General features: G+C 39.2%; 2 protein-coding genes and 1 long non-coding RNA gene across 12 annotated transcripts in view; 2 read left to right on the forward strand and 1 right to left on the reverse strand.

Annotated features, from left to right (window-relative positions):
• Positions 1 to 4,033: 4,033 nt before the first annotated feature.
• LOC140501800 (uncharacterized) lies at positions 4,034 to 24,446 on the reverse strand. Of its 2 annotated transcripts, none has more exons than XR_011966356.1 (2): positions 24,288 to 24,446; positions 4,034 to 4,602 (listed from the first exon to the last, which is right to left on the reverse strand). It is a non-coding gene; the product is annotated as an uncharacterized lncRNA (long non-coding RNA). The 2 variants fall into 2 exon arrangements; XR_011966355.1 differs by lacking the exon at positions 24,288 to 24,446 and adding an exon at positions 4,720 to 4,808.
• DAB2 (DAB adaptor protein 2) lies at positions 7,950 to 73,501 on the forward strand. 9 transcript variants are annotated; one of them, XM_072605754.1, is made up of 16 exons: positions 8,273 to 8,515; positions 44,688 to 44,746; positions 46,183 to 46,373; positions 47,819 to 47,958; positions 48,457 to 48,555; positions 49,442 to 49,573; positions 51,856 to 51,939; positions 52,702 to 52,728; positions 53,056 to 53,109; positions 53,318 to 53,380; positions 58,845 to 59,498; positions 60,548 to 60,710; positions 65,877 to 66,494; positions 67,399 to 67,511; positions 68,512 to 68,582; positions 71,552 to 73,501. In XM_072605754.1, the coding sequence occupies exons 3-15, from the start codon at positions 46,283 to 46,285 to the stop codon at positions 68,575 to 68,577; spliced, it is 2,304 nt and encodes a 767-aa protein (XP_072461855.1). In that variant the 5' UTR covers positions 8,273 to 8,515; positions 44,688 to 44,746; positions 46,183 to 46,282; the 3' UTR covers positions 68,578 to 68,582; positions 71,552 to 73,501. The 9 variants fall into 9 exon arrangements, with proteins under 9 accessions (XP_072461854.1, XP_072461860.1, XP_072461862.1 ...); XM_072605753.1 differs by lacking the exon at positions 44,688 to 44,746 and having other exon boundaries at positions 7,950 to 8,515; XM_072605759.1 differs by lacking the exon at positions 44,688 to 44,746 and having other exon boundaries at positions 7,950 to 8,515; positions 72,122 to 72,235.
• A 13,668-nt stretch (positions 73,502 to 87,169) lies between these two features.
• Positions 87,170 to 144,179, forward strand: part of C9 (complement C9) — a 63,070-nt gene continuing 6,060 nt past the window's right edge. Inside the window, exons 1-10 of the mRNA XM_072605764.1 lie at positions 87,170 to 87,301; positions 100,042 to 100,159; positions 104,959 to 105,103; positions 105,543 to 105,687; positions 114,465 to 114,603; positions 115,908 to 116,297; positions 120,392 to 120,632; positions 122,672 to 122,803; positions 127,816 to 127,991; positions 137,321 to 137,544. Coding sequence (XP_072461865.1) covers positions 87,225 to 87,301; positions 100,042 to 100,159; positions 104,959 to 105,103; positions 105,543 to 105,687; positions 114,465 to 114,603; positions 115,908 to 116,297; positions 120,392 to 120,632; positions 122,672 to 122,803; positions 127,816 to 127,991; positions 137,321 to 137,542 — 1,785 coding nt within the window. The 5' untranslated portion in view covers positions 87,170 to 87,224 and the 3' untranslated portion in view covers positions 137,543 to 137,544. The remainder of the gene's footprint in view (positions 87,302 to 100,041; positions 100,160 to 104,958; positions 105,104 to 105,542; positions 105,688 to 114,464; positions 114,604 to 115,907; positions 116,298 to 120,391; positions 120,633 to 122,671; positions 122,804 to 127,815; positions 127,992 to 137,320; positions 137,545 to 144,179) is intronic.

Genomic DNA, 144,179 nt, shown 5'->3' on the forward strand with positions numbered 1-144,179 from the left:
ACACTTTCTGCTTCCTACTCTTCTTCCCTCTTCCTTCATTCACTATGGGTCAGTGGAAGAAGCATTAGCTTGGAGGCGGGGCATCTGAGTTCAAATCCCACCTTTGCCACTTACTCATCCCTGTGATTTTGGACAAATCATTTAACCTCTCTGGGTCTGTTTCCATCAGTCGTAAAATGAGGGAGTGAGAATAGACGGACGCTAAGGTATTTCCAGATCTAGACTGTATGATTCTGGGACACCATCTTCTCTATCCTGTCACTTGATATCTATCAATAGTTTCTCCTCAAAAAAAATGAGAAATGAACCACTCTAGGCCATAGTCCTCAAATCCATTTCCCATGATCAGGCTATTTTCTAAATCCTGCCTGTTCTGGCTCCATTCAAGCAAGCCAATCACAGTTCAATATTCTGCCTTACCATCATCATGACCCCCAAACTCCCAACGGTACCCATTTGCCACCACATCTACATGTGGGTGTCCTGATCTTGACTTTTCTGTCCTTTGCTGCTTACCAAAGTACCTTTTCCTAAAGCATTTATTTGCAATAGAAACAAAAGAATTCTACTCTACAATCCCTCTAGGTGGTTCTAACGCAGGTTACTCTTGTATCCTCCTTAAGTTAAGATTTGCCCTTGGCTAATAGGTCTACTCAGAGGCTTCAGAGCTTCTGGCTACTCTGCCTGACCACAAAAGCAATTGTGACATCTTTCTTACCAGGACACTGTAACCCCCTCCACCAAATGGGGATTGGTTTAAGTCATCAAGCCACCCTGAACAAAGTTCATTCAATCAACAAGAATTTAAGTACCTACTATGTAGCCAGGTGGTACAGTGCTAGAATGTTGGACTTGCAGTCAGAAGACCAGCCTCAGTTACAAGCTCACAGTCTTAGTTTTCTCATCTGTAAAATAGGCATCATATTAGCACCTACTTCACAGGGTTGTTACTTAAGGATCAAATGAGATAATATATGTAAAATGCTTTGCAAACCTTAAAGTGCTATATATGAATATCAGATGTTATTATGATGAACCATCAGGCACTGTGCTGGCTAGTTTCACTTTGAGTCAATCATGAAGCCTCCTGATAAATAATAATTTTTGGAGATTTAATCTCACCAAATCACCTAAACCCCTTAATTAATTGATAACCTTGTTCCCTACCTTGGGGGAGACCTCCCATCACCCACTCAAGTTAATATTTTGTAAGCTCCTCCTGTGTGTAGCATGCTGTTCTAGGACCTTCTCTTCTAAAGGCAGAATAACACCTAGACACAAATAATAATTGTAGCCCATGTTCTAATTCATTTTGTACCCATTTCAGGTCTATAAAGAAGAATCTCTAAAGATTTCTTATCCTCCCTGGTTCAGTTTTACTCTAACCACATTTGAAAAAAAATTGGAACTTCTGAAATTACCCAGAGGCCAATAGATCCAGGCAAAGCAGAACACTGAAACAGAAAGACATTTAACTGGGAAAGACATGAATATTAAAGCAACAGGAAGCAATCTCACCACACATATTTCCAAGGGGGTAAAATCTCCTCCCTCTTTCTCCAGAGCAGTTTAAGAAATGAGCCCCTCTACACTCATTACTCTTTGGAAAAAGGCATGTATAATACCCTCTGTGGTGAAGGGATTGGAGGTTTCAGTGCGGACAGCCTTGGTTTCTTTGCAAGAAAACTGTGCTGGTTAGTATCTGCTCTTAGAATCTGCACTATCAATCAATAATCTTCTCTTAAGCTCCTACTAGGTTCCAGGCATTGTACTCAACACAGTAGTCACTGTGATCCTGCAATCCTGCTTGACTGGTCGCTGGCAGCTTCCATGCAATTCTCCCTTTGACTTGCCACTAGTATTACTCCTTGATCCAGTGCTGCTCCTCATCCCCAAGCAATTTGACTTTCCACCCGTATGACCCAACCCTACAAAGCCTTCAATGAATCCTAAGTCTCATGACTCTTTCCCTCTAAAACCCTGAAACATCTACCTGGGTCACCCGCATACAAGCTTCATTGAAATTTGAGTTCCTTCCAGGAGAACATTGTACACAGTGACAGCCACATTGTGCAATGACTAACTTTGATAGACTTAGCTCTTCTCAGCAATGCAGGGACCTAAAACAACTCCAAAGGACTCATGAGAGGAAATGCTGTCCACATCCAGAGAAAGAACTATGGAGTCTGAAAGCAGATCAAAGCACATTATTTGCACTCTCCCTCCCTCCCTCCCTCTTTCTCTCTCTCTCTCTCTCTCTCTCTCTCTCTCTCTCTCTCTCTCTCTGGGGGGGTTTGGTTTTATTTTGTTTTTCTCATGGTTCCTCCCATTAGTTCTAATTCTTCTTTCCTACATGACTAATGTGAAAATATGTTTAAAATGAATGTATATGTAGAGCCTATATCAGATTGCACCCTGCCTTGGCGAGGAAGAGAAGAAAATTTAAAATCAAAATGTTATGGAAGTGAATGTTGAAAACTAAAACATAACTAATTAACTTTTAAAAAAGAAATTCTAGTTCCTTTTCTATCAGGAAACAACTATGCTATAGGCTCAGTCCTACTGGAAATCATAGTCCTTCCTGACTTTGGCCCTGGCTGTTATACTATAATATATAATAGAGAAGGGACACAGTGTAGGAAATCATACTGAAAATGGAGACGTGGGTTCAAATCTGACCTCTGATAATTATTAGTTATATGACCATGGACAAGATATTTAACCTCTCTGAGCTTCTGCCTTCTCATTTATAAGGTGGAAATAATAATACCTCTATTATTATAGATGGCCATATCTATAATAAAGCAAACCACCTCTCTCTCCATGACTTGGCAGTACCCACCTCACTGGGGTGCTGTGCAGATCAAATGAGAAAATTTGTGTAAAGCATTCTGTAAACTTAAATTCCATGGAAATGTCGGTTATTGTTATTGGCAATACTATTATTGTTGTCTTTATACATGGTGAGAGCACTGGGTGTAACTGGGTGTATAATATCTGAAAGGGAAAAGACTTCTTGGAGGAAAAGGCATTTGAGTTTAGCTTTTAAAGAATTCCATCCAAAAAGAGGAAAGGGGCCTAGGAAACAGCAAAATAATGTTGAACAGCAGGGAATATTCAGGAGACAGAGAGCAATCCAGTTTGGGTAGCAACCAGAATGGATGCAGGAGAACAAGGTGAGATAAGGCTGATAACGTAGTGTGGCAAAAGATTGAAGAAAGTGTACCCTTTCCGGCAAAGAAAAGTACATTTTAATTGGGAAAAAATAGGGAGCTAGTAAAAAAAAATTTTAACAGAGGAATGACATGACTCTATATATATATATATATATATATATATATATATATATATATATATATATATATATATATATACATAAATAATATTAGTCTAGAAATGAAGAAGTGATTGAAGGAGGAAAGAACGTGAAGAAGAAAACAGCAGCATAGAGACTACTGCAAAAGGCCAGTTGGATGGCACTGAAGGCCAGTAGCAGGCATACTGTTTTCACTGGTAGTAAAAAGGGAGTAAATGAAGGGTGAAATGCTACAAAACTTTCATCTACAAAACTTGGTGATCAATGGGATCTTTGACACGAGAGAGAAAAAAGAGTAAAAGATAACTCCAATAGTTCAAACATAAAAGCCTAGGTCAATGGTGATGATTTAGGTGAGTGACCTTTCCCAAAGGTGCAGAGACACTTCTCACTGGGTCATTACAAGTCCCTAAGTGCAAGATTGACAGGTGGGGACAGGACAGAAGGTAGTCCTTGCCTTGAAGGAGTTTATATTCTTAAAAAAAAAAATCAAATGCTCAAGGTATACAAAGAAGGTTAGGTTGATTTGTTTTCTTTTCAAAAGAGTGGAAAAGATCCAAAGAGTTGCCTCTCCTAGCCATTAAACAAATCTCCTGGAGATGCACTATTTTGTATCATTTACCCAATAGATCATATCATATAAGGACAATAATCTTGGTGTAATATGAATGACACCCCATTTCTGCACTGTTTGTGACAAAGGAATGAACTAATGAATGAAAAACTGAAAAGGCATTTATTAAGCACTTACTATATATGGAACACTGAGTTAAGTGCTGGGGACCTCAATAGAAGAGAAGTTCTCAAGGAGCACCCATTCTAATGGGAAGAGAGCAGTCTCAGAGGATTCAATTGCAAATAACAGTTAAAAGGCAGACGGACCAGTCCAGTGATGTTTAGAGAAAAATGGTGATATATCCTTTAATGTTAGTTGCATTAATAAAATCATTTCCATACCCAGGATTAAAGCATTTAATAGTTCCAAGAGCCTTGGGGGCAAGAATTTTCTCTTCCCGGTCTTCTGGGTCCAGAAGTGCTGAGGGGATGGGGCTGCAGCCCATCCGGAGGCAGTCTCCTTAAGGAAAGCTTCCCTGCACATGGTGGACAATAGTTGCAGACAACAAATTGGAAACAGAGCCAGTGGTACGGGGAAGAGGAACAGGTGGCGGGTATTCCAGGGAATCTTCGCCTCTGAATTCTGGGCTCTCTCCACTGAGGTCTCAGGGAAGGTGGTGCTCAAAATGGTGTTCATAGTCTTGTCACCTCCTATCTCTTTTCTGCTTCAGCTGGGAAAGAAAAAAAGTTATATTACCTGCTGTATTCTCAGACTCCAGTCATTCATTCCTTGTTAACTGGAAAATCTGTAGCTGCCAACAAGGCCTCCAGGAGCACAGACAGCTTACCTTTTGGCAAATTCCAAAGTACCACTTAAAATTCACAAGGAGCTGCAGAATCCAAAGGGGGAGGGAGGAGAGGAGAAAAGCACTAGGGTTTTTTACGCAAAAGGTAGGGGGAAAGTTTAATTATGGAAGAGACACACACATAGTATAACCCACAAATGTAGCAGTGCTGTGGAAGCACATTCCAGCAAAATCTTAAAAGATTACTTTAATAATAAACCATGCATTCTTCAGCAAGCCATCCCAGGATTAACCACCCCCTTCCCTCTGCTGGAAGCAGTGTTTTCAGGCCAGGGTTGTACAAGGGGTAGTGTCATGCAAGGTCTATACTTTTCAAAGTTTGCACATAATCTTGACCACCTCCTTTTTACAAACCTGAATTTCAGTGTGGTAAGAAAAGACTGTGGTTTAGACAGAGTTAACATCTGGAAAGGCAACCCCAGAACAAGCAGTGGTGAGATTTTCCAGATGTAAGAAAGATAATTTTAGACCTGCTGAAAAGTGATTTGCCTATTGTGGCATAAGGCAATATAGCACCAAATCAAAAAAAGAGTTAATTTTTTTTTCTTTTTTCCCCAAACATGGGTAGGACACTGAATCTCTGCCAGAAGTAATATCAGAGCACTACAGATATAAAAAGGCATTCTGACTCCATTGCTGACTTCCCACAAAAAAATACTAAGTTAAAAAAAAACTAAGATGCTCATTTTACGTTGTTCAGGTGGGCCAACTGCAAATAAATGAAAGAATTTTCAATAAAAGCCTGCTTTTGATATTGCAGTTTATTAGAAAGTAAGTATGCTGTAATGAAAAGAGCCACAGGTTTGGAGCCAAAAAACCTGAACTCTGCTCCTTGTCACCTGTATGCCCTTGAGCAAATCATTTCCCTTCTCTGGGCCTCAGTTTCTTCAATTGTAAAATGAAAAAATTAAGAATAGACGATCTCTTAAGTCCCTTCCAGCCATAAATCCTGTGGTCCTAAATTATTGTTTTCTTACAGGGGTTTTTTGCCTGACCCTGAAAATAATCCCTTTGTTACCTTTTCCAAGAAGTAATACTTGAGTAAAAAAGTAAAAATGTTGGGTTGTTTCTGGGTTTCAAGAAAACATTTCAAATTCAAAAAATAAGATTCCTTCCTTTAAGACAGTTAAGTCATTCTATTTTTTATGAAATAAAAAGGTCCTTTTCTCTGTTACTTGTAAAAAGTTAATAAACTGGGAGATGATTTAATGGCAAGTGCTGAACTTTGGGTCAGGAGAAACTTAGATATAAATACCACCTCCATCCACCATGGACAGGGAACTCATCTTGCCAGGGAGACTTAGTTTCCTCATCATTACTGATCAAACAATATTCTCATCAAATACTATCAATATCATAATACTACTTGAAGAACCCATTTCACAAGGTTGTTGTGAATTAGGAAATTTTTTTGAAATATGCACAGAAGAGCTTTGTAAACTTTTGAGTATATATGTGTGTGTATATGTATAGATACATATACACATACGTATATTTGTGCACATATGCCACACCTACCATCACTACTATTATTATCACTTAAAATATAAAGAATGTATAATGATGTGTCCTGAAACATAACAAAATTGAAAATCTCTACAGTTACATTTGAATACTTAATAGGGCTGAAATTGCTATATCTAGCATGAACTGAGTAATAACCATTTAAACATAGCAAGTTTGAAATTACAAGTGGAAATACATCATTTCTTGCTTTCTCTTGTCCTCCTAACTGTCCCCCCTCCCCCAAGATGAAAGTTGGGGCCAGTACCAGCAAGTGTAAGGTAAATTATCCTACCCAGCTATGCTCCTCCACCTCATTCCTGACCCTCTTCTCCACCCCTGCACCCTTGCTATTCCAAGCTTGACCTACTTCAGAGAGGAGATTGCCAGTCACACTGAGCTACCCCAAATTACAAAGCGGTTTTATAGTCAGGACTAAGCTAAGACCACAAAACACATATTGCTTGTGACTTGAGCCAGAGTTGACCCTACTTCCTCCTCCCCAGTCTTCCTCCAGAGGTGAAATGCACATCCACTATTCACTAGGTTATTTGGTCAATAAAACAAAATAATCCTCTCTTAGCATAGTTTCATATTACCTAAGTTACCAAACATTGTCAGACTTGGCTTTGATAAAAAACAGAGAGAACAAAAAGAGAAAAATGAATTTAAAAACGTTTTTCATATGGAATATCTCTTCAGATAATGATTTAGTAATTTGAAGTAGTTATGTTGATATTTCATGTTGATGTATAGTAGACACATTCCAAAGCATACACAATAGTTTGTGTGGGGGAGGGGGAGGGAGTATGACACTTTAAATAAGTTGCATTAATTTAATAAAATAATTGGAAAGACTACATCAAACGTTTTAAAATGCTATGTAAACTGACATGATGATACATTATTATTGTCTAAGGCATTCTTCAATTCAACTTCTAGTGATGTGGGCTGTGTGTCAGCTTTACAACATTATTCGGTAACTTTTATACCAGTTTCCCTAAAGTTGAAACTTTTTTTCATCCTTGATATAAATCCAGCTTTATGAATAAAGCAAATACATTTTTACATGCAAATCCATTCTCTAGGACTATACATTATTTCCATATATTATTATACAGCTTGAAAAATCTCAAAGAAAAAAACCTATGTGCGTGTATGATCAGGAGACCCCTTCATAGAATTAGTGTCCCCCTTCCACTCTCCGATATTTCCTCGAGAGAACTGAAGGACTCACCAAATCAATCAGAAGTTCCTTGGGATGTCTTCAGTACGTCTGACTTTATAATATCCATACATATATACAGACACAGAGTATTATACAGAGTAGCGTTCTATAAATCATCTCATTTTTTATTGATACAGTGCACATATACTGTTTAGGTTACAAATAAGAGGGGGAAATTGTTTATAAAGGATATATGGGGAGGAAGGATGTTTTTTGTTATGCCTATACTTATAATATCATTCTGTGCTTGTGCATACACACATACATGGAATATGTCTTCTGAATTTGTGCTTATGTATAAATATATTTGCATAGATTTATATTACAAACCACACACACACACACACACACACACACACACACACACACACACACACACACACACACACACACACTTCCTTAAACCCATCCACTTTTGACTGGAGGATTGTTCTTGAAAGGCGCAGAGCCTCTTTAAAGGCTCTGATTGTATTCAATAGGTGCGAGGTCCCACTTCCACTGGCCCGAAGACAGGATTGCAGACACTCTTTTGTTGGAAGGGCCGTACAGCGCTAGGCTGAGCTCATTTGCCACATCACCTCGAGCTGCAGCGGAGGGGTACAAGTAGTCCTCAACTCCCACTCCTAATCCTTTACCTGAAATGTTCCTCTGGGGCCTTGTTACATCGGACCCCAATAGAAATCTCACTGTACCTAGAGCTAGCTGCTTCCCCTGCCCCCAACTGAGTCCCAGCGCGGCAGGGAAAGGAGATCCTCTGGCGGCTTAGGCAGGAGTTCATAAACAGTTAAGTTTGGAAGACTCAGCAGACACGTTGAGGGGGAGTAACCAAGCTGGAGAAGCAAAAACATCACAGCGCATTCCTGGGGAGTCCTCAGCTGCCAGCATCTGATTAGAACCATATCTCTCCCTGGGAGTGGCTAGCTCCGCTCGGGAGTCTAGCGTACAACCAAGTATTTAACCGGCCCGCGGGCTTGGCCAGTCCGCCCGGTGGAGGGTTAGGGAGCAGTGGGGAGAGAAATCATGCTCGGAGCCCAGCGGAGCTAGTTTGTGAGTAGCATTTTCCCCCTTTTCTCCCCTCTTCCTTCCCTTCCCTTGCGCTCCGTTTTCACTCCTTGGAGGTCCGGAGCTGGGCTCGGGCTCGGGTTTTCCGGCCCTCTTGGGAGCGCAGGCTGTGGGGAGCGATCTGAGCGAGAAGGCGGACGACGTGCGGGGGAGCGGGCGGTCCTGTAGCCTGGCATGGAGACGGGGCTGGTGGTGAATGAACTCACCTTGGGAGCTGTGCGGAGAGGGAGCCAGACGGGGAAGGAAAGTGACCCGAAGTCCCTGACTGCCTTGGCCGGGGAAGGGGCCGGCGGGCGCCGCGGCTCTTAGAAAGCCCTCCTCGTTGGGGTGGCTTCTCCTTCCCCCGATGGCTGCCTCGTGAGCTCCCCGACGTGTTTGGTTTTGCTCGCTGCCTAACAAAGAGGGAGCGCCGGATCGGGGAGGCTCCGGGGCTGCCCAGCTAGCAGTGACAAGCGCGGGGACCGAGCCTTCTTGAACTTTGTCTCGCTCTCTCGCGGCCGTGGTTCCTAAGACAAAGCTGCCGGAGGGACTGGCCCGACCAGCCTCCGGGCTGGGGATGGGTGGGCTCTCCGGGCTGGAGAAGGTGAGTGGAACGGAACGGGGTTAAAAAAGCAAAAGCCTCGGCGGCCAGCTCTACACGTAGCGGTTTTCACGGTCACTTGGTGCTAGGTGTCTCTTTTTCACATCCCCACAGGCTACGGCGGGCTTTCTGCCTTCCTTCGTAGGGCTCAGAACTTTGCTGAGATTATTATTTTTAACGACTGAAGCCTTAACTGGAGGGAGGGAATTCTGGCAACCCCTCCCAAATGAAACGTGAGGTCCAGAAACTAGCTTCTCCATGCCAATGAATAAGTTTAATATGGCAGAAGGGAAAGGCAGGCAGACACCGGTGGAGAAGGGGGGCTTAATCTTGGGTTTTACAATGTCCGCATTGCCATAGAAAGTCCTTGATGGGACTTCTTGGCCCCTGTCTACGGTGGGGGGAGGGAACAAGCAAGAATAGCCAGGACAGAACCTGAGAAGTGCTGGGGGAAATCATACCCCAAGTATCGGATTCACTGTCTTAAGTAGCTTTTCTTAGAATAAATGATATATAAGTATGCTTTTCTGATAGTTTCTCCAGCATAAGCTTTCCTACCCGCATTGGAAAGAACATGTGCCAGGGTTGTTGGTTTTTTTCCCCCTTCCTCTTTTAAAATGGAGAGACTGGGAGGGGAACCTATATAGAAACCACCAGAAAGATTGCTGACACTTGGGATCTAAGACAAGCATCTTAACAACAGAAGCCTTGTCGTGACTCCACATTAATTTGTTCTGGGCCCTGCCGCTACTCTGAGGTGGGTTTCAATCAAAAGGAGGGAGATAACATTTTTATGGAGCCTGAAAATACAGGAGATCTTTTTGGCTTCTTCCTTAATCCTTTTTGGGAATGGGAGGGGAGAGTCTGGCGAACAACAAGGTGGATACTCAAGATTAATAAAACAAAATAAGCTAGTCAATCCTCTCCTAAGAAGGCAGAATGAAAAGATTACTGAGCAGTTTAATAGTCCCTTTTAAGGTAGATGCTCTTTGTTGCTGACATCCTCTAGGTAATTTTTCCAAATTCCTCATTACTCACCTACTCCCTCAAGTGTGTATGTGTGGCTTTGTGTGCATGTGCATGTGCAGATGTATGTGACTATGTACCTTCCCTCACCCCATCTAGTCAACTTTTTAGAGCAGTTAGGCCCAGGAACATCAGATATGGGAGGGGAAGTGTTCCGATATATATGTTAAATGACTTGTTTAAAATGCAACTAGTGAAAAATAGACTTTAAAGTAACTGCTGGACTCAAGGTCTAGTTTAAGAGTGAAAATCTAAACTTCCCTGCAGTTGTATTCTTCAAGTTCTATGAATTCTGTCACTTGCCTGCGTGACCTTGGGCAAGTCACTAAAGGTCCTTGGTCTTCCATTTTTCTGGGTTGTAAAATGAGGGAATTGGACTAGATGATGTCTAAGTCTTTGATTCGTGTCTTGAATCATTCTGTTTCTTTATATTCTCAGTGGCTTCTAAGACAATTCACTGGTATGAAAGGGATGCTGGCGACTTCTGGGTCCTGCTGACTGGCTAGCTGGCAACATCATTTATTGGGCTTCTAAGTCATGCCTCTTACCTAGAGATCAAGAAGAAGGCAGGAAAACACATGCTTAGCAGTTTGGATTCTGGCTAGGAATATGTTTGGGGGAGACTTGGACCTCTTCACAAGGCAGTGACTATGGTGGTATTTTTTTTTCATTCCTGTCACTTGTTGGTAAGCTTAAATTTAGCACTACTAAACTGCCTGTCCTTCATGGGTTTAGCTTGTGGCTATGATCTCCTCTACTTTAAATCTCAGCCTTTCAGACGTAACCTCCTCTGGTCCTGTTTAGTGGTTAAAAATGAAGATGTTGAAATGATCAACCATGTGGAGGGAAAAGCTCATTTCTAGTACACTCTAAAAACTCAGCAGTGGTTGGACATTGCCCTACTGGTCTTTAGAACAAAGCTAGAGAAGCTTAGGGCCTGACTGACTTGGAAGACTGAGCTGGTTGCTGCAGAAACATGCAGTTGTCTGTTCTTCTGAGCGAGCATAAGCAGAATGGCAATATGAAACACCTGAGTTACAGAATGTGGTATTTTAAAATGCTCTCTGTCTCTGCAGTGTAATACTAAGGTTGAGCCAGTGCCATAGCTATTCCAGAGTTGAAAGAAAGTCTCAACCAGATACTTAAATTAGCTATGATGGTAGGGGTTGGTGTGCTTTGGATACATGGGTTGTTTGTTCTTAAATAATGGATCTATGCGCAAAGAAAACTAATGGCTGCATTAGGAATCCAAGAAGTCAAGCACTGTAATCTATTAAGGAGGTCGTAGGATGAGAGAGGGGGCATGCCTTTAGATTTCAAGGTGGCTAAATGGTCAGCATAGCTATTGGGACCGTACTATTCTAGTTTTGTTGTGGTGGTTGTTGTTTTAGAGCTGGGAGGAACTTAAGAGTGCTGGATTGAGAGTAAAAGGGTGTATAATCAAATCAAAGCTCTGCCTTTGTGATTTGGGGCAAGTTACCATCTCACTGGGTGGGCCTCAGTTTCCTTCTCTGGAAAATAAAGTGATTGAATTGAATGACTTCTAAGGGACTAAGTCCCTTCCAGCTCTATATAACTTTATGAATCCCCTTCATTTTAAATATAAAGAAGCCATGGCCCAGAGAGGATGACTTGTTAGACCATGGAAGAGCCAAGAACCTAACTCCAAATGTCATCTAACTCCAGATCCCAGAGAGGATGACTTGTTAGACCATGGAAGAGCCAAGAACCTAACTCCAAATGTCATCTAACTCCAGATCCCAGAGAGGATGACTTGTTAGACCATGGAAGAGCCAAGAACCTAACTCCAAATGTCATCTAACTCCAGATCCTTTGCTCTTTCAAAGACCTCATGCAGTCTCTTTATCTTAATGCAGTAAGGATCGCATGTCAGTGCCTGGAAAATAGGAAAAGGAGTGTAATAGAGGCAAACCCGCCAGAACATGTGTGGAGCAAGAAACCACCACCACAGACATACACACATGGACACACACGCACTGCACCACACTATACAACTAAATAAAAGCTATTCTTTGCAAAATACTCATTTTATGGAGGCTCCATAATCAGGCATCCTATATCACTGAATAAAGCCAAGCATTCAAACATTTTAATATAAACAAGGCAAGAAGATTTGTCCTTCCCCACTTTGGTACAAACCAGACAAAAAGTCTCTCTGCTTGTGGTTCAAAGGACTCTTCAAGGTCTAAGTCATCTTTTCTACTTACATTTTGCCATTTTCTCTTCTCCCCTACACCTACCTCTGTAGCTACATGCAGAGAAAAAACAAGTCCCTTGTCCAAAAACCTGCAGTGTACAGAAAGAGTGAGGAAACGGGGACCACCCATATTAATTGCAATGACTAGGCTAGCCATCTGTGGAGTGACGGGCTGCCTACACAGCAGGGCACATGGCCAAGGATAGCTCCTTTGCATGCATCCCTTTCTGAGCCTTGAAGAAAGCCTGTTACTCCAGAGTCAGAGGGAGTCCGAACAAATCACTTCCTGACCTAAAATGAGAGTGACACTTTTGGCAAGGGGAACTAGAATCTCCATTCCTCTGTCCATTACACACACACACACACACATACACACACACACACACACACACACACACACACACACACACACACACACACACCCCTCCTTTGTTTTATTACTCTTCATAATGATTTTCCTTTCTAACAGAAAACCTTTTAACAAACAAGATGGAAAAGATCACCAAGAGAATTCTGGGACCAAAATTAAAACTGCCCTGATGAGAGAAAGGGCCTTTGGGCTAAGCCCCACTCCCATAATTTGTACAAAGTGTACCTAATGACTTTAGAGTACCTTTTGGATTTGATTGAAAGACACTGGTACTTAGAAGGAGCAGCTGGGTCCATGCTTACATTTTGGAGTCAGGCAACAAGTTAAACTGTATTGAAGGCATAAGGAAGCAAAAATCTGAAAGAACTGGGGCTGAGCCAAGAGTAATCCCTGGGAGAAGGTGAAGAGTAACTTCCCAGAAAGTTAGGTAGGAGAGGTTTTCAAGTTCAGGGAATCTTAGAGATGTGTCCTTAATAGCCCCCCTCTAATTGGTTAAGGCTATGTAATCACACTCAAGCTGGCGAAACTGGCTGTGTCACTCCGAAGTTGATGTGTTACAGCCCCTATGTTACTCCATGTGATTGCCGAACCATCCGAAGCACACAACTTAACACAGCCAGACTGCTTTGTCATCTTTCCAGCATTGAAATCTTTCTCACCCTCCTTTTCCTTTGTGGATCAGCTGTAACACTTAGCGATACTGACTGACTTCACTTCTAAGGAGAGAACAGACTGAGAGAGAAAGGAAAACAAATCTTGTTAGGAAAAATGCCAGAGGTATGAGTGATAGTCCTATATGGGAGGAGAGTAGCAAACTGGATGAATTTAGATCACCAAAAACATGATGAGGCAACAAAAAAGTGCATTTAAGGTTATTCTAACTTAAACCTAAAATAAGCCCAAAACTGTACAAACCACAAATTCAAGCACTGACTTTTACCTCCTGTCTTCCTCTTCCCCTTCCCCCTCCACCTCTGCATGATGGCATGTCCCTAGCTAGAGGGAAATGTGTGTTACTTCATTTCTTAGTATTAGAGATGCCAGTGCCATTTTACTCCTTTAGGAAGTTTGGGGCGAGGGGGATGGAGGTGGTATTATACAATATGTATTCAATGGTATGGTTTTAGCTTTTTGGGGATGAGGCAATAAGAAAAGTTGTAAACTAGCTTCATGATTTCAGTTGGCACAGGGAACACCACATTAGAAAATTTCCTCTACTGCTAAAGATTGGCATCTGTTCTGTCTTAAAGGGTTGCCTGGGCTACTGAGAAATCCCATGATTTGCCCAGGGTCCCACAGCTAGTATGTGGGAGAAATGGTAGCAGAAATTGATTTTTTCTCTCTGTCTCTCTCCTCCCCCCAGAAGTTATTGACTTTCATATCCAATGATATATCTCTTTAAAGTTTGCGTAACAAAGTATTTTTGTCCCCATTTTGTAGAACATAGATGCATAATTTACTGACTTTCTGGAAGGATTAGGACCTTTATTTTGATGATTCCAAGCTCAGGACTTGGGTTAGGAGAGAGAGAGAGAGAGAGAGAGAGAGAGAGAGAGAGAGAGAGAGAGAGAGAGAGAGAGAGAGAGAGAGAGAGAGAGAGAGACAAGCACAGGATTTGGAGTTGGAGAAACAAGGTTCAGATCTCAGCTCTACCACCTATTACCTCTGTGACCTTTAGTAAATCACTTAACCTCCTAGGGCTCCAGTTCTTCTCATCTGTAAAATTAAGGGGTTGGACTAAATGACCTCCAAGTTTCCTTCCAGCTCTAAATCTAAGATCTATGACCTCCAGTAGAATAGATAACTAAATCATGATCTCTAATCTGCTTTCAAATATGCTTTGGAGGGAGGGGAGAAGGCGGAGTTTGGGTTATTTAAAAAAAAAAAACCATAGTGGTAGTATTATAATAGTCAAAGAAGAGTTGTGAGACCAACTCATTGCTTTCTCCTGCCGCTCCCTAATCTGTGTGTCCTGGGGCAAGTCATTTAGTTGTTCTTTCTGCATCATCAGCAAAATTAACATAATACTCTGTGTACCTCACTGGGAGACATGAAAGAATGTATATGAAGTTACAATACAAGCCAAAAAGGTAAGGTTTTTTGGTTTTGTTTTGTGACTATTCTGACTCCTCCTATCAACAGGGATAATTACCTAGAGGTGGTATTCCATGTTAAAGTATGGTGCACTAGGAAATTGGAAATCTGGACAATTTGGCTTTTCTAAAGAGCAATCAGACTCATTTATTATCAAGTGCCAGGCACCGTGCCAAGGACTGGGGATACAGTTTGGACTAACCACCCTATGGGGAGTAGGGAGGTGAATATTTCAAGGGTGTCTAAATCTGTTTAAAAATAGGGCTCTGCTAGAGTTAAAAAAAACCAGCATGCCTGGCATTCCCAATAGACTTTCTACTATTCCCCTCACAGTGGCAGCTCATGTTCAACCACAGATAGGAGATGTGCCAATTTCATACTCCATCAGCTCTTGACAATGTAGGAATGGCAGACAAGAGACTAAAGTAGGCGTCCTTTCCTGGCATATTTGATATTCAATTCAACAAATTCTTCTTAAGTGCCTACACTGTTCAGAGCATGGTTCTAGGAACTACAGAGATAGAAAGTGTAGAAATTTCATGATCCCTGCCATCTTGGCACTTAAGAGTCTAGAGTTTAATTGCTAGCTCAGCTAGCTTCATAAGTTGTTCCTATTACAAAATTCGTGTTTCTTGCATGTGGTGTAATCTTTTCTTGAATGGTGACTAACCTGAGTTTCTTAGCATTATACAGAATAATTTGAGAATTTTGCTAAGCCCCCCCCCCCCCAAAAAAAACCCAAACCCCCCCAAAAATCCTTGGACCTCTTTGGCATTACATTTCCAAAGGGGAATAAAGCATTCATGATTAGAATATAGGCTCTAAACCCCGTTGAAGTCAAGTATAATATCCTAATCTCTTCCTCTCCCTTCAGGTTCAGCACTAGGCTTTGCAGTAATACATGCTTAATAAGTGACTGTTGAATCAATAACTTTCATTATTAAATACCTAATGACTTCAGCTGCAATGATATGAGGAAGAATATGTTCTTTACTCCTCCAGTAAGTACATCAAAATTAGGAACTTCCATTTTTTAGATGATTTACACCAGTTACCTATCCATTAATCAACCTCATTCCCTGTGGCTTTGAACGTCTTAACTTCTCTCTTTGACCTCATTGTATATTACTTGTAACTCTTTTTGTATGTCATGGACCCTTTTGGCAGTTGGGTTAAGCTTATGGGCCCCCTATTATCTTCAGGATAATATTTTTAAATGAATAAAAGACAATATTCCAAAAAAAAAAAAACCCAATTATCTTGATACAATTACTAAAATATAAAAAAATTAAGTTTACAGACTTCAGCCTAAGGGCTTCTAGTACCATGAAATACCATGGGCTACTTTATCAAAACTCTGAAATGCTCTCCCTTTGGACAGCACGTCATCTAATTAGATGCTTTTCATTCTATTCTTAGAAACTTACTAAAGTATACAGTAATCGAAATAGTTATCAACTCATTTCCTTAATTTTTTTTCTTTATTCTTTGCTCTACTTTTTAATATTTTACGAGAAATACTCGTGGAAATGTTGTCATTTGGTTTCAGATACCTTGATGTTATTTATAATTTGTCAATTTGCTTTCATGAATTTGTTGACAAGAATGTTAGAAGCCCCTTGTGGTTAGCCCTGTACCCAGTCTACAGGTGCACAAGTGGTTTTTTCTTTTTGTTTTGCCCAAGGAGAAGCCCCACATCAAGGCTTTCTTAGCAGTTTAAATCTTCAGACACATCCAGAAAGTAATTCCAAAAAGCCTCCCCTTTAAAAGCATCCAGCAGATGTACAATAACACTAATCTCCTTAAACCAATGTGTCTTGTTAAAAGGCAGGGAATTCAGCTTAATGTAACCTCTCTTTAGTTTTCTGAGTATCAGCACAGATATGGGTGTTGCATCCATGTTATTGGTTCTGCTGGGAAGCCCTAACTGCTGAAAAGGCCATGTTCCTGTCAAAAGTATTAAAAGTCCTGCTGAACAAAGTGTCCAGATTAACATCTGGGATAGGAAAAATGTCTTGGACAATAATGATTCTTACATAATAAACTGGAAACTTACTATCTATAAAATTTCTTCTGCAGCCTACTGGTGATGTATACCCATTCAACTAATGTGTGAAATATCTATTATGCAGAGACTCTGTGCTAGTGATGGGAGGAGGTCTAAAGAAATTAAGGAGGCTGTAGGGAGGATGACAATCCCCAAAGCACATAGTATTTTTTTTCAAGTGCTATGTGAATAGTATGCCCAAAGGATTATAAGACTGCAGACATAAGAACTCACTTCTAGCTGGGATAGTCAGGGTGGTGGCATTTGAATTAGGATGAAATCATGATTTCAATAGGGGAACTTAACATCAGGAAGTCCTGGGTACCAGTCTTATTGCCAGTACTCATTATCTGGGTAAGGATGGCATTTCCGAGCTTTCATTTCTTCATTTATAGCATGAGGTACCTATAGGGACAAGATGTATGATTTCATTAGTATAAGGAATTTCTAGATGGAGAAACTCCCTTTACCAGTGGAATTTAGAACCTTCTCTTCAATTTATAACCTCTGTGCCTTAGGTAACTCACTAAGATTAGGTAATTTACCCACCTGTGTGCCTCAGGTAGAATTTAAACTCAGGTCTTCCTGACATTGAGGTCAGCTCTCTATGCACTATGTGGTTGGGAGATTATATGCAAATTACTAGAAAAGTGTCAGTTTCCTTATTAGATAGAAAAGAAGGTAGTTGGAAAATGGTATGAAAAAGGAACAAGCAGGAAGGAACTAAGTGTTTAAGGGACATATATGGATTTAATTCAATTAAGAGTATGAGATGGAAGCCTTGGACCAGATTGGGGAGAGCTTTGAATATCAACTTGAAGGTTGTACTTCATTTTTGTTATAGTCACGGGGAGTCACTTTTCAAGCAGCGAATCCATTCTGACTCATTGTGACATGCTAGTGTTAATACACCATGAATAGGAGTAAAACAGAGACTAACAGTTGTATGTTGTACTGCATGTTGGTTTCATGTTAGAAAAGTATCTTAATATCCAAGAATTCAATATTAAGAGTCCAACCCAAAATTTACCCCACTGTTTTAAGTTTAGCATTGGGCTAGGTACTACAAAAGAGACATTAAGAGTAAATCCTTTTCATAATATCTCATTTGAGTTTTTTCAAATACAGTTTGTGTAAAAGCCTTGTCATCCCTTATAGATTTAAATTCAAATGAAATACACGTAGGAAATTCAGTTATACAAGAAGGGTTACTACCCACAATAAAAGTCTGCTTGGCTACAAAAGAAAATAAAATGACTAGGGAATGATAACAATATTTCCAAAATCATATATAGACAAATGCTGGGGAAAATGGGTCAAGAAGGAACTTATAATCCAGATACCTCTTACCCAGAAAGGCTTCATAAAAAAAAAAAAAAGATATGACTCAAGAAAGATATTGAGGAATGTATTTGAGTTAGACATGTAGAAAGAGACCACATGAACAAAGGCATGGAGCTATGAAGAAATACATTCAGGAGAGGGGATGATCCTATATGTGTCGGGACATGTGGTTCCACAACCAGGAGAGTTTAAACTTGAGTTGATGGGGAACTATTGTAGAGAAGCGACATAATAAAACTGAGAGAGATTTTTTTCCCCTCAAATTACTTTGCTGCTTATTGTGATATGTTGTATCCCCACCTCACCCAATAGATTGTAAACTCCTTGAGGGCAAGTGTTATTTCATTTTTTTTGTACCATCAATACCTTATAAATAAATGACACTGATAAATTATTATTACTCCTCACAGTCAGAGAAAGTAGAGAACAGGATATAGCAGAGTAATATCCTGTCTCCCTTGCCCCCACCCAGTCTATCATGACAATCGAGGCATGAGGTACTCAGGTACACTAACTATGTGTCCTCAGGGTTTTTGTTTTTTTTCATTTTGAAATTGTCCATGCTACACTGGACAAATGACCAAGACTATCACCACAAGCAAAATCTCACCAAACAAGTATTTGCGTTCCTGTTAGGGTAGCACAGCAAGCACTCTGACACATCCAGGATGACCTGCTGGCACAGGTTCTTAGATCTGCTTTTCTAAAAGGAAAACAACTTTTGAAGGGTCAGCAATTTTCTTTAATCACACATACCAAAAGAGAAAGTGCGAGCAGAGAAATAACCAGTAGACAGAGCTTCTACCTCTCTGACCATAAGCAATACATACATCACAGATCAACAGACAGATCTAACTGACCATTACATACATACATAGTTACCAGAGAGAAACACCAATAACTGGATTTTCAAAGCCGGGGTGGGGGGGGAGGAGGGATGGGGTTCCTTAAAGGGTATCCAGAGTCTTATCTGGCACATGAACCTTTTCCCAAGCCCCCAAAGCAAAACCTCATCTCAAAGTATATATACACTTTTCAGAGCCAGAGCCTCGTGACCCAGTGCCTCATTAACAATCATCTAAAGGTGTGGGTCTTCCTACAAAAACAAGCTTTCTCCAGTGGGTTCCACCTGAGGCTTATTAATGGGCAGGAAAGATCTGTCATTAACATAAATCTCACTAACATTACAGGTAGATAGCACAAGCAATACAAAGTTGTGCAAGGCAATCTCTCTGCCCTCCATGGAGGTTTTAATCTAGAGAAGACATGACCAGATACTGTAGTTAGGTACCATGAGTGAAAGTTGAACAAAATATTATCACTGTCATGAGGAAGAAAAAGATTTGTGACTAATTTAGGGTAGTTGGGTTTTGTGAAGAAGAGCGGTCATGTAGCTATCTTAATTTGGACTAATGGATCTGAAATAGAACAGTTAGTAAAAATTCCATCACCTAAGTGTGCTTTAAACTCAATATTATACTTAAGTACAACCAAACAGACATTAGAAATAAACCAAAACCATAGATTCTATCCCCACCACCACCACCTGTTTTGTTTACCCCAACTAGGGAAGGATCTATTTGCTTAGTATATATCGAAAAGTTGGGACTTTGGTGTGATTATATACTCAATGTTCCCAGTAACTCTCATAGTGGAAAGAAAGGTTCTAGACTATCCTCCAGTCCAATGCAAGGATCCTCTCCAAAATCCCTGACAAATAAGTCAGCCTTTTCTTGAATACTTTTGGAGCCAGGAAGTTCATATCAGGACAATTCATTTAATTAGATATCTCTAAGGGGGTTTGGGGGTAGGGAGTAGACTTTTCCTCCTAGGTTAAATCAAAATCTGTTTCATCTTAAATTTGCCTTCTTGAACAATGTAATGGGTCTCCTTTCTTTGTGAGAGCATTCAAAGTAGTCCTTGGATCCTTGCTTCTTTAGTATATCCCCTAAATCCAAGTCTCTCCCAGTCTAAATTTCTTCAGCTATTTCTCTTTTAATAGTCTTTTCTCCTCTTACTTGATATTTTGAGAAATGCAGATATAGAACCACGGCTTTTTTTTTTAAATTTAGGGTTGAGAGCATTCAAAACATAGCCTGAAGAATTAATGTATTCCAATGTCCAAGATTGTGTAATTTGCTTCTCCTTGCCGAGGAGAATGACTTTTGTTTTGAAAATAACAGAATAAAAAATGAGTACCGGAGAATTGATGCCCAAGATAAGTGAAAAAGTAGTAAGAACAATGAGGTAGTAAGAGGTAAGTAGAAGTCTTTGATCAATTCAAGTCACCCAGCCAGAGTATTCCAATAGTAAAAGAAGTGACCTCCTAGCAGTAATATGTGAAAGATAGAACTGGAGAGAATCAAATGTCCTAATCCTGCACGCGCACGCACACACACACACACACACACACACACACACACACACACACAATTGGGGTGGGTGGAAATGACAAAACTGCAAACTATATTCCAATGAGATTGCTTTTGATTCCTGGAAAAGTTCTAGAATAGATCGTTAGAATAGGTGGTTAATGAACTAGAAAAGAAAAAAGTGATTACAGAGAAACCCAGCATGGTTCCATCAGGATCAGTTTATATCAGTCAAACCTTGTCTCTTTTTTTCTTAATTTTTATGGCATTATCAAACTAATGTAGCAGGAAAATGCCATATTCATTCATTTCCTGGCAGTGACATCACATTAGGAAAATAATAATAATTAAAATACCAATAATAAGCCAGGCATCATGCTAAACACTATGTATCTCATTTGTTCCTCACAACAAGCCTGGAAGGTAGGTGTTATTATTCCCATTTTACAGTTGAGGAAACTGAGGCAAACAGAAGCTAAGTGACTTGCCCAAGGTCACACAGCTGTTAAAGGTCTGAAGCCAGATTTGAATTTGCATCTTTCTGACTTGAGACTCAGCATTCCATTCACTGCATCACCCAACATCCAGCTTCAGTTGACAAGTTATCATAGGCTGACAGTGACAATCTTAAATTGTTACAACTATTACGTGGACTAGCATGTTCCAAGATCTTTTCCATTTAATTCACCCAATATACACAAGTAGATAAATCATATCACTGTAATTTCAATTAGATTTTTAGCAAAGTGATTCACAAAGTCAATCAGTAAGCATTTATGAGGAACCTCTTATATAATAGGCACTGTGCTAAGGACTGGGGGTAAAAGAAAAGGCAAAGATAGTCTCTGCCATATAGGAGCTCACAGTTGGCCACACAACTGTCTACAGAACAAATAGGAAGCAATCAACAGAGGGAAGGCATTAGAATTAAGAGACATTGGAAAGGATTCTTGTAGAAGGTGTGTTTGATATGATAAATTGTCATCCTAAAGACAGATACATGCCGCTACAGTTAGATTTGGATCTAGGTAAATAACAGAACTCCAAATTAGCCATCATTAATGATTTGGTATCAAGTTAACAAGAAGTCTCCAGTGGGGTCTCTATGGAATCTGTGCACTCAACCTAATCTGTTGAATACTTTTAGCAGATGGCAAAACTAGGAGAAATTACTAACCCACTTAGATGACTGAATCTAAAAAGATCTCAATAGGCTAGAACATTAGGCTGAATCTAGTAAGATGACTTTCAACAAAGATAACTGTACAGTCTTGGCTATAAAATAAAATCTGTTTCACAAGTACAAGATGAGGGAGGTATGATTAGACAGCAGTTCATGTGAAAAAATGGTTTGGGGGCTTTAGTGGATTTCAAACTCAATATAAGTTAGGAGTAGAGTATAACAGCCAAAAAGGACAATGCAATCTAAGGCTATATTTTTTTAAAATATTAAAAATAATTTAATACATAAGTCAACTTAATCTTTTCACAAGCATTTCTGATGCCAAGAAAAAACACGCAGTACCATACATACAGTGAGATGTTAGTATCCAAGTGTGGGCCCCTCACTATAAATGCAATCTGGTAGAAATACTGATATACTTCATTTCTAATTTACAAGGGCATTGTTTCCATGCCAATCACCTCAAAATTAAAATATATAAGTGTTGCAAATATAAAATAGAAACTGAATTTTAATGAGAAAAAAACAATTTAAAGAGCTTAAAATTCAAATCTTACATTTGCTTTTACCCTGGAGTAGATTTGTAACCCTTCTGTTTCTGTACACAGACATGGCAGTAATTTTTAATAATCTTTGTAGTTTTAGTAGCTTTGCTTATAAATCAAGCCTATAATGCTACATTTAGAGAGGCACAGATTCCAGGAATGAAGAAGTGATAAGCTTTCTGTATTCTCAGTCTTGTGGTGAATAGGGCACTGGGTATAGAAATGTGAGTTCAAATCTTGCCTCAGACACACCTTAGGCATATTAACAATATATTATTGTTACATATTATATTATATATTATATTATATAACATATTATATGAACAATAGTGCCTAGTTATTTTGGGGATCATATAAGATAACTAATACAAAGAGTTTTGTAAACTTTCAGGTAATATAAAGTAGCTATTATATTTAACCTCACTCAGCTATAGTTTCCCCATATGAAAATGGGGGAACCTCCCAGGGTTGTTGTGAGGATTAAATACTTTGCAAAGCTTAAAGCACTGTTTCGACAAAAATAATAGTAATAATAACTTACTACTACTACTACTCTACCTTGGTCAAACCACATTTGGAAAGTATTGTATTCTGTTCTGTGCACCACAATTTTGGAAGAATGTTGAGAATGTCCAGAGGACTGGAATGGAAAGGGCCTTCGAGGAAAGACTGGGGGGTTTAAGGATGGAGAGATGTTAATGATATGTCTTCAAAGCTTTGAAGTGTTATCACATGGAAGGCAGATGGGGCATTTTTGAATTGATTGATCCCAAGGGCAAATTTAGTGGTAATAGGTTGAAGTTGAAAAGTGCCAAATTTGAGACTGATGTCTGGGGAAATTTTTTTCATAGCAGTTAGTTGTCCAAAACTAGAATGTGCTACCTCAACCCTTCTTGAAGGTCTTCAAGCTAAGCAGACACTGGATAGTCACTTGCCAGGTGTGCTGTAGTGGAGATTTCTTTTAGGTGTGGGTTGAAATAAGGGTCCTGTCCAACTCTAAAACTTACCTAAAATATTAAGCATCTGCTTTGTGCAAGGCACTGTGTCTAGGCAAGAATACCCTTCAAATTAAGGAAAGCAAGTTATTGAGGTTACAGATATGCAACAATGTCTTGATAGATTTCTACCTTGCCTCAGATATTGATTTATTAAGTTAGGAAGGCCTGAAAAGTGATACCTTCTTGAGTACCTTTTGGCATGGCTATTGAAATCAATGGAACAGAAGGTGTTGGAACTTGTTAATTTGCCTGATGTCATTTGAAAATGATCCATGTCAATATTTTGTCACCTCCTAAATGGATAAAATTGCTAGGAATGGAATGAAAAATAATTCTCCATTTCAACTGCGCGGATGGTCCTAAACACAATACAATACCTTTCTACCTATGGGACAATGGCATTGTCAACATTTTGCCATACTTGCCAACAAATTAGTCTTCATTCTTATCACAAAAGCCAGTATGTACGTAAGCTACAGTGTTAGCTCTCTCCACATGTTATTCCAGATTGCAATAGAATTGTACTAACCAAATGCATCTTCAGTCATTTAAGGCCATTAGTGAGGGTAAAGGTCTAGTGGTGTAATCTGACATTTGAGGAGATAACAGAACTCCCATTGCCATCTCTTACATCTTTCCATAATTAGTGCTTCTTAGACTTACTTCTTTACTTAACAGTAAAGGAAAGTATTCATTTTGCCACAGCTTCCCTCTCTTCATTAGAACCATACATAAATCAATGGAAACATGGAGTGCCTTTGTGTCCTACCAAACTGAGAAACTGTAGCTAACAAGTGAAAACAGCATTAAGGAGCAAGAGGTGAAATGTCCATATTTACAATATCACATATAAGTCTTTGTGGTAGGGATCAGAACACTTCCAATGGAAAGCTTCAGCTTGACCTAGACTTTTGGTTTTGGGAGAGTAAGTAACTAATTAAACAGATCTATCTAAACGTGCCTCCAGTCAGGTAACTTACCATGAGCAGCTTGCAAATGCTTTTCTAGTCAATGTCCTCTGGGCTTGGGAAAGGAACATGAGCTGGGAGAATGAAATTGTCCAGGTGATGTTCTCTGTAAGCCTGCGAACACTCAGAAATAGCTCTTCTTTGTAGGGTAAACTCTCTTATCTGGAACATCTAGGGGAGTGGGGTGTTATGGTTAGTCAATTCCCATGCAAACTAGCAAGATCATTCAGATTCTCTATCAGCTAGAAAACTTGTTTTTCTTCCTCTCAAGAGGACGTTAGCCACATCCCTTTGGGAGTAGTATGACACTGTCAGATGTTGGGATGCCATCTAAGCTTACACCATGGAAGCAAAGGCTTTGACACTGATCAAACATGGCTTCAAACTCTTGACTGATCATATATTATATTATAATATATATTATATATTACATTATTATATATTACATTTTAATATATATTATAACCTTCCTTATATTGTAGAAGTGATGTTCTTTTTGGATGCTCTGAGTTTTATCAGTATTTTTTTCCATCAATACTACTCTTACATTTTGTTACAAGACAGACTGCGTTCACAAAGATTGTTTACTTTTGTGTGGATACACTTTAGTGAAACATTCATTGGGTGATCTGTTACATTAGCTACTTGTGTCACTCATGCCATCTGTTCACACCTCAAGTGGGAGTTACTCCAAAGAACTCAAGGTCTCATGAAGATGATTCTGCTTCAGTAGTAGATAGACAGTACAGCCACCCAATGTGAATTTGTCACTTCTTAGACGGACCAGAAGCAAATGTTTTTGTATCCTTTTTGAATTCATGCTTCCTACGCATAGCACTTGGCTCTCTTCCCTGCTTGAAAACCTGACCACTGCCTACAGGATAGAGTCTGAGCAGGAGAGACTTGGGTAATCTAATGCAAGTCTCTCTTTTTTTCCAGGTAAAGAAAGTGAGATCTCTGCAAGTCACTTAATTTTCCCAAATGTTTTCACTCAAGGGTGGTGGCAAAGATAAAATTAGAACCTAGAATCCCAAGTCATCTCCACTAGTCTTTCTTCTGCAATATGACAATTCAGTGAGGATTTACCAAGCATCTCTCAGGTGCTGCACTGTGCTACAAAGACAAAACTAAAAGCCCTCACCCTCAGGAAGCTTGTATTCTATTGGTGGAAACAACATATACAGAGTTAAATGCATTAAGAGGGAGATGAGAATTGATTTCCTGTTGCTAGTGGTACTTGAACTGAGCTTGGAGGGAAGCAAAGGATTCTATGAGGGATTACATGGGGAGGTTGCTTATGCAAAGGCACAGGAAGGAGATGGGGTATTACATATGAAAAACAGAAAGTGTTCCATTTTGGCTGGCATGTAGAATGTATGAAGATGGGAGGTGTATGATATCCTGTTATGCGTGATTTAGAGACACAGTGTGAAAGGTTTTAAAACTTAGAAGAGTAGATATTTTATCCTAGAAAAAAGAAGGGGCCACTGAAATTCCTTGATCAGGACAGTGACGTAGTCACACCTGTGCTTTGGGAACTTCAGTTTGGTGGTTCAGTTGAAGGTGGATTAGAGGGGTAGTGACTGGACATAGGGAAATTGATCAGGAGGTTGAAATTGTTCAGGTGAAAAGTGATCAGGGCCTGAATCAGGCTGGTTGTGATAGGAGTAGAAAGATGTTTTAGAGTAGAATTGACAAAATTTGGCAACTTATAGGTTGTGGGATGGGAGGAAGGGTTGAAGATGAGTTCTAGGTTGTGAACCCAGGTGATTTGGAAGGATGATGGAGTAAGGAAGTTAAGAAGGGAGGGAAAAGATAGTGCATCTTGTTTTGCACATATTACATTCAAAATGCCTATGGGATATCCAGTTGGAGTCATCAAATAACCAATTTGTGATGCAGAACAGCAGTTCAAGATAAAGATCTGAAAGTTGTCTGCAAAGAGATGATATTTGGACTCATGAAAGCTAATGAGTTTACCAAGATGTGGGGTGGGGTGGGAAATGGGGCACAGAGCAGAACCCCAAAATTTATCTTACCAACCATAAAGCTTATTGTTCTTTTGCATGAACTTTGCTCCAGGCCTTATCCTTACCTACCTCCTACTTCCCAGACTTGCCTTGTATGTAGTGATATATAAGTGCCCTTTGTCTGATATGCATTTTCCTCTCCTACCTAGGTAGATAGACCCCAATCTTCAAAGGGAGCACAGTGACTACCATTTACATCACACTTCTCGGCTTATACTTTCCTCCCAGTTACCCTGTAAAGAAGGTAGCACAAGTATCATCTCCATTTAAAGATGGAGCCATAAAACCTGGGTTAAAATATTTTGCCCAAGCCTCCTTACTCTATTTGTCTAGCACTTTTATTTTCTGGTTTATTGCCCCAGTGCCCTCTTTCCAACCCTTCCAGGTCACACTAACCTCAATCCTTTTTGCACTATAGCACCGATTAATTAGGATAATGTTTGATTTGTAGTCCATCTTGCATAACTTACCTAAGCTAGAGGCCTCAAGGGTAGGGATTCATCACAGAGGAGTGGCGGAAGAGATGCACTGACTTGATATTTACTGAATGAATGTCTGTTCTCGTCTTATTGACATACTCATGGACTGAGAAAGTTGTTCCCTTTTGCCTTTAAGGACTTGCTTTTTCTCTGTCCCAACCCCTCCAAGTAGAACTTAGTAAGCTCCTTGAGGACAGGGACTGTGTGTGTGTGTCTGTGTGTGTGTGTGTCTGTGTGTGTGTGTGTGTGTGTGTGTGTGTGCAGAGCGCGCGCACATGTGTCCTTTTATTTTATATATAACAATCACTAGTGCCTTGAAGAGTAGTTGCTTGATGAATGTCTGAGTGACTGCTAGGGTGAAACTGTACCATAAAGACAGGTAAAACATGATGTAATCCTTATTAGTCTAAATTTGGAAAGATATGTCTTCCTCAGGGGATTATCTTTCATGAAAAGTTATCTTGTTCACAGATTTTTAATGAAAATTTTTACTTATTTTTCACCAAGTTCTAGCTTGGGCTTAAGATTCCCATTCCAGGTCCTTTGCTCATTCAACATAAGGAATTGGAAACATATATAATTAGTGCTACAATTTTCATATAGAAAGAAAGGGGTGGTCTAACTTTTAGGCAGGATAATCAGAGCATGGAGGTAATTTAGTTGGTATTCCAACACCTACAGATGCCATTAAAAAGTATTTCGCACTCCACCACAGTAGGGAGAAAGAAGCCACCTAATATCCTTGACCTTTCTGTGAAATTCTAAGCACAGACTGAAGTTTAAAGTAGAAAACAGTTCATTTTTTGCCAAATTTCCCTGTGAAGTCCCTCTCAAAGATGCTTTTGTGAAGTTGGGTTAGAGATTATCTGCTTGTATTTCTCTAATTTCTAGTTTGAGCTTAATAAAGTACACTATCAGTCAGAGAAGCGTTGCTGTTCTAAATATGGTGGGCTTTTTCTTTTTTGAGGACAGAAAATTCATGAGAAAAATTCAAGTTATATGTTACTAAAAAGAACAAGCAGTGAGCTCCAACATATTGGGGAGCTTGTATATGACACAAACAATCACTCGTCACAAAATAAGACACCCAAGATGAGGACAGGTTGTGATGTCTGGTGGTACCCAGGGAGCAAGGACGTACCAAGATGGCTTATTCTGCTCGCTAAAATTTAAGTTAGTCCTCAGTTTTGCAGACTCACTTTTTTTAATTGGATTAAGTAGCTTTTGAGGGGAGGGCTTGTCTTCACTGAACTACAGTGTTCAGCTGAGGAAACAAATGATCTAATTGAGTCCTCCACAGCTATAAATGTCTCACAGAATAGGTGACTGGAAAAACACAGACACAACCCTGCCGCTCAGATCCATTGCTTAACCTCTGCTCTGAAGCCCGGTGCACCGTCCTTTTCATTCAGTGACTAAGTGGGTCATAAACTACAACCTGCAAATAGATGAACTCTAGCTTTGATTAGATAAAGTCTTGTGTTTTCTTAAAATGTCCACAGCTTGGGGAGTCAGTCATCAATCCTCAATAAGGACGTTAATGATTCAGAGTATGTTTAACTCTGAAAGGACATAGAACATGTCCTTAAACACTAAGCTGTTTATGAACCAAGAAAACTTTAGGATGACTCACCAATTACTTCACTTAGTGTTCCCCGTATTGACACATTCCTATGGTGGCTAACTAGACCCTGTTGAAGGAGTGTGTGTCACAGTTCAGTGGAAACAACCTGAATATGTTGTCAGGGGCAAAAGACTGGTGACCAAGCCAACTTGGTGGTTCAGAATGACGGTGTGGTCTACACACACAGCAAGTAGCTTGCCCTTTAGTGTGTGTTGGCATGGTGCATATGAACACTGGTTCAATAAAAATACTACCTGTGTTGGAAGACTTGAAATCAATCCCATGGAGTAGGGTTGCTTGATGGAGGTTGGAACCCTCAATCCCTCCTGCTTCATCTGGGCAGGCTTCCCTAGGACATGGGAAATCTTAGCCAATTTCTCCCTCTTAAACCTAAGTCATGTCAACTTACGTAGGATGTGTAACTTTATCAACCTCAGATATGCTTACAGATTAAGTATTTAGTGAGTAGGAGAAGCAACAGAAAAAGTGCTAGAGTCAGAAGTCCTGGATTCAAATCCAGACTCTGGTATTTGCTTGTATGTGTGACCTTGGAGAGCTCACTTGACCAACATGGACTAGAGCTCAGATTCCTCATCTTTAAAGTGAGGGAGATGGACTAGATATGGCCTTTGATGTCTTTTCTCCGAGATCAGGGGTTCTTAACTCAGCGTCTTTAAACTGTTAATATTATGTTAACTGTATAATATGTCATTTAAAAACATGATTCTTAGAAGGATTCCATAGGGTTCACCCAATGGCCCAAGGAGACCACAAAACAAAAGAGGCTAAGAACCCTCAGGCTAGATCTTTAATCTAGGAAGAGAACTTTTGCACTAATAGGTATAAAGTATGACAGTTATGTGGATCAAGTCACTATCTTTGTTTTTAACTTAAAGCAAGATAAAATTGATAGGGCCCTTGATTTCTTTTTAAAGCTAGTGAATGCCTTTTATTTAAATATTTAAAGTATACTTGCTCAATGAGATTTTACTGGGGAAAAGGAACCTGATCTTTCTTTAACAGATAAACCATTCCTTGGGAAGAAATTAGACAGTCTAAATTCATAGGATCATAGACATAGGGCTAGCAGAAAACTTAGAGATCATCTGTTCCAACTCCTTCACTTTAGAGATGGAGACACTAGCATACATTGAGGTTAAGCTACTTTTTCAAAGTAACACAAGTAATAAAAGGAAGAGGCAGAATTTGAACTCAGGTTCTCTGTCTCCAGATCTATTTTAGGTATTCTAGGCCAGAAGTATCACATTCAGAGCTGGCAAGAAGAGGCAAAATTCCCAAGTGGGCTGGGACCAGATTAAAATGTAATTGGAAAATATTCAACAAAAATTAAAAAAATACAATAGAACATAGATAATTGAATTTGATTTTTGTGAATTTGTAAATTTGTGATTTTTCAGGTCAGCTGACAGAGATATATTTCTGTTTGAGTTTGATGCCACTGTAATGTAGGCCATAGTTATTCTTTTTCAGTCCTGTTAGGTGTTCTTTCTCCCTTTTTTTCTAGGAGCACTAGCTAATTGTGACTTGGTGAATAGAGCTTAGAATCAGAAAGACTTGAGTTCAAATGTGGCCTCAAATACTGACTAGTCGTGTGGCCCTAGGCAAGACATTTAACCCTGTTTGCCTCAGTTTCCTCATTTGTAAAATGAGCTGGAGAAGGACATGACAAACCACTCCAGTATCTTTGCCAGAAAAACACCAAATTGGGGTCATGAAGAGTCAGACAGGCCTAAAAAAGGATTGGACGATGACAACAAAGTGTGTTCTCTGTGTGGTCAGGAAGACAGTCAGACATGCCTAGAAAGAATTTGTTCCCTTATTATTACTCAGCAAAATCTTTTTTTCAAAGCTAATTCCACCTGTTTTCTCTTCTGTGAAGCCTTCCTTGGTTTTCCCACTGTTCCCATCCCAGTCTACCTTGCATCATACTTGTCTAAATTATTAATATTAGATAGTTTCTGTCTTACACAGATAAAAAGGAATTTGGAAACTCCTTGTATTTCTATCACTTTTCCTTCCACTGATGTAACTAAGTAATTTCTATGTAACAGTGAATTGCCTGGGACACTTAGAAAGGATACCTTCACCTCCCTAAACCTTAGTTTTCCCATCTATAAAGTGAGAAGTGGGACTTGATGGCTTTGACCCTCCAACTCTATGAGCATTGGCTGGTGATTCACCATCACACAGCCAGCATAGGTCAGAGGCAGGACTCTGACTCGGCTCTTCCTGCACCAATATATCATGCTGCCTCTCACCTTCTCTGTAATTGACACTAATAAATGCTTCTGTAATAAATAAAAGGCATTTTATCAAATGAAAAGGTGGCTCACTCAGAGTCATGAATGAAAGTTCTCTAATAAAGTATCAATTGTAAATAATATTGAAATAGCTAAAAATATTCCTTTCCTAGAAATGATCCCCTTAAAATAAAGGCCTCAAGCCCTATTAAGGGAAATAAGACCATTTTCTAATTATGAAGAATTAAGGAGGAAAGATGTTAGTCCTTGTAGGACATTGACACATCAGATTATACCAGAAATTGAGCTGTAAGGGACTCTTAGATGAAAGTAAGACACCAGTCTCCCAAAGGGTGGGACACCAAAGGCCTTATTGACATAATATGGGGAGAGATCTTAGAGTTCTCCTTCCTGCAACTGGCACTACATGTTAAAATGAAGACTGCAGAATCAAAGGCCGTGGAAGAAATTTTAGAGGTCATGCTTTAAAAAAAAATTTTTAAATCTTTTATATGCAATTGTAATAATAGAAGTTTTAATTGTTGGTACCTAAAGTCTTGCCTTCCTAATAGAGATGATTTTTCTTCTTCCTGATGACATTGGAATGACTTTTTTTTTAATCTGATCTCCTTTCAGAACACTTAACAGCAGCTGGTATTTTAGGTGACTCAATCAAGCACTTGGGATTTTCTTGGCAATGGTTTGCCATTTCCTTCTCCAGCTCATTTTACAGATAAGGAAACTGAGGCAAACAAAGTTAAGTGACTGGCCCAGGGTCACATAGCTCACACTGATTATATGTCAGACACTGTAATAATTTATGATGATACAAAGGAAAAAATGCAAAAAATAACCTATCTCTTCAAGGAGCTTATATTCAGATGAGAAAAAATATGTAAATAAATGCATATGTAGAAAGCATACAGAATAGATACAAGATAACCTTGGCACAGTAGATAAAGTGCAGGGCTTGGAGTCAAGAGGACCTGAATTCAAATCTAGCCTCAGACACTTAGTAGCTGTGTGACCCTGGGGCAAGTCACTTAACCCTATTTGCCTCAGTTTCCTCTTCTGTAAAATGAGCTAGAGAAGTAAATGGTAAATCACTCCAATATGTCTGCCAAGAAAACCCCAAATGGGATCACAAAGAATCAGACAAAACTGAACAATAACCACTAACCTTCAGAGGGAAAGCCCTTCTGGAGAAGATGGTGTTACTCGAGCTGAGTCTCAGAGGAAACCAAGGATTCTAAGAGATGAAAATGAAAAGGGTGAGCCTTCCAACCATGGCATAAGGAGGTGGCAATCAGTGCAAAAGGTAGTAGATCTCCACCTCTGGTGCCTACAGGGTAATAACATGTAAGAAAGACTGGAAAGGAGATAGAATAGGGTTGTGTTGCAAGGAAATTGGAATGCCTGACAGAGGAGTTGATGATAGGGAGTCACTGAAGTTTACTGAATGGGCAGACTGCACTTAAGAACTCACTTGGGCAGCTATGTGAAGAATGAATTAGAGTGGAGAAATGTTTAGGACATAGAAATCAATTAGATGGCTGTTTAAATAGCTGGACTCCATATCTTAAATTCTTAACTCCATATCATCCAAGATTACTTTAGTAAGTAACATTCTGATCCTGACTTCTTATTGCCTGTGTGACCTTAGGCAAGTGATCTTACCTCTCAAGGCTCCCTTCCTTATCTGGAAAATGAAGGGATTAGACTAGAATCTTGGAAGTTAGAACTAGAAGGGGTTTTAGAGGCCATCTAATTCAGCTTCATTTTGCAGATGAAAAACCCAAAAATGAGATTTAATGACTTACCCAAGGCTATAATAAATAAGCAGAGAAGCCCCTCCAGGACTGAAATCAGATCACTCCTTGCACTGGAACATACTCTGCATTGATTATCATGTGGGAAGGACCTTAAAGATCATTTAGTACACCTCCATCCCCTTCCCTTCATTTTAAGTATAACCCAGGGCTCAAGTCTATTTGCATGAGTCTCTAACATTAGTGAAAATTATTAATTTGATTCTTTGTGCCTCAATGAGGATGAAAAAACTGAGAACAGAGAGGCAAAGGGACTTACCCAAAATTACAAAGCTAAAGCTTGTGGCAATAATCTCTAAATCTCTTTGAGCTCTCAAAAGCCTTTATCACTCTCACTTTAAGAAATATATACTCTAAAATAAAATTAAAAGAAATATGTACTCAAATATGTAAAAACATTTATAATCTAAGAAATATATGTGCATATGTACACATGTACATACATATACACATACATACATGCGTATGTATGTGTGCATAGATAGATATAGATATGTGTTAGTCCTACAAAGAAGCAAGGAAAAGATATCTTTTTCCTCACCAAAACCATTGGTCTTGGGCTCAGAGGGCTACTCAGAGTACTTAGTACTTATTTGTAGTCAGAGATTTAATCCATATGATATTATTTGTTCTGTGTGTATGTGTGTGTGTGTGTGCACACATGCATGCACTTGCATGCTCAGGGGTGTGTTGGAGCTGGAAGAGGCTGTTTCAATAGGTATGCCTGAACATACATCCTTCCTTACATGCGTAACTTTAGAGATCGTAGCTTCTGAATTTGTATTTGGTGATACCTTTCATTAACCTTGGTTCCTTACCTTTCCTTCCCAGCAGATACTAAACTATGTAGATATGCTTGAACACATAACTGAGAGTTAGGTTCCAAGAGAAGAACTGGAGGCCATGTTGCTTTGATTCAAGCACTCAATGCTTCCGGTCTCTGGGTCTCATTTTGCTTGTCTCTGTGCTGAGGGAAAGAGAGGGATGTCATTTTAACAATCTCTGAAATTCACGAGGGGACCCCTAATAATGCAAAGCCCTAAATCATCTAGCTTGGCAATCTAGACTCTTTTATGACTTCAGTCCTTTCTCCAAGCTTTTCTTTCTGTTGCTACAAACCAGACATGACTATGCATTTCTGGTCACATCACCTCCCTTTCAGCTTACCAGTCAGTAACTCTGCTGAGATGTTCATAACTTCAAAACTGACCGGCTAGCTATGCTCTAGAACCTCTGCTGATCACATCACCCAAGTCCTACAAACAGGGCTGAGGTAGTGCTTCCTGAGATGATACGTAAGGTAAGTAGATTTAGCCTCATTTTAAGTTAGATCAATGCTAACCTTGGAAGAAATAGCACTATCAGAAGTCAAACTATAAGGCATAGAGAAGTGAGCATAATTTAATTTCTCTCTATGTTCTAAAATGACACTTCACATATTCAGGGGTGACTTACCTGACAATTAGAAGAACTATATAGAAGTCAAGACTTTTTGTTTTTGCTTCTTCTAAAGGTAGCTAAACTGGTGTCCAGGTTTGTGTATTTTTACTAGTCAGAGACCACCATGGAGTTACTTGCCTCCCCCCTCTGAATCCCTATTTCTTAGCATAGTGTCTGCACTCAGCAAGTACTTAATAAATGCATATTATTCATTGTCAAAAGTCAAGTTTTAAACCAAGCAAACTATGGCACATACCCCAATTTGTGCCTGCTTTCAGATAGTAGTAGCTGGTATCTCTATGGAATTTCACATACATCCTTGTGTTTGAATCTGACAACCTAATGAGGTAGGTACTACAGGTATCCTGATTTCACACAGGAGGAACCTGGGTTTTCACGATAATCCCATAGAAACATAACTAGAAAGTGCTAGAAAGGGGATTCAAACCTAGATTTTCCTGAGTCTCAACCTACCAACAAAAGCAGCATTTTATCCACCAGGCTACAAGGCCTCTGTTCAGAAACAGGAACACAGACCAATCTTGAGCAAGAATATGCCTTAGACCCCTGCTGAGCCATTTACTCCACTAAGGCTTAGTGGAATTTAAGATAATAAGGACAAAAACAGTGTTGAAAATGTGGTTTGCATTTGGATGAAACTAATATCACCTGCCTCAAAAAAAAATTATTTTGGTTCAGGTTTCTCTGTTAGAGGCTGATGCCCACATTTTAGTGTATTTAGTTCTTGGTATACAACCAATCATTATTTCAAATGCAGATGTTTTTAAACAAGATACTTTCTTGTTCTCTCCAGAAGAATATAATGTTTTTTGAGATTACGCCATGGCGATGGCATTTGGGTAGAGAATGTGAGCAACATTCAGCAATTATTTTCGAGATTTATGTGCACAATTGTCACTATAGGTCAAGCCACACAGGGACTGATTTGAATGTCCCATTGTATCCTTAGACCCACATGTTCAAAGAGTATATGCTGCACATTTAATGTAACCATTCCCTAATGCTTTGGGATTTTTCATGCCATTGAGGGAGAAACTCAAATCTCTGATAGTAATTCAGACAAAAAAGTTCTGCAGGCTTTTTAAAAAAAGATATCTTTACAAACCAGTCTTGATCAGTATGCTAGATAGGTAGGTATCTTATCTTTGTGGGCTCTGCAATCTCATTATTAACTTTTCCAGAAGGAACTAGAATTTTGGCCGATGTATAGATGTCCTCTTGACCTGGGAAATGTAAATGGTCCCACATGTCATTCACTGAGTTAAAATTCAGGTGCTTGGGTTTAGCCGTTCTAACAGTCAGCTGGAAGAAACCTCCAAGGGACAATAATTAAGTTTTCAAAGTGACAAAGGCAGATACCACAAATCTGGCCTGGATTTATTATTTTGTTGATGGTATAGATGGAGATGTTAATAATGTAGATAAAACTCATATGTTATATATACATTTTTTTTGTTTGTTTTCTGAGAGCTACTTGCTAAATACTTACCTAAACTCTACTAGTTGGGAGTTAAAGAACTTAGTCAATGCTGAAGCTTTAGCTTTAGGGCACCCAAGTGACTGCCAGGTGGCGCAGTGGATAGAGTGCAGAACCTGTAGTCAAGAAGACCCATCTTCCTGAATTCAAATTCAGCCTCACTGGACAATCTCTTACTAGTTTACTTACTAGCTGTGTGATCCTGGGCAAGTCATTTGATCCTGTTTGCCTCAGTTTCCTCATCTGTAGAATAGCAAACCACTCATATCTTTGCTAAGAAAACTTCAAATGATGTCAGAAAGAGTTGGATATGACTAAATAACTGAACAAGGGGTGTTTAGAAATAACCAGATCAAGATGAAGAAAGGTGGTTGTTGAAAAAGCATAGAACCTTTCATATTACCTTTGTATAATCTATATGCATTTTATAGTACCTAGATAATTTATATGCTGTCATCTCCATTAGAAAGTCCACCCTTTAAGGGCAAGGACTATCTTTTGGCTTTCCTTTATGCTCAGCATTTAACACACAATTCCTGACACATACTAAGTATCTAAGAAATGCTTTTTGACTGCTTGATTGACTAAGGTATGAAAATCACCAGGGTCCTAAATAGGCACAGAGACCTCCCTTTCCACCAAGTCTTTTATTAGCTTTTTAATATAACCCCTACTCCTTTAAAGACCTTAAAACATAGCATAACAAGGACACTTAAAGGAGAATAGGGATAGGAAATATAAGAGATGAGACACCTGAGTCCCTAGAATCACAGGACCTGGGTTCACATCCCACTTCTGTTTTTTACTTACCAGCGTGACCTTGGCCAATTCACTTACCCCTGATGGGCCTCTATTTTACTTCATCTATAAAATGTAGAGGTTGTATTAGGTTTCTGAGGTCCCTTGCATCTTCAGATCCATGCTCCTGCATGCATTTCTTCAATGGTGTAATGTTCTTAATCTTGTCTCATTTTCTACCTCAACAAATAAACTATATACAGCTTTTAAAGGAAATAACCATGGTTTGGTTCTTTTTTTTTTTTTTTATCTCTCTTTATCCTTTGTATCAGTACTTAATACAGTGGGCCTTTAGTCTGACTGGAGCCTACAAGGCACTGACAGTGAATAGACATTCTCAAAGGGGCTAGCTTGTACATGTCCTCAGCTTAGGGTGGTTTTCCTTGGGAAACTCAGATGCACTCTGTTTCTACTCCACAAAATAAGGCCACGAGGGGACAAGAGCAAGACACCCCTCAAGAGTTTCTGCTTTCAATTCTTTAACCGCATTCTTTTGAGGCCATTTGTACACGGAAAAATGAGCAGCAAGGCCTAGGCCTCTGGCAGTACATAGTCTTCCCTAGGGCTCTTTTAAGAGGAGACAGCCTTACTGGAAGCTTTTACTTAAAAATCCTGGGTGGGGTCACTCACTCATAGTGAGCCAAGAAGACTTAAATCGCCAAACTAAGAACTCAAACTTCTACCATGTGCCTGAGAAGAAGAAAGTCTCCAAAAATCCAAACCCTGATTAGGAGGAAGCGTATCGAAACAGTTAAATTCTTTGATCTCCAAGGAGTATCTTTGAGCCAGCCAAATGCTGTATTCTGGGCAGTGACATCCTTTTTAAGGGACTGATTGGTACCATTCAATGTGTACCAAGCATAGCATTTGCCACTAAGTGACTTTCCAAAGTTTATATTTGGACTAGCTAAAATTATAAAGCTGGGTCTCTCTCTCTCTCCCTCTCTCTCTCTCTCTCTCTCTGTCTCTCTCTCCACTCCTTCTTCCTTCCATTAACCTTTATCTGCTGCATCCATTTGCCACAGGATAGTTGGGTTTTTTTTAAATTAAATTCTTTTATTTGTTTTCAGTGTTCTACAGTCACTTCCATACATCTTAGATTTTTTTCCCCTCCTTCCCTCTCCTTCTCCACTCCCTGCCTGAGACAGCATACAATTTTATATAGGTTCTACACATACATTCCTATTAAATACATTTTCACCTTAGTCATGTTACATAGAAGAATTAAAATGAGTGGGAGAAATCATAAAACAAAACAAAACGTAATACAAAAGAAAATGGTCTGCTTCATTCTGCGATCAAATTCCATAGTTCTTTCTCAGGATGTGGAAGACATTTTGCCTCAAGAGTCCATTGGGAATGTTTTAAGTCCTTGCATTGCAATGAAGTACTAAATCTACCAGAAAAATTCCTCACACACTGTGGTCGTTGCTGTGTACAAAGTTCTCCTGGTTCTGCTCATTTCACTCAGCATCAATTCATATAAATCTTTCCAGACCTCTCTGAAGTCTTCTTGTTCTTCATTTCTTCTAGCACAATAGTATTCCATTGCATTTATATACCACAATTTATTCAGTCATTCCCCAATTGATGGGCATCCCCTTGATTTCCAATTTTTGGCTACCACAAAGAGAGCTGCTATAAATATTTTTGTACATGTGGGACCCTTTCCCATTTTTATGATCTCTTGGGGATACAGTCCCAGAAGTGGTATTGCTGGGTCAAAGGGTATGCACATTTTTGTAGCCCTTTGGGCATAGTTCCAAATTGCTCTCCAGAATGGTTGGATCAGCTCACAGCTCCACCAACAATGAATTAGTGTTCCAACTCTCCCACATCTTCTCCAACATTTATCATCTTCCTGTTTTGTCATGTTAGCCAATCTGATAGGTGTGATGTGGTACCACAGAGTTGTTTTGATTTACATCTCTAATCAATAGTGATTTAGAGCAGTTTTTCATATGACTATAGAGAGCTTTGATTTCTCACAGGATAGTTTTATACAAGAAACTCATTTCTCCCTGCAAGATTTCATGGTACAGGTTCTCAAGGAGACTAACCAACCAGAAGCTTCTGATGAGTGGTCTCTGGAGAATTAACTTGGTTCTACTATCTCCCATCTCTTTGGAATCTAGTGCTAGCTTTGTAATAACTAGCTGTGACCTGAGGTAAAATCCTTTGACCTCAATCCCTTTATCTGCAATCCGTAATCTATACATTCCCACTAGATTCTCTGATCTATTAAGTCATTTTAAAGATTGGGAAGGACTACGATATCAGACTTTAAAATGACTTATAGGGAGGTCTGTCATCCTCGTTGGACCTTCATTGGGTCAGGCCAAACTGGATACCACATCTGGCAATTTATTGCCACTCAGATGCTCTGAAGATCCACAGGCCCATTCAAGTCAATCTCTAGTTTGAATTCATTGAAATGGAGCAAGTATTGTCCTGAAAACTCTATCCTTTTGTCTTTCACATAGGATATAGAGCCCCTAATTGTGAACAAATTCACCCCATCACTTTTAATTAGGGAAAGATCTTTCCCTCTTATTTTTCTCTATACTAACACTTAGCATTTGCTCATTAAATGTAATATTTTTAACAAACTCAACCTGTTTTTTGTTTATAATTTGAAAAGCCCATCTGACTTGGTCCTAGAGATGGAAGACAGTATCTCTTCCTCCTACAAATGTTCAGTAAAATGAATGTAACATTCCCTGCCTTGGAGGGTTAAGTATAAATAACTCGTGCTTCCTGTGAATGCATAATTTGTATGCAGCATTCTGGCATACAAACGTTCTCCAGTTACTAGGGCCCCACAGCCAGACTAAGTACTTGAACTGGGAGAAAATTGACTGGTGCCTATTCCCTTGTATGTTTGTAAATATGTGCAAGTTTCCCCAGATGAACTATTGGCTGCATTAATCTCCCTGCTCACCAGGCGTGGCATTTACAGGATGAGTGAAACAGCCCTTTCTAAGAGGATAGGAATTTGAGCAGTTACAGGAGGAAAGTGTTGGCTCCAGTGTCGGCAACAAAATAGCTCTGATTTTGCAGCAACCCCGGCAACTTCTTCTTTTCAACTGGAGACTGAAGATGGTAATAAAGGCAGGATCTTGGACTCCATGGTTTGGCTTGGAAGTTAATATTTTACATGAATCCATCACTTCAGCTAAAACAGGCACAAAGTACCAAGGGAAAAGGAAAATGCATACTATAAAAAGGACAAAGTACTGGACATTCTAGCAAAGATGTTTATGCCACTTTTTCTAATGTTCCTAACTCTTGTTTTCCTTGGCCTGCCTTTGTTTCGTTTGGTCCTTCCTTGAGGAGACAGCCAAAGAGCTGGCATTTGAAAGTCAATTGGATTACTGTAGCTAAGAGAAACAGCTCATCAAATACAGGTAAATAAGAACTGGGGGACGATGACCTCATCCTGCAACATTTCTTAGTATGCTATCCTAAGACTTCAAAAAAAGTAAAAACCTTCTTTTTGAGCAAACCTTTAGCAACCATTGGGTTGAGGGAGTGACTTGAAAGATAGGTCAAAGGACAGCTGAGTGGTACATTGAGTGGAGTACTTGGTCTAGAGTCAGAAAAACCTAAGTTCCAACCCAGTCTCGGACACTAACCAAGCTGTGCAACTTTGGCCAAGTCATTTTAACTTTATTTACCTCAGTTTCTTCATCCGTAAAATGGAGACATTACACCTAACACCCATCCCTCTAGTAATACCATGATTTGAATTATACCTAGCCTCTCCCAATACCCTATAATTAAGATGAGTTGTTAATGAGTTAGATAACTGACCTTAACTGTCCTCAGAAATATTCAGTTAAAGTCTTGAAAATAAAATTCGGCAGGTGCCTTTTGTTTACTCAGCTGGCTAATACTTGGACCTTGATGGGGTATGAAGAAAGTAGTTTGGGGAGATATAGCTAGTTTTAGTCTTATACTTATATCCCTGGTGCCTTTTGAAGTTCCTAAAGCAAACTTAACTCAATCCATAATACTGCCTCAGACCAGTTTGCCACTGATTTCCAAAATGATGATAAGTGCATAATATGTGGAATGCTCTGGATTTTGTTTCTGAGGATTCCAGTTGGAATCCTCACTGTGCCACATTGTGTGACCTTCGGCAAGTTACCTTCCCTGGATCTCAGTTTTCTCATCTGTAAAATGAGGCAGTTGGGCCCCACAGGCCCCAAGATTACCCCTGAGTTCTCCTTCAGACCTAGATCTATAACCTTGGTCGCTGTTGAGCACCTAAATTAACCCCGTCTGTGCCAGTCCCATGTGTTAGGCTACCTATGACAGTATTCTCACCTGGAGTTGTAGCTTAAAAATCATACTAGCACTTCACTGTGTAACAAGGCATGAATCTGTGATAGGCAAATTCCTACCAGCGTAAATGCTAATGTAGCCCTCTCCTGTGCTCTGTTGCAAAAGGGGAAGCAAAGGACTTCTGAGCTCCTAACAAATCATGTGCTCAGAGACACTTGGAAAGAGGAAGTTCCAAGTTACAGTCCAAGGGATAGTGCCCCAGTTGGACAAGGTCTAGAACCTAATCAGATTAACTTTTAACTCCACCTCCAACAAACAAATGCTACTTCTTAATTTCAGAGAAATTGACTGCCTAAATAAATAAGCTGAGAAGTGACAGTTTAATGATCTTGGACAAAAATGGCAATTTCAAAACCCTCAGATCTTTAGTGAGGGAAGTGACCTGCTCTATCTCACAATTGGTACTTTCATTTTAATTGACTCCGAATTTTCTTTTTTAAGTCCAGACGTAGTAGACAGTAGCTCTTTGGTTTAGCTGCTGGCTACTGATTTGTCATCCCTGACCTTTTGAGACAGGTTCTTTTTTGCAAAAATAGTTGGGAATGCCTTGGGTATGGGACGACATTAGACACAGGAATCATCTGACAAATAAGAAATTCTGTACCTACCTTTCAGTTACAATGTACCTAGCTTGGTATATATAACTTCTTACTATATTTCCTCCTTAAAATTAAAATTCTTGTTTCTTCCAGTTCCAATAGGCCAGAGTTTTAAGTGTTTCTTCAGTATTTCTGTCAGGATTTACCCTCCTCTCCCTTCCCCAGAAGAGAGAAAATGCCATTCTAACCCAAACCATTCCTTTCGTATTTTTTTTTAAATCACCACTCCAAACTAGATCTCTTATTTGCATCCATGCTTCTTCCCTCCCCTCAAGGCTATTGCTTGAGAATGAAGCTCTAATACTTGATCAATTTAATGAAAGGGAAACAAATTGCAGAAACTTTAAATGCAAATTCAGAGAAGTTTTTGGGAGAGGCTGCAAACTGGCATTTACCTGGTTTTCCTTTTCTGTCCACCATATGTCGATTGTCCTGGACGGTTGAAAAATTAGGTCTCTCTTGCCCTTTCTAGTAATTCCATCATGTCTGGAATTTTCTCTCTTTGCCTCCACCTCTTAGAATCTCTAGTTTCCTTCAGGTTCTGAGATTATATTCCATATGTCAAACTTGGAAAATCTATGATAATTTTATAAACATCAATTCATTTGCAACTTTTTTTTTACCCCTCTCGACTATATACTTGTTTTTAATGATAGCAAGTATGTAACTAGAACTTAGTGGAGGGTGAGTGGGGGGAAAATCCTAATTGAGATCTTTTGTATCCCTCCCTCCCAGCCCAGCTTGTCCTGGGACCACCCTGTAGTTATGCTACTTCTCTCCCCAGAATGAGCATAGTATAGAAAAGTACAGCCCAGCTCTGCAATGCCCCATCTCTGTGAGTGGTTCATTGTTGAGGAATTACTTTCCAGGCAGAATTCTTGTCTCCAGGCTGCCCCATAGCTACACAGCCCTTTTATCTGGGAGGAATGAGTCCCAAAAGTAAATAGCCTGTTTCGTTGAAGGGTCCCCATCCCCAAAAGCAAAAAGGAGCCTAGAGGAACCAACTATACATACAACTGCTCCCATGTTAACAGTCACACCTGGTTTTGAAACATCACTTCAGGGCATCTTGTCCCAACCTGTTCCTTATCCTGAGACCATCCAAATGGGGACATGTAGTTTCTTGCCCCTCCCTTTAGTAGGAAACTGCCACAGGGAAGAGGTCTGCCCCTTCGCTGCCCCTCTGGGCAAAGCCTTAATGGCACTGCTCATTTTTTGGCCTACTCTCCAGTTTTAGGAGATGTAATCTGGGGAGGTAGTTTTGTGATAGAACCTCGGGGGAACACTTATGGTTAGTGAGCATGACTTCTAGCAATACACATGCGTGCACACACACACACACACACACACACACACACACACACACACACACATGCACACCCCCTTACATGGTCTTTGCCTTTAGGAGCATTTTTAAGTATTTGTATTTTTCAAAAAATGCTTCCTGGTCAGCCTGACCATTCACAGCACCAATGACCTTATGGTATACACTCACCTATATAGCAGTATACTATTTTGTCTTAGTTAGGACACTTTAATTATTGACTTGCCCAATTTTAATTCAACAAACATTTAAGGGCCTATTATTTGCTAGGATATACCGATATAGAAACTAGTTCCTGACCTCAAAGAGCTTAAATTCAAATACATATAACTAAATCCATTATGGATGAAATAATATCTCCTAGGAAAACTAAACCCATGGTAAATTTGTTTTTTCCTTTAAAGGGCAAGACTTATCAGAAAACTCTTAGGCTGAATTGAGTATGCCCCAAAATCAAGCTGATTAGCTTGATAAAATTATCATTGGTGGAATGTAATGTCTTGATACTTTGGAGATCAAGTCTGTGCCAATAATATTAAATATTTCTCTCCTTTGTGTACTCTGTAGTTCAGTCAAACTGCCATTTCCCCCATATAAAACATTCATTCTCGAACCTCTGTAGCTTTGCAAAGATTGATATACCCCAACTCCACCATCTGCCTAGAATGACCTCCCTCATACCCACTCTGACTCTTAAAACACGGAGCTTCCTCAAGGCTCTGCTCAAACCACTTTTTTACAAGAATTTTGCTGACTTTTTTTTAAACTTCACCCACACATATTACATTGTATTCATTTATTTTTGCATTCATTTATTTCCTCCCTTGCCCCATACCCAGTGCATAGTAGGCTTTTAATAAATGTATTTTGAATGAATAAATTTTGAGCATTTTTGGTGACTTAGTTTCCACAATAGTTAGTATCTCTTTGAATAGAACTGATTGGAGGATAAAAGCCTATGAACTACAACCTTTTTTTTCTTTTACCTTTAACTTTTTCACATCCCTAAATGGTTAACCATTTATAAGCTTGGAAGGAGACAAAATTAAGACTACTGACCTCCATCGCAGAACCCTAGGGACTCAACTCATTAGACTTGAAATATACTTACTTAAAAATCTGGATAAGTTCTCTAATTTTTCTTTTTTTAAAGAATAAATGCAAGTGATTCTATAGATACCTTAAAGAGAGAGGAGTGTGTGTGTGTGTGTGTGTGTGTGTGTGTGTGTGTGTGTGTGTGTGTGTGTGTGTGTGTGTGTGTGATGGTGGGGTTCTGAGAGAAAGAGAATTAAATTCAGGTTTGTTTGGAGGAGGTTTTCTGAACCCAAGGGTATAGTCTTCCTGGACTTAATAATTAATAGTGTTTCTTGATTTTAGTTAAGATTTGTCTTTCAGTTGTTGCAAACAAGAAATACTTTTGGCTTTGGGGAATGATTCAGATATTCTGGTGTAGGAAAACTTGGGACCCTAGATTGTATGTTAACCATAAGGATTTAACTTTTTCCCTTTATATTCCCTCCAATTGAACATACTAGAGCAGAGATTTTGTTGCATAATATATTCTATTGATGTTCCCTCTTAGAAAATTATGAAGAAATCAATAGATTGTAGATGTCCAGCCTTGTTAAACTGACCCTTTAAAAACAATATTTCCTCAGGAACAAATAACAGTACACAATTATTAGCTTGCTTAATTCTGTTGAGAATCATACCTTTCTAATTGCTGACTGTTGGGAAAACTGAAAGATAATTACAGCTAACCCAAAGTAACATGGACCTCAGGAAGAGTCCAGTGGTTGGTTGGGTACCTGCTGTTATGGTTTTTAGAGCAGAGCCTTGATGATCACTTGTTGGTAACGTTGGTAATGTAGAAGGCAAGATTTTTGAAGTAGGTTGAGCAACCTCTAAGGTTTCTTTTAACTCTAGGAACTCAGTGACTGCCATCTACAATTTTTCAGAATTATGCTTATATACAATAGTAGTTATAGCCCACTTCTACCTAAATCCTTAAATACTTCTTATTTTTAAAAAAGATGTGTTTACCATATTATCTCAATAAGTCCTTTTTGGTTTCTCTCAACTAAAACATCAAATTAGTTGTATAGTTAGTGAATTTCATTTGACTTCTTTACTAATCATTGAAGTCAACTACTTCCAGATATGTGGCTTCTTTTTTCTTTCAGAGCTGGAACACCTGACTGCAAGTCCCACCCTTAAGCACCTATGGCCTCTGTGATCCTGGGCAAGTCACTTAACTTCTAAGTTTGCTAAACAACTTCTTAGGACCATTAGTTGCAGAGAAGGTGTCTAACTGCATTGATTAGAGGAATTCCCCACCCTTGAGAATTCCTATACCAAAGAAATTCCCCCTTGCCCTTATTCCAGTCCCTATCCCTCCCTTTGATTCCACAGCCTCTATTCTTTCTACTGTGCTAAACTACTTCAAATAATTTAGCAGTCTCCTTGCCCTACTATTTGTTAGGTCTGATAAAATCGTTAAACATCCCCATGTTTAAAGGGGGGAAAATTAAACACCACCTACTGGATAATATACCAACTGCTTAGCCTGGATTTCAATTAGAGCTAAAATCTAGCCCCAATATGTCTTTCTAGTCCTGATGTGCACCATAACTTTCGTGTATTCTGAGTACAAATCAGACTAGACTCATAGTTATTCATTATTTCATCTTGTACTTTGTTACCTCCATGAACTGATACAGGTTGACCCATGAGTGGAATTCATTCCTGCAATTACCCTTCCTGCTCAAATGCTCCTTCCTTCAAGGTCCAACATGGATGAATTCTTCTTATTGCTCTTTTCTCCCCCAGCAAAATATCCCTAAATGCTTTTAAATCACTTTGGATCTTTCCTGTGCCTCTAATTCTACTGTAACCTAGATCATTTGCATGCAAGTCCTATTCATTCCCCTCCTCCTTCTTCCCCCTCCAATATGTAATAGATTATAAACTCCATAAAGAAGGGAGTGTCTACCACCATGTCTTGTTTATGAAGGGACCTACTGTTTAGATTTAATTGAGGTATTAGCCTTATTTGGCATGCGTAAGGTCTTGTAAAATTAACTTCTAACAAGTACTCGATCCTAAAAACCCATAACCTACAATGAATGAGGGTGGGACTTTTTCATAGTGGGTGTTTTAATCCAATTGCTGAACTTCAAACCGAAAATATCTAGCTAATAACCTAGGGCCACTAGGTGGCACTGTGGCAGGCCTGGAGTTAGGAAGACTCACCTTCTGAATTCAAATCTAGTCTTAGACACTTGCCCACTGTGTGGCCCTAGGCAATTCACTTAACCCTGTTTGCCTCAGTTCCCCATCTGTAAAGTGAGCTGGAGAAAAAAAATGGCAAACTACTCCAGTACCCAGTACCTTTGCCAAGAAGACCCCAGATGGGGTCATGAAGAGTTGGACAGGACTGAAACAACTAAATAACTAACCTATGGAGACACACAAGATCAGTTTCCATTTAAATAACTGACCTTGTTGAATGGGTTAAGAACTTAACGTGGAAATAGGGTCTCTCAAACAGCTGAACTCTGTCAAAAGGAAGACAATGGGAAAATTAGCAATCTATCATCTCGAAGACTTACTAAATGCCAAGTTGTATTGTTGATGTAGATAACTTATGTGGGCATATGCCTCTGACTCTGCTTACAGATCATCTTGGATTATGTCCATCTGAGACTCCCCACTTGTGAATCCTCCTGGGATCTCTAAGCGTCTCCTGGAGCCAGGGTTTACAGCCAGTTTCCTCAATATGTCTGCTGAAGGAGAAACCAACATGACCAATGGTCACCCCGATCAACAGGCAACCCCCAAATCATCATCAAAGAAAGAAAAAAAGAAAGGTACAGAGGGCCTTCCTGACCTAAGGTTTTGAAAAAGAAAAATTATATTTATTTTTGAGTTTGTTACTTTAATATTAGGGAAATTCTGATAGCAAGGAAGATCTGAGCCAGCAAGAGAAGATAAAGACACTTTGGCTGAGTCTCCAATAAGTAGAAAATTAAATTAAATGTACTAGAGCCTGAGAAAATACAACCCTTTGAGAAAGACTGTCCAACTTAAATGGAAAAAAGAGAAGGACACTATCATTTTTTTCACCTGAGAAGGTGGCTAGAGAAGAGATGGTGAAGCTGTGATACTTGATTGCCACAGGAAGCATGATTGCTTTGTCACTTGGGAGGCACCATGAAGTTTTTTAATAAGCCTTTCTCATTTTTCCCAAATTGGATTTTAAACTTTCCTGTCTCTGTGTTCATTATATCCAGCATTTTCCTGTATATCTTATCTCTTCACTCCACCCTAATACCCACAACTCTTTTAAACCAAAAAAAAAAAATGATCATTACAGTAACTATTTTCCAGATCTGGAATCCATAATCATCTGATCTGGATTCATTATTGATGGATATTTATTATGACCTTGAGATTCATTTATCTCACTTGATGAGGAAATGTAATCTTGTCTCATGAAAGGAGTTAGAATTTTTTTTTAATGGTGGATGGGAGAGGAAAGTGAGAAGTCAATGTTAATCTATATCTCTTTCTATACAAAGACACCAACTTCTGAGCAGCTGCCTTTTTGTGGTGGTTTCATTTACATTATTGTGGCATTTGTAATTACAGTTCTGCATGTTTTGCCCTATGTTAGCTTGTAAAAGTCTTTCCAGATTTCTCTGATTTTCTCATTCACCATTTTTATGGCAAAATAATTTTGCATTACATTCATATGCCACCAGGTCTGGAATAACATTTTATGTCTCATAAAAAATATTTTCAAGGGAACACCATGACATCAATCTAGATTAGCTGAGTAATGAGATCCTCAAGTCCCATAGGAGGTCTTTAGACTTCTGTTGTCAAAGCACAAGAAAAAGGGAGGAGGATGTCACTGTAAGGAATTTAGATCTGGATGAAATCTTCAGCTCTAAGATGCTTCTAGATGACATCTCTTTCATATCTTCTTAGGGATGTGGAACTAAATCAAAGCATTCTTTTTTCTTCACACTCTACCCTTCCTCTCCATTCTTAATAAAGTATTACAGAATGTGACATTGCCAAAAGACAGTCAGAGATGGAAGAAAACTAAACAGCTGACTTGCTCAATTAACTGGATTAATCGATGTGTAACCAAGAGACAAGAGTAGCCATAAATATTCCAAAACCTTGTAGAGGTTTTGCTTCAGAAGCATGTTCATTCCTGAGTCTTGGGTCAAATGACTCCATACAGCTTTTACCTTAGGGTTATATTTTAATTTATAAGCTTTCATTTTTTTTTTTCCTTCTTTAGGAACAGAAAAGACAGACGAATATCTCTTGGCCAGGTTCAAAGGTGATGGAGTAAAATACAAGGCCAAACTAATTGGCATTGATGATGTGCCAGAGGCAAGAGGGGATAAAATGTGTCAAGACTCTATGATGAAGTTGAAGGTAAAGACTTGACCTTTGCAATGTAAGGAGAAAGGAATGATATCAATGTGCAGTAGCATAGCAGAAAGATGGTTAGGATGGTGAGGCATGGTTGGGTCTGAGTACAGTTCACTGTAGTGGGCTCTCCCCTGTCAGGACAGTATAGCCACAAGGGCAAAAGTTCTAGTAGCAGCAGGGCAAGAAGATGGTATGGGGATGAGAGGGATGGAAAAGGACAACATCAAAAGTTGTTGTTTTCTGTATTTGAGGGAAGTCATTGGTGATCGTTTTGGCTGTTAAAACCAGAAGGTCTTGTAAGACAGAGAGTCATCTTTCTGGGGTGGTTAATTATACTGTATCTAGTTTCCATCACCCCACACCCCCCAGCCTCTGTTTAAATGTTTAACCAGGTTCTTAACGTGCCTTCAGCTGCTCTATGGACAGTGACCTAAGGTGAATATTAATGGTCTCTTTGACATGAGCTTTAAACCTCTCTTCTTTCCCATCCCTAACTTCCAGGGAATGTCAGTCGCTGCTCGGTCTCAGGGACAGCACAAACAGAAGATCTGGCTGAACATTTCTCTCTCTGGAATTAAAATAATTGATGAGAAAACTGGGGTAAGGATACGTTGTATAATGCATACATGCCAATACATGGCATTAAGCTTGGTTTTTGACTGTCCTTGATGCGACTAGCTGGTTTTGAGGACTTGGAAACTTAAGTAAGCATCCTTTACTCTACCTGAAGCTCTGTAGGAGAAATGTGATCTTGCCCTTGGGAATGCTGGATTTTCTTTTCTTTTCTATTCGTTTTTAACTAGAAAGAGGGGCGAGTGAAGAAAATGAGAAATAAGAAATCAATTCCTTTTGCGTGCAAATTCTCCAACCGCATGAAATGTTGTTCAACTAGACTGACCATTTTGGAATGGTTATCACTTCTTACATGTAACTCAGGAACAGTGTCTAAAAAAGAACATCCCTTCCAATGAACATTAAAGAACTGGATGGCAGAGGAGAGGAAATATCTTTCCCTGTGAAGGTTGGGGCTTTCTCTCTAAACCACCATTAATGACTTTCTTTTCAAGAAAATCTACCACCTTTTAGACTTCTTTATCTTCCTTATACCCTACTTTAGGTTTTATTTTAGGTAAGAGACTATGGAGGCCTACTTGTTTCTTAGTTATTTCCTTCAAAAACTTCTGGTCCCCTAAGCGTCCTTTTATTTAGCGCTTATACTACAACATCCAAAAAAAAAAACACAACTTTGCAGAGTGAAAAGAGTTTTAACAGAAGATGTATTGTTTCCTTTGAGGTTTTTTACTACACGCCCTGCAAGGGAAAATGTGGCTTTAGCAGTCAACGAGAGGCCAAAATTTTTTCTTCTCTCAAATTCTAGCTCCTTGAAAAGGCATGTCTAATGTCAGTAAAAACAAGAGGTGCTAGTAGTACTGGTTGGTAAACGGACTTTGCGGTTTTCCAGTAACAAGTTATAACTTTGTCACAGGTGATCGAGCACGAACATCCCGTAAACAAGATCTCTTTCATTGCCCGAGACGTGACAGACAATAGGGCTTTTGGTTATGTGTGTGGAGGAGAAGGGCAGCATCAGTTTTTCGCCATAAAAACTGCACAGCAGGTAAGAACTCTAGGGCTGAGGGGTAGCAAGGGAGGGGTAGTATTCAGGGGAATGGAGGGGAACCGAAATTAGAATAAAAGGGATTTTACACATTACACACACACACACACACACACACACACACACACACACACACACACACACATACACTCTCTCTCTTTCCAACTTTTTCCAGTGTTTCTGTGAAATTCCACACTCAGCTATGGATACATAGCGAGGTGGGTGAGGTCGAGATGCATCTGACTCCATCCCTTCTCTCCTTTGCCCTCTTCCAACGCAAATATAAACAATTCAGAACATGGCAGATAGAAGGCAGATGTCAAAGTGTATCTTCAAATTGGCAATCAATTAAAGTTAAATTGTACAAATGAATTTTCTAGTCAATAGGACTTTGATTTTTTTTGTCCACGTTACCTATGTTTTTATGTTTTACTCATGGTAGGTTTTATTCTCAGTTTTCAAATTTAAGAAACAAAAGTTAAAATGTAGATTCCTTTTAGGAGGACCTAAGCATCTGTATTCCTTTCTTTATCATTTGGACCATTTTCTTTAAGTGATAGTTTTTATTTTTAAAATTGCTGTCACTTTCCAATGATTTGTCTTCCACTCTTTCCACCCCCTCCCTTCCTTAACAAAGAAGCAGAGCTAAGGAAAACAAACTATACACTAACAATATATGACAGCCAGCGTATGCCTCCTTCCATGTCAGTAAGACCATCAGAGAGGCGAGGCATGCTTCAGAAGGGAGAGACATGCTGAAGTGAGTTGGCATTCTAAACACAAAAAAAACATTTTTTTTTTTAAATTGGGGATCTGGATAGAAAAGAAAAAAGAGTAGTAAAGTATAGCTCAGTTTGAATGAGCTTTCGTGGCAGTTCTGAAATTAATTTATGATTGATAGTGTCTCCTCGGCAGACTACAATGCACAAAATACTCTTTTTACCCAGCTGGGAGGTATGTTGAAAGCAACTAAGTGTGGTAAGGGATCCAGAATGTCTTCATTTTTTGTATGCTAATTTGAAGTAAATATACTTAAAAACCTATTCATGGGTGACCATTTGATGGGTATGATGCAGCAAGCAACTCTGCAGGGACTCATCTTCTTTAGATTCTAGGATAATAACTATATATAGAATGATACCTCCATAGCTATCTAGATAACCATATGAATAGCTCTGTAGATCTATCTATATTATATTCATATATGTGCGTACGTGTATTTGTGTATGTGTGTGTGTGTGTGTGTGTGTAACCGAGGATGACAATGTACATGGAAGACCTAGAAGCAATTAGAATGCATTGGATAATGATTTTAAAAATTATCTTGTCAATTTTCTAACATGAGTAATGGAGTCCTGAAGATCTGGGTTCAGATTTTAATTCAGGTACTTGCTCAGTTAGTTATCTGGCTCTAGGCAGATTAACCTTAGTAAGGTTAATTTCTTTATCAGTATAATGGAGGGGGAGGTAATACCTGTAGCATTTCCTTCACAGGGCTATTGTGAGGAGCAAATAAAATGTATGTGAAGTGCTTTGAAAGCCATAGGGCAATATAGAAATGGGAGCTGCACAGTACCCCACTAGAGCAGTATAGTGGATAGAGCACTGACCCTGAGTCCAAGAAAATCTGGATGAAATTCTGCCTCTGAAACGTACTTGCTATGTGATCCCGGAGTTCTGAACAGCTTTCTAAGTTGTAGCAAATGTGCTGACCTGCACTGGTAGAGGGAGTCTCTTGGCTTGGGATTTCTGGATGCCAATGAAATCAGTGGATTCTGGATGCCAATGAAATCCCTATCCCCACCCTACTTATTGAAAAGATCTATTGTTTGATAAGTGTGATTCATCTTCTAATGCTGATTACAACTCCTGTTCCTTAGTACTTCTGATTGTCTTTATAAACTGCTGTGGCCAAAACATTTAATAACCTGCTGGCCAATCTTTGAGGGATGAGTCTTTGTACAAAACAAGGCTGATTCCTAGATAGTAGATGTACATCTATTCAAAGCCATTCCAACTTGGCAAGCCCTACCAAGGCTTGTGTGCCACTGGCCATAGCTTTTGAAAATCCCATAGTACAATGAGGTTGCCTAGCAGAATTTCAGTAGAGATGGTTCACATTACCTGACTGATTCCAAGCAATCTGTTCGATTTCAATCTTCTTCCATGAATGGGAGAAGGTTTGGGATGAAAGAAGAAATTTGTTCTAATCTATAATTTAACAAGGGGGAAGGGGAAAAGTAGCAACCTAGGAATCACTCAATGTTTTTGTTTGTTTTCAGGCAGAACCATTAGTGGTGGATCTTAAAGACCTTTTTCAAGTCATCTATAATGTCAAGAAAAAGGAAGAAGAAGATAAGAGAAAGGCAAGTACTAGAGTGTGACAGGTTGGCAGGAGTAGATGGCTTGATGGGTTGTTGGTTTTTTAATTACTCCAATAGTAGAGCATTTGGGTTATTGTGTCTGAATGTATTGCTTATCACTGAACTACTTGACTTTAATCTCTTGTCAAGATAGCCACAGATCATAGTACCAATGTAATTGACCTTCTTGGGGAATATTGAGAGACTATGGGGTTAGCACAGATCAAGGCTTCCAGGGTAACCCTGAGGTGGGCTTTAAGCCTTGGTGAGATTAAGTCCAAGAAATCTGTTGTAATCTGTAGCTCCCTGGGGACACGAAGGAACACTTGTTTTCCTTTCTGGGCTAGAGAACCTGTAGGCAGGTCTCTGTTTCCAGATTCCTTCTCTTCTTTTACCCAGATCAACTCTTCTGAATCCTGAGTGGTATTCAGAATCAGCCCATGTATTCAAGGGTCCTATGAGCTAGGAGCACCCAGGGTCCATAATGATTCTGGAGAGCCATAGTGACATTGCCTATCGTTCTGAGGAGACAAGGAAACTTTCCTAGCCTGTTTATGCCATGTGGCATTGTGCCAAGATACATGGAATTTTAAAAACCACTTCATTCTCCTGCAGTTTTAGGACAGAAACAAGTGAGTTTTGTTTTTTGTCTGCCGTAAGTAGCTACTACTAGGTGAGACCAAAATGATGGTATAGATTTCTGGAAAATCTGGGTATTTTAGTAAATGCAGCTAACTTTATTTTCCATCTTATTTTTATTTGTAGACTGCAGAAGCCAACAAGGCAGTTGAGGTAAATTTGTTTCTATGCTTATATAAATAATTTGATCTAATACAAATGTTGCACTATCTCTCTCTTCTAATTGAAGCAGAGTATTTTTCCAATACAAATCTAGACCTTTGTTTAGTGATACTTTAAAACTGGGAATAAATGCCTAATTAAACTATAGATTTTGGAGTCAGAAGACTCAGGTTTAAATGTGGGCTCTGCTACTTTACAACCTGTATGACTTTACTCACGACAATGGCTTCTCTGAATTTCTCTTGAAAGAAGAGGTTGGATTAGGTTTCTCAAGGTCTCTCCCAGTTCTAACATTCTATGACCCTGTGACCTTTTCAGAATGGGAATAAAGACCTACTGATACTTGATGACCCTGCTAGCAAAATGAAATTGGTATGTCCATGAAGTCTTATGATTCTGCCCCAATTGTAGATACTATGGTCTGTGGATAATGCTAATGTAGCTCTAAAATTACCAAATCCCATTATCACTAACAATTCAGTATGGATATTTATTCTGCTAATATGACTGCTCTTTTAATGTTAATATAGTAACATAGTACTGGTATATATCTGAATCTAATCAAAATTGCCTTTTTAAGGGTGTTGACCAGATGGATTTGTTTGGGGACATGTCCACACCTCCTGACCTAAATAGTCCAACAGTAAGTATGTGGGGGAGCAAGAAGGGGAAAATTTTTGCGCTATAATAGCACTTACCCTGTACTTTTATTTCAAAATACCAGTAGCCAAAAGATTTGCCTTTCTTAGCAAGAGACGTATCCCAAGTTGCCATATGGATTTTCTGTATAAAACATAAAGTAGCTATAATATCACTTGTAAATCAGGCAAGTTGTACTTAAAAGAAAAAGTTGTAACATCTCAATAACTTGTATTTGTCATCTGAAAAACAAGCTAGTCAAAAATATCCACCCATTTAGATATTAAAAAACACACACACACACACACACACACACACACACAGTGGAAGGAGCCGACTAGAACCTGCCGACAAAACCAGCTTCGACTTGAATATTCAGATGCCAGAATTCAAGGTGAAAACTTCACCCTGGCCTCCCTTTTCCATTACTTTTTCCTACCTAATCAATTTCAATTTATTAGCAAGCTCCTACTCAAAAGGTTTTGAAAACAATTGCGCCAAAGGAAACATGAAACTGGAAATTAAGTTAAATTTATTTTGTTTTCTTACTCCTGATCCATTGTTGCTTTCTGTTTGTGGTCCAGATTGTGAAATTAAATGATTCTCAGTCAGTCAGCAAGCTTTTATGAAATACCTACTATATGCCAGGCTCAGCACAGAGCACCAGCGATGCCAAGAAAGGCAAAAACACCGTCTCTAACTTCAGGGAGCTCACATTCTAATGGGGAAATAACATGTAGACAGACTAGGTGTATACAAGATGTTTATGGATTAGATGAAAGTTCATAGCAACTTGGGATTTGATTTTTGTTCTTAAGCTTTCTCCCTACCTCAAACTCCCACTCATGCAAAAAGGCCTAGTTTACCTATTTCCAAGTAAAACCTGTGTATGTCAACAGTCCCAAATCACCTGAATATTTGGGACCTTCCCCCTCCCCCACACACATTTCCCTTCATTCCTATAACCTGTCTTTGCATTACCCTTCCATAAGCTATTAGTCAAGTCTTTAATTGAGTGTTCCTAGGTTATGTATTAACATCTGGCTCCTGCCTCTTAAAGAATACCGCATCTAATTGATGTTATAGACAAGCATTATGAACATAAGTAAAGAAAGAAATATGAGCAGGGCAGTCAGAGTGTGTAAAAGTCAGAGTTATTGAGGAAGAGCCAGTTGGGAGAAGCTTCTTAGAGAAACTGAGCTACCTATGAAAATAAGGAAAAAAATCCAACAGGAAATGACAAAAGGCAGTTCTTTGAGAGTGGCATCTGGAGTGAATCTTCTCTGTCTAGAACTTCAGCCCAGTATCTATCAGTTCCTCAAGGCCAATCCTGGCTCTTGAACAAAGCCTTCCTTTATGAGCCCCATCAGAAGAGCTCTTCCTTCTCTGAAAAAATTCTCATTTCTGTCACATTTCAAAGTTTACAGAATAGTTCCTATGAAACAAAAAAGGGGGTGTTTTTCCCACACTAGTGAAAGAGAACAATGATGTAGCCTGTTTCATGTAGTAGATAATGTAGATATTCTCATTTCTGGTGACATAGGCAGTAAAAGTATCCACAACTGACAGATGAGGAAACTGGGTCTCAGATTAGCTTGGCCAAGTTCACCCAGCTAATGGGTATCTGTATCATGTTGAATAGAAGTTTATGTCCTTCCCATTTATCCACATTACCTCTCCTCTGAAATGGCATCACATTGAACAACATCACAGGATTTAACAATGTAAGGGATGAGAGGCAGCATAGTATATTAGAGAGAGATGTCTTCAGAGCCACAAAGACCTGACTTTGAGGGTTGCCTTTCTCTGTGTGACCCTGGGCAATTAACTTCACTTCCTATGGACCCCTCTAAGACTATAACATATAGAATTATGTTAGCAGAAGGAATTCTGTCATCCAGGAGTTCCCTTGTAGTGATGAGTATAAGGTATTTATATGTCTTAGTTTTTGCTTCTACACCTTCAAGTTCTATTTCTCTGTCTCCCACAGGTTTTAGTCTAATGCTTTGTACATCATAGATGTCCAGTTGTTTAAAATACTCAATAAACTAGGGTTGGTAGAATGTAGGGTTCTCTAAAGGGTGAACTTGGTGCCAAGGGCACTGCCTGGGCTAGAACTGTGGTTAGAAATGAAGATGAGCCCAGGAGGGGCTAATTGTCTGACTGCTTGGGCAAGAATCAAAAGGAAGAATCCAGGGGAGAAAAACTGAAGTGCAAGATTATAAGCTGAACTAAATTTAAACTGACTGCTTACAAAGAAGTAAAGTTTTATGCCTTTAAAAAAATGAAAGCACTTGGCAAGTGACAACAGGTCACTAGGCTAAAAAATCAGGGTAACACTCTGGATATCCTTGGCTCCATCTATAAAGGGCTGTTTATCATGCCCTTCGAGTGGACAAGGTGGAGAGCTGGGTGTTAAAAGCTGAGAAGATTCAAAACTCAAAACAGAAGAATAGGAATGATTTAATACCATCTTGGAAAGATGTCTTGAGTGAAGGACTCCAGGAATCTCTGCTTGGCCTTGTGTTATATAGCTATATATTTATTATATTTATATATAGCTATAAAATTTATAGAGCAACCGCTTTATGCCAGGGACCGTGCTAAGTGCTTGATCTCATGTGTTCTCATTTGAACCCTGTGAGGTAGGTTCTGTTACAGTAGAGGTAACTGAGGCAAGCAGAGGCTATATGACTTGCTTAGGGTCACAAAGATAGTAAGTGTCTGAGGCTGGATTTGGACTCATATCTTCCTGACTTCCTCTACTGTGCCACCTAGTTGCCTCAGCTTATAATTACAAACAAGAATTGAAGATGGTGTTCCTAACTTTGACTCACCAGAAAATTAGTGGTAGAAATAACGAAAGTGGGAGTGTGTGTGTGTGTGTGTGTGTGTGTGTGTGTGTGTGTGTGTGTGTATGTGTTTTCAGGGCTGAGGATAAAGGGGAGGTAGATGAGCCGAAATAAATTATGTGTTAGATGCTGGCAGGATATACAGATGGAAATTCTCAGTTGGTAATTGGAGATAAAGATCTGGACATTAGGAATGAAGTTTGGGCTGGAGAGTGATTACTAGGGAAAAGAACAGGGAGAAAGGTCAAGGTCAAGGACACATTTGTGGGGAGGGTTGGCACCAAGGCAGTAAGAAGAAGATGTGTTAGGAGATAGAGGAAGATAATCCAAAGACTACAGTGTCACAGAAAACTCAAGAGGAGAGAGTTTCCAGAGAGGGCAATTAAATACTGAATAAAGCAAAAGGTTTGAAGAAGATGAGGATTAAGTTCCTTAGATTTAAAGACTGATAGGTCATTGACTTTTTGAGAGAACAGTGTCAGTGGAGGAGGAATAGGGGTGAGAAATGAATAAATGCTGAAAAAATTGAATTAGCAGGTATGGCCATCCTAAATGGCTTTAGGAAGAAAATGTGTACTATATGTAAAATTATATTTTTTTAGTGATTTCAGGTTTTCAAACCTCTTTCCTCATATTATCTCAGTAGTACAAATATTTCACCAACTATAAAATAGAGATGATGAGCATGAGAACTTACTTGCCTGTGGTTGCAGTATCAAGATTATAATAAAAATGAAGTATAAGCTTGAAGCATTTTATGCAAGTATTTAGCCATATGAAAATCATATTTAGTGGAGAAACTGACTTAAATATGCATCAAACCCCTTTGACCTTTCAGCTACTCTTTTCACTTCTAGTTAGTCTTTTTCACCTCCAAACCAGTTTCCTCATCTGTAAAATGGGGCAGCTAAAATATGTCCAATGTCAGTTCCAACTCTAAATCTTGTGATCCTGAGGCAGAACCAGATAATCTCTTCTAAATAAATTTTATTCATTGCTATGTGCCTATCTTAACCTTGAATCTATATTTCCATTTCTTTTTAATCAATAAGATCATAGAAAAAGAACTAGGAGTGAATGTGGACTCTGCTACATGTGAACTGTCTGGCTTTTACTTTCATTTCTTCATCAGTAAAGTGAAGGGTTTTGGGTAGATCTCAGAGAGGTCAGCTCTAAAAGTCCTTATCTAATGTGTCTGCAAATGAAAAGCACTCAAGGGCTCAAGGAGATAATCTGTTACTAAACTGGATGACTTTTTCCCCGTGTGTGTGTGTGTGTGTGTGTGTGTGTGTGTGTGTGTGTGTGTGTGTGTGTGTGTGTGTGTGTGTGTACTGTTTTTTCTGCCCCTCCTCCCTTAAATGTCTGTGTCCCAAAATGTTTCTAATGTATTTGAAAAGGACAACCCCACTAATATTAAATATCCAGCTAAACGAATCATGAGCTACTTTGTGTTAGAGGGCCTCCCACTTCAAACATCAAAGAAGCTTCCATAGTGATCCCTGGCATCTCACATAACAAAGTCCTACCCAGCCATCTCCTTAGAGATGTTGGGACCTGAGTATTCTTTGAACATGACCAAGCTTCCTTTCTGGTAGACTGCTCACTCTCTCTGTGAGTGCCCTGAGCACTTTTAATTACAGCTTCTGAATACAGAGAAAAATGGGAGAGGGTTAAGGAAAATTGAGGATGATATGGGATACCTTGCTGCTAGGGAGGCAGCAGAGCAGAATAAAAAACCTAGGCAATGTGAAGAATTTATTTTATGCACTGCTTGACTTGTTTTAAGGGATCAGACAACCCAAAGACCTAAGTTCTTTTATAGCTCACCAAGAATTATTGAATTGTTGCAGTGGGAACTCTCAAACTATTCCCACAGGAGAACTCTTAGTAGTTATGGTTCCCTCTCATTTTATGTTAGAATTGTTTTAGGACCAAAAACTATTTAAGGATGCTTCATGGTGTCAAGAAAAGTACATAATGCTAACTAGACACAAGGAGTCCTAGATCCTAGTCTACGCTCACACAGCTAGTTAGTGTGAAATTCTACACAGGCAAGGATCTGAACCTGATCTTTGAACTGGAAAGGATTTTGCATATAAATTTCAGGATCCCTTAAAATAGATTTCTCATCCCTCTAACCTTTGGAGATGTCTCTAAAGTCTTGATTACTACATTGGGATATAAGAGAGTTTGAATCCTACCCGAGACACTTAGTAACTATATGAGCCTGGGTAAGTCATTTAACCTCTCAGCCTAAAGTTCTTTATCTACATAGAAATACATAGCACTAAGTTCATAGGTTATTGTGAAGCTCAAATGAGATAAGGTATGTAAAGCGTTTTCCACGTAAGAGTTGCTATTATTATTAGTTGAATGAGAAGCAAGAGCCTTTAGCCAAGAGAATCACAATTAAACAGCACCTTACTAAGGACTCTTCTTGAGCCAAAGTGGGAATTGGGGGAAGAAGGGGCGGGTTGGTGTTGAGGGTGGCAGAGCATATGAGCATATCGAAAAGCTAGTCATTCGAGATATGTCATCAGTGATCACCATGATACAGCTCACGTTTAAAACCACGATATTAACTAACACTGTCTCTTTTCTTTCTAAATTTGATAGGAAAGCAAAGATATCCTGTTAGTGGATCTAAACTCTGAAATCGACACCAATCAGAATTCTCTAAGAGAAAATCCCTTCTTAACCAATGGCATCACTTCCTGCTCGCTTCCTCGACCAAAGCCTCAGACGCTTTTCTTGCCTGAAAATGCTTTTTCTGCCAATCTCCACTTCTTTCCCACCCCTAATCCTGACCCTTTCCGTGATGATCCTTTCACGCAACCAGACCAATCGACACCCTCTTCATTTGATTCTCCCAAATCTCCAGATCAGAAGAAAGAGAGTCTGAATAGCTTCTTACCACTTCCACTGAGCAATGGGTCTCTGAATGGCGATTTTGATTACTTTGGGCAACAGTTTGACCAGATTTCTAATCGAACTGGGAAACAGGAGACTCAGGCAGGCCAGTGGGCCTTTGCAAATTTGCAAACCCAGCCTGCAATAAGAACTCAGAATGGGGTACCTGAAAGAGAACAAAATGGCTTTATCACATCTTCCCCCAATTTTTTTGTGGGAAGCCCTTCCAGAGGACTGTCACTACCCAATGGAATAAAGCAGGACACAGAAAACTCTGCCCAGTCCTCACCACATGACTCCATAACAATTATCCCACCTCCACAAAATACCAAACCTGGAAGAGGCAGAAGGACTGCTAAGGTGAATTACCTTCTTCACATATCCATTGGCAGAATGCATGTTCGGTACCAAAGGGTGGCTTAATGCAAGCTCTTTTTTTTTACCCCCTCTGCTATTGTAACTCCCAGAGTGTGGCTGTAAGATAGAAGGTGGGACCAGTCACATCAGTTCTCCAGGAATATTTCCCTCTAATCATCCGTCGTTCTTAAACTTCCCCTTGCCCTCACAGCAGTGTATGTCACCCGCTTTCCACTTGCATGTTTTGTCACTTAATAGATTTAACTAAAACAGTTTTCTATTTTAATGCTGCCGGGCTTCTGTATCTCTGGTAAGTTGAACTTTACATACTATGGGGCAAGGGAAGGTCAGAGTTAGCCTTGGAATAGTGCTGCTACAGTCTCTTACTTGTGAAATAGAGGCTTCATTTTTTTAAAAAAATACATAAATGTTCATGCTAGGATTGATGAGTAGAAATCTACCCATTACTATTTTAAGTAGTAAATTCATCCTTTAAGTTTGTATGTCTCAAAGCATATTGGTCTAATACAAGTGTTTGATGTGCTGTCCAATACAAGTACAATGGGATGGCCTAGATCTCTTCTTGGTCAAGTGTTTCCATCTACACATACTTTTCCAGATCTTAGGCAGATTACTTGACAAACTTGGGGAAAATGGGGTTATCTCAAGCAGGTATCAGCAGAAACGAATCAAAAAAAGCTGCCTGGGAGTTAGACCTGAGGTGTAATTCTGGCTCTCTCATTAATTCACTCTGCTCATCTGTAAAATGGAAGGATTGGATAAGCTCCTCAAGGTCCTTTCCTGCTCTGATTTTCTATGGCTTGGTTATCTAGCTTGATCTTTCTCTGCCAACCATTCAGTCAGAAAATAACTAAGGTTCCAACTGTTCTCATACTGTCAAGAACAGACGTTTGGGTTTTAGGGAATTCAGTCTTTCCCTTTTCTGAAAAGGGAAAGATGAGAATAGTCTTGATTATTTACAATGATCAAACTAATTTTTTCTGGGTTTTTTTTCCCCTCCCTATCCTTCTTCCTCCTCCTACTACCACCAGTCTCCAATGAATGATATATTTGGGTCAGATCCCTTTGCCACTCCCACTACAGAATCCCCATGTCAGACTTCACCAACAGGACAACCTAGAGGCTTGCAGAACAATCCTATGGATCTCTTCAACCCTAATGCTCCATCCTCAGTGGGTTCCCTGGCTGGTCTAGGTAAGTTTGTCAGTTTCCTATCCCCTTTTCATTCAACTCTTCTGGTTCGGAGAGTTCTGAAGAGTCAGAAGTGATATTCTGATATTCCCAAAATGAATTTGCAAAGTGTCCAGAAAAGGCAGAGTGGAGGTAGAGAGGTGACTTCCCTTTCATACAGGTAAGGCCTGTGTAAGTGACTACATGTGAATTAAAATGTATTCTAATATCCAGAACATGGGCCAATAGGTGGTGCAGTGGATAGAGTGCTGGGCCTGGAGGTAGGAAAACTCATCTTCTTGAGTTCAAATCTGACCTCAGACATTTAGTAGATGTGTGACCGTGGGCAAGTCACTTAGCCCTGTTTGCCTCAGTTTCTCATCTATAAAAGGGGCTGAAGAAGGAAATGGCAAATCACTCCACTATCTTTGCTAAGAAAACTCCAAATTGGGTCACAAACAGTTGGACAATAGAGAATAACTGAACAACCCCAAAAATCCAGAATATATTCTCACTGATCTACTACAGAAAAGTGAAGTACTACTATTTGAGTGATTCCTTAGGGTTATAATCATCATCATATCATCATTCATCAGCATATGGAACTTCCCAGGATGCAAACATCCATTTACCAATGCAGATTGGCACCTGCTTTGGAATTCATAATCTAAGAGCCTCCCAGGGCATTGTCACACAATCAGGTTGTAGCAGGGGTGAGACCTGAACCTAGATCTTGCCTCTGTTTTTGTATCCATATTTATATAATAAGTCATGGAACCTCAAACCTTATGACTTAAACCAATTTAATTTTTTAAAATAAATAAAATAATTTTTTTAAAAAAATAAAGCTGACATGAGATTTTTGCCTAAAAGAAATGATAGGTGAAATTTTTAAATTTTTAAATTTGTGTTTTGTCCAGAAGTTCCACAGAGCTTTTGGTCCTTAAGGATGGGGAAGGATTTAAGATTTATGACTATAAGACTGAGTGAGAAAACGCAGGCTGCTTCAGGGGTGGGCGCAGAGGAACATCACACACACCTCCTTCACAATTTGACCTTGGGCTGGCTGGCTCAGCAACACCACTCTGAACAGCCTCCCATTATTTTCAGACTTGTTGCTAATTTCAGTCCTTTCAACAAATGTCTGCCTTTGAGGGAGAGGGAGGGACTGATTTTTGCTGCTTGGTACCTCTACCGATATCTCCCACACACACGCTTAGGAAGGAGAAGGTTCCAGGTAGCATTCTCCTCCCTCTAGAAGAACTTAAACCAGAAATGTTGGCTTTCTCTGATTCTGACACGGGCTCAATCATTAGGTATGCCTTTCTTCCGTAGGAAAATGTTTTGACACTGTCGTGCTAAATCTGTTGAGTCATGTCTGGGTGGAGGCAGAGAGTTGCCCAGCTGCAGAAGGCTGAAGATTCTTCCTTGTGCATATTCCCTAACTTGCTCTGATTCTCCTTGAGAGCACATATGAAAGCTTTTCTTCCTAAATGGTCTGTGATCTCTCTTGGAGAGATCAGTGCCCTGAAATGGCACTGATAGACCCCTTTACAGCAAGGAAAAAAAATGCCTCCATGTCGTGACTCAGATTAAATAACATCAGAGAGCTCTAATATCTGGGTCTTGAAAAATTTTTAGAGTCAATATTTTACTAGTCAGCCTGAAAATACAGCTGGACCCAATAACTGTTAATTTATTCAAATGAAGTGAAGCTTTTGGCGGGGTGCCCCCGTTGAGGCCTTGGGATGCACAAGAGCGGAATACTGATGATTCTTCAGAGTTTGGCCACTGCTGTAAAATGAGCTCTACAGTATAGTCCCTGTCCACTAGCTGTGAGCCTCCGCCAAGCCACAGAAGGTTGTAGGTCTGGCTTCCGCCCCCAGCTGGGCAATCACATCCTGTGGTGAACTGGTGGGGGTAGAAACCTCAGCACTCTGCTGCTGCACAAAGCTGAGACGGGGCATCAGGAGGACAGGAGACTGACCTCGTCTATACCTCTTTCCTCGTCTATACCTCTCCTTTGCATGGCCCCCCCTCCCCCCCACACACACATAGTGGCAAAATCTGGAGAACCTTCAAAATGGCCTCTTCATGTGAGTGTGTGATGAGGAAGAGGAAGGAAGGCTGAAGACCAAAAAGCTTTTAGCTCTTGCTGTTGAGAGCACTTTTCTCTTCCTCTGTACCCTTTAGCTCTCATGATCAAAGCCACAGATGTTGATCCTAAGAGAATAAGAGTAGATAGCCTAAAACTAGAAAGTTTGTGAAATGCTAACCTTTTTTTGTTATTCTACATTTTTTATTTAATCAAATGAGTAAATCATGAGGAAGAAAAAAGTCTTCAATGAAACTAAAATGACCGATCAACTCAATGAGCAAATTATTCTTTTGTTTTTTTTCTACTCAATAGTATTTTATTTTTTTATCTAATTACATGTAAACATAGTTTTCAATAATCACTTATATAACATTTTGAGTTCTACCATCTTTGAGTCCATCCAGTTTTTAGGATTATATAAAACTGCTACTTCAGAGAATCCCAGATTTAGATCTGAGAAAGCTCTGAGATCACTTCCAACTCCTTTATTTTACAGATGAGGAAATAGAAGTAAGAAGTGTTAAATGACTTGCCCAGGGTCATACCACTATCAAGGCAGATTTTGAACCTGGGTCTTCTTGATTCCAAATACGTACTCTATCCAACATATTCTGCTGTCTCTTGTGCCAAAGGACCAGCTCTTCTCTTAAGCTAAGCAATGGGAGAGTGTCTGATTAAGTAGAACAGCAGAACCCATCGGTCCCTCTCCTAGAATCAGTCAACATTCTATAATAGAAGACTTTAATTGTATGCACAGGGTTAAATTCTTGTGGAGTCTTAATTTTTCTCCTTGTCCCCCTCCCCTCTGATTTTCCTACTATCTCTACTTTTGTAGGTACAGTGGTCAGGAAATGGTAGTTGGAAAAACTTATTAGAATACAGTCTGACAGATATTAATTTGGTGCCCAAGAAGGCAACTTAGTAACAGAAAGAGAGAAAAAAATATGGAGACAAATGTAAGTTCCAATCTCATTAGCTATGTGAACTTGGACATATGTGGCCCTCTGGGTTCTCAAGTGTGGCCTTTTGACTGAATCCAAACTTCAGAGAGCAAATCCTTTTGTTAATTTTTATTAATTTATTTTTATTTAATTATATTTATACAATTTTGCATATTTTAATTATTAAACTCAATTTTTCATTTACTTTTAATTATTTTTTTTTCATTTTTTATATATTTGTATACTGAAGTTCAGATTTAGTCAAAGGCCTGCACATGAAGACCAGGAGGGCCACATGTGGCTTCAAGGTCACAGATTCTCCACCCCTGGTTTAGACTCAGCTTGTAGAGATCCTGAGATCCTGTCAGCTCTAATATTCTCATTTTTCTTCGCTTAGCAAACAGGTGCAGTTTGGTTGAAAACTAGCCAATAGTTCATCTAGAATAAAATTCTGTTGTATTTAAAATATAAAATCCATTCTTAGCTCATGAAAAACTGGTAGCAGGTCAGATTTGATTCAAAGCTGTGGTTCACTGACCCTTGGACTAGATCATGGTGATCATGTAAGGCATCAGAGTTAATTTAGACTGTCTTGTTTCTTGGCTCTATGTGTGTGTGTGTGCTCGTGCATGCATGTGTGTGTAAGAACAGAGCATGATATTATACTGCTGCTAATAATAAATCCAATTTATCAAGAACTTTTAAAGTTCACCAAGTGTGGTGAGGTCCTAGAGAGTTAGGTTGTTTTGTTTTGTTTTGTTTTTTTTAATATATCTCTCATCTGAAGTAGAAATAGCATTACCAAGGTCTCTTGCTCTTTTCTGGAGGGGCTAGTCAACTTTGATGAACTGAGTGCCAGACAAGTTCAAGGCAGCGGAAGCTTTGAAATGAGCACATCAGCTATTTGTTTTCTTTTTAATGCGTGTGTGGAGATGAATTGTGGCTAAGAAGGTACCCTAGGTTTTTAGTGCCTTGGTGAGGAGTGAACGAGGAAATGCATGAAGAACTGGAATTAACTGCAGGAGATTCCCACCAAAGGGGACTAGTTTGGCACAATTAGAGAAATGTTTGGTTCTAATGACAAGCTTATAGGATATCACGAGACAGACATATTTGATAGCTTGGATGGAGAGTTCATTGAGGTTTGAGGAGAGTACCTCATAAGTACCTTCACTTGCTTCTGCCTTTCTGATTAGAGGACCAGAGGGCCAACCCCTCCCATGTTCTCCTTCTATAGAGACCTCAAAATCCCAACCATCTCTTCATTTGCCACCAGCTGCTTGGCTTGGTTTTAACTCCACCATCATCATAAACCTGCCCCATGGATAGACTTATCACCAGGAAACTCTCCCTGGTGGACACTGCTTCAGCTTGGGTACCCATACCTCATCAATATCTTCTGCTGTTTCTGCCTTTTCATTTGGAGGGCTAGAGTATAGAGCAGAAAAAACTCCTCCAGATCCTCGCTAAAAAGAAGGATCCAAAGCCCCATCATCATTGCCTCAATTTGCATGCTCTCCCTCGACTGCTTTTCAGTTTCCTATTGTCTGTTGCCTTCCCCCATTAAATAATAAACTCCCTGAGAGTAGTCTTTCTCATTATTTATATCCCCAGCACTTAGCACAGTGTTTGGCATGCAGTTGGCACTTAATAAATGTTTGTCATATATTTTATCTCACCATTATCCTCAGATTCCTGACCAGTTTTACGTTGGGTAATACAATGTAAAAAAAAAATTAATTTTGATTTAAATTTGATTTAAGGTAACCCTTTTAGCACTAACTTTTACAAGTCTCCCATCATAGTCACAACTAAAAAAAAAGTTAGATCTCCTCTCTATCAACACTTGATGCATTAAAATTGACAAAAACTATGAAAAGATACCCATGGGATATGAACATAATGAGGTTTTATGGAAATGAGCTATCATGCATATATGTGAATTATCTTAAAATTTGCCATCTAGTGTGGTGGCTAGCCTTGGTTTGTGTTTGGGCATTGTTAATTACGTTTGTGCAACAAGGGTGTCCATTTCCTCCATTGTTCAGGTACTTAAGAAAACTGCCATAGGATGCAGCTGATGATTCAATTTTTCTGCCTTTTACATTTCTCATTTGGTGAAATTTCATATTTTTCCTCTTTATTCCTTAGGTGGCTTACCAGTAACATCACCTCAGACAGGACCATGGAACCCACAATCATTAGTTTTCAACCAGCCCACCTCAATGCCCATGATGAGTTCTCAGCCTTCAGGATTCAGTCAGCCTCTTGCCTTTAGTACAAATCCACCAGTCTCAGGCTGGGATCAGCCAACGTCCTATGGAGCCCCAACATCATCCTCATCCCCTCATATCTGGGGCTCTACCACAAATGTGCCACCTAATACATGGCCAGTCCAAGTCTCTGTGGGGAACCCTTTTCAGAGCAACATATTCCCAACAGCTGCCACCCCTGGCCAGCAATCTTCTGTGCTTATCTCAGGCTCACCACCTCAGCCCCCTCCCAGAACTGTCCCACAGAAGGATATCTCTTGTGATGCCTTCACTGCTTTAGATCCACTTGGAGATAAAGAAATCAAAGAGGTGAAAGAAATGTTCAAGGACATCCAGCTGAGGCAGAGACCAGCAGTGCCAGCGAGGAAGGGGGAGCAAGCACTCTCTGGAGCCTCAGGAGCCTTCTCCAGTTACTTCACTAGCAAAGTTGGAATTCCACAAGAGAGTGCAGAGAATGAGGAATTAGATGCCAATCAGTTGTTGGCCAAGATCAATGGTAAGGTGTTTTCCCCGACAACCCAGTCCATGGTAATCAGGTCCGGAAGAACTCAATGCTAGCTTCTTTCTCACTTCATTGACCATCCAATAGCTTCATAACAAAGTTTAACTTTTCATGTTTTGGAATACATTAATGAATATGATTATTATCTTTGAAAACACTGACCTGACATTGCCCCCTAGTGACAAGTGTCTTGGCACTGAACATGCTAGCCTTCAGAAGAACGAGAAGCACTGTCAGTGTTCTCAGAGCTGACTCATAGTATTCTGGTAAAGCATTTGCCCTTCTTTCAAATTCTGCATTGACTCTACCTTAAACAGTTTTGAAAAGGGTCTTAAAAGCCTCTTATTTATAATAATGAGTCCCTTCATTTTTATTCCATAGAATAGTGGGGTAGAGGAAGCATGAAATAGAAGAAATGAGCACTTATCCCTAATTAAGCCTAATATATTCCAGGCATCGTCCTGAGCAGGGAAACACACCTATAAATTCATCAGTCTAGGGCACTGCCAGTGTGGATGAGGAGCTCATCTGTAACACAAGGCTTAATCACCTGCCCTAGCGTCATGTGCTGAGAGGCCTAAATAACTTGCCATCAGATAGCCCATAGGTGTCAGAAGCATGTCCTCCTGAATGCAGATCTGGCCTTCTATACACGATACTGCACTTGGATTCTTTCACTCTCTCACAATCCTAAGAAACAGTATGTAAGTTCTTTTACCAAATCAAAGAAGGTTAATATTTATAAAATGAATAGCAAGGTGTCTACAGCTCAGAGGATACCATAAATGCTTGTTCTATATCTCGTCGAAGCAAATGTTATCAGGGAGACTATTTAGACAAGAAGCCAGTCTACTAAGTGGCATGCTTTGGATTTTTGTCCTTTTTTTTCTTTTTAAAGAAGCACCAAAGCCAGTTCCCAGGCAAAGCACACCTTTAGCTTCTAAGCCAGTGGAAAACTCGTTTGAGAACCTTTTTGCAAAAGATCCTTTCCGTTCTCCATTGCAAGTACCCGTAAGTATGATTACTGGGAGAGAAATCTGAGAACTTGGCAAATTATTGTTCTATTTTAACTTTTAGTTAATCTCACTCTTAATTCTTAATCCATAAAATAATATTTCTGTCACAGTACACAAAAAGGTAGAAGAACCAACTTTGAAAACTGCAACCATCTTTGGCACATTGGAGAAAGATAATGCAGTTTTCCCTTCCACATCCCAAGGGTTAGGAGTACGGCACCCCGTGATTTGGAAAATCTGAATAAAATTTTTTGGCCCTCTCTTCATACCACAAAACTGTCTGAATTATTTTTCTTTTTTTATGGGGTTTTTACAGTACTATACATATATTTTATGCAATTCAGAGTTTCTAAACTTTTTCTATCATCTGCTGCCCTTTGCATATCATCTGGGACTTCCACAAAATTCCCCAAAAATTCCCATTTAATTTCTTATGCTGACTTGCGATATAACAAACCCTCAATGGAGAAAATCACAATGTGGAAGGAATAACTATTATCTTTCAATGGTAGCCACATGCCTTCAATTGTTATATTTGGGCAAAACTGTATACCTTCAAGTAAGAGGCCTGTCACTGGAAGCGTTTATTATGTGACTTAAAATCTGATTTATTTAGCCAGGAGAAACTCAAAGCTGTAATTCTACCTAAAAAGACTTAATTTCTTAATATGATCACTTTAATGGCAACAAATCACAGACGTTATGCCATGTACTATGCTTAGGAAGCAAACTTCCTTTATTAGTAGCTTGTGTTTTCACTTGGATCAAATTATTCAGCATCACCACTTACATATCCACAGAGGTCAGTGAAACCCAAAGCTGTGGTCTCCCAACTATTTTCACACACAGCTCTATAATCCAACCACACTTCTTAAAAAGAATTCTAGAGATAGTCGGAATTTTTTTCTTTATGATTAAGACTATTCATTGATAAGACACAGATCTATATTCAAAGACTATTTATAAGTTTCCAATTGAATGTTTTATCTCCATAGACTGTGCCTCAACAGCCAACATCTTCTCATCTATATGGGGATCCTTTTGGAAATCGATTTGCATAACTTCTGTAAGTAGAAGGTTCTATCAAGTTAATTGTCTGAGTGGAAATTAAATTGAGAATAAAAGTTAAGTGCTCCTTACTTGGAGGTGACTTAGACCTGGGTTTCCATTCTTAAAACAGTAATACAGTGTTGAGAAGGATAGGTAGGCTTTTAAATTACAGGTATCAAAGTTTGTTTGCAATATGCCAAATAACTCAGTTTCTTCTACACATCAAATCTATACTTTAGCTATTTTGAACATAAGTTCTGCATTCTTTACACATATTAAAACATCAAAATATGGAGGACTTATAAATTCCCCCAAATTGCCAGAGGCAAGCAGGATTTCACATTACTATATACTCAATGGCATCTTGCCTAGGTACAGAAACATTCACTAAAGTTGTTACTTATAATAATAAACCAGTGTTCTACAGGACCTGGAAATTTAAGGAGATAGGAGATCTCCTCAAGCAACCATCAAACACTAAGTATTGTTCATGTCTACCCCAAACACAGATGATACAAATATCTTGGCTTTTCTCAGTCTGGATCCATATTCTAGTAAAGTCAATCATTCAGAAAATCTACTATGCCCATTTACAATGGGTCAGGCACTGTGCTAAGTAAATTCAAGCAAAGAGGACAGTTCCTGCCTTCAACAAGCTTATATTTTAGACAACACACAAAGACAAACCATAAAAGGGAATGAAAAAGCTGGAGGAATGGAGAATGTCATCTAGTGACTGCATGATGGCTAAGTATGTTAACATAACCAAGTCAGTTTAAGCCTTCTCTGAACTGTGGTAATTGCTGATGATGGTTGATTAAGCATATTTTTTTTTAAATGAAATTGCATCTTGGTGGTAAATGTTTTGTCTTCCAAGGCATTGTTCCTAGGCAAATTGTTGAGCATGTTTAGATGCATGCTGAAACTTGATAAAAGCTTAATGCCCTATACCTCCAAACTTTGGGATCCTTGGTCTTGAAGGAATGTTCTATAGTAGCAAGCACTCTTGAGAACTCAACTGTGGGGTGTGTGTGGCCATGTCAATCAAGAATTTATAACATGCCTACTGTGTGGTAGACTCTGTACTAGATATACAAAGACTAGGCTTTCCCTACCCTCAAGGAGCTTAAACATTGTATTGGTAAGAAAATATATACACAGAAAAACAAATACAAAACATGCTAAGTCAGGTAATAATAATTACAAGGTACTTTTTTTTGGTGGTTTTTGGAGGTTGTGGTTGTGGTTGTTGTGTATTAGCAACTGGAGAGGAGTGAGGCAGATGAAAAAAGTTTCCTGTAGAAGCATATGAGTTGAGCTTTGAAGGAAGTGAGGAGTTCTATCTACCAGACTTCAGTAAAGAGACACAGGAGATAGCCTATGGGCAGGCGTGGAGAGGAGAGGGAAGCCATTGGCAGGCTGGTTGAGACAGATCATAGAATGCATGAAGAGGAGTAATGTATAACAAGCCAGAAAGGGTAGGCTGAGGCCAGATGGTGAAAAGACCTAATCAAGGAGTTTTAATAGAGAGATAATAGAGATGCAGGGGTTCCAGGATGTTAGGGGAAGAGAAAGAAAAGACACTAAGCAAAAACATTTATTGCAAACTCTTTAGGAAAGTGAAATCTTGTACTGCAAAAAATTAGGATAATTGAGCACTGTTTCCTAGGATAATTCATACTAATGATTCATTTTTATGGGGCTTTCAGGTTTGCAAAGCATTATAGACTATTGGTTCTTTATGCAGATAAGATTATTCCTTCCTTACCACCTCCACAAATGAATTCCCAATTTGTGCAAATCTTTTGTTATACAGGAAAAAGAAATCCTGGGGATTGACTAGAATTGTAGTCTTGGACTCCCTTTATTCATTTGTGAAAATCTCACTAAATAAAGAGTTTATAAACCAAACCCACTTGTGCAAAGTATCAATATGGGTTGATGGAAAGGGCACTGTATTCGAAGTCAAATAACCTAGACTGGAATCCTACCTCTGCATTTACTCCCAGTGAGACCTTGAAGGAGTTGCTTAAACTCTGAGGACCTCAGTTTCCTCATCTGTAAAATGGGAGAGTTGGACTAAATCACCTTTGTGGATCCTTCCAGTTCTAAATCTATGGTCCTCTGCTGGCTAGTTCATTTGGCTATTTCTCATGCTCTATCAGGCAAAACTGTACAGGGAGGAAGGAGGGTGAAACTTCTGTTGGTTTAACACTGTTGGGGAGAATTGATGGAGTTTGAAGTTTAGCTGTTGAAATTTGCACTGGGCACAGGAGTTCTTAGCTAAGCCTCCAGCAGGAAACTGAGGCTAAGAGCAAAGGGGAGGACATATTTGATTTTCCTTCTCCCCGATTCCTGTTGTGGAGGTGTGTGTTCACACAAGTGCCTGGTCCTGTACCTGTTACATAAAGAGAGAATAGTAAATAACCTTCATCTTTGGTTCCAAGTATGGCTAGACCACACACCAGTTAATTCTGTACATATCAGATGTTGTCAGTGTATATTGTGTTTTTTTATTTTTAAAATACCAAGTGACTATTGGATAAAGATTTGAGAGGGGAAGGGGGAGGAGAGTAGGAAATTCTTTGTAACATATATGGAAAATAGCTGCTAATCTGCAAAATAATCAAAGCTGCTGTTCTGCCAGGTTGGGCTTTTTTTGTTACTGTATCTTTTACTTGAAAGTTATATATTATAATGAGATTTATCTTGTACTTCAGCCCAATTAGGGGACCATTTAAGGGATTAAAGAATGAATGTAATTTCCCTGAGAGCAGCACAGTTTACCTTCAGGGAGTGGTCTTCCTCTTGAGGATTGTAGACCATTTCCTACTTGTGGTTTCTTCTTACTTAATGATATCTGAAACTGTTCAATTTTTAATTCCCCAAAAACTACACATTTAGTCCCACTGACAGTGAAACTAATTAGAATTACTTTCAGTGTATGTATAGACTTGTAACTATTTTTCTCCCATTCTTCATTAGGATTTTTGGTGCATTCCCTATCAAGATGAACAAAAACGTTGGCCATATTTGCCAAGGACAAAGCTATTAGTGAGACAACTTCTTGTCTTGCTCCTGCTTCAACATTCATTACTTTTCGCCTTATTCCTTGATGGCTTTTTTTTTTACTTATAGAGATATCTTTTCACTTTTTGCCCAGACATAAAGCTAAGCTTCAAAGCTGTGGCTTGAAATGTAAGATGTAAGAACCTGACCCTCCAAATCTTAAAACAAATGAAGTCAAGAGAATTTCTCCAGTGTGGGGGGATGAGGATGTGAGAATGTGTCTCCTTGTGTTTCCCACCTTTACTTTCCCAAACACTTGGCATCTCACAAAGGATAAATATTAAATAATACCATCTAAACACACACTCCTTCCAGAACTTTTGCTCCACTAAAAAGTTCTGGAATTACCTTCACTTAAAGTTTAGAATTTGCGTGGTTTTCTTCCTCTTTTTTCAAAGGCTTACAAATTCATGGTTGTAAAGGGATTGAGCATTTATTAAAAGATAAGACAAAATTTTGCTTTTTCTTTTCTCTTCCCTTCTCTAGTGATGTGATGAAGTAAACAACAGCAAGTCCTTCAACCTCTCATAGATTTTTGTTATCACATTCCACATTTCCAGACCTCACTTTTCAAAGGATGGGGAACCCTTTTTGAAGTTCACTTTTGGTAAATTCTCCCTGTTCTTACTACAGGATTGACTTTGCTTTTTTTTTTCCTCTGACTCAAAAGATATTACAAATAGTGGATGAGAATGTTGGGAGGAGGGTAGTTTTCTTTTCTCCTCCACCCCCAAAACATTCACAGTATGATCCAATTCCTAAAGTTTCATTTACTTTGACATAAAGCTATCACTTCCCCCTTTGTGGAGCTGGCAAGATTCTGGGGGCTTATGGGCAAATAGTCTCTTTACCAAATCACAGGTCTGATACTGTTTTGCAGCCTTTTGGTTAAAAGAGAGTGTAGCCACTTAATCACAGTCACTCATCTAGTGGGCACATACTTCTTTTCCTTAACTGAATATGAGGCCACCATCTTGAATTCAAGCTCCAGACCATTTGATAACATTTCTTAGTGAGCCTATTAGAAGTCTACTCATCATGGGGGTATTGTACCCTGAAGGTCAGTCCATTTATTCAATGAGGTGATTGACCCAAATCACAAAAACTCTGGAGTTTTTGGTGGTTGCATTGGACCCTTTAAAGTAACTGGGGAACTTTCTTCAAATAACAGGCTAGGGATTGATAAAGACAAAAAAATGGATGGAAGATGTCCAGAACCTGAAATGTCTGAAGATATTGGTTATAACCATGGTCATAGCGACTTTTTTTCTGCTTTTTGAAAAACCAAAAACAAACTTGAACATTTTCCCAGTATATTTTATATCTCTACTTTTAGCACAATTATGAGAGTGAATTTTTGCCAAAATGAGTTTTGTATTACATGTGTGTTATTGTTATTGCTTGTGTTTGACCCTTAACTCTCAGGTTCTTGTGGGTGTTAAACATCCACATTCAATGTTGATTTTGGGTGGAGGAAAAGGATACCTGCCTGCATTTTCAACCAGCTGGTAGATTCACGCACCTCTGTTGATTTAACCCTAAGCCCTAAATAATTGTCTAAGGTAAAGTTAGGGTGACATGTCTAATGATAATAGCTGATCAATGTATAGTCTTAATCTTTCTGTCTGACTTTCTGCTCAACCATTTATAAATATGAACTTGAAATAGTATTTTAATGTCCAAATACTTAAACTTGTGCTAAAACTGGAGACAATTATTTGTAGGTAACTGGGATTTTTGAAAGTAATTTCTTGAAACTGAATTTCAGCCACACATCCTGTACAGATCTATTTTTCTCCTGTGCACTTTTCTGTAATGCGAATAAAACTATGAATTTACTCCATCTCAATAAACTGGAAATGCAGACTCATGTGCATCTTGTCTATTTGTTCTATCTTCCTGAAGTCTGGTTCGGATAACTTGTGAGGAATATTAAGGTGGGGTTGAAAGAAGATAGAAAAAGGTAGGTGAAAATCAGTGGTGCTTTTTTTTTTTTAAACTATCTCATCTTACCCCATTTTCCCCCATTTCGTGACCTTAAATGAGAAGTGAAAGTAGATATTAAAATGAATTCAAATTATGCCCTAAATTCTCCCAGTTAGAATTTGCTGCACTGTGAAGCAGAGGATTGTGTAGAGAGAGTTAACCTCAGAGTCAAAAAGTCCTAGAGTCAGTTTTCACCTCTGACACGATGTCAACCCCTTGGTGCCTTCACACAACTCCATCAAGTTCTAAGTTACTGAACATCTAGACAACTAGGTGGTGTATAGATAGAGTGGTAGACCTGGAGACAGGAAGACCTGAGTTCAGATCCAGCCTCAGACGTTTACTAGCAATGTGACTTTGTGCAATGTACTTTTTTCTTAGCTTCCTAGTTTGTAAAATGGAACAGCTAAATCATACAGTGAATAAAATGCTGGGCCTGAAGTCAGGAAGACTCATCTTCCTGAGTTGAAATCTGGCCTCTGATACTTACTAGTTGTGTGACTGTGAGCAAAATGAGGTGGAGAAGAAAATGGCAAACTACTCTACTATCTTACCAATGTAACTGAACTGAAATGACTGAAAGTGAGGAAAATAATAGCACCTACCTCCCAGAGTTCTTGGTTAAAATGAGATAACATGTACTATGCTTTGTAAACCATAAAATGCTATATACATATTACCTATTATTATCATCAGTTGCTAGTGGTAAAGTTTCCTCTTTAGTGGTAGGGTTTCCAATCCAATCCAATCCAATCTAATACAATCAAAGCATTTTTTTAAAATGCTGAGGACACAAAGAAAAAAAGTGAAAATACTCCATTCCCTTGTAGGACTATACAGTCTATATAGGAGACAACCTATTCTTCAATATATATACAATACAGATATAAGGTGACAGGTGGGGGAGGAGAGAGAGGGTGGCACTAAACAGCTTAAGGGATTTTATAAAAGTTGATGCTCAAGATGAGTACTGAAAGAAATGAGAGATGGAGGAAGGATGTTTTAAGTACGGGGATTAGTTGGTGCAATGGCTTTGTAGGAGAAATCACAAGGCAGCAAAATTTGGCTAGTTAATAAGGCTAGAAAGACAGATTGTGATCAGTTGGTTTTAAATGCCAACTAGAGAAGTTTATATTTGTTCCTGGCAGTTTAAAAAAAAGCCTCTGGATTTGTGGTTGAAAAAATGACATGGTCAAACCTGTGCTTAGGCCTGCACTGGAAAGAGACCTGGGCCAGGGAGACCAATGAGGGACTATTGAGGTAGTCCAGATGATGATTAGTAAGGACAGCCTATATTTGAGTGGTGAGCATGACAGTGGAGAGGAAAGAGAGAGAAGGAGGGAGAAACTAGATTTGGCAGCTGAGTGATTATGTGTGGGTCTGCCTGAACATGGGACTTGTTCCTCTGGAGAGGAGTCTTAGGCAACATGGCAATGAATGGGCAGGAACTGCCTTGGACAATTAATAATAGCTAACATTTAGGGATTGCTAGGTGGTATAGTGGATAAAATATCAGCCCTGGGGTCAGGAGGACCTGAGTTCAAATTCAAGCCTTAGTCACCAGCTCTGTGATCCTGAGTAAGTTACTTAACCCTTGATTGCCTCTTCCCCCCAATAAATATAAGAATAGTAATGCTAACTAACATTGTAAAATACTGACTGGCACTTGGGCCAGGCACTGTGCTAAGTGTTTTGTTGTATTTCAGTCTTGTCTGACCCTTAGTGACCCCATTTGGGGTTTTCTTGGCAGAAATACTGGAGTGGCTTGCCATTTCCTTCTCCAGCTCGTTTTACAGATGAAGAAACTGAGGCAGACAGAATTAAGTGACTTGCCCAGGGTTACACAGGTAGTGTCTGACACTGGATTTGAACTCAGGAAGCTGAATCACTCTTTTCCGCTGTGCCATCTAGCTGCTCTCTATATCAACATGACACCACAATTCTTCAAGAGAGGTTCTATCATTATCCCCATTTTATGGAAGAGGAAACTGAGGTTTCAGTGACTTGTCCAGGCTCAAATAACTTGTAAAAGTCTGAAGCCTCATTTATTGCCAGCACACTATCCACAGCCACACCTAGGTGCTGTAACCTGATTCCTATTAATCTCTCCAATGCTACAGTCTCTGGTTCGTTTCCAGAGCCAAGCAGGAAAAAAAAATGTTTGGGCAAGCTTTGGCTCTCTAGACAAGCGTTAAGGTTGAACTAATTTTATTGCAAGAGCACCATGCAATGAGGCAGACTGGGGAGGAAGGAGAAACTATGTCAAAACAAACTAATCTAAAGTTAAAGTTAATGAAGGGTAGGCATGGCCCACCTCTGGTTACTGCCAGCACTTCCCTCACTTCTCCAGCTTTCCCTTCTCCACCCCCACCCTTCCACTCTGATGTCAGTAGATAAGAATGCAGGAAAAAAGATCACACTTGGAGACTGAATTGCTTCCTAGCACTGCAGAAAGAGCCATACCTGAACTAGGAGATCAGAGAAGTCATTCTCCGTTGTGCAAATTCTCTGCAATATAGAGACGCTTGTTGGGGGAAGGGGGGGGGGGGGGGGGGAAGGGGACAGGGCTCAGTGTGTGAGAAAGGCAACCTCTTTCAACAGGCTGCCTATTCCAGTTTCTTTTCAGGTCTCTCCCCAAGAAAGTTTAGCCTCCCTGCTTTTATCAGTGCTGTAAAGAGCAAGGATTTTTAATGAAGTGGAAACCACCTGCTGCTAGCTAACCCAAGAGTAGAAAGAAATGCTTACTCAAGCAGATTTGCCAAGAGTGGGGGAGGGGGAGAGGAAAATAAGGGCAGGATGACCTTGTCCTTGGCTGGACATTTCACACTGAAAGTTATTTACTTACTAACACCATTCCCATCTGTGCAGATTTTAACAGTGGCCATTTTGTTGGTGACAGGGCTTCCTTTTCGGACAGTAAGAAAATATGACCTTACAAAGCATAAACACATGAGGACCTTTTTAAAACTATATATATATATATAATATATACATACTAGATATAAATCTCAAACTAAAAGTTAGCATAATGGGCAGTGGGGCAATACAAGTTGCTTTCATGATAAATGCAAAATTAAAGCAAGCATTCCCCTTTCCTTCTGTGAATAAGAGCCACAGTTCTGAAAATAGTAATGACCAATAGACCAGAGAAAGAAATTAAAGGCATAAGTAAATACGGGGACGGGGAGTGGGGAGATGATACTATCATTATTTGCTGCTGACATAGTTTACCTAGAAAATCTGAAAAAAACATATACTAATTGAGACAATAGCTTCAATAAAGTGGCAGAATACAAAATAAACACACAAAAACCAATACCATTTCTATGAAACAATAACAAAATTCAGGAGGAAAAAAATCGAAAGGGAAGCAAGCTCATTCAAAACTACAACAAAATGTATAAAGTATCTGGGAATGGCACACAAGATAAAAAGACACTTAAAGTTATAAAGAATGACCTAACTGGAGTGCTCATTGTAGGTCTATGCCAATATAATAAAAGTGATACTATTCAAATTAATTTATAGATTTAAAGATAAATCTATCAAACTACCAAGGGAATACCTGTTAGAGCTGCAAGATAATACAATTAATTTAGAACAAAAAAATCTAAAATTTCAAGAGAAAATAATGGGAGGGGTAATAAAGAGGGGGAAAGTGCTTCCAATACCTGTAATTGTAAGTCTTTAATCACTAAAAGTATTTGATACTGGCTACAAAATAAAAAAAGTGGATCAGTGGAATAGACTAGATAAGAAAGAATCGGAAACAATTGAATTCAATAATCTAGGGCTCAATAAATCTGAGTATATAAATTACTTGAAGAATGATCCTCAATTTGATCAAAGTTACTGGGAAAGCTGAAAAACAATTTAGCAGAAATAAGATTTAAGCAGACACCTTGCACTATATTACACAATAAACTTCAAAAGGATATGACCTGAATAGCAAAATTAGAAGAGAAATAGATCAGGTATCATTCAGAGTAATAATTAGGGAAAAATTATTAACCTAACAAGGGATAGCGGTGATCACCAAACATAAAATAACGTTACCTGAAGTGGAAAGGCTTTTACACAAACTAAATCAATGCCACTAGAATGAGAAGGGAAGTGAACAATGGGGGCGGGGTGGGGAGTGGTAGGGATTTTCATCACATAACTTATAAGGATCTGATAAATAAGATTTATAAGAGACTAATACAAATATATGAAACTAAAAGTCATTTCCACAATGGATAAATGGACAAAGAATACAAACAATTCTTCGGACAATTGTGAACTATTAGCAACTATAAGAAATATCCCTCCAAATCAATAATAGGAGAAATATATGTTAAAAAAAAATCAAATCTCTGAAGTTTCACCTGTGAAGTTTTAAAGTACTATATCATGGCTTGGACAATCAACCACAAATAACATTGTCCTGTCTTACTTTCGTTGTTATTCAGTCCTTTCGGTTACATCTGACTCTTCATGACCCATTTGGGGTTTTCCTTGGCAGAAATGTTGGATGCTTTGCCATTTCCCTCTCCAGCTCATTTTAGAGATGAGGAACCTGAGGCAAAAAGGGTTACAAGACTTGCCCAGGGTCACACAGCTAATACTCATCTGAGGCCAGATTTGAACTCAGAAAGAAGAGTCTTCATGACCTAAGGCACTTCTGCCACCACCTCCTGCCTTCCTCTAGTACTAACAATCCCTTTAATACGATCCCAGCTCTGCCACTTTTGACCTGTGTGACTTTGGGTGACTAATTACACTTCTTTTGGTTTATTTCCTCATCTTTAAAATGAAGGAGTTGGCCTAGAAATATTCCCTATAGCTCTAAATCTATGATCCATCTGGCTATTATGAGACAGCTAGGTAGTTCAGTAGATAGAGCAGTGGACCTAGAATTCAAATCCAGCCTCAAGAACTTGCTAGTTGTGTGATCCTGGGCAAATCACTTAACCTCTGTCTGCCTCAGGTGCCTCATCTGTAAAATGGAGATGATAATAGCACCTCACTTTCAGGGTTGTGAGGATAAAATAGAATCACATTTGTAAAGTGCTTCAAGTGCTATATAAGTGCTAGTTATTAATATTATTATTTATTTTGCTTTATACCATGTTTTCATAGACCTAGTTGATTCCATTAAGTATGTTACACCTCTACTTGCAAACTTTCTCCCCCCAAAAAAAAACCCCAAAACTGATTTTGTTTCCAATTCTTTTTCTTTATAGGGAAGAGGAAATACGCTCCAAACTAAATTGGTCCTTAAATAATCCAGTGGTCACATAAGTTCTATTCCTAGAAATAAGCCATTAACAACCGGGCACAATGCAAAATCAACTTGGTGAAATAAGATCTTTCTCCTTTTTCCTACCCCATTCTCGTCCCCCTCTTCCCTCCCCCCCCCCCCACCCTAGGCCTCTGATTAATATTTAAGCTATGATTATTTGAAGAGATTGCTAAATAATGAAATATCTGTGTTTCTTGCTGGGAAGTGCTTATGTAACATTATCCTTTTACTTAAAAGAAAAAAAACACTTTGTTTGAATGTTGGAAATGTGCTGGGTTAGTCTGGGAAACTCGGGATTAGGTGCCCTGGCAGCTCCTTTTAACATGGTAGTCATTGGCATGCTACTGATGGACAAGCTCCAGCAATTTGTCATCTTACCTAATCAGTTACTGAAGCTCCTCCTAGCTTCTTGTTTTTCTGAAGAGCTCTAAGGTCTTCATTACTGGTCACATGCCACATGCTAGGTAGAAGACTGAAAATGTGCCCTGCAGGCCTTTGTCATCCACTGGGGCCAAGAGGGGGATCCAGAGTTGAAGGACAATGTTTCTACATGGCCAGGGGCCAAGTAGTCAGCTGCCAAGCACTAACTAGTTATGCTTTGGCTCTGATGGGCCAACTGTTGTCTTAGCTTGCTGGGGCCCAGGCTTCTTATACTACTTAGGCCCTGCTCCATAGCAGCTCCATCACTAACATCCCTGTCCCCCGCCCCCTTGCAGATCTTTTTTATGTATTTTCTTTCTTCCTTAGAAGGAAAGTTCCTTGAAGGTAGGCATTGGTTTGTTTGCTTGCATATCTTTGTGTGGCTGAGAACAGTGCCTGACAAATAATAAGCTATAATAAATCTTTTTATTCCTCTATCTACCAGGGATAAAAACAGTTGACTAGGGTATAGAATGATCTGCCCAAGGCCAAACATCTGGTTAGTGGCAAAGCTGGGATTTAAACCTGACTCTTCTAATTCCACATCCAATGTTCTGTCTACAATAGCACATAGCCTTCTTTTAGAGGTGTTGGAACTGAGAGTCAGAGAGGTAAAATCCAATCCAATCCAATAAACATTTATTAAGCACCTACTAGGCATCACACATTGTCCTAAATGCTGGAGATACAATTAATAAAAAGAAAGACAGCCCCTATCCTCAAAGAATTTACAGTCTAAAAGAAGAGACCATACACTAAGAAGGCAGGAAAGAAAGGGAAAGGGAAAGGGAAGGGAAAAGGGAGGGGAAAGGAAAGGGGAAAGGGAAAGGAGGGCATCTTGTTTTGTGCAGCTGAGATCCTGAACAGCAACAGATGAAGAGTGGAGGGAGGAAGGCTTCCTCTGTAGAAGGTAAAATGAATTGCTTGGAATCATAAGTCCAGGGCAGACTCAGAACAACACCAAGTTATGTGAAGGGCTATCATCTAGAAGAGATATTAACCTTGTTCCATTTGACCCCAGAGATCAGAAAGAGGAACAGTGGGTGAAAATTGCAGAGAGGCAGCTGGGTGACACAGTGAATAGAGCACCAGCCCTGGAGTCAGGAGGATCTGAGTTCAAATCTAGCCTCAGACACTTGACACTTACTGTGTGACCTTGCACAAATCACTTAACCCCAATTGCCTTGCCTTCCTTCCTCCAAAAAAAATTGCAGAGACAGGCACATTAAGATTTGAAGACAAAACTTCCTCGTGGTTAAGGCTGTCCCAAAGTAGAATGGATGATCCCAAAAGGTAGAAGGTGAGTTTTCCCTTCCCTGAAGATCTTCAAACAAAAACCAAATGATTATTTGTTAAAGATATTGTAGCAGGCACATTTTTTCAGTTATGAACTAAAGTAAATGACCTCTGGGGTCCCTTTAAACTCTGGGATTCTTTAGTAACCACCACATCATTAGGAAGCATATTGAGGAATTGGGGTGCTTAAGAGAGGAACCAAGCTACAGAAACCTGGGGGAAGGGTAGTCTGATTGAATGCTCCACATGGGACCAGCAGAAACTACAATAATGTCAGTGGCAACAAAGGCAAATAGTGGAATTGACTGAAGGATCAAAAGTATGTGAACTTCCTCCCCTCTACCGGGGAGGAAGCAGACACCAACCCCCCAACCCCATCCCAACATGCAGCACTCCAGGCCAAAGCCACATCAGTGCCATGCTAGCTATGGTTCTGGTACTCACCTGTCCTATTCAGTCTTTACTGGGCAATTTTCCTTTTTGGATTGGTATTTAGATTGGTTAATTTGAAGCTTTTTGTTTATTAGTGTCATGATAAAAATAATGAATTCTCAGGGCAGCAAGTCACCCTTCCTATTTGATTCACTATCTCACTCACCATAGTGGTTATTCTAAACCATTTATTTCATTGATACACAAACTCCATGGCTTTCTTCTCACACCCCACTGCCATACTCTCAACTGAAGACCTTCTATCTCACATGAAAAAGTGACTCTTCTCCTTGTCAAAGCCCACTACTTTACATGCATCCATTATTTCATCCCATCTTGTCTTTTCCCGCAGAATGTCTTCTTTATCATTCCCACCCTCTCATAAATCTTTAGTCCCTCCTTATCTAATTGCCTATCTGCCAACATGCCGATATATTTTCTACCATTAAAAAAATCATCACTTCCTTTGATCATCTCAGCTAACTATTATCCTGTATTTCTTCTCTCTTTCATGGATAAATTCTTTGAGAAATCTCTGCTTTTGGAGCCTCTACTTCCTCTCTTCTAAATACTTTTGTGGTATGCTTCTAACCACATAATTCAACTTAAACTACCCTCTCTATTATTATCAATGATTTCTTAATTGCCAAACTTAATATTACCTTTTTTCAGTCTTCATCCTTCTTAATTTCTCTGTCACCTTCTCCTGAATACTCTCTTCTCAGCACTGCTTGCTCCTGGTTGTCCTCCTACCTCACTACTCCTTCTCGATCTCTTTCATTGGTTCTCTCTAATCAGGTAATACCCTCTAACTGTGGATGTCCCCCCAAGGACCTCTCTTGAGATCCTCTTTTCCTCTCCCTCTATACTATTTGGCTTGGTGAACTCCTCAGTTCCTGTGGGTTCAATAATCATCTTTATGCAGATGATTTTCAGGTCAATTTGTCCAGCTCTAACCTTTTTCCTTACATCCAGTCTCCCATCAAACTCTGCCTATTGGACATTTCAGATGGATAGATGTCTTATAGACTCAACAAGTCCAAAACAGAACTTGTTATGTTTCCTGCCAACTCCCCTTTTTTTAAACTTTCTTATTACTGCCAAAAGGTACCTCCTAGTCACCCATGCTCACAACCTTGGTGTCATATTCAACTTGCTTTGGTCCCACATATCCAATCCGTTTCCAAGTCTCAAAGTTTCTCCCTTTACAATATCTCTCAAATACATCCCTTCTTTCCACTCACATAGCTGCTATCCTGGTTCAAGTCTTCATCACTTCATGCCTGGACTATTGAAATAACCTGCAGCTTGGTCTCTCTGCCTTGAGTCTTTTCCCATTCAAGTCTACCCTCCAAATAACTGCCAAAGTGATCTTCCTAAATGCCAGATCTAATCATGTCAACCCAATAAATTCCATTCCCCTCCACACACACTCCCTTATCACTTCTAGGATCAAATACCAAAAAATTCACATTTAACGTCCTTCATATTCAGGGAAGAGAGTCCCTATTTCCCTTTCTAGTCTTCTTACATTTTACCTTCCTGCCTGTATTCTACAATCCAGCAACACTCAGGCCTGGAATGAAATTATCACCTCCATTTCATGACCTGCCTGGCGGTTCCCCATCTTTCTTCAAGACTCAGCTTGAATCTTACTTTATGCAAGAGGTTTTTGATAGCTCCTCCCTATACTCCACCCAGCCCCTACTGCTAATTCCTTTGACATTCCCTCTAATTTATGAGACAGACAGACGGAGATCTTGAATGTATAATCTTCTGTATATTGTCTCCCCCATTAGAATGTGAGCTCCCTGAGGGAAAAGAACGTGTTTTTGTCTTTCTTTGTATCCTCAATACTTAGCACAGTGCCTGGAATGTAATAAGGGCCTTATAAATGTGTGTTAGTCAATGGATCCATTCATACTTTATAAAAATCCAAACTTTAATAATTACTTTCTTCCAATAGAAAGCCATGGTCTATGGAGAAGAGAACAGTGGATTGGAAATCAATAGACATAACTGGGTTTAGTTTTCCATTCTGCCACAATTTAATTCTGTGCTTTTAGGCAGTTTCCTTTAGCCTGAGGGTTTTCATTTTTGAAATGAGAGAGCAGAAAACATGAGAAGTCAGTGCGGAATAGTGGAAAGAGTGTTGGAGACAGAGGATCTGGGTTCATATCCACCCCCTCCTGCCGCTTACTACTTCTGGGACTTTGGACAAGTCACTTGGCATCTCCGGGCCTCAGTCCTTCATCTGTAAAATGTAAAATGAGAAGGTTAGACTAGATGACCTAGTCTAGCTCTATGTGTATGATTCCTAGGTGATTTTGCTGTTATAAAATTCTATAATTCTATCTGTAATCCCAGAAGGTCTTTGTAGGAGCCATACTGTCATACAGGGCAAGGTTCCCATGCCTGGATTCTAATAGATCATGATGCCTAATGGATCATGTACCATTTCCTGGTGGGTTCATCCAGACCTTAGTTCAGAACAGATCATAGGCTCATAGATTCATAGGTATAGAACCAGAAGGGATCTCAGATGCCAAAAAGTCTAACCCCTTCATTTTACAGATGAGGAACCTAACATTCAGGGAAGTTAGGAGATTCATTCAATATCTTTCAGACAGTAAGCATCATTGTGTATGTATGTATGTATGTGTGTGTGTGTGTTTGTGTGTGCGCATGCATGCGCATGTATGTTACCTTGGAAAAGTCTGGAAAAGCAAAAAGTAGCACACAGACCATCCTCATCATCCTTAATGTTACTGTATGCTTATCCTGCCATTAACTTGCTGTAGGACTTCTAACTTATACCAAAGCAGCGAATCATAGTTAAATTCCCAAGTGTATTTCGAAACAGCTCCTCATTCAAATTAACTCAGCCAAGAAAAAACTATAAACTTCCCTAAATATATTGGATGAGTCAAAGTCTTTCCAAAGACGAAAGCTCCTTACAAGCTCTGCTCACACCTACTTATAATTAAGTCTAATTAGTGTAAAATACCCTCAGACTTTGTATAAAAGACTTTGCCTTTTTATATACACTCTCAGAATGAGCCTCAAGAATGAAACCCATTAAAGAGACACATAAACGTGTACGAGGTGTCTCCTGGCTATATATTCCCTGGGCCAATGCTAACATCTTGTTACTTGTTGGGCTGCGCAGGAAGTGGCTTGTGGCCATACAATCATTCAGTTGTCTAGTTAGAGGCATTTCCCACCCATTTCATCAGCCATGGAAAAGTCTGCTCTGCCTCTGTAACCTAAAGCTCTGGGCTAGTGAGACACCACTTAGATATGTTGTTTTCACAAGTAGTGTGGGAACTGTTGAAATCGACTCCTTTCTGTCCTTAAGAGCCACAAATAATGGGATCTCGAGGATTCTGGTGGCTTTAGCCTTTATCTCCAAGTCTCCCTAACCCTAGTGGGGCTGCACATAGGAATTTCTTGCACTACACACCTTCAAAGAGATGATTCTATGTGAATTCTAAACGCTGAAGATAAGGACCCACTTTATGCAAGACAGTTAGAAGTCCTACAGCAAGTTAATGTGGTGCGGATCTGAAAATAAAACAAGTCTCGGACTTCAAGGAACCTGCATTCTACTGAGAAGAAGCAATGTTTACACACATAAGTATGATAAGTACAAAACACAGGAGAGCACCTACCACTGAGAGGCTGTTTGTCATCCGAGGAAGACAGATACATTTTTCTTATACCTAATGGTTTCCATTACTGAATTCTGTTCAACAAACATTTGAGACCTACCATTAAAGGAGAAGAAGAAGGAAGGAAGGAAGGAAGGAAGGAAGGAAGGAAGGAAGGAAGGAAGGAAGGAAGGAAGGAAGGAAGGAAGGAAGGAAGGAAGGAAGGAAGGAAGGAAGGGAGGGAGGAAGGGAGGGAGGAAGGGGAGAAGAAGGGAAGGAGGAAGGGAGAGAGGGAATGAGGGAAGGAGGAAAGAACAGTTTTCTTCTGGAATTATAAATAAGTTTGGAACCTTTAGCCTGCCTTTCAGCTTCTCCTAACTCCAGAACCAGTCCAAGAATTAGTGAAAGTACACCATATTGCATCAGTGTGGGAAAGGGTTACTTTTCTAATAGTAACAAAGGATGTTAATATAGTGTTTTCATTTCCAAAATCCTTAATGTGTGTTATCTTATTCTGACCTACAGACATTGTCACTCTCTTTGATGAGAAAATTGTAGCCTGACACACAGGTTAGATAGTTAGCCCATGGGTGCAGGACTACTAAATGCCAGAGGCAGAGTTTGAACACAGAGCTCTCCTAATTTTAGGTGCCTCAACCAGGGCACAGAAGCATCACCACCTTTTTTCTAGGTTTTGAAACTTTTTTCTCTCTATATCTCTACATCCAAAATACAAGCTCCTAAAAATACAAACATATTTTCTTGAGCTCTGTGATGGCACTGAAAAGACCCCTACAAACTTTAGGTTTTTTTTTTTTAAATAATTTGCTATGTTCTAGAAAACACTCACAAAAAAATTGTTGTTTTTAACAATTATCACAACTCATTGCTGTTAGTATGAAAATGACAGGAATCATTTTCAGAATTAAAAAGAATATTTTGAAAAAAGTTGTGTGATCACTCCTTCTGGCTCTTGGCCTGTGAGTGAGTATGAATTAGTACCATTAGACAAGACAGCATGAAACATGAGGACAGTCCAAAGACCTGGGTTCCCATTCTGGCTGTCATTTAACCATCTCTGTGACTTTGGGCAAGTTATTTTAACTTCTCTGGGCCTCAGTTTCCTCAGCCAAAAAGTAGGGGAGGGGGTTTGAACTTGATGACCTCTAAAGTCCCCTGGGGTTCTAAATCTGTGATTCTATGACATTTGCCATTTCCTAAATGTGATAAAGCTGAAAGGATTAGGGTCTGAAAAAGAGTAACAAAAAATTATTTCATCCAAAGCAAAAACAATGGAATTGGGGAGGGGGATTGTCAGCGGTAACACTGCATCCAACAATGGGTGTCCACCCCAGGAGAGGATCTGGCCTGTCCTCCCCACCCCAGAGAGTTCATGGCAGAGAAGCTTATGATGAGATATGGGAGTAGTGGTCACCATGGAGAGGAAGTAAGTATACACAGAGAATTGTCTACCAGTAAGGTGGGACCCTGATGCAAAGTCCTAGCCACTCCTAATCTAGTCATTTGTTCCACATCATGAAAGCTAGGGATGAAGTACCTCCTGATCTGGAAAAGCTGCTTAAAATATTTTTGCTCTCCTTTCATACCAAAGAAGAAGAAATTGTGTCTATTTATGGTATTAAAAGATAAGATATGTTGATATTATATAATTCTATACATATATTTTAGGCATTTCTGCATTTCTAAACTTTTTCTTTTTCATCTGCAAGCCTTTGTGTGATGTCTGTGGCTTCCAGAAAGCTTACCTAAAAATTCCCGTTTAATTTATTCTACCAACCTGCCATATATCAAAAGCACAATGGGGAAAGTTAAAATGTGGCAGGGATAACTATGGAACCTGAAGGTGCATCTAACTCAGTGTAACTGCTTTGGATGAGATTTCTGTGACTGTATAAACAACAGAGCTAGAGCTCCAGATCTCTACTGAGAATTCTTGTTGTTGACATCATCCTAGCTGTTTCAGTCCTGTCTGATCCCATTTGGGGTTTTCATAGCAAAGATACTGGAATGATTTGTCATTTCCTACTCCCATTCATTTCACAAATAAACAAACTGGGGCAAACAGGGTTTAAGGACTTGCCCAGAGTCACACAGTCAGTGCACACACTTACTAACAGTCAGAATTTGAACTCAGAAAATGAGCCTTCCTGTTGCCAGGCCCAATACTGTGTATTGCTCTACCTAGCTGCCTACCATTTATTGGGACAATGTAAAAAGGCCACAGCAATCAGGCATATTGTACAGAACCAGAAAGGCCCATGCGACTCCACTAAGTTAGAACCAGGATACAGAAATCTCATTTTTTGAATCCACAGAAGATTATAGTCTAGGCCATTTACTTTTCTTTGACTGGACTTTGGAATCCTCTAACAAAAATCAGCAGTGACTCTGACCAGAGACAGGAAATATTTTAGGAGTCCTCTGTCCTCTCCACTGAAAATAAATAGATTGCAAAATCTATCACAGCCACTCCTTTGACAACTGCCTAGAGACGAGCAGCATGTCTGTTGACCAGAGATTTGGACTTCTAATATGGATTTTAGAAATAAGTCTTTTGATGGATGGAGCTATGACAAGGTGAGTCCATCACTTTCCCCCTTTGCTATGTAATTATTTCATTCAATCCAACTAAACATTTATTAAACATCTGCCCAGGTTCAGATCTCAGCCTTGCCACATGACTTTGGGCATCATTTAATCTCTCTGGGTTTGTCTCTTCCCCTCTCTATTAAATTAGATGTGATCTAAGGTCCTTTCCACCTCTAGATCTAGGCACCTCTGATCAGAACCACAAATGATAAAAATAGCTTGTCCTGGAGAGCTTGCTGTACTGGGGATACAATTTATACAGAGATAAGTATAATACATGTTATCTAAGAAGGAAAGCAGAATTAGCAAGTGGCAGGCCTGAGAAAGGCTTTCTGGATGAGGCAGTAGCATATAAAGGATTCCCGGAGGCAAGGCCGAAGGGAGAATTCATTACAGGGGAAAGAATGGAAATAGGGAGACCTATTAGGAGGCCTGAACCAAGGAGTGAGAGGAGAGAAGGGGATAGATGAGTGAGGTTATTGAAGTAGAATTGGGGGCCTTAGCAAGTAACTGACTAGGCAGGAGAAGGGAGTATAAAAAAGGGTTGAGGATGACTCTGAGGTTGAGAACTTGGGTGACTGAAAGTGGAGGAGGGGGTAGTGCCCTTAACAAAAATAGGGCAGGTTGAAAAACATAGAGAGTTTCAGATGAAAGATGATGAGGATTGCTTTGAATATTTTGAGTTTGAATTTTCTGACAAGACAAACCAGTCTGAGATGTCTAGCAGGTAGTAAGAGGTACAAGACTTGATATTAGGTACAGATTAGATCTGCTAGTTGTCTACATGAAGGTGATTATTGAACCAAAGGGAGCTGATACAATGACTGAGGGAAAGAATATGGAGCAAGTAGAAGACCTACAGCAGAGCTTTGGGGAATACCTCCACTTAGTGGGTAGGAGATGGAGGAGAAAACAGTAAAGCAGATTGAAAAAGAATGACAAAGACGGGGGCAAAGAGCAAAGGCCCAGAAGCAGTGAGGGGAGGCACAGTGAGGGGAGGCTGGATCTGAAGTCAGGGATCCTGAGTTCAAATTCCTGCTATCTATTGTGACCTTGGACAAGTCATTTTACTTCTCTGAGTCTTAGCTTCCTCAGTTGTAAAATAAGAGGCAGCTAGCTGGAGCCAAAGTGCACAGAAGTGACAGGCCTAGAGTTCAGAAGACTCATCTTTCTGAGTTCAAATCTAGCCCCAAATACTTACTAGCTCTGTGATCCTGGGAATCACTAAGCCCTGTTTTCCTCAGATTTTTCATCTGTGAAATGATCAGGAGAAGAAAATGGCACATCACTCCAGTATCTTTGCCAAGAAAACTTCAAGTGGGGTCACAAAGAGGCAAACATGACAATATTGACTGAACAACAAAATGAGAGTGTCTTTTCCAGATTTAAATCTGTAATCTTAAAGTCCAAAGTAAAAAATAAATAACTAATAGCACCTGCCTTCTGGGGACCCAACTAGATGAGCACGAGTCAATGAATGAAAAAAATAGCCTGTATTAAACATCTACAAAGTAAGGGAAGGAAATCCAAAAGGAAGAGCGCCATTTCTCCCTGGATGGTCACCAGGATGGGGGCAGAGCAGGGCAAAGCCACAAGGTAGCTTATTGTCATGTTCTTTCCAGAATCATTAATCTGATTAATGTTCTCAGCTGTTGGTCTTGAGAACAACCCCCACCCCAACCCCAAAATCTGAAATCATTTTAGAAAGAAATGCATTAGGTCATTTGGTAGAAGAGATGTTTTTCCCTCTCCTCTCGGCTCTGGAGGGTTGCTGTTATATAGGATTTAGACAAGAGAACCCACACAAACCATATGTACTCAGTTAAGCAATTTTGCTGAGAGGGCAACTTGTAAGCAAAGTTGATTGAGATGGCTATTAGTAAATATAAACATTCCTGGGTGAACCCAAAATTCCTTGTGACCCTCTCCAACATTCCTGGAGAGTTACTGAGGTTACAACAATATTCTGGGTGCAAACAATTTCTAATCACATAAATTGGATCTAAACTGCATAATAATTAATGTTTCTGAAGACTATAATAAGTGATAAATAATAATTCACATATGCATGTGGCACCAGGGTAGGTGGTAAGCCAGGTATGGTGCCTTGGGTGAGTTGGCATTCCATTATGCCCCAGTCAGGACAGCTTGTCCTGGAGGAAGTGTTCTACAATTGAGTGGATTATGTGGAGAGGATTGGGGGAAGGGGATAAAGAGTGTACCCAGAAGGTGGGAGTTCGTGGTTGATCATGTCAAAAACTACAGAGAGGTCTAAGAAGAGAATGACTAGGGGGAAGTCATGACTAGAAGGCAGGGGAGGGTAGGTACTGTGGAAAGGTCAGGCTGACCTTGATAGCCATGAGAGTGTTCTGAGAGCTACCAAGTAGAGGGATATTTAGGCTAAGAAGACAATTGTAAATCACAGAGATTAGGGGAGCAAGAAGAGAGAGTTTCTGGGTGGAGAACTAACTGATTGGGACCTCCACCCTCTAAAGACCTGTGATGCCCAAACATACAGAGGTACAAGGAGTGAGGTGTTCTGACTTAGTGGTCTGGGCCAGTAATTAATAGCTGGTCAGGTTAATGGGCAATTAGACACACTCATAAGAATCTAAAGCGAAGTCAGGACCTCTGGCTTCCTGTGACCTTCTGCTTCTACTCTGGTTCTGAGTTTTCCTCACTAACCGATGAGTGCTGCCTCCTCTCTGGGCAGCAAACACCCTCCAGAGTCAAATGAGTAATAATGTGAATCCGTCCTGGAGTTTATGTTCTCCAAACCTGAAACCTTTAAAAAAAAATGAAAAGAGCCTCAGAGATGACTTTGAGGGGACTATTTCCTTTTTCCTGGGATATTTTCAGGATACATTTGAAGGACTGAGGGAATTTTGTTCAGTCATTTCAGTCATGTCCAACTCTTTGTGACTCCAGTTAGTATTTTCTTTGGCAAAGATACTGGAGTGGTTTGCCATTTTCTTCTCTAGCTCATTTTACAGATGAGGAAACTGAGGCAAACAGGGTTAAGTGACTTGCCCTGAGTCACACAGCTAACACTGAAGTGTCTGATGTGACATTTGAACTCAGGTCTTCCTGATTCTAGACCCCCTTCTTTACCTACTCTACCCTCTCCAATTCTAGGGTGAAGATTCTTGTTTTTATTACACTTTAACTCTTTACAAGTTAATATTTTTTCAGTTCAAAGACTTATTTTCCTACTTGTTTTTTTTCTTTCCAGTTTTTGTTCACTTCAGGAAATTTTACATTTAAAGGCCAGGGAAGAGTGAAGTTGAATCTTAAAACATATTTCTTTTTAAAAATTTTTCATAATAGAAGCCTACAATTTCTTATGTGCTCCCCTTCCCTGTTCTTTGTGTCTTGAAATGTTTGCTTGTTGTTAATTGTGAAGTTTACGATTAAAAAAAGGAAAAAAATTAAAAGAAATTAATGGGGTTTTTTTTGGATCCTTTGTCTGGAAGTCATTCATAGGACAGATTATAGTGGAATACCTAGACCTAAGTATGAGATAACAAGGGCCTGGACCAGAGTACTGTCGTTGAAAATGGAGAGGAAAGGATGTATAGCCTCTGCAGTGTTCCAGGCCTATTTCAGTTTGTACAAACTCCTCTTATATCCCCAACTGGGCAAAGGTCAATTGATTAAACAACAAGGATTTATTAAGCACTACTGTGAGCCAGACATTGTGCTAGGCACTGGAAATACAAAGACAAAAGCCCTGCCCACCAGGAGCCTATATTCTTCTGATATCGCACTACATCTCAAATGAGTCAGATTGTCCTTTCCAATCATATATTTTCATGAAATGCATTCAGAGGAAAGACCTGGGAAGGGCTCCTCTAGTCACTGTAGGTGATCACACCACCATGACTTCCCCTTGAAAATAGTCAACCCCCAAATCCTGTTACACTGCCATAGGAAAGATATGGATTCAGATGCCTCTAATTCTTCTTAATCAATGAAGGCCTCCTTTAGTTGAGTATACCAGAAATTGAGATCAGGGATCATGTCAATTTTCACTTTTGTCTCTGCAACATTTACCTGGCAAATAGTTGTACATAATAAATGCTTAATTAGTATTTTTTGAACTAAACTGAACCAGGACTATTAACCTAAAAAGTCCTTCTCCATATATCAGCGATATCATCTCTTTTAACACTCATAAAGAGAGAATGAGTAGCATCCATTTCACAATTTAACTAAAAATTCAGGAGACATTTGGGGATAGTTGTCACATCTTTATTGGTATTTAATGGATCACAAATTCCTGTTTGGCCTCCACAGAGCACCAGAGCCATCTGTGGCCTTGCTGAATAGACATAAAGCAGGGCTACAGAGAGAGTTGAAAAGGTGTAAGCATGACATGAAATAAGGTAGATGAGGCACCTGTGCCCCTTCATCTCATATGATATTATAGTTAATCAGGAACAAGATTGATTAGGTTCATATGTAATACACCTGCCTGACTGGCAAACATTCAATGAATGGCAAAGGGTAAGTGCAATTGGGGAACTTTTGTTTATTTATCATTAAAAGAAGCCACTTTCACCTTTCTGTCTATTATGTGAATATATTGTACACATCACCTGTTACAACCATCAACAACATTCAAACACTCATTAAGCATCTGCTCTGTACAGGATGCTATACTAGATCCCAAGAGGAAATAATAGTAATTATCTCTAACATTTATATACTGCTTGCTATGTGCCAGTCATAGTGTTAAGCCCTTTGCAAGTATAATCTCATTTGATCCTTATAACAACCCTGGGAGGTAGGTGCTATTATTATCCCCATTTTACAGATAAAGAAACTGAAGCAGATTCCCTCTTTCATCAAGACCTAAGTGATCATCGTTGACTTCAGAACTGCATGTGCTGTTAACTAGGCCTGTTGACCTTCTACGCCTTGGTAGGAAGGAGAACCATTTGAATCTTTGTCAAGAAGGTCGTACAAATAGTCTACACCTTCTAGACAGTGTCTGTTGAGCCTAGGAGCAACTGTTGGTTGGTTTCTTTAACTACTCTTTCAGGACAACCAAATTACAAATTTTATGTTTTTGTTGACTTGATGTGTGTAGCTGTATACTCTGGATGAGCCCAACATTTGATCAGTTCAATTATTAAAAGGCCACTTGAACAGTCCACGTGTACTAGGCTAGGCTTTTCTGAGTCTCTACTTTAACTCACTCATAAGAGTGAAATTATGACCAATCAGGCAGAAATGTTTGGACATTCTTATAAATATGATTCTGATAATGTCTCCTAACCAAATAGCTTGGACCATTCAATTTTTATAGGTAAAGAGAATAGAAATTCCACTCTTTTCCAACTCCAATTTCCATTGACTATGTTTTGGAAATGAATGAAGAAGGGTATTTGCCCTTCTTTCCACTTGAATGTCATTCATTTTATAGTTATCTTGCTTATTATCAGGCACTCAATAAATGCATGTACCAATGTAGGCATAAGCTCAGAAATTAAGGGGAATTCAATTAAATTCAGCTCACATTTATCAAGCACCTACAGAGTACACAATGCTGTGCTAGATACTGGGGACACAAACACAGTCTCTCAAGGAGGGCAGTACATTCTACTGGGTCGGGGTTGGGGAGGACGGAGAATATTGAAGTAGCAGCTACAAAAATATTTATAGCAGCTCTTTTTGTGGTGTCCAAGAACTGGAAATTGAGGGAATGCCCATCAATTGGGAAATGGCTGAACAAGTTGTGGTATATGAATGAAACGGAATATTATTGTGCTATAAGAAATGACAGACAGACTTCAGAAAAACCTGGAAAGACTTATATGAACTGATGCTGAGTGAAATGAGCAGAACCAGGAGAACATTATACACAGTAACAGCCACAGTGTTCAAGGACTGTTTCTGATAGACCTAAAACGTCCCCAAAGGACTCCTGAGGCAAAATGCCATCCACATTCAGAGAAAGAACTATGGAATTGGAATGTAGAATGAAGCAGACTCTTTTCTCTTGTGAAAAAAAAAAAGAATATTGAAGTAGCAGCAAAGATTAGCTTTTCTCCTCATGATGCCTTGCAAAATTCAGAACCGAAGCAAAGAGCATTGATCATTTTTTCTGTTGCCAAAGCTAAGATGCAATCTTTGAAAGAGCACTGAAGCTCTCCAGTATTACTAGCCCATAATGCATAGGTGAGACCACCTTATAAATCTAATAGGTAGAATTCATATGGTACTTTAACATTTGCAAAACTCTTTACAAATATTATCTCATTTTATCCTAAAAAACTACCTTGAAAGGTAAGTACTATTATTATCCTCCTTCTACAGATGAGAAAATGGAAGCAAAGAGAGGTTAAATGACTTGCTCAGGGTCTTCCAGGTCCAGCACTACTACCCACTATGCTATATAGCTGCCTTGTCAGAAGGATCTTTGAGGACTTTAGTAACTGATCCTTCTTGACAAAGATTCAAATGATCCTCCCTCCTACCAAATTGCATTCGATAAAGAATGATATATGGAGGCCCCAGTGTATGTAGGGATGTCAAACGAGAGATATCTTTTTTCCTTCTCTGTTATGTGAAAAGAAAGATATATCTCTTTTTTCATTTCATTTTGTAAACTGTTGCAATGAAGCTTTCCTAAATTCAATCATTGCCCCCTTCCTCCTACCCTGCCCCCTGTCAAAGAATCATTTTCTCTTTTGGAAAATATTTTCATTTGCTGAGAAATCTGGCTTACCAGAAGAGGTTGGGGAGGAGAATCACCATCGTTTGAACTTCATGTATTTACCCTGACCCTTTCTTAAATAGAAAATCAATTTGAACAGTCCAGATTCCAGGCTAGGCAGTGCCCTGCTGAGCAGACATGAGATTCCATGAATACCCTAGGAAGGCTGCACTGCCTTTGAAGTCCTTCGCCCTGGTGCCTGCCATGCTCAGCTGCTCTGAGGAGGAGAGAAAGCCCCTGGAGCCTGACTCTCCTGACCCAAGCAGCTGCATCACAGAGCTTTCTTTGGCTTTAAGTATCATTGCCCATAGGCTTCTATTTGGAGCGCTAGCAAGGGGAGGGAGAAGTACATGATTACCGACCTTATATTACATTTAAAAATCAATTAGGAGTATAGATGTGCATATACATATCACATATATGTGTACATATATGTAAATACACATACACACATATATAAATACACATACACATACACATACACATATGTTATATGCTTATATGTATATATGTGTGTGTATACATATATGTATATACACACACACATACTTACATAATCCAGTTTACATTCCCAATAATAATGTCAGAGTTAGGATGGGATAGTAAATAGAAAGCTGTCTGAGCCAAGAAGGTCCAGGTCCTAGCCCTATCTCTCACACAATCTGTGTGACACCAGACAAGTAACTTAACCTCTTTGTCCTGATTTGGGTAACTCTCTACAGAAGTTCTTAACTTGGGAACTATGAACTTAAAACCATTTTTTGGATAACTATCTCAATATAATTGGTTTTCTTTGTAATCCAATATATTTTATTTTATGTACTTAAAATAATTACTGTGAGAAGGTATCAGATTTCATCAGATTTTCAAAAGGGACCACGACACAGATAAGAAACTCTGTTCTAAGACTAGAAATTGCAGAGAATGTGCCAATTTGCATTGGTAAATGGAGTTTCCTCATCTGGAAATTTCCTCTACTATTGACATCACTAGTCAGGTCCCTATCCCATTCCCTAATAATAGCAGTAGCTCACACTAATAGCATACAGCTTTAGTATACTGTGCATTCCTAATAATAATAGTAGCAGTTTGCATTTTGTAAACATGATTTCATTTGATCCCCACTACAGTTCTGTTACTATCATTCTCATTTTGTAGATGAGAAAGCTGAAGTTCCCTTTTCTTTGATTTCTTTGAGATACAGACCTAGTATAAGTATTGCTGGGTCAAAGGGCATGCACAGTTTTATAGTCCTTTGGGCATAGTTCCAAATTGCTCTGCAGAGTGGTTGGATTGTTCACAACTCCACCAACAAAGCAATAGCATCCCAATTTTTCCACATCCCCTCCAGCATTTGTCACTTTCCTTTTCTGTCATGTTAGCCAACCTGATAAATGTGGGGTGATATCTTGGAGTTGTTTTAATTTGTATTTTTCTAAACAGTAGTGATTTAGAGTATTTTTTCATAAGACTGTTGATAACTTTGATTTCTTCTTCTGAAAAGTGCCTGTTCATATCCTTTGACCATCTGTCACCTGGGGAATGGCTCTTATTTTTATAAATTTGGTTCCTTGTATATTTCCTTCAAGTCTTAATTAATGTCCAATCTTCTCCCAGAAGTTTTCCCTCTGAGATTGTCTCCAACTGTTCTTGTATAGAGCTGGTTTGTTTTCATGCTGCATCCCCTGAACTCCTTGAGAGGAGGGACCTTTCTTTTCTTTGTCTTTCCAGCTTTAGCACAGTGCCTGTTACATAGTATAAGCTCTTGATAAATACTTGTGGATTTGATTTGAAGGCATTTAAGAAAAATATTACCTTAGACATATCCGAAACAATCAAAAAAGAAAAGCTGTGGTCAGAACTCTGAATCAGACATCTAAAACACCAATGTTTCATTGTTGCTACCGGAGTAATTTCAGTTCAACAAACATTTATTGAACTCATCCTGCATGCCTTGTGTTCTGAAAGTGACTTCTGACACTTGGGCCAAGGAATTAATACCTGCCTGTTAAAATCCTATTCCTCTAAGTCAAAATCTCATTCAAATGCTCTCTCTTGGAGGAAACTTTCTTGGATTCACTCTCCACCCCCACCCCAACTGGAAGCAATGACTCCATCCTTTATAAGCCTATAGCATTTCACTCTTCTTCATGTTTTCTTAATCAGATTTATTTGCGTCTTAAGTCTCCTATTGGACTAGACGTTCCTTGGGAGCTTTGTATAGCACTTAACCCAGTGCCTGGCACGTAGTAGGAAAGAAAAAAATAAGCATTTATTAAGTGCCTGCTGTGTACCAGGCAATGGCTAAATGCTTTACAAATATTATCTCCTTTGATCCTCACAACAGCCCTGGGGAGTAGGTGTCATAATTATCCTCATTTTACAGTTCAGGATACTGAGGCAAAAAGAAGCTAAGTGATGTGTCCATGGTCACCTAGCAAGTAAGTGTCTAAGGCCATATTTTGACTCAGGTCTTCCTGACTCCAGACAGTGCTCTCTCTGGTGCTTCACATAGCTGCCTGTAGTAGGTACTAAATAGCTATTTGTTGAATTTGAATTTGCTTGAATAAGTTGAATTGAACCTGAATTTTGTCCACACAGAACTAAGTTGTTCTACGTACTATCACTGTGGTACAGTATGAAAAGAGAAATGTATATACAGTCAGAAGACTAAGCTGTGGCAATCTTTGTAACCTTGGGCTAATTACTTAACCACTCTGGGCCTTATTTTCCTCATCATCAAACTGAGGGAGTTGGACTACATGGCCTCTGAGGACCCTGCTAGCTCCTTCGCATTGCAGGGGATGCCCTCCCTGGGCCCACCTATTGTTTAGGTTCTCGTAAAAGTAGCATAAAGCTTTCGTTTCTATTGTATGGGAGAGCCACAATTCCCACCCCCACCTTCTCCCCATCCTCAAGGAAGCCTGAGAGGGCAGAGCACCCATCAATGACATCTCATTCCTCTGTGAGGCATTCATTGCAAGCTCCGAGATGCCTTCACCTGCTGTGCTGATGCATATCACTTTGATCTTAGCAATGATTTTCCAGCTGAGATTTAAATATTTATAGAATAATTTGTACTTGATTAGCACATTTCATTTTGAGGCAGCAAAAGTATTTTATAAACACGTCTTCATTAAAGCTAACAGCACAGCAGGGAGACAGACAGGTGGTGAATGATTTACATGTGGAAAAACTTGAAGCAAGCAAAGAGGATTTTTGCCATATGAGAAATGAGTTCTCCAAAATTCTGGGGACCAGAAGAAGAAGTAGGGAAGATACATGAGTATTAATCTTTTTAACATTTGTAGAACACATTCCGTTTAAAAAAAAAACTCACATCTTTTGTACTTATAACCCATTACTCAATTTAATTCAAAAATACTTTTAAAGTACATACTTGTATACAAGACACTGTCCTATATGCTGAGGATACAAAATAAAAAATAATATGCTTTCCCTGCATTTAAGAAACTTAAGTACTATTGAAAAACACAGCATATAAGTGGATAAATTCAAGAAGGGGGGCAGCTAGGTGGTACAGTCAATAGAGCACCACGCCTGGTGTCAGGAACACCAACATTAAACTTACTAGCTGTTTTACCCTGGGTAAGTCATTTAACCTCCGCTTGCCTTAATCTGTTGTAGAAGGAAATGGCAAACCAGTCCAGTATCTTTATCAAGAAAACCCCAAATGGGGTCATGAAGAGTTGGGCTCAGCTGAAACTACTGAACAAGAACAACAATAAATTTGAAGAGGGCAATAGCACCAACCACTAGGCATCCCATAGTAGATGACAAACAGAATCTTTAAGGAAAATAAGAAGATTCTCAGACAAAGATGAGGAGACAAAGATTAGGGTTAGGTAAACCCTGGGGTTTGTGCAAAGGGTAAAAAGTATAGATGAAAGCATGGAGGTAGGGCATGGAATACCAAGTTTGGGAACTAGAAATTTTGCACATTTAGATTGAATGTCCTATTTCTGTGAGATACAGGTATCACCACTCTTCCAGTCACCCTGGTTGGGAACCTAGAACTCATTCTTCACTTTCCACACTCATCCACACGCCATAGCCAATCACTGGCCAAATCTTGTCGATTTCACTTCTGCATCCATTTCCTTCTCTTCACTTTTATTACACAACCACCCTAGTTTAGGACCTCATTTCCCCTGACTTAGACTATTACAATAACCTCTTAATTGGTTTCCCTACTTCTAGGCTGACCCCTCTCCATTTCATACTCCACATAGCCCCCACATGATATGTCTAAAATACAGTTCTGACCATACTAACCTTCTACTCAAGAAATTTCACTTACTTCCTATTGCTTCTGGAATGAAAAAAAATCCTTTATACCATTGCCAATTCCTATCCCTATCAGACTCAGTTGTTTTGTCCTATCCATGTCTTGATCTTCTCTCCCTTCCATTTAGCCTTTGGAACCCTTGTTCTATCGATAGCAAATTTTCTTTCCTTTTAGAACTATTCCTCTCACACTTCATCTTGTATTCATGGAGATCTGGATTTCCCCAGAAGACACAGTTCCTGAACACAAACTTTCTGTCATGCTCCCACAGTCCCTGGATCAAGCAGAGGAGAATAAACTGGATTTTTGAAGAAAATGGGATTTTAGTAGAGTCTTAAAGGAAACCGGTGAAGTTAATAGGCAAAGATGAGAAGAGAGAACATTCTAAGCACAGGGGACAGACAGTGAAAAGATCTGGAGTCAGGAGATGGAGTGTTGTATGCAAGGAATATTTTCCTGGTTTACTTAAATTTCCAACTAAAAATTCCACCTTCTCTAGGAAGCCTTTCCCAACCCCTCTTAACTCTAGTGCCTTCCCTCTCTTAATTATTTCCTATCTAACCTGTATATATATATCTGGTTTGTACATATTTGTTTGTTTGTTATCTTCCCCATTTGACTATGACCTTGTTGAGGCTAGCAACTCTTTTTCCTCTTTTTGTATCATTAGTGGCAGGTAGTAGGTACTTAATAAATATTTCTTGATTGATCATTAATCGATTGAAGAAAGCAAGTGCTGCTACATCATCAGTAATTTGGAGGGAAATGGTTGATTAGTGGTTGTTGTCCTTCATTCTCAAAGAGGACCAAAATGACATCACCATGATAAAGTCAGGTTTCAATGCATCAGACTGGCTGATCAGACCAATACAAGGTTGGAATGCTCTACCACAGAATGGGCACATAGGAGGGAAATAAAGACTACTAGGAAGATGAGAAAGATAGAAAGACACAGGGTTGGAAAGGATTTTCGAAGTCAAACTGAAAGTTGCATGTGGGATACTGGAGGTATTAGGTAGATGCTGGTGTTTATTGAATTGGGGAATGTGACCTGTTCCAGAGGGTGCTTTAGGAAAATCACTTTGGCAGCTGATTGGAGAACTCTATTGAGTAAGGAGCAGAAGAGACTTAAGGCAGGGAGATCAGCTAAGGTTATTACTACAGTCCAAGAATGAGGTGATAAACGTTCTTAGATCTTCCAGCCTGGAGATTCAACGAACACGAGAGAAAGAAGGAGAAAAGAAGTTCAATATAGAAATCAAAGAAAGAATTTGAAAAAGGAATGAGTGATTAACAGTGTCTTAAGAGGATCCTATCAGTGTTAAAGAAGAATTATAGATTTGGGGGGGCATATACATATGTGTGTATGTATATTGAAGTTTTTTAAATTCAAAAACAAAAATCTGAGTCCCATAGAGTTTAAGTGATTTGCCTCTTACTTCCTATTGCTTCTAAAGTGAGTCACATAGTTAACTGGGAAGAAAACCTACCTGGTCTAACTCCAGGTCAATCTAATTCAGATCACCAACAGTGAGCACTCCTGTGTGCAAAACACAGGTGGTATCTAATATTCTTTCAGCTTCAACATGTACAGAAAAAGGGAGAAAAGGGGAAATAAGGACCTGAAAAGCTATTACAAAGTTAAAACCACCCCACTGGTATTTTTGGTTGCTGCTTTCACATGTGCTCTTTTCTCAGACTTTCAGAAGCCACTTTAAACAGGTTACCAAGAGAAGCCGGGGCCCCTGCGCCTATAGACTGCAAATTGAGCTCCTGGAGTCCATGGTCTTCATGTAACCCTTGCCAAAAAGAAATGGTAAGACAGAGACCCTTACTTTTTTTTTTTTTTTTTTTTTTTTTAGCATCCATGAATGGAGTCTCAGGGATTGGCATCTCAGAACAGAGGGTCTGATTTTCAGTCCTGGGACTAGGGCTGTTAGCAAAGTAGGCAGCCCCTCAGGGTGTCATTCTTTGTGAGGTAGGGGGAAATGCATGAGACTCACTTTTTAAATAAATATACATATTCTAATACCAAAAACCTCAGGTCTCTGTGAAAGTAGGTATTACCCCTTTGTTTAAGTGAGAAATTTTATGGAGTACAGATCAAGAAGGCTGAATAGTAAGAAAACCAGAGGAACTGAGAAGAACTCTTTTACCTCCCCAAGCATGAATTGTCACCAACAAGAAGATAGCACCCAGTGGATAGAAGCTAGCAGGACCTGAGTTCAAATTTGACCTTAGACTCTTACTAGCTGTGTGACCCTAGGAAAGTCACTTAAGCCCGTTTGCCTCCACAAACAAACAATAAATAAGGAAATAAGAAAATACCACCCAAAAATGAGGGAAGAGACAGGAAACAGCTGCTTCTACAGGAGGTATATTATAGCCCCGGAGCCTTTAAAGTGGGAACCCAGTTAGACCTGGCACCCAAAGAGTTCACTCCCTCTCCCAGGCTGATCAAGTGTTGTGATCCTTTCCCACCCTACCTCACCCTACCTGAACACAGAAGATTTGCTGGCACAAAAGTACCATAGGCAAGGTGAACCAAAGGAGCCTAAGAATATGACTTTTCATGAGGCCTGGGCCAGTCCTGGTAGCCCCTATCAAAAAAGGAAAAGAAACTCCAACAATCCCAGGTGCTTCCAGCTGCCCTCCCACTGTAGTCAGGCCTATGTGAAGGAATGAGTAGCCCTAGCCTCCATTTTCCAAGCCCACAATGACCAGGCCTATTGATGACCAAGCCTGCAGGAACTCCCAGTCTTCTTTGTTCCAGCTCAATCCAGAATGTCAGACTCACACAAACTCCCACCGTCTCAAACACACTCAAAGACAGGCACTGCCAGGACCTCTACTAGATCCAGGGATGTGGAATCTTCGGCCTCCAGGCCATATGTGGACTTCTAGGTCCTTGGGTGCAGACTTTTGACTGAATCCAAGTTTTATAGAACAAATACTTTTATTAAGGGGATTTGTTCTGTGAAGTTTGGATTCAATCAAAGGGCTGCACTAAAGGACCTATTGGATAGACTCACTTCCACCCCTTTCTTAAAAAAAGCACAAAATAGTTTCCTTTTGGCCCAGTTTTTATTCTTCTCTTGGGGAAGGATGCTTAGAGGGCTAAGGCCAAATCTACAACTCAGCCCTTCATCAAAGAGATACCATAGGACTAAGATCCACCTCCTCCTGGGACCCCAGTCCTATCTCTCATCATCCTCCTCTGCCCCATTCTCTGGATAATTTCTCTCTTTCTCTGCTTTCCCTTAAAGTAGAGGGGATTCCTTGTCCCTCCTTAGGCTAATGACCAGAGCACAGGAGAGGAATAAACCCTCCCCCTACCCTCATGGGATCGTTGGTATTAATAGTAAATCCGCAGCACACCTAAAAAACTTACTTCTCCCACCCCAGAAAAATGAATAGTAACTAGAAGAAAACCTGAAACTCAATAAAGAACTTCTCCAAGGGAAAGCCTTAAGGGTCAAAATTTCTTTAGAAATCCAGGTTGAAATTTCAGTTGCTGGGAGACAAGAAATGACAATAGAAAAGTAAATTGAACCATATATATATATATATATATATTGCAGGATTCTTTTTTACAAGCAGTTAAACAAAAAAATAAATGAACCAACAACTAGGAAAACTGAAGAATGACATTCAAAGCCTAAAACACCTATGGAAGGCAATAACTAATAGAATCAATAAAATCAAACAAGGATCAATAAACAATTTTAAAAAATAATAAATTGAAAAACAAAACCAGGAAGCAACAAACTGAAAAGATAACTCAATGATAGAACAAAATAGATTTGAGAAGACAAAGTGAAACAAAAAAAAACATACACTAGCTTAACTGGGTTCCCCAAAGAAACTGAGAAAGAAAAGAAAAAGTGAGACATTGTATTTAAGGAATTAATTTTTTTAAATGTTCCACAGGGTCCTAGTCCAGTTAACGCTCTACAGAGAGAAATAATACGTAAGAAACTAGGAAAAAGAGATCCTAATAACTTTTCAAAAACATAGTCATAAATTTTTTTTAAAAAAATCACAAAAATTTCTCCAAGCATCAAAGAATAAAAAAAGGAGCTATACTTACACTTAAATAAGCATCCATTAGGGTGTCAGACTTTTAATAATAAAAGCTGAAAGATTTCAAAGATGGAAAAAAACACCTTAAAAACAAAAATGACTAGAAACCAAAAGCACATTCTTTAAAAACAAGACTACATTGTTTAAGCACAGAGTCATAGGATCAAAGCGACCTTGGAGGCAATGCAGGCCAACCCCCTCATTGTGCAGATGTGGAAAGTAAGGTTAAGAGACTTAAGGGAGGTTAAGAGACTTAGCTAAGGTCACTCAGAAAATAAGCGGCAGAGATGAAGTTTGAACAACCAGGGCCTCTGATTCTAGAGCCAGAGATCTTTTCACTGCAACATCCCATCTCCCCAAGAAATTCACTCTAAAGATCAACAAGGGCTGAATGGATTTATCTTTAAAAATCCACAGCAGAGGAGATCCCTACCAGCATTGGAAGAGAAAATCCAGAAATTACTGAACATCAAGTGATTAACAAACATAATGATATTCTTTAAGATTCTTATTAACTTCAGTTAAAATTAATGAAGGATAAAGCATATAGTGCTTTCTAACTATAGCAGAAATAAAATTAGAGATAAAAATGTGTAATAACCAAAGGAAAAAAAGAGAACAATAAAAACATTTCTACTGACTATTTTTTAAAAACTGTTTAATAGAATGCAATTTTTTTTAAATGAACAGGAAAAGAGGGAAAAAAGTCAGTAATCTACAAGACAAAGCTAATTTCTCTAGACTAAAACAGGGTTTAAATTTCAGGTAAGTAAAGTCACTAGTAGTGTTAAAAAACATAAATATAACCACATGTGTATGTTAGTAGAACTTCTGGTCCTGGGTCCCCTAAGTACCCTGGGCTCACCCAGACGAGGTTGGATCCTCAGGGTCTGGTTGCACTCCACAAAAGATTCTCCAGTTTCTATTTCTGCCTCTGATCTCACCCCAAGTAACTCCCAAGAAATCTCTAAAATAAACTCATGTGGTTCCTGTCTATGGTTTCCCTAAAATATGAGTGGTGGAATTCTCTCTAGAAAAGTTAAGTGATATATAATAGGGACATCAGGAATTGGACAGTTGTATTGCTTCACCATGGAAACTGCAAAAAAAAAAAAAAAAGATTCATAAGCTTGCCTAAATAACGTAAACATAAAAATTCCAGAATCAGACTTGACAAGACAAGCATATGTTCCCATTGCCATGTTCTTGTTCAACAAGCCAGTTATTGCTTGAGGGAGGGGCAAAAGTAAAGTGTGGAAATAAATCACCTCCATCCAGTCAAGAGTGCTAAATATTTAACAATCAGCTTGGGGGGGGGGGGGGAAATGTGTACTATTCACTTTTCAGTTTAATTTTCATTGTTAACATTTTTTTCAATAACTTTCTTAATTCCAGAAATCAACAAAATAATAAATCAAGCCCTGATTTGTAGCATTTGCTGATTTCTGAGATGCAAATTTTCATACTGAAAATTTAACAGTTGGCTCTCGATGTAACAGCTCGCTACAGCATACCTCTACCTCCATTTCATCTTGCTGCCAAAGTAAATTTCCTCAAAGGTGCAGATCTGATCATATGACCACCCTACACAACTAGCTCCTGTGGCTTCCTATTACCCTTAGTAACAAGTACTAACTCCTCTGCTTACCTTTTAAAACTCTACACTACCTGGTCCCTAAACTCTCTCACCATACAATGGTGAAGGGAAAAATAAATTAAACACATTCAACAATTAACTTTTTGTATATACCAAACAATTCAACAGTTAAATTCATAGAAAAGATATAAGAATCAATCAGTAATTATAATTAGGAACCCCAACTATTTACTATCAGAATATGATAAATTGCATGAAAAGATTAACAATTAAACATTTGTTGAATCCCTCTTTGGAAGGGGGAAGGGAGGAATATTTTGAGAAATTCTGAGGACCTTGTTAAGAAACAAAAAATGTAAATAAAAATTTATTTTAAAAAAATTAACTTTTTAAATTGCAGGTATACATGTAACAGTAGAGATCAAGTATTTCAGGGGTGATTAAAGTAACCCCTTATTTTTTTGGACTAGGACACATCCTATGGAGCTTGGATCTCTCTTGCCCTTGCTAAGAGACATACATCTTCCTGAAATGACAGGAGTGCCCCTGCTGAACACAGTGTCACCAGACAGGAGATTTCTTTTCTTTCTCAAGCTAATATAGAGATACCTCAACTATGTTACAGACCAAAAGAATAGATAGTAATTTATAATTATTTAACTATTTCTTCGCAGTGAAACTCCATTTGAAAAGTGACATTATATACAAAGTAGGCATTATGAAATCCTTACAGATTACCACCAAAAAATGTTAATATATACAACATAAAATTTTATTTCCAAGCTCATTTCTGACTGCTTTTTTTCCTATTTCACATTAGTTTTGGAATAATTTGTTTTCCCTGACAGCCAGTTGTATGAATACCTTTTGTGCTATTTATAACCTCTTCATATTTTTCAAAGATCAACTAGTCTTTTTTTTTTTTTTTTAAACAGTATCGTTCACGGACCATCGAGGCCTTTGGCCAGTTTGGTGGGAAGCGGTGCCTATCTTCTTTGGGAGACAGGCGTAGCTGTGAATCTGGTAGTGTCTGTGAAGATGAAGAACATGACTGTGGCAATGATTTTAAATGTGAAACAGGTTTGAGTTCTATCACTTCAATTCACTAGTGTGGGATAAGTTACTTGGTTGACATTTTGGGGTGCAGATTATTCATTGTGAGTTCTGTTTGTACACAAGAGTAAAAAGAATTAAACTCTTAGTTTAACTAGAGCTTCTAAAGTACATGTCTCATGATATATCTCTTCCAAAGAGTTCAAGCTTATCTGTACTGTCCGTCTTCATCAGTTGAAGACATTGGATGTCTTTAGAGTTTAATATGTGTGTGTGCATGTGTGCACATGTTGTGTGCACCTGGGCATGAACATGATGTTCCCCTATACCATAGGAGACTTATGGTTTCCCTCAATGTGATATAGATGGCATCCTAAAATGATAAAGAATCAAGGAGCATTTTATTCCACTTTGGGCAATATAAATTCTCCCTTGCCATGTCAAGTCATTATTGTTTCTGATTTAGGTCGCTGCATTAAAAGGCAGCTTCTGTGCAATGAAGACAATGACTGTGAAGACTTTTCTGATGAAGACAATTGTGAAAATGACCCACGTCGTCCCTGCCGTAGTGAGGTAGAACTGTCTGAGCTCGGCCGAACGGCTGGATATGGGTCAGTATCCACTTAAATTATAGAGGAAATAAACATTCCCTGGTTAGGTGAACGTTATTTCTAGGGAACAGATAAGTCCTACTATAGACAAAACAAACCGTTATTACCAGTGCCAGGTCACCAAGGAGATGTGATGGAATCCTCCAGGATAAAAACAAAGTGCCAGGGTTCCTCAGCCCTTGATGGCCCATGCAGAGGTTAAATCCCTTGTGTTGAAAACAGTTTGACTCAAATCCTAGTCCACTGACCACTTAGACAGGGCCCCAGGAAGAATGTAGCCTTTTTCACTGAATGGAGATATAAAAAACGCCAACGTTTAAATTTCAACTCTGCCATTTACTAGTTGTGTTGCCCTGGGCAAGTCTCAAGGCTCGGTTTCCTCATCTATGAAATGAGAAGAATAATACGTGCACAACCTACTTCACAAGAGGTTTAATAATAATAATAGCTAATATTTACATAAGATTTTAAGGTTTGTAAAGCACTTTGCAAATGTTAACTCATTTGATTTTCACAACAACCCTATGAGGTATGTGCTATTATTATCCTCATTTTACAGAAAACTGAGCCTTAGAGGGACTAAGTGACTTGCTTGGGGTCCTATAACTAATAAATGTCTGACACAGGAATCAACCTCAAGTCCAGCGATGTTTTCATTGCTCCACCTAGCTAGCTCCAAAAACAAAGTGCTTAACAGATGTGAGTTGGTGGTGGTGTTACTTCTCCTGCTGCTGTGGTTTTGTACAGAACTATGATTATTGTTATGGGAAATGTCCTTCTATCAAGGTAGGTCAACAAGGATTCAGTGACATAGTCTTTGAGAATTGCCCAGTGGTATTGAGAGGTTGAGAGCTTTGCCCAAGGACACAGTCAGTCAGTGGAGAGGTGGTGGTTAGGGTGACAATAATGGATGCATCAAAATGGTGGTACTGAGGAAGAGGAAAAGGAGGAGGAGGAGGAGGGGGATAATGACAATGACCCCCAGGAAGATACAGAGCTCAACATTCTAGGAGGAAGTTATGTCTAAGATCTACATCTTGCTGGCTATACCCAAGTATATCCCCTAATTCACAGCTCTCCTCTTTAGGACCCTAATCATCTGTTAAGTCTAGAGTACAGCAAATGAAGATGCTTGTCGACTAGTTAGTTTGATAGTTTAGCTAGTATCAGACTAGTTAGCTTGACAGTCTTCTCTCCAAGGAATTAATAGTTTGTTTGATTTTTAAAAATTTAATGAATTTCTTTATAAATTATTTTTATTTTTTTTTACTGGGAAGAGTAGATTGTATCTTAGTTGGTTAGCAATCAACTCTGGATATCGTGTTATACTAAGCTAACTAAATGCATATATAAGCACATCCCCCAAATTCTTTTCTCCCCAACATCATTTAGTAGTATCACTGTTCAGTTGTTTTTCAGTCCTGTCTGACTTTTCATGACCTTATTTGGGGTTTTCTTAGCAAAGATAATGGAGTGGATTGTCATTTTCTTCTCCAGCTCATTTTACAGATGAGAAAATTGAAGCAAACAAAGTTAAGTGACTTGCCCAGGGTCACATAGCTAGTTTAAGGCCAGATTTGAACTCACGGAGATGAGCATTCCTGATTCCGGGTCTGGTCTGGGACTTTATCCCCTAGTTGCTCTTAAGGAGGTTGTATCAGATAATATCTTTGTTGCTCAGTTGCATCCGATTCTTGGTAACCCCATTTGGGGCATTGAAATAGTTTGTCATTTGCCTTTCCAGCTCATTTTGCAGATGTATCACTAATACACTTTAACTAAACATCTCACCTCCATGACATCTCATGGCCTTATTAAATATTTCATTATCTGACCAGTTTCTTGAAGGTGCAATCAAGGTGGTTTGGTGACAGAACTGATTGATCCCTGTATTGCTGCTTCACTTAACATATTTTCAGACAACTAATTAAGGATCTTAGGTGGGATTTGTCTATGTAATAGCCCTAAGCAGATAATACATATAACTATTAGCATTTTCCTAAAAGAAATATTTTTTCATGAAGAATTTAAGTGCTTGCTATGTGTCAGACACTGTGCTAAATGCTGGGAATATAAATACAAAAGTGTGAGAAAATCCCCACCTTTAAAAGCTTACATTCTATTAGAGGAAAATAAGCCATGTTGGGGAGGAAGCTAGAGTCAGGAAATAGGAAGAAAAAGGGGAAAGATGATAATATATGTGCAGTACCACAGAGTAGAGATGATCTAGAAAGGGTGTGATGGCCTGGTTCCAGGCAAAACAAAGTGAAAGTTGATCTGTCAGAGCTCTGCAACCACAGGAAAGGAGTCCAAAGTCCAGCAGAAGCAAGAGAAAGGCCAGAGTGCACGTGGCATGGTGTGGATGGAGATAGTGAGGATGTTACATGGTGGTCTTGCTCTCGGAAAGAGAAATTGAAAGCTTACTGTATCAGTCATTTGATTCTGGAATCATTGTAGTTTGACCAAGGGCAGCTAGGTGGCACAGTAAATAGAGTGTCACTCTGGGAAGACTCATCTTCCTGAGTTCAAACACAGCCTCAGACACTTACTGTGTGACCCTGGACAAGTCACTTAAGCCTATTAGCCTCAGTTTCCACATGTGTAAGATGAACTGGAGAAGGAAATGGCAAACCAGTCCAGTATCTTTGCCACCAAAACCTCAAATAAAGCCACGAAGAGCTGGACATGATTGAAATGACTGAACACAATAACAATTGGACTTTTAGGGCCTTTGGTTTTCAAGGTGCCAGATAGTATGCAGTTTAATCTTCATAACAACCTTGCGAGATTGTCAGGACAAGTATTAGCCCTATTTTACAGATGAGGAAATGTTCTCAGGGAAGCTATATGACTTACCCCAGGTTACATGGCTAGAAAGCACTAGGATCAAGGATCCAACCCAGACCTTCATGAACTAAATTCCAGGCTCTTTCCCCAACACCATAGCTACCTCCCTTGGGATCACATGATGACAAACCTCAAAGTGGAAAGGACATCTGATGTCACTGCACCCAACCTTTTCAGTTTACAGATGTAGCACCCAAACGCCAGAGAGATTAAGTGACTTGCCTGAAATTACACAGACAAATGCTGTAAGCCAGGATTAAATTCAGATTCCAAGATTACTAGTTCATTCTACCTTCCTTTTCAATACGTTGTTGTTTTTCTAAACAGATAAAAAATAAGGCAAAGCAGCAACCTGAGACGATTGATTGCGGTAGTTAGATATTTCTTGACCATTTTATGTGTATGAAGTTGTGCTACCATTTTTCTCATATTTCCTATCTTTTTTGAAAAAGGTCATTGATGAAATATTGAGAGCTGTATCCTTAACTTTATTTTTCCCATAAGCCCTGTCTTTTGTTGCTTGATTTAGCATAGCTCATGCTTTTTGGTGATGCATAAGTAGCAGAACTGACTGTATAGCATTGTTTGAATGAAATATTTTGCATCCATCCTTTCCCTTTCATTCACATGATATCTTTTGAATTTCATAATTCTGCCACGATTCCCTCAACTGCCCTATTGTTCGAGATACCATTTTTGTGATTTCCATCGATCAGAACTCTTTTCTCTGCCCACCGCTCCCTCCTTCATTGAAATGTAAGCTTTTTGAGGTTAGGAATTGTCTTGCTTTTGTATTTGTATACCCAGAATTTAGCTGAATACTGGGTTTATGTTAAGTACTTAATAAATGCTTGTCATCCATCCATTTATCCATTCAGCCATTTATTCATTCATTATTATCCCATTTTAGGGATGACAAAAATAAAATACAGAGAGGTTTTGTGACTTGCCTAAGACCCACATCCATTCATTTGCAAAGCCACAGCCAAACCTGATATCTTTGCATTCCATTTCATTATATCATATTATTGCCTCAACCTCCAACCCTACCCCCACTCCAACAATAGCCCTGAACTTGCCTCCTCCACTTCAAAGCAGAATTGTTATATATTATTTTACTTTAAAATCAGATCCCAAAGCAGGGGCGTGGCTCTGAAATTAGATAAGTAAAGTAGAAAAACATGATATATAAGAACTGATACTTTTTTAAAAAGGAATTACAAGTCAAAAGGAGTCATTTTACAATTACATTTACAATAATTCATTACATAACATTAAAGCTTTTCTTTATTCTGATTACCATTTTTGTGTGATGCCTTCTAAATGTCTGCACTGATAGACATAAGGCAATAAGAATGATAATGGTGACGGTAAGAGTTTCTACAACCATGATCATAAGCTGCATTTCTACACTGCCATCTGGACAGTCTCTCCAAATCTTATCTTGTCAAATGTCACACACAAGCACATTCTTTCACAGATCAAAGTCCCCAACATTCATCAGAATTATTCTACACTTTTCCTTCCAGTGAATTACTCTCCCACTTGAATAAGGATTTCAGGAGGACTGGGTTGGGTTGCAGCTCTGACAGACCCTTGCCTTGCGGCCCTCTAAGATTTTCAAAAGCATTTAGTGTAATCCCCCCACACCATCTTGTACTCATTGAAAACACACAAATCCAAACCAGATGAAATTATGTATGATATGCAAAGAATGCTTTCCTTGTGCTCCAAGCTTAAAATCTCCCCCATGGATCAGGTCTGGAAGATTTCCCTCTAGCTCACCTGGTAAACCGGTGAATTGGAATGCAGATGGGAAGACAAGCTTACACCAAGTACTATCCAGAGGAAACACAGGAGTTTCCTATCCCCAGAGATGGCATTCCACATGTGAGAAATTTTAATGTTATCTTAGAAGATCAAATTATCTCACTGTAGACTAGACTGGTTAGCTGTGTAGGAGTAGAACTGAATGCCACATCTGATGAGTTTTGATCAGATTCACAGCAAGATCTCATATGGCTCCAATCACATTGCCCTGCTCATTGTCCTTCCAGACACACCATATCCCTTCCCTTCTCCATTTCTACTCATACCACTCCATTACCCTTGCTTGGAATAGCTTCCCTTTTCATTTCTACCTCTTTATCTTCTACCCATCCTTTAAGGCTCAAGTGCCCTTTTATCCATGATTCTTTCAAGGGTGGGGAACCTGCAGCCTCAAGGTCACATGTGGCCTTGTAGGTCTTTGGTGCGACCTTTTGATTGAGTTCAAGTTTCACAGAACAAATTCTTTTATTAATGGAATTTGTTGTGCAAAGTTTGGATTCAATCAAAAGACTACACTTGAGGACCTAGAGGGCTACAAGTGGCCTTGAGGCCATAGGTTCCCCACCCCTTCGACTACTGCAACCTACAGTGAGAATGATAATTCCCATTTATGTAATGGAAATTATATTAGAGGCAGTGTGCCATAGTGGATAGAGAGTCAACTTTAAAACCAGTAAGACTCCTGCTTTTGACATATTCTGGCTGTATGACACTGGGTAAGTCACTTAATCTCAGTGTTCTGGGCCACTCTCTAAAACTATAAGTTGTAGAGGAAGTACCAATCAGCACTGGTAAAGAAGCTTGCTCATTCAGGGAGTTCCCTTAGAATTCCTCAGGGAGGGCTACTCTCCATTATGATGATCATCATCCTCATAGCTCGCATTTGTATAGGCTTAGCAAAGCACTTTAAATATATTATTGTATTTGAAGTCTATTATTACCTTCACGTTTTATAAAGTACTTCTCACAACAACTCTGCAATGCAAATCTTAGCAGTATACTTGTCCATATTTGACAAATGAAATAACTGAGACTAAGAGTTTAGATGACCTACCAAGCACAACATTGTACCATGACACAGTGAGAAAACAGTGGATGTGGAGTCAGAAGACTTCAGTGTGAATCCCAGCTCTGTTCACCTGTGGGAACCACGGCAAGTCAATCAACCTCTGAGCAGAAAGTAGGTTATTTTAAAATTAAAAAATAGTAGGTTGCTTATAAAAGTGAATATTGAAAACTATCTTTTACATGTAATTGGAAAAAATACTACTTAGTGGAAAAATATGATTGTGTATGTCAAAAAACCAGTGGGTTGGACTAGAGGACCTCAGAGATCCCTTTTGGGTCTGAAGTCCTATACTACTCCCTTTTTCTTCCCTCCGTTTTAACAGTAAACCTCTTACTGCTTGTGTTTTAAGGCAGGTGGATGGCTCAGTGGATAGAGGACTGAGTTAGGAAGATCTAAGTTCAAATCTGGCTTCAGAAACTGACTAGTTCTGTGACCTTGGGCATCTGTCACCTTGGGCAAGTCAATTAACCTCTCTCAGCCTCAGTTTCCTCATCATACAAATTGGGCATAATAATGCCACCTACATCCCAGGTTTATTGTGAGGGTCAAATGGGATAATATCCATAAAATACTTTGCAAATCTTAAAGCACTCTACAAAGGCAATTGTTATTATTAAAAAGGACTTCTTTAGGAGTCCTTTTTAATAGAACTTTAACAGGATTTTAAAATACTTTAGGAAAAATATTTTCACTTTTGGGTCTTCAGAATGTGTACAAAATCTGTTTCCTTAACTGAGACACTTTAAGTGTAACAGATACCACTGGTTGGTTAGGCAGTAAAGGAAATCTTAGCTTCTTTCTGCTGATTCAGAGCTTTCCTAAAACGTGCTGTCCAGATGAATATAATATTGCTAGCTGGCTATCAGTAGGCCCTGCTTTTTCCTGTCTTTGTAGCATTGGTGGTGGGCTTGTCCTAATCAAGTTGTCCTTATGATATGTGATTTGTGATACAGCTGCCTCAGGGGTAACCTGTAGCTATACAGCTCCATATTTTTTTCTATTCCAATTTATTCAATCACTCAATAAGTGCTTATTAAGTGCCTACTGTGTGCCAGACCCTGTGTTAACCACTAGAGATAAAAATGCAAAAAAATGAAATAATCTCTCCTCAAAAGGAACTTACATTCTATTGAGGGAGACCACAAGGACATATACAAGTATGTACAAAATAAATATTCATAGAAAATAAATATATGAAAAATGGCAGGTGCAAGGTGGTTTGGGAGGGAGGGTATTAGCAGTTGGGGAGAATCGGTAATGGCTTTATACCAAAGGTGGCGCTTGAACTGCATATTAAAGAAAGGGACTTTGTGAAGTGGAACTAAGGAGAGAACGCATTCCCTCTGTGGAAAGGCACAGACAGGACAGATGGAGTGAGTTCTAACTGTGAAGAACAAAGAGAATGCCAGTTTGTTGGATCGTAGAGTGTGGGATGGAGAGTAACGCTCCATCGAGGTTGTAAGACTAGGCTAGGAACAGGTTACGAAGGGTTTGCAAATGAAACAGAGGGGGCAATATTTTTATCTCAGAGGCGATAGGAAGATATTGAGGTTGATTGAGTTGAGGGCAGGTGTCATAGGGTCAGATCTGTGATTAAGGACAATTACTTTGGCAGTTGTGGGTGAGGTGGACTGAAGTGATGAGAAGTCTGAAGCAAGGAAATCAATCTGGAAAATGTTGTAATAATTTAGGCAAGAGAACTTGAACTAAGGTGGTTGCTATGTGAATAGAGAAAAGGGGTAGGATTCAAGAGAAGACATGGAAACCCCAAATAGTAAGATTTGGAAATTGATTAGATATTTAGGGTGAGGGGGGGGGTTAAGGACAATGCTGAAATTAAAACCTGGAAGACTGAATGGTGTCGTAGCTTGTAGAAATAGTGAAATTTGGAAGGAGGGAGGGTTTGACAGGAAAGATGAGTTCAGTGTCGGGTAAGTCAAGTTTGTGACATCTCTCGGACATCTAATTTGATATATCTAATAAACAATTGGTGATATAGGACTGAAACTCAGAGGAGAAACTGAGGTTGGATATGTATGTATTGGTGCATGTATGTATGTACACATGTGTATCTATACACATACATGTATAGATAAACATGTGTTATCTGTGAGTCATCTGTATAGAGATGATAGTTAAACCCACTTGAATATACAGGTATAAGGGGCAGAAACTTACTAGCTCTCCAACCTAACCAAGCAAAGTAATCAGCCCCAGATACTTTCATGAAAGATCCAAAGAGATGGCAATCACTTCATTCTTCTAAATTAACACTCTACACTTTTTACAAAGAAATAGCTTTGTACAGAATGTAAAACGTAGTTTATACCTAGTATACAGTCTTTAATCTTATGAATCAACATATTAACAAGATTCTTATTTTCTAAAAGAAAGTTGTCCCAAAAAAGTTGGAATTTGGGGCCAGAGAAAGGGGAAACAGTTGAACTTTTTGCCAGCAAGCTGGAATTTCAATGTTCCTGTTGGAATGCTGGAAAGTACACTATGTCTAATACAATCCGGGAAACAAAACTGAGGTCCTTGACATGCAAGGAGACAGCTGGAGGAGAAGGCTCATGTTTAAAGAAACTGCAGAGAGGAAGGAAGAAGCACCAGAGTTGATTCATAGATGCAACCTAACACACACATGTTAGATTGTGCCCCTGGGATGCACTGTTTGCAAATAATTTACAGAGCTGGCATTCCAACCTCACAGCTTAAGCTGCTTTCGGGAAGAGGTTAGATTCGAGTTAGAGTAGAGAAATTAGGAAACAGAGCCCAATTCTCACAGTGCTTTGCTTTAGTTTGTTTTTACCATTGCTAACTGAAGGCATTTTTTTTTTATTCTCAAAGAGTTTAGGGGCTTCTTTAGGTCAACTTCACTACTAGAGACTCTAGAATAAGGAAAAGAGACCCCTGAATTATTTTCTTCCTGAAAAGGTCATTGGGTGGTGATGATAAAACACTGAAATGCTCTTTAGAGGTAGAATGGTAAAGGTTACTCTTGGAAATTTGCTCTCTCTTCTGTTCACAGAATCAATGTTTTAGGGATGGATCCTTTGGAAACTCCATTTGACAATGAGTATTTCCGTGGTCAATGTGATCGAGTTCGAGATGGAAATACTGGAACCTATTATCGAAAGCCCTGGAATGTGGCAACTCTGAATTATGATGTAAGCCTCCCCACAGATCCTACCAAATCACCCTGTAACTTCTCAGAATCTAGTTCAAAAGACATCAAAAAAAACTTCAATTAGATACGTTTCATGAGAAATATTGGGTGAAGTTCTGGAGACAAAAGAAATAATTAGTTGAATATTAGAACTATTAGGCATTCAAAGGACAGGTACCAAGCACTTAAATGCCTCAAGAAAAGTCTTCAAATCAGCCATAATCCCAAACAATCACTTCCTGATGAACTGACCATCTTCAACAAATGTAAGGAATTCACTGGCAACTATCTTAGAAGGATGATAAGAAATTACTCTGACATTGGCAGAAATTAAGTAAATGTGATGAGTAACAGTTTAAATGGTCACTACTCTGGTACTCATTGCTTGGTTTAGCATAGTGAAAGCTTGTATCTACATCACTCCATCCTTTTATCTCAATTTATACCTTTTCTCTAACTCATCTTGTGAATGTACTTCAATATTCACTCATTTCCCAGAAATGACTAATACAACCCTATCATGTTCTGTCAAAATAGACTAGAAAACAGCCCAAAACAAGCTGTCATTGAGATCTTAGTGCCTTTTTTAGAGGTTTGCATAACTTCTCTAGAACTATGGACCAGATAAGGATTAGGAAGTGCTTAATGCTTTCCTAGATTCCCTCTCAGGTTTATGCCCACTACCTGGATTAAGTTCCTTAAGAAAACTCTAATAACGGTGGACAGTAGAAAGGAGAAAGTACAGGAAAGACAAGAGGGATCACTTGAATGAAAGCTTGGAAGTGCAAAATGGTCATCAAATTAGTTACAGATCCCTTACAAATATAAGTGTTAAAAAACCTCTTGGTGGCCCCTTATGACAACAGGATTTCCATCAGCATATGCTTGAACAGAACTCAATATTTTTCTTGTACCTTATGTCACTTTGGAATGGAAAAGAGTGAGGGAAAGAAGAAAAAAAAGGATGGTGAAACAGGAAGAGAGGGGAAAAAACAATCTAGATAGCTTACTGTACCATCTGTTCTGTGCTGATTCATAGGAGAAAAAAATGACTTTTGATTTGATCACACTTGATGAAAAAAAAATAGAATCTCAGATCTGCAATAGACTGAGAAAGGTAAGATAGTCCATTTTTCTGATTTCAGTCTGGACTGTCCTCTTTTTAAAGGATCTGTAGAGGGAGATAAGATCTTAATTTTACTAAGCTTTCTACAGATACCTAATAAATGTTAAATTAGCAAGGAAAACATCATCTAATTATTTTTCTTTATTTCAAAATAACCACTTGGGTTTTTTTTCTTTTAGACCAAAGCAGAAAAAAGATTCAGAACAGAGACCTATGAAGAACATATACTTCAAATAGCAGAGACATTCAGAGAAAGGAGAACAGGTATTGGCGTTGACTTGTCTCTAAAACTCACATTTACTGAAGGTTTTTCGAAGTTACACGACACCGTGAACTCATTTCATTCTAATACTCCAAAATTTGGGGAAGATGAAGCCAGAGCTCCAGAACCCAAAATGCTTGAAGATAAAGCGCCTGAAGAAAAGACCTTCGGGGATGGAGCCCCTGGAGGTGAACAACCTGGAGAATCTAATCAAAGGAAAACATCAGAAGATGCTAGTCTATCATTTCGATTTAGATACTCAAAAAATGAAAGTCTCCACCTTCTCAAGTTCTATTCCTCAAACAAGGTAGGATGAAGAAAGGACACAATATGGAATGTTTTTTAAGTCCACTGTAATAATAGCAATAATTATTACTGTGGCATTTATATGTCATATATACTTATATAATACATTATGATTATGTAGCATATGATATATGCTGTATTTATACGTAGTATACCTTTATATGCTATATGATGTTACATATAATAAACAGTATACCTAAGTTTTGCAAAGAACTTTACAAATAGTATCTTATTATCTTCATAATAACCCTGGCAGGTAAGTGCTATTATTTTTCCCATTTTATGGATGAGGAAACTGAAACAAAGGTTAAGTGACTTGTTGAAGATTTTGTTGTTATTGAGTCATTTCAGTCATGTCTGACTCTGTGACCTCATTAGGGGTTTTCTTGGCAAGGATCCTGGAATGGTTTTTCATTTTCTTCTCCAGTTCATTTTACAGATGAGGAAACTGAGGCAAATAGGGTTAAGTGACTTGCCAGGGTCACACAGCCGGTAAGCATTTAAGGCTGGATTTGAACTCAAATTCTCCTGTCTCCAGGAGAGCCACCTAGCTGCCCTAGGGAGTTGTTTACCTTTTTTTATTCTTGAGTGCAAGTCAAGTAGAATTATTTGCCTATTTGTTTGAAATAAAGTCTAGTTTTATTATTAGTTATTACTGAGACAGCCTGCCTTACTTTTCATTAAGATGAGTGAATTGACTCTAGGCTTGGCACTCTGTCTATACTATGCCACCTAACTGTTCTGGGGAAGGGTTACACAGCTACTCAGAGTCTGAGACTGAATTTGAACTCATAACTTTCTGACTCTGAGTTCAATATTCTATCCACTGGATCACCTAGAACTGTCCCAATGATTTTGGGACAGCAAACTGTAATACACATCAGGGGTGAATAACACGTAAACATTGTAGTTAGAATACTCCAAAGAGATATTATTCCCATTTTGTGAACAAGGGAGCAATATGCTTTGTCTCAGAACTGAGGTTTGTTAGGCTTAAGTTGTCTACTTTAAGGGCTCAGGTATATTGACCAGCAATGATGATCACAAACTATTCTGACACTGATAACAGAATTGTTTATGTGATACTGTATAAAATCAATAGTAACAACATATTTATAAAAATGTTTTAAGATGTACAATTACCAACGATTCACTATAATCCATTACAATGAGAAAGAATTATTCACTTGTTACTAACTATGACCATAAGGCAATGAGATTCATTCCATAGATCAATCAGTCTTATTACTTCATCATATCTCACATTTCCTATTTCACAAAAGTTTAGAATTGTTGAAGATCTTAGTCACTTAGTTCAACATATACCTTAAAAGAATCTTGTGTATATGTATATGTATATTTCTTATTTGTGTTTCTCTGGGTGTGTGCTGAGTTTTTAAAATAAAGGTGGATCTAACCATTTTAAAATAAATGTGCTTTCTCCAAATGCTTCTCTTGACCTGAAACCTTTCCTAATTACCATATAGTATCTTAATGCCAGTAGTAATGCAATTGTAGTTCTTAGGTCCCAAAGAATGAGTACCTCAGATGCGAGCAGAAAATTCCTACTGACAAATCTGCATCATAAACTAGTCAAATTTGACATCTCCTAATTTAATTCTTAAGAAAAATACACACAGAGACACTTGGGAGTCAGTTCGTTACTCATGTTTTGCAATCTGATCTAGGGATTACAATATTATCTTTGAGACTCAATTTGGAATTGGAATTGAGATCAGCAGAATGTAGCTTTAAATTTACATGACTCACTCTGTGCACAGTGTGAATTCTTCTTCCCTGAGACATTTTTGGAACTGGTGCCACTCATTCCCTTCAGGTAGTTCTGTCCTCCTGTAGGCTCAGAAGTCATGTGTGGCTGCCTGTAACTCTATGTCCAGAGTCCAACAGTCAAAGATCTCTGTAGATAACATGTGCTAACTCCAGTTGCAGTGGAAAAACCTTTGAGAGGCCATGAACAAGTCCAGCTAGCACTTAGACAGACAGGAACAAGGCATTTGGATTGTACAGGCTTCTGTTACTGTCACAAAATTTCTGCCTTAACAATTGTCAAGGTCTCCGGGAATTCTTCACCACGGAGTTGTTAGCTTGTGTTTTTTCACACATGTGCTGGCATGATCCTACTTCTCCCTTCTCTCCTCCCTTCCTTCCTCTCTTTTCCTTCCTTCCTCTCCTCTTCTTCTTTTCATTCTCTCTCCTCCTTTTCTCTTCTTTCCCTCCTTTTTTCTGCTCTTTCCCTCTTTTCACTCTTTCCTCTCCCTCTTTTCTCTTCTTCTTCTCAGATCCTTTCTCACTGCCTATCGCTTCTCTCCTGAGTTCCTTTTCTTCCTTATTTCTTTTCCCTCCTCTCCCTTTTTTATTCTCTCTTTTCTCTCTGCTCCTCCCTTCTCTCTTGCCTTTCTTTCCCTTTTCATTTCTCCCTAAAATTAAAACTCAAGGTCCCTAACTAACTACCTGAACTTGGGTAAGTTGCTTCATTGTTTTTAGAAATCAATCAATCAATGCCAAGCACTATAGCAAGTATTAAGGATGGAAAGATAAGAGAAATCATCCCTAGCTTCAAAGACTTTATAGTCAGTCACATTGTACCCAAATGCATATATACAAGATATATGCCACATACCTACAAGGTAATTTCAGGTGTGGGGGAAGCACTAGTAGCTGGGAGTATCAGGAAAGCCTTCAGGTAGGAGATGGTGCTTAAAGGAAGCTTTGAATGAAGCCAGAGTCTGAGTTATAGAGGTGAGAGGAGAGGGTCCTCAAGGCATGGAGATGTCCAGTGCAAAAGGCATAGAAATGAAAGTTGGAACATTCTGAGCAAATAAAAGCAATCAGAAGTACATGAAAAAGAACAATATGTAGTTTGTGATCATAGTCACTGGTTAATAATCCTCACTGACAAGCAGTAATAATGAATAATAAAATGAGACTTCATTTCAAACAAATGAGCAGATAATTCTAGTTGACTTGACTCAACAACAAAAAAAAGTAAACCACACTCTAGGGCAGCTGGTGGCTCAATGGATAGAGCTCTAGCTCTGGAGACAGGAAGATCTGAGTTCAAATCCAGCCTCAAACCCTTACTAGCTGTGTGACCCTGGGCAAGTCACTTAATCCCATTTGCCTCAGTTTCCTCATCTGTAAAATGATCTGGAGAAGGAACAATGTGTAAAGCCTGGAAAGAACCTGATGGTTTTCCATCTCCTACTCCTTCCTTTCCCTCCTCCTCAAAATTAAAAGTTTATTTAGTCTAGTGGAAGAAACACTGAAATGATGCTGAAGACCTGACTCCTAGAGCTATCTTCACTGCTAGCTAGCTAGCTGGCAGCTTTGAACAAGTCACTCAAGTTAGTAGCATGATGGAATGGAAAGAGAACCAAGCTTGGAATGGAAGACCTAGGTTCCAGTGACAGTTTCACCCAAGTCACTAAATCTTTTTCCAAACATCAATCTGAACCCAAGGATTCCTGCTCCAATCCACAGCAGTGTCTCATTAGAACATTCTCTCTGCAATATTGACTCAGTGCTCACCAATGATGCCTAGTTCAGCCTGGTTTTTATTGAGAGTCTTTCTCCTTTTACGGTGCTATCAGCTCCAGAGCTTTGCCAAACCTCGTTTTGCTCATCTGGAAGATGGTTTTAACGCTGTGGCTCTTCCTTTGTTCTCAAAGAGGACCATGACATCAGGAAAATGATGTCATGACTAGCAAGTGAATTGGATTTAAGTGAGGGAGGGCTGTGCAAAGTCACCAGTGTCACTTTCTCCTCCAGGATGACTGATGACTTTAATAATTATCAAATGGTTTGCTACTATGAAGAAAGCACTTTGTCAATTGAAATGTTGACTACTTAACAACCTCCCAACTACTAAACTTGCAACCTACTTAAATGTAGGTGATGTTTAGTCTCTCTGGGTCTTGTTTTCTCAACTGCATCAAATTGTCAATAAGGTTCCTTTTAGCTCTAAAATTCTATGAATGGAATATTAGTGTAAATGTGCTTAGATTTTAATTACGTATCTTGAAAATGATGGTAATTAACTTCATGTTTCTTCTCTTTGCCCATTTTATAACGCAGACAAAAATCTTTTTACGTGTGAAAGGGGAAGTTCAGCTTGGAAGATTCCTTATGCGAAGTAGAGATCTTACGTTGAAAAGTACTTTCTTGAATGACTTAAAAGCTCTGCCTACCAACTATGAAAAGGGAGAATATTTTGGTTTTTTGGAAACATATGGCACTCATTACAGTAGCTCTGGGAATATAGGAGGAAAATATGAATTGATATATGTGTTGGACAAAGAAGAAATGCTCAAGAGAGGTAGGCCTAATGTTGGTACTCTGCTGGATCTTTAGACCAGGTGGCATAGCCACTTTCACTGACCACCCCCTCCCAACCTTCCCATCTCCCCACTCCCTTCCCTACACCCCCCAAAAATGCACAGGGCAAAGTTTCCAGCAGACAAGTTCTACTACCTTGATTTTCTGAAAGAGTAAAAACATATCTGCCCACTCTGCTCTGCAACTTTGTCCATCAAATGGCAAATAGACTATCTCCTGGAAACTCTTTAATTTGGTCATGGACCTTCCAGCAGAGCCTTGAGAAAATCCTGCAAAGTATATACAACATAGACTTGTTTAACTCCTAGCAGATAACACTTGCCAGAGAAGTACAATTAAAAAGATAAAAGAAATTTTATAGAATACATAGGTTGCTTAAGTCTATTTTATTAAGCAACAGACCGTTTTGATTGCATCCTCCTGGTTTCCCTGGTTTTCTTTAAGTCCCAGCTAAAACGCCATCTTCTACAGGAAACTTTTCCCAATCACTCTTAATTTTAATTCATTCCCTCTAATAGTTATTTCCAATTTATCTTACAAATAGTTTGTTTGTGTCATTTGCTTTCTTGTTGTCTCCCACCTTGGATTGTGAGGTCCTTGAGGGCTAGGACTATCGTTTGCTTTTCCTTGTATCTCCAAGCTTAAAACATAGCAGGTACTCAACACATGCTTACTGACAGAATGACATGCAGGACATTGAATTTTGTCCAGTTCTGCTCTAGTCAACAAACATTTTTAAGTGCCTTCTATGGGTAAGGTGGAGTGCCAAGCAAGATACAAACTCAAAACCAAACCAGCCTCTGCCTAGGCACGTGGATGAGCACATAATGCAGACTTCAGGAAGGAGAGTGACTTATAAAAGGCAGGAAAGATAGTCTGTGAAGAGCTTTAAAATGTAGAGATAAATTTACATTACACGGAGGAAGAGAGTAGCACTACAGTTTATTTAGTTTGGGGTGGGGGTGAAGGGGCATGGTCAGAAATGCACTTTAGGGAAACATTTTAGCAGCCTTGTGATGGATTACAGTGGGGATAGATCATTCAAGGAAAAGAGTTAGGAAACTATGGCAGTAATCCAGATGTGTGGTGATAAGGGCCTGAAAAGGAATGGTGGGAGAGAAGACACATGCAAAGAGTGTTATGGTGGCAAAATCAAGAAGATGCGACCATCGACTAGCTAAAAAGTCTGTGGGAGAATGAGGAGTCCAAGACAGCACCACAAGGCTGAACCTGGGTGCCTAGAAGAATGCTGGTATCCCCAACAGAAATATGAAAGTTTGGAAGAGGGGTGGGCTTGGGAAGAAAGATAATGAGTTCTTTCTTGGATACATTGAGTTTGAGATATCTAGGGGACATCTAACTTAAAATATCCATAGGTTGTTGGAAATGCCATTTCCGCTCTCCATGCCTCAGTTTCCTCATGTATAAAATAAGGTCTAAATGACCTAGAAGAAATGGGATCATAGGATTTCCTATGAAGTTACAATTCATACGATTTTTTCCTATGAAATTTAGACCTTAGAGATTTGAAGTCAACTCACTCATTCTGAAGATAAGGAAACAGTCTCAGAGAGGTTAAATGACTTGCCCAGGATCACACAGCCAGTAAGTGTCCGATTCAGAATTTACTGACAATCTTCCAGGCTCTGGGTCCAGTGCTATGAGCACACTATGTTGCCTCTCTCCTGAATTGCACTCTATAGACAAGAAGTGTATTTTTTGTCCATGCTCCTGTGCCCATGGTCCAGGGTGGCCTCCCTCCATCATTCTTTCCTCATTACCAATCCAATGCTTATTCTGTCCAAAGTTGGCAAGCAGTTGAATTCTATTAGATACCACTGAGTGAAGCTAATAAGAGAACATGCAGAAAAATCACCATGATACTTTTGCAGGCAGCAATGATTCCCTCAAAACAAAATAAACCTTTTTTTTCCTTCCCAAGTAACAAAGCCAGGGTTTATTTTAATTTAATTTAATGTAGAAATGCTCCAGGGATCTTCAAATGAATTTCTTTTGTAGGACTTGAAGTACATGATGTGCGGAGATGCCTTGGGTATGATTTGGGTTTGAAACTTTCTTACCAAAATATAGCTGATTTCCAAGCCAACGTAGAACATTCTGACTGTTCAGCGATAAATTCAAGGACGTTAGGTAAGTATGGCTCTATTTAGGCCTGTTTGTCACGTCTACCGGCCTCCTTTCACTGACAATAAGAATCTCCTACTACCTTTTCCTCCCTCACAGCATTTCCAGGCATTTGAAACTGGATCAGGTTTTTTCTGTTTTGTTACAACAGAACAGAACCACTTCAAAGTTAAAGACTTTGTATAGGATCTGACAGGATAGGTAACAGAGCAGAAGCAAGGAAGCAAACATTTATTAAATACCTACTATGTGTCAGGCACTGTGTTAAGTGCTTTAAAATATCATCTCATTTGATCCTCACAAAAACTCCGGGAAGTGGGTGTGTTATTGTCTCCATTTTACTGATGAGGAAACTGAGATAAAGGTTAAGTGACTTGCACAGGATCATACAGCTAGTAAGGGCCTGAGGCAAGATTTGAACTCAGATCTTCTGACTCCATGCCTAGGGTTCTATTTACCCCAGAGGCCTAGAGCTTTCACATAAGCTTCCTGATAGCTGGAACTGCTCTTGGTTCTTATCAGAATTTTTATCAAGGTACCTGGTAACCAACAAGCACTTAATACATACAACAGAATAACATAGGTTCTGATAGGTGAGCTTTAACCTTATCTTGCCCACAGCCAGGCCTCCACACAACTTGCCAACACCAGCCATAAATGCTGCCATCTTTCACGTGAAGGATCAGCCTATTAAGGAGGACTCTAGCAAGAATGTTGCCAGCAATGACTAAGAGAGACCCCTCTGTCATTGTGGCAGGACAATCTATTCCCTTTATCTTTATAGAGATGGACAATGGAGGCATCCTTGAACTCCTGGGAGATAATCTCCTCTTGCCATATAACCTGGAAAATTTCAGTCAGCTTTTGTATGAGCAATGGTCCCCCTACCTTGTAAATCTCAGTTGAAATAGAATCAGTACCAGGTGCTTTGCCACTTGAAAGAAGCCTAATGGACCTCAAAACGTCTTCTTCTGTTGGAAGTTCAGCTAAGGAGGGATTGACTTCAACCTGAGGTAAATGGTCAATGGCCTCATCATTGATTGATGATGGTCTGTTGAGAACACTATGGAAGTGTTCAGCCCATCTCTCTAGGATCATGTTCTTATCACTAATCAATGTGGCTCCATCAGCACTGAGTAGTTGTGATGCACCATAGGTTTTGATCATAAATAGCTTTCAGAATCAAAAAAGTGCTTTGGATTGTTACATCAGCATTAAACTGAATTTCATCTGCCTTCTTACTGAGTCAGGAATCCTGTATATCTCTAAGCTTTGCTTGTCCTTTACTTTTGATGGAATTAAATGCTGCCTTCTTAGAGATGGATGAACTATCCTGCTGGGTGTCTATGGAGAGAGAGCAATTTAAGTATTGTCGATTCTTCACGAGTTAACCTAACCTAATCTTGCCTATCTGGCTATGTGTCTGCCTCTCACCTTTCCTGATGGATGAATCTGTCAGTCTCTGTAATATTTCCCATGTCACCTTTGGTAGCTGAGTTATTTGATTCATTCTCTGGTCACCTTGGCTTGCTCTCTTCTGGGTTGACATTTCTGTGGCCTCTTGAGTGATTGGCCCACCTCCTGGTGATGTTTAGTGAGTCTTCTTAAGTATTTACTTTAAGGTCCTATCCTATTTGTTACTGTATTCTTTGAGATTTAAAACTAAACAGATTTTGAAAAATGAATCCTAATGAAAAAGATAAAGCTAGAAAATTATTTATTGATACTACTAAGAAAATTATCTTGGTCCTTTACCAAGTACTACTCCACTTCAACCCCATCCTTCTTTCCTCTAGCACTCCTCTATCATTTGTAATATCATTTTTAAAACTTCTGGGGGGAAAAATTTGCTTTATTTCTTATAGGAATTCTAGTTGACCTTGAAGTCAAGCTGTGTTTGTAAAGCTTTGTTTGTGGATATTCTGTATTTCTTCTCCTTTTTCTATGTTTGTGTCTTGTGCTTTCCTGGCACCATAATAATTCTTTATCATGGGAGTTTCTTGTTTGTTTATTTGTTTGTTTACTCATTCTTCTAGTCATTCTTCTCATTTTGGAACTTTGTTTTAGAAACAGTCTCTGCTCACTTTTGTCATCTAGTTGGAAGGAATTATAGTTCAGTGTTACTGAGTTGTAGGTCAATATCTGGTCACTAGGGTCCTGCCCTAGTCACTCATCCCTGGTCTGAGTCCTAGATAGATACTCAGGGATTAAAAAAACATAGTTGCTGGTCTTTCCTGCTCTGCATCTGCCTGCCGGTTAAATTCAAAATCCTCCTTTGGAGTGTCAGAGTTGTAGACTTACCCTTGGTCTGAACCCAGGATTTGTATCTAGGACCCTATCCCTATTTCAGAGCAACAGAGGTGCTGGCTCATCCCTGTTTCAGAGTTTCCCTCTTGATTATTTGCTTATGAGCTGAATTCCTGATCTTAACCTTGAAAAAAGACCTCCTGTGGTTTCCCCTCAGACTTCCCCCTCTCTGCTCAATAGGGATCTTCTTAAATCTTGGCTGAATGATTTTAGGAAAGAATTGGGCTATACTACTTCCTTCTACTCCACAATCTTTGCTGATCTCTATCAAGAACTTCTAGTTTATATCAATAATCCTCCCCCATCTAGTCTCACAATCCTGTCCAATTAGGGCACATGAAGGATATCCTGTGAAAGCTATCCAAAGGGATAGTGTAGCTAAGGACAATATGACTGACTAGCTCTTAGAGGTAGATATTTTCATTTCCCAATTTATTGTCATGAACCATCTATGTGCTATTGTCATCAGCTAGTCACTTATCCTGAGCTGCTACATGACCCACATCTTCTCCAACTTTGCTGAGCCAAGGGAGACTAGATCCTCTTCAATTAAAACAAAAGAACTAGAAGATAACCCCAAGATCCTCAAGTTGGAACACAATCATCATGCAGATAGTAACAGGCAAACACACAATATGGGAAATATCTCTTGAATACCTACTTTTAGATCTTTTGCTGTACTGGATAGTAAGTAGATGGTGGTTATTGGCATCATCAAGGCTGTGGCAAAGAAAGCAAGGTTCCCTAGGCAGTCATGAAAGCCAGAAAAAAAATCTGAGAGTAGTGACTACAAATGCCCAAAGTTGCTTTATCCCCCAGGGTATTGGCCTGAGCCCAGCTTCAAGTCTATCAAGCACTGACTTTCTGAATTTAGCAGCATGGGATCTCCAGGAAGAACTTACAAGAGAAAGACCTAGCAGAAAGTACCATCAACCTTTACACACACACACACACACACACACACACACACACACACACACACACACACACACACACACACACACACATTCCTGCCTCCTTTGCCAGAAACTAGACTTGGACCTACCAGTTGAATTTTTAGTTTATTTATTTTACTATTATATTTTTGAGACAAATTTCATTGATTCCAGTCTGTGTTTCCAGGATATCCTCCAGTACCTATGTTAATGCCCACTATCTGCCAAGTTAGAATTATGACTTACAGCCATATACATTGATAAGAAGTACATATAGATTCAAATAAGATGGAGACCATACCATAGTGGGTGATTTCCCACCTTCCCAGCCACCATTATTAGAAGACCAGAAACAGGTACCAGTTCAATAAGAACATTCGCTTCCTTCTCAGGTTTTCTGTGCAGACAACACACCTCTCATTAGCCATCAAAGGTATTCCACTGGATATCAGAGGCAGAAGACATGACCTTAAGGACCATAACCTTCAGCCCCATCCTGATTTACATACATCTACATAAAGAGTGTGCTCAAGGGACAATTTCACTGTGGTGTGTTGCAGGGGGAGGAAGCATCCTCTCTTAGGCCACAACAACCATCCACCCCATCATTTCCTGGTCCAGGATATGTTTCTTCCATATGTGAGAGAAGAAGCAATTCTCAGAAAAGACCACTGGGCCACCTCTGAGTCATGGAGGTACCATCTTGAGATTGTGTACCACTTTTTCATCAGCTACCTGGATCATAGAAACTTAATGCACTTCTAGGGAGTGAAGAGACATTAGAAAAAAAGCAGCTTGGGACAGAAGGCAAACTTTAAAGAATTCACCTTTTACCTAAAATGTATCCTTTTACCTGAACCCATAAGGAAGATAGTAAACTATTTATACAAATGAAAAAAAAATGCTTCTAAAAATAAAAGTGTTTCTATCATGCAACCATCAAAACAGACAGCTTTGTTCTGCATAGTTAATGAAGTCTTGGGGGTCATTTTAGCATTTTGGTTTTATGGTTAAGTCTAGTTCAAGGAAATTTTTCCCAAGGAAATACTTCATTAAATGAGGTATTTATTTGTGTGGCAGTAGTGTTTAGGTGCATTAAAATATTTGTTATGTTAGCATGATAGAGTCTGTAAATAGGGAGAAAACCACTTGTCATATATACATGTTATGGAGTTGTTTCAGTCATGTCCGAGTCTTGGTGACCCCTTTTAAAGGCTTTTTGGCATAGACACTGGAGTGGTTTGCCCTTTTCTTCTCTAGCTCATTTTACAGATGAGGAAACTGAAACAAACAGGGTTAAGTGACTTGCCCAGGGTCACACAGCTTAGTAAGTGTCTGAGGTCAGATTTGAACTCATAAAGATGAGGGTCTCTGATTCCAAGCCCAATGTTCTATCCACTATGCCACCCAGTTGCCTGATATATACCTAGACATATATACACATTATTATTATTATATCTATCTATATACATGCACACATATACATATATTATTAATTTCATGTTTTGTGTTTGTGTATGATATGCAGTTTATATTCTCATTATGCTTAGTTTATCCATACCACTTACCATAGAATTGATACCTTTGACATCTTCAAAGTTCATCTCAATCAAATTGTCAGAATTTCATTTAGTAAAAAGAAGTTTAGAAAAATGATCTCCTGTTGTGGCGTGTAATTTAGACCAAGATCCTAGCAGGAATTCCATAAATCCTCATTTAATGATTGGTTCAACTGATGAAAAAAATATGCCACTTCTTCCTTCTCTCTCTCTGCAGATGATGAGAGCCGCAAACACGTTATAGAAGATGTTGTTTCGCTCATAGATGGAGGAACTAGAGAATATGCCACTCAACTCAAGGAAAAGCTACTTCGTGGATCTTCACTAAATGTAACCGATTTTCTTAACTGGAGCTCTTCCTTAGAGAAAGCACCTGTACTCATCAATCAAAGGGTAAGGATGCCATTGTTTCTGATGAGGTATTCTTATGAATATTGTCATAAAGTAGAATAGAATATTTTCAGGTGCTCAAGTCTCAGAATCACAGAATCTAAAGTTGGAACAGATTTTGAAAGGTTATTTCATTCAGTTTTTACAGAATGCCTTCCCAGATAATTTGTGATAATTTACAGCTGTCTGACCCTCAAAGGTTTACAAAGCATTGTCTTCCCAAGTCTATGGGGAAGCAAGTGTTAATATGACTATGTCTGCTTCACAAATTATGAAATTCAGTCTCAGAAAAATTAAATGACTTCCTCATGGTTGTGTAACTAGTACACATTGGAGCCACAACACCAAATCTTGTGTTCTTTTTCACTGCACCATGTTGAATCCCTATTAGTTTTAATGGCTGCTACAGAGTGGCTACTACTTCTTCCCTCTGGGTTCTAGAGGTAACCTTAATTGTTGGGGTTGATTTCTAACACTATCACTTGCACCTAGACTGGTATGCTCCTTGTTGATCATGCAATTGATATCTATTAGTGAACTAAAGTTAATTACCCTTAAGGAGTATTTATCATGGTAATATAGGAAGAAGAGTTGGTATAAAACTTCACCCCAAAAGACTGTGACACAATCTCCCATAAGTACTAGAGAATCAAGGGAAAAAATTGGCTCAGTCTTAGAGGCCACATGTGCAAAAACGGAACTCACACTTTCTAGCTCAATGGAAGTCCTTTTCTTACTTCCTTGAGTCCACATAGATTCCTCCAACGTCCAGCACGTTGCTGAGCTTTAAGGTTCGGGCTTGCTGGAGAGTCCTGAAGCTGCCTTTCCTCAGGGTGTCTAGTCTGACCTTGGCTCCTGATGTGTACATTACTCTGAGTCATTGTCATTCTGGGGACATTCTTACCATCACTGATGAAAAGTCCAGACCTTCTGACCTTTTGAAACTCTGAAGGTCTTCCTCTAGTCAAAGGTGGAAGGGAGGCAGACAGACTTCTGCTTCACATCTAGCTATTGTCTTTGATTGATTTTTTTTCAATAGAGATGGAATTCTTCTCATCAATTCTGCACTTGACTAATGATTCTGAGAACTTAAAGAGGAGTTCTCGTCTGACAAAGTTAATAGGGCTAGAGCATCTTAACACCATAACACATTATTCCCCTTCAAGTACTCTGCAGTCCAGCCAGACTGGCCATCTTACTGTTCCTCTGGCACATTTCATTTCCTGTCTCCATCTGTCTTTACTCTCCAGGGACACATACCCCCTCCTTACCTCCACCTCCTAGAATATCTAATTTCTTTCAAAGCTCAACTCAGTTATGACAACCAACACAAGTCCTTACTTGATCCTCCTACCTGTAGCACCTTCCCCACAATTACCTTTTGTTTATTTTGTATTTTACATACTTAAAAGTGTAAAAGCTGTCTCCTCCTACGGAAGATAAGCTCCTTAAGGGTAGGCACTATTTGATTGTACCTCTTCCACCTAACACAACCTGGCAGACCTCCTTCTTGAGGGATTGATAAATAAGCTTCTATTATGTCTTAGCAAATTGGATAATACAATCTCCAACCATCTTCAGACTGAAAAATATAAGGTAACTAATGAATTTTCTTGCTTAACAGAAGGACCAAACTAGTCACGAGAATGCGTTGTTTCTCTGTCATCTTTCCTATAGTTAACTGCAGGGCCATAAAAACTGTCACTCCCTCAGTAAGGCCCTTGCACTTTATTGGGTTTGGGTTCCTCAGAATCTGTTCTTCATTGCATATCCTTCATTTCTATCTCTTCAAACACTGTTTATGCATTTAACCAAATTGTATTGTCTCCATGGCCCCTGTATTCCTGTGTCATGGCTTCATCCGCTCTCATTTTCCTCTGAAGACTAACACAGAATAAATTCCTCTTCTGAGGAATTCAATACAACTCCAACCCTTGTGTACCAATGTGGCAACTTGGGAAGGAGCCCTTTCTTTCTGCCAAGTAAATATAACATAGTTGAAAGTCTCCATCCTATGGTTTAATTCACGGAAGACTTAAGTTGGTGGGCCTCTGGCATCATCTCTGAGGTCACAGTTTCAACAGCATAATAATTATGTTCTGCAGGAATTTAAGGGCAGAAGGTTGTATTTTTCTACTCTCTTAAATGGCTTGATTCCAGAAAAATATTTAGAATTCTGTGTTCCTTTGTTTTATGGAGCTCAGCCCCCAAAGTCCCCAGACTTTCAGAGTCAGAAGGGAGCACAGAAACCACATAGTCCAACAAGGTCCACAACACACCTCTACTTCTGGCCTTTTACCTGCTAATAAAAAAATAAAATCTTTCCAGCAGAACAGTATTATATATATAGTTTTAGACCAAAAGTGATTCTTTCTTTTTTTATTTAAAAGTATTTTATTTTTTCAATTACATGCAAAGATAGTTTTCAACATTCAGTTTTATAAGATTTTGAGTTCCAAATTTTTTTTCTCCCTCCCCCTACCCCAAGATGGCATGCCATTTGATATAGGCTATACATGTATAATCATATTAAACTTATTTCCACATTAGTCATGTTGTGAAAGAAGTCAGAACAAAAGGGAAAAGCACAAGAAAGAAAAAAAGTGAAAATAGTGTGCCTCTATCTGCATTCAGACTCCATAGTTCTTTCTCTGGATGTGGACAGCATTTTCCATCATGAGTCCTTTTTGCTTGTCTTGGATCATTGCTGAGAACAGCTGAGTCTATCAGAATTAGTTGTTCCACCATATGCCTGTTACTGTGTACAATGTTTTCCTGCTTCTGCTCACACTATTCATCATCACTTCATGTAAGTCTTTCCAGGTTTTTCTGAAATCCACCTGTGCATCATTTCTTATAGTACAATGGTATTTCGCTATATTCACATGCAACAATTTGTTCAGCCATTCCCCCATTGATGGGCATCCCCTCAATTTTCAGTCCTCTGCCACCACAAAAAGAGCTACTATAAATTTTTTTGTATATATAGGTCCTTTTCCCTTTTTTATGATCTCTTTGGGATACAGACCTAGAAGTGGTATTGCTGGATCAAAGAGCATACACAGTTTTATAGCCCTTTGGGCTTAGTTCCAAATTGCTTCCCATAATGGTTGGATCCATTCACAACACCACCAACATTTGGGGGCAGAGCCAAGATGGTGGAATGAGAGCAACTATTCACCTACGCTCTTAGACAAACTCCTTCAGATACCTCTAAAAAGAGAATCTGACCAAATTTTGGAGGTGCAGAATCCAATAGGAGACAGACTGTGGCAGATTCACAGACCAGGACAGACTGGAAGGTCAACAGGAAGAATCTGTTGCATGGGGGTAAGCCCACAGCACACAGTGCAGTGAGTCCCTGCCTCAGCAGAGCTGAGCAGGAAAGTCCCGGAGTGGTCTGAGGAAGTGCAGCACAACAAAGTGGCAGCCCAGGGTGGGAGACCAGCGGAGCCTCGTGAATGAGAGCCGAGGATGGAGCTCCAGTTATCATCAGCATCTGCTCCTAAGACTATCAGCCCGCACATTAAATACCTGTAAGTCACCTACTTGAACTTCTAGGAGCCAAAATGGCAGAGTGATCAGTAAATGCTCTCTCCTCCTCCCCTTGTTGACCTTGAAAGAACCATAAAATATTTCCCCAGAAAAATCCTGAATCAGTGGGATCAGTAGAAGGGGCAAACTGTCTCATAGCATGTGAGGCTAGGAAAATTGCCAAGGAGGATTTCTCTTACTGTAGCAGAGGACCGGAGCTGTCCCAGATAGCCCCACCTCAGTGAATGGGAGGAGATTCAAAGCTCCAGGTGGTGGAGCCTCGCAACCACCAATACCAGGTTCCCCAGGTGTGCCTCAGCACTCTAGCAGAAATGGAAGACACTTGGACAGCTGGGATCACCAGCCCCTGAGCTTGCCTTTGCTCTAGCTCAGCCGAGGAGATCTCCCATGACTAGATCACCCTTCCCCCACACTTAACAAGCTAGCTCCAGGGCTAATCCAGGGAAACACAAAACAAAAAAAAAAGTCACCTGGCCTCTGCTTTCTCACACCAGGCAGCTCAGCATGAGGTTCTTTAGCTTCTAGCTGGAAGAACCAGAGGCCAAAATACACAAAGTGTCATCATCATGAATAAGAAGAAACAAAGCAAGAAGGAAAAGACCATAGAATCTTTCTATGGGGACAAGGATCAAAACACAAATACCAAAGAGGCCAGTATTGAGACTGTACTCCCATCTGAAACTTCAGAAGGGACTATGAACTGCTCGCATGCACAAAGAACACTCATGGAACAGCTGAAAAAGGAAATAGAAGAAAAACTGGCCAATGATTTTAAAAGTATGAAAAAAGAATTCACTGATGAGAACAGCTCTCTGAAAAGGAAAATTGAGGAAATGGAAAAGTAAGTACAAAAACTAACCTGAGAAAATAACTCTTTAAAGGGAGTAATTGGACAGATGGAAAAGGAGATGCAAAAGTTAACTGAAGAAAACAATTTGATAAAAATTAGAATTGGGCAAGTAGAAGCTAATGACTCTATGAGACATCAAGAATCAGTCAGACAAAATCTAAAGAATGAAAAGATAAAAGAAAATGTAAAATATTTAATTGGAAAAACACCACCAACAATGCATTAGTATTCCAATTTTCCCACATATTCTCCAACATTGATCGTTTTCCTTTTTTGTCATATTAGCCAATCTGATAGGTGTGAGGTGGTAGCTCAGAGTTGTTTTAATTTGTATTTCTCTAATCAATAGTGATTTAGAGCATTTTTTCATTGACTATAGATTGCTTTAATCAGAAGTGATTATTTCTCCAAAATAAATAGTTTTTCTTCATCTAATAAATCCCAGTAAATAATAATAGTAGGCTTCAAATATTTCCCATATATGCATATATCCATTTCTATATACAGAAAACTTAGGTCACAGAGCCATTAAACGTTATCTTTCTGATACAATTGAATTGGAAACTATTGAAGCATGAAAAATTGCTTGATGGCAGGACTATTTTAATTTTGGTTTTGATCAAATGTTGTAGGTGCTTTTTAAATTTCATTGAACTGAATGGAATTAGCTTCCTCCTTAATGTCAAGGCTATGTTAGCTACATGAATTTTTAATACAGTCACTGTATTTGCCATCATACACAGTCCAGACAATGTGACAAAGCAGAGGTTCTCCTCTGGCTAGCCATGTGATAGTTCATTCTTTTCATTGGTAGACTGGTTTCCACCTGTTTCACTAGATTTGGAAGAAGTAACCACTGACTCTATGGGTAAGAAAAATATACACAAATTGCTGACGATCATGAAGTTTATTCATTTATTCTAGCTGCTAAGATGTCCCTAAAATGCTCTAAAAGAGAAAAGTTCCTGAACAGGACATGAGTGGCCAGAAAGAACTAATGAACTATCCAAAAGGAGATGCTGGAATTCAAGCTTCTGTGTGCTTTGGGATCAATTGCTTACCTTCTCTAGTACAGAATTTCCTCATCTGTAAAATTAAGTATTAGAGTCAGGCATTTCTAGCATCCCTATTCCCTCTGAATCTGTGATCCTTTGATCAGTTTCTCAGTAGCTATCTCATCAATTCCATGTTTTTTTGTTGTTCAGTCATTTTCAATTGTGTCTGATTCGTCATGATCCCATTTGGGGTTTTCTTGGCAAAGATACTGGAATGGTTTGCCATTTTCTTCTCCGGCTCATTTTATAGATGAGAAAACTGAGGCAAACAGGGTTAAGTGACTTGCTTAGTGTCACACAACTAGTAAGAGTGTGAGACCAGATTTGAACTCACAAAGAGGAACCTTCCTGATTCCAGGCCCAGAACTTCATCCACTATGCCACCTACCTGCCCCATCATCAAATCCTAGGGGTTCAATTTTTTCTCACAGCTAATTTCCAAATGTATAACAGAACTTCCAAATCTATAACAGAACTATCTCTCTTGAATTTCTGTCCACATTTTTAAGTGACAACCAGACATCTCCACCTCATCATCATTTTGAAACCTCAGACTCAAAATGTCCTTTATCTTTCAAATTAAAATGATCACTCTTTCAAATTTTCTCATTTCTGTTGAGAGCTCCAACCATCCTCCTGGTCACCCAGATCCATAACCTTTGAATCATCTTTGACTTGTCCCTCTATGCCATGCTTCACAGTCTGTCACTTGTCAAATTCTGTTCATTCTACTTTCACATCGTCTCTCACATCTTTTCCCTCCTCACCACCTACATTGCCACCATCCTACGTCAGGCTCTCAGCATGTTTCACATGAAATTTCTTAATAAATTCTTAATTATTCTTCCTGTTTCTATTTCCACTCTTATCTACCCTTTACACAGTTGTCAAAATAATCATCTTAAGACACAGACCTGACCACATCACTTTCCTGCTTGATCAAGTTTTTTGAGAAACTTTTATGGATCACCATTGTCTCTGAGACAAAATAGAAACTCATTAGTTTGACATTTAGAGCCCTACACAGTGTGGCTGTGACTCACCTTTCCAGATTTATCCACCATTACTCTCCTTCATACACTTTGTCATAAAATAACTGAGTTATAAGCTATTCCCTAAATTTGATATGACATCTGCCTCTATGGTTTCATATGATTGTCCTCCATGTCTGGAACAGATACTCCTAGATTTTCATATTTCTGAATAAGAATGAATAACTTTCTGCAATAGATTTTAAAATACTGGTGCTGTATAAAGTAATATGGCTTTATTATAACATGTTTTAACATGGGAAGATTCAAGGCCTTAAGAGACAGTAAAGGACATGAAGCATGTGAGAACAAGGGAAGGGGAACAGGGTCCACTGGCAAAGAAGACATCTGGGTTTCAGTCACCAGAGGGATGGGATACAATTAGGTTTCAGTTGCTGGGATAGTTGCATGCATAGGGAGGGTAACCACTGGAAATTGGATACAATAGTCTTCAGCTCACAGCACAAAGAATTATGGTGATGTGAGATGGTTCTTCAAAGAGGCTGACTTCAGACTTGACAAACCCAGGTTTGGCCAACTGTTTTCCTTACTTCCTAGCTAATATTTGGGACAACCAAGTCCTTCATCTCCTCCATAGCAGAGCATCTTGTGAAGTGTGGTGGGGCTTTTTTAGGAAGAGAATTGGTTCTTTTTGAGGCATATCATTTTTGGTTTCTTGCTTCAGCTGCTATACAGAGGGATTGGCCACAGAAAGTCCCACCTGTATAAGCACAGGCTAAAGATGTTTCCAGAAAAGGGATGGTCTGTGATATCAGGAAGGAAGAATACATGGGTCACAAATAAGTTTTATGGGTCTTGGAGAGGTCCCCCAGAAGAGAGGAGTTTTGGAATTATTATAATATTATGTTCCCTCTCCAATAGAATCTAAATTCTTTTCGGGTATGAAAAGCTTTCATTTTTAGGTTTGCATTCCCAGTGTCTCCCATGATGCCTGGCCCATGGTAGGCATTTAATAATCATTTGATAAACTGAATAAAGTTGAATTGTTCTGATGAGGCCACATCTGGGCTATGGCATGTGGGGTATTGATTTCAGGGTGCCACGTTTTTAAAAAAGAATATTGACAAGCTGAATATCATTCAGAGTGGGCTGACCAGGATGGCCAAGCAACTGGAGACCATATCATACAAGGATAAAATGAAAAAGCTGGAAATGTTTAGAATAGAGAGAAAACTTAGTTAAGAATGATTACTATCTACAAGTATTTGAAGGGTTATCTTCTATAAGGGAGATTGGTCCTAGAGAAGAAAGCTAGGAACAGCAAATGAACATAGGACAGGAGTGGATTCAAGCTTGATATAAGGAAAAACTTCCTAATGTTTCCTAGGTCTCTAAGAATAGAATGGACTGCTTTGGAAGGTAGTTTGTTCCATATCAATAGAGGCCTTCAAGTGAAGGTTGTATAACCAGAGATGTTGTTGAAAGGAATCCTGGTTAGGTAGGGGTTGGGTTAATTAGCCTCAGTAGTCACTTTCCACTTTAAGATTCTGCAAGTACAAGAGTCTGGGCAGCTAAGTGGCACCATAGTGTATAGAGCTCTGGGCCTAGAGTCAGGAAGACTCATCTTCCTGAGTTCAAATCTGGCCTCAGACACCTACCAGCTGTGCGATCCTATTTACCTCAGTTTCCTTATCTCTAAAGTGAATTAGAGAATGAAATGGCAAGCCACTATAGTATCTCAGCCAAAAAAAAAAACAACAACCAACTGGGGTCACAAGGAGTCAGACACGACTGAAACAATGCAACAACCAGTGGAAGAGTGAATGATCAATATATATTGTAATTTGATAGAATGTCAGGTCAACCTCACTTCATTGCATTAAACTTAGAATCTGCCCCACTAAACAGGGCAAGTCAAGTAATTGTGCAGAGATTTGGAATATGAGCTATGACAAAAATCACAACAAAATGTTTAGATGGCCTTAATGGTTTGGAAATATGGATTTTCACTAACCTAAATTCAACTGCCAAACAATACAGTGAAGCCGTCTAGAGAAAGAATTGATGGAGTCTGAATGCAGATCAAAGCATACTATTTTCACTTATTTTTTTCATGTTTTTTTTTTCCTTTTGCAAACTGTATTTTTTTTGAAAACTGTTTCTTCTTTCACAACATGACTAATATGGAAATATGTTTCACATGATTTCACATATGTAATCTATATCGAATTGCTTACTGTCTTAGGTAGGGGGAAGGGAAGGGAAAAGAAGGAAGAAAAAATTTGGAACTTCAAATTTTTATTAAAAAAAATTAAAAATTGCCTTACATGTAATTGGTAAAAATAAAATAGTATTTTAAAAAAATGCAGTGATGAAAGGAATTTTGATTTCTAAGCTACCTGTAAACTGTATATGCCATGAATAGTCAAACAAAAAGCCAACCATTTCAGGAAACGAATATTTGATCTTATCCACACATGTAGCATTCACTTAAATATTCATTAAGCACCTAATATGTATTTAAAGAATGTTTAGGCAAGGCCCTGGGGGGAAATATAAGATCACAAGAGGCAGCATATTACAGAGAAAGGAGCACTTGACTCTTTAAACAGGAAAAGAACTCCAATTCTGGTTCAACTATTTGTATCACTCTGTTAACCTTGGGGGGAATCACCTAATTTCTCTTGGCCTCAAATTCCAACTCTGTAAAATGAGGTGGTTGGATAACATCATCTCTAATGCCTCTTCCAGCTCCATATCTGAAGATCCCAAGATGCAGGTCCATGATAATAGTAATACTTATACTATTATTGTTTTTGATAATAAGGAGTCTTTAAATAGTGATTTAAGATTCTATGTGTTTTCTCATTGGATCTGCAGCTATCTCCAATAACTAATCTGGTTCCAGTGAGAATGAAAGATGCACATGAAAAGAAACAAAATTTGGAAAAATCCATAAATGACTATCTTTCTGAGTTCAGCGTTCACAAGTGCCAGCCCTGTCAAAATGGAGGCACCATCATGCTGTTGGACGGGGAATGCATGTGCGCCTGTGCAACTGGTTTTCAGGGAATTGCTTGCCAAATCGAGCCAAAAGTTTGAAGGTGGGTAAAATTCTTTTGAGAAAAGACATTCTCTTCAAGGCCATTTAGCTTGCAAACTGTGACCTGTTCACTTCTAGATTGCCCATGAAAGCTAAAGATGAACATTGAATCAATAATGGAAAAAATTGAATTATTCTGGAATTTCATTTTTCACAGTAATTTCTACATTTTCCTTCATTAATTTTTTATCAGGGCTGGAAATTCAATTCAGCAAGCATCGGCTAAAAGCCTACCATCTGCTAGTTACTGTGCTAGGTTCTAGGGATATAGAGAAACAAAAACAGAATCCTTGTCCTCAAAGAGATTATATTTGGTTAGAGGAGGAAGAAGCAATTTAAAAGTAAGGCAGAATAATGGGTTTAGCCTATCCTTGTTTCTGTTCATCCTCTGATGAAAACCTAAATGAGAGGGAAGGGCTACAAGAGAGAGAAAAATTAAAGCTAGCTAGACAAATAATCCACAAAATAGAGGGAATGAGACATCCTGAAAATGCCTTAGTGACTTTATTAATGCAAACACTGCAATAGACCAGGAAACATTAATATGAAAATGCTCATGCTGGTGATTATAGTCTGGTTTGATCAATGCTGGTATGCTGGAGCCAACTGTGCCATATTCCAAGACCTGGTTGTTAAATTTCCAATGTGAGCATTTGCACCTCTGAAATTGACAACTGATAGAAATCAGGGATTGGTTCATTATTGTGTTGATTACCTAGCTCTAAGAAAATAGTGGAAAAAATGTTAATGATGCAGATAAAACTTAAAAGTGTGCCCTGTGGACATTTTGTTTTCAGTCAGCTATTAAACATTTACCAGCATACTCCTGAGTCTGATGCATCAAATGTTCATTAGTACAGGAATTCTTCAAAAGGACACATTTTAATATAGTGGGTTCACGAGGTCTGAGTGACTGAATAAACAATTTAATTAATTATTTGTTAAAGACTTACTATATGTTTGGCATTGTGCTAAGCCTGGGGATGCAAGTATAGTCTATGTCTTCAAGGAGTTTAGATTCTAATGGGAAAAGACAACACAAAGTGGCAAGTAAAAACAGTAGGGGCTAGGTGTGTATGCATGAGGTAGCACAGTTTGGAAAGGGCAGGGAAATGGCCTGGTAACAGTGGTTCTGGGCAAGATAAAGCAAGAGGCCACTTCTTAAAGGTCAGGGTTCAAGGGGCAGAGTCTGAGTCCCAGAAGGAATGGGAAGAAAAAGAGGCCAGAGTGAAGGTTTTAGTGAAACCAGAGTAAAAGTTTAGAAACGGTCAGGAAGATTGATGAGTCACCCTGCAATTAGCCCTGGAATAGCTGAGTTAGGTATGTTTCTAAATCTTCCAAATGGTCCCAGCTACAGCTCTGGCTCAGGCCAGTAGTCCCTGCTGTTTGGGGTGGGGACTGAAGCTGGAAGGTTACTTGAGTTCAGGATCCTGAGTTGTTTCTACACTAAGTCTCACACCAATATGGTGAGTCCCTGGGCCAAAGGGATGTTAGACTACCTACAAAACATGAATTGACCCAAGTCAGAAAAATGGGGTCAGGTTCCAACTTCCATGGGACTTGGCTGTAAAGGGGAAGCTATGCTTCCAGCCAAGGTACAATAGAGAAACCCAAGTTTGGGGGAGGGGAGAGCAGATGATGACAACCCACCTTCCCTATTCTAGTGAGCCACCCTGGCTTTATGATTTCTGAAAGGCATCCACTATCTCCTCTCCAGCTCTAAAGAGTATGCTCTAAGCTCACATATTACTGGGCCTTGTAGACCTTGGTCAAATATCAAAATATTTCTTCTGGTGAAGAGTTGTTAAACAAATTAATTTTTAACCTTTTAAAAAAATCACAATTTTTTTTTTACCAGACCTGTGATTTCAGTGTTGTAAAGAAACTTCTACCAAATGCAGATCAGCATCTGCTCTGTACCTTACGTTATTAGACCATCACCTGGGGTACTGAGGGGTTAAGTGACTTATCTACCCAGGGTCACACAGAAAGCACACATCAGAGATAAGTCTCAAATTCAGGTCTTCCTAAACTCTGAGGTCAGTTCTCCATCAAATACATCAAAGATGTTACTATCCCTAATATAGCCAAATCAGATTAAAATGTAGCTGGGAAATATTTAACAAAATAAATAAAAATATAAGATAGATGACTATATTTTAAAACTAATTCATTATGTGCCCTGCAGGGATACTTACATAGGACTGGTTGTCCTTGATCTGTATTTGAGTCTGCCATCCCCTGCCCTACACTAAGCTGTCTCTCAGAAAACCATCCTACCCTTCAACATTTCTTGACCCCCTAGATCTTTTTTGTTAGGCAACTTTCTTTTAGCACATACTTTCAAGCACGGGATTTCATCCCATTCCTCAGCTTTCACCTAAACAACTCCCGATTTCCCTAGAATTTCAAAATGGCCTATTCCAAGCATCTCTATTGAAAAGCAGAATTATAAAATCAAACAAAACCCAACAATTTCCCTGTGGTTTCAGATGGCCTCCCCTGGCCTAAATTAAACACTAACCACTTCTGATAACTTCCATCTTTAAACTCTATTGAATATATAGGCAATTTGTAAGATATTTCAGGATGAATAAGAACTCAATCAGGTTCAAACAGTATTTCTTGAATATTTACTGTGCACTAAGTATTTTTAAGGACACACAAGAAGTTCATTAAAAGAATCACAGGATTTGAGAGTTGGAGATCTCAGAATCCATCCAGTTCAACACAAACCCAGAAAGAATTTCCCTTTCAACATAGCCAATAAATAGTCATCCAATTTTTGTTTGAAGGCTTCCAGTGAAGACGTTTTATTCTTTATCCACAAGGACTATGTGATCTTTCTGCAAGAAAAAAAAGATTTACACAAGAAGCAGTTATAGAATAGCATGATACAAAATATAATTAGATTGGCATAGGAATAAATGTCCATTAAAATAGGACAAATGATTGAACAGATGATGGAAAATAAAATGTTCTTGGGTTGAACTTTAAATAGCAGTTTCCACAGCCTCCTTTCCTGGGAGCCCAGTGGGAAGAGACTCATATTGTTTCAACAGTAAAGTAAACCACCATGGAGGAAGTAGGTCTTCAAATGGACCTTGAAAGGTAGCATTGGGTTAGGCAAGAGCAAAGAGAGGGACTGATTGATAGGTTGGTAGAATTGATAGGATGTTGCACTTCAAGTCAAGAAGACCTGGATTCAGATCCTGCCTCAGACACTTACTAGCTAAATGTTATTGTTCAGTCATTTCAATTGTTTCCTACTCTTTGTGACCCCATTTGGGGTTTTCTTGGCAAAGATGCTGGATTGGTTTGCCATTTCCTTCTCAAGTGAGGAAACTGAGGCAAACAAGGTTAAGTAACTTGATCAGGATCACACAGTATTAAGTGCTTGAGATCACATTTGAACTCAGGCAGATGAGTCTTCATGACTCCAAGACTGTCACTCTATCCACAGCATCACCTAGCTTCCCATTACTATCTAAATAACCTTTGGCAAATCATTTAACCTTGAAGTCCAGTTTCCTCCTCTGTGAAAGGGGATCTGATCTCTAACGTACCTTCCAGCTCCAAAATCTTGTGAAAATAGAAGCATTTTAGTCTACAAGTCCGAAGCCCTAGCATCTCAACCCCATCACAACAATGTCTCCACCTTGAACATTTCCCTTCCCTCCCCTCTCACTGAGCTTTCTTGTCCCCAAAATGAAATAATGGTGCTGGCTGGCCCTGTGAGAAAGTTCTAAGGTTTCATGTATTTTTCATCCATTGGGGGAGGGGAAAAAGAAGGAACAAAGAAGGTGCGCTAACCCCCCCATAAAACCTATTTAAATGCAAAGCCATATAAATCAGCTGGCCTAGCTCTGAGTTATATGCCAGAAATATGAAAATAATGTGTGTTAACCCTCTAGTACTCAGCTCTGATGAGTTGTCCTCATCTGAATTGAGCCTGTACCTTTAGCACCACCTACCTGTTCCCTCTGGCATTGCAAGACTTTAGCAATCCCTGAAACTGCAACATATCCTTACAATTGTGTGTGTTTTGAGTAGAGGAAGGTTTGTTGAAAGTCAAGTATTCTGAAAAATGTTGGGAATCCTTGGTGCAGCACCTGCAGCCTCAAGGCCACATGTGGCCCTGTAAGTCCTCAAGTGTGGCCCTTTGACTGAATCCAAACTTCACAAAACAAATCCACTTAATAAAAGGAGGACTTAGAGGCCTCAGGTTCCCCACCCCTGGCCTAGAAGATTTCTAAGGTCCCTTCCTACCATCTAATGGTTACTGAATATTCCATCTCTAAGCACTCAGTCAATACCATACAAACGTAACTATATATTATCTTATTTTGTTGAGTTATTTTTCAGTCTTACCCAACTCTTTGTGACCCCATTTGGAGTTTTCTTGGCAAAGATACTAGAATGGTTTGCCATTTCCTTCTCCAGCTTGTATTACGGATGAGGAAGTAAGGCAAATAGGATTAAATAACTTGCCAGCATCACACAACTAGTAAGTGTCTGAGGCCAGATTTGAACTCAGTCTTCCTGATCCCAGACCCAGCATTGTATCCATTGCACCACCTAGCTGCCCCTGTTCACTAATTGTTTTGTGATCATCAGTCCTATCTCTCCCAGGCCCCATCAACTAAATCGTAGGTCGCTGGAGTGTAGGGACCACTTTATATTTCTTCTGTATCTCCTTAGCACAGTGCTGAGTATTTGCTGCTTGATTATCAATCAACAATTAATTCCCATACTTCTTTTCACCCTCAGTGCTTTGCCTTCCTTCTTTCTTCCAAATCCAAATTCTGTTCATCCTTTGTATCTCTTCTCTACCTTTAAGTCTTCCCCCACAAACCCAGTCAAAGTCTCCCTTCTGCAACTCTCATTTAGGAACTTAATCCTAGTATCTTGCATTTTTATCTAAGTAATTCATGTGAATATATTTTGTCTACTCACTGAAATAAATAGTAAACTCCTTACTGACAGTGACTTTTGCTTATAACTCATTTGAATCTCAACAATGCTTTAGTATAATGCTTGACACATTGTAACTGATCAGTAAATTTTGGTCTAATTGTTGATCAGAATTGAACTGAATCATCTCTCCATCTCTAACTTGCCAACTCCCCCAAATTGACAAAACTGACTTGGTCATATCTCCTGACAAATTTGTCCAATGACTTTTGAGAGCTGTAATCATTTTTAGTCAGCTATTGTTTGAAATAAGAATATTACCTTATCCTTCTATACTTCAATACAGCTGTGATTAGGCTGACGGGGGGATGTCCTCTGACAGTGAAGATTCCAATCCTAGTGAGTAAAACTAGGGTCCTTGTCTGTGACTTCTTGTCCCTTATCCCCATACCCTTTATCCATGGTTTTGCATAAAAATAGCACCCAGGGTTTGCCCAATATGCTATAGGCCTTTTCTAGATCTCTTAACACTATTATTGATCATTGATAGTAATTAATTTATTAATGCTGAGTATTATGTGCAGACTATTATAGCATGTGGGCTATTTGTTGTAGTGAAGTGACCTATTCATGCAGCATGTCTTACTTCATTAATATCTTACACGCACCTCTCCTTTTTAAAAATTTTTCAATCTCAAACATTTTTATTAAATTTATTAATTACTTATTTTTAATTTAATTTTAAATTCTCTCCCCCTTCTCACCCCCTGCCTCACCCACTAAGAAGATAATTAATATATCAATTACATATGTGAAATCATGTAAAACATATTTTCATATTAGCCATATCACACAAAAAAGAAAATGAGAACATTATACTTCAATTTGCACTAAGTTCATCAGTTCTTTCTCTGGAGGTGGATATCATTTTTTCATCTTGAGTACCTTGAAATTGTCTTGGTTCATTGTATTGATCAGAGTTGCCATATCTTTCATAGCTTATCATCATTACAACACTGTTGTTACTATGCATACTAATCTCCCGGTTCTTCTCACTTCACTTTGTATCAGTTCATATGCCTTGTGACGTTTTGCTTCGTTTTTTTCCCTGAAACCATCCCCTTTATCATTTCTCCTAGCACAATAAGTCTCCATCACAATCATATGCCACAACTTGTCAAGTCATTCCCCAATTGATGAGTGTCCCCTTTACTTCCAATTCTTTGCTACCACAAAAAGAGATGATATAAACATTTTTGTGCATGTATTCTTTGCTATCACTGTGGTACAGACCTAGTAGTACTGCTTGGTAAAAGAGAATGCATAGTTTTACAGCCCTTTGGGCGTAGTTCCAAATTGTTCTCCAGAATGATTAGACTAGTTCACAACTCCACCAAAAGTTCATTAGTGTACCTATTTTCCCTCATCTCCTCCAGTATTTGTCATTTCTGATAGATGAGAGATGGTACCTCAAAGTTGCTTTAATTTGCATTTCTCTGATCAATATGTGGGCAGCTAGGTGGCACAGTAAATAGAGGGCCATAACTAAAGTCAAGAAGACTCATCTTCCTAAATTCAAATCTGACCTCAGACACTTCTAGCTGTTTACCTCAGTTGTTCATCTGTAAAATGAACTGGAGAAAGAAATAGTAAACTTCATTATCTTTTCCAGGAAAACTCCAAATGGGTTCAAGAAGAGTCAGACAACCAAAATAACTAAAC

Source organism: Notamacropus eugenii, chromosome 4 (genome assembly GCF_028372415.1).
Source record: "Notamacropus eugenii isolate mMacEug1 chromosome 4, mMacEug1.pri_v2, whole genome shotgun sequence".
NCBI lineage: Eukaryota > Metazoa > Chordata > Mammalia > Diprotodontia > Macropodidae > Notamacropus > Notamacropus eugenii.

Excerpts from the sequence above, each read along its gene's own strand:
- DAB2 (XM_072605753.1), top strand. The coding sequence starts at position 46,283 with ATGTCTGCTGAAGGAGAAACCAACATGACCAATGGTCACCCCGATCAA. Across the intron at positions 51,940-52,701 it reads AAGAAGAAGATAAGAGAAAG|ACTGCAGAAGCCAACAAGGC; the intron begins GCAAGTACTAGA and ends TTTTATTTGTAG. Across the intron at positions 53,110-53,317 it reads CTGCTAGCAAAATGAAATTG|GGTGTTGACCAGATGGATTT; the intron begins GTATGTCCATGA and ends TGCCTTTTTAAG.